Here is a 142,658-nt window from a genome sequence, read left to right as displayed (position 1 = left end):
TTTCACTTTTCACTTTCATGCATTGGAGAAGAAAATGGCAACCCACTCCAGTGTTCTTGTCTGGAGAATCCCAGGGATGGTGGAGCCTGGTGGGCTGCCGTCTATGGGGTCGCACAGAGTCAGACACGACTGAAGTGACTTAGCAGCAGCAGCAGCAATGTTCAGTGAGGGAGGAAAGATTTGATATCTTGAAAAATAACAGGAAATATATTACCTCTTCTTTTCACTTACATTTTCTCCTCCCTTTTTTTTCAACAAACCTCAAAGTGGAAATAGAAAGGATTGCAGGATCCTTACGACCACTTTTACAAATTCAAACTACAAATGCCAAGCAAGAGGTAACAATATGAAAATTATATAAATGTAGCAAATAAAAAATTGGCTGCTTAAACATTGGAAAGATCCCCTGGAGAAGGAAATGACAATCCACTCCACTACTGTTGCTGAGAGAACCCTATGGACAGAGGAGCCTGGCAGACTGCAGTCCATGGGATCCCAAGGAGTTGGACATGACTTAGTGACTGAAAATCAACAACAACCATTGCATGGACACAGCTAGGACATTGGTGCTGGCTAAGACAAAGAGGTTCCCAAAAAGCAGCAAGACATTCTAACCACTTGAACACCTGGACAGGAGTGGAGGCTACACTTTACTCTTCTCGAGGGTAACATTGGAGGTTTAATAATCTTGATATAGCCTGAGTTCAGCATAATGATTGGCACAGAGTAAGTGCTCAGAAATTTTTTCAATTGAAGAGGGTAAATGAAACCAAATTTGACAAAATATAAATCCTGCAGCAGAGCCAAAGGTGAGATCCATGCATATAAAGCTCAGGTATCATTCACACCTAATCAGCTCTTCCAAGAGGGTCTCTAGAGGCAGGAGAAAGAAGACCTTTTAAAAGAAGCCTAGCAAAGTTTCCTTCAAAGTTGATCTTATCAGGAAGTAAGATCCATATTAGTTCAGTTCAGTCGCTCAGTGGTGTCCAACTCTGCGACCCCATGAATCACACACCTGGCCTCCCTGTCCATCACCAACTCCCGGAGTTCACCCAAACTCATGTGCATCAAGTTGGTGATGCCATCCAGCCATCTCATCCTCTGTCGTCCCCTTCTCCTCCTGCCCCCAATCCCTCCCAGCATCAGGGTCTTTTCCAATGGGTCAACTCTTCACATGAGGTGGCCAAAGTATTGGAGTTTCAGCCTCAGCATCAGTCCTCCAATGAACACCCAGGATTGGTCTCCTTTAGGATGGACTGGTTGGATCTCCTTGCAGTCCAAGGGACTCTCAAGAGTCTTCTCCAACACCACAGTTCAAAAGCATCAATTCTTTGGTGCTCAGCTTTCTTCACAGTCCAACTCTCATGTCCATACATGACCACTGGAAAAGCCTTAACTAGATGGACCTTTGTTGGCAAAGTAATATCTTTGCTTTTGAATATGCTATCTAGGTTGGTCATAACTTTTCTTCCAAGGAGTAAGCATCTTTTAATTTCATAGCTGCAATCACCATCTGCAGTGATTTTGAAGCCCCCCAAAATAAAGTCTGACACTGTTTCCACTGTTTCCCCATCTATCTGCCATGAAGTGATGGGACCGGATGCCATAATCTTCGTTTTCTGAATGTTGAGCTTTAAACCAACCTTTTCACTCTCCTCTTTCACTTTCATCAACAGGCTTTTTAGTTCCTCTTCACTTTCTGCCATAAGGGTGATGTCATTTGCGTATCTGAGGTTATTGATATTTCTCCCGGCAATCTTGATTCCAGCTTGTGCTTCCTCCAGCCCAGCGTTTCTCATGATGTACTCTGCATATAAGTTAAATAAGCAGGGTGACAATAGACAGCCTTGACCTACTCCTTTTCTTATTTGGAACCAGTCTGTTGTTCCATGTCCAGTTCTAACTGTTGCTTCCTGACCTGCATACAGATTTTTCAGGAGGCAGGTCAGGTGGTCTGCTATTCCCATCTCTTTCAGATTTTCCAGTTTATTGTGATCTACACAGTCAAAGGCTTTGGCATAGTCAATAAAGCAGAAATAGGTGTTTTTCTGGAACTCTCTTGCTTTTTCGATGATCCAGTGGATGTTGGCAATTTGATCTCTGGTTCCTCTGCCTTTTCAAAAACCAGCCTGAACATCTGGAAATTCACAGTTCACGTATTGCTGAAGATTGTCTTGGAGAATTTTGAGCATTACTTTACTAGCGTGTGAGATGAGTGCAATTGTGTGGTAGCTTGAGCATTCTTTGGCATTGCCTTTCTTTGGGATTGGAATGAAAACTGACCTTTTCCAGTTCTGTGGCCACTACTGAGTTTTCCAAATTTGCTGGCAGATTGAGTGCAGTACTTTGACAGCATCATCTTTCAGGATTTGAAATAGCTCAACTGGAATTCCATCACCTCTACTAGCTTTGTTCATAGTGATGCTTTCTAAGGTCACATTATTTCACATTCCAGGATGTCTGGCTCTAGGTGAGTGATCACCCCATCATGATTATCTGGGTCGTGAAGATCTTTTTTGTACAGTTCTTCTGTGTATTCTTGCCCCCTCTTCTTAATATCTTCTGCTTCTGTTAGGTCCATACCATTTCTGTCCTTTATTGGGCCCGTCTTTGCATGAAATGTTCCCTTGGTATCTCTAATTTTCTTGAAGAGATCTCTAGTCTTTCCCATTCTGTTGTTTTCCTCTATTTCTTTGCATTGATTGCTGAGGAAGGCTTTCTTATCACTCTTGCAATTCTTTGGAACTCTGCATTCAGATGGGAATATCTTTCCTTTTCTCCTTTCCTTTTCGAACTATCACTAATTCAAAGTTGTTAAAATGATAAGCATTCCATTGAATTAGACCCTGGATGCCTGCCTGATGGGAGAGGAAGACTCTGCCCTGGGAAGGATGGGCCCCACACTGGCTGTGAAGAGGTACTTCAGGGAATCCATGTCTACCTGAAAGAGAAGGAATACAGTGACTGCGCCCGGGAAATTGTCAGATTGGAAATCACGCGGCACTTTCTGTGTGTTAACAAACTCCTAAGAAAACTCAGAAGTAAGAAGGAACCTATCTTTTTGCCTTTCATACTGTTCATGGGGTTCTCAAGGCAAGAATACTAAAGTGGTTTGCCATTCCCTTCTCCAGTGGACCACGTTTTGTCAGAACTCTCCACCATGACCTGTCCGTCTTGGGTGGGCCTACACAGCATGGCTCATAGTTTCACTGAGTTAGAGAGGCTATGGTCCATGTGATAAGATTGGTTAGTTTTCTGTGATTGTGGTTTTCTGTCTGCCCTCTTATGGAGAAGGATAAGAGGTTTATGGAAGCTTCCTGATGGGAGAGACTGACTGAGGGGGAAGCTGGGTCTTGTTCTGAAACTTGTTCTGAAACTCCAATCCTTTGGCCACCTGATGCAAAGAGCTGACTCATTAGAAAAGACCCTGATGCTGGGAAAGATTGAAGGTGGGAGGAGAAGAGGATGACAGAGGATGAGATGGTTGGATGGCATCACCGACTCAGTGGATATGAGTTTGAGTGGGCTCCAGGAGTTGGTGATGGACAGAGAGGCCTGGTGTGCTGCAGTCCATGGGGTCGCAAAGAGTTGGACACAACTGAGTGACTGAAGTGAACTGAAGAAGGAACTTGATTCTCAGTGACTCATGTCCTAGCTCAGACTCTTCATTGTTCAGTCATTTCCAAAGCTGTGATTTCTGCCTCAGCTATGAAGTAGTTTGAGTCACACTTGGTATCTGCAGTAATATGGAAAACATTGATATCCAACTCTTCTCAGAGTTGGAGGAAATTTAACTGATGTCCTGTGACTGAATCTCATTGTAGAAAAAATGTATATTTGTATGTATGTATGTTATTTACTTATTTGCATTAATCTATTCATGTTTATGGTATGTGCATTTATTGGTTGTATTTTTAATATAAGGTTATGCCACATTTTAAAAATAAAACTGTTACATTTTTACTTTTTAAATTTATTTTAAGATATTTTTCTGCTTCCTCTTTTTGAAACCTTTCCCAAAGTCCTTCTGCTGCAAACTACTTTTATAGAAAGGTGTTGTGCAGTTCATTCCTTTACTTGTTGGCCTTGGGGAGAGAGTCTTGAGTATGAGAGGCAGAGGCCCTGAACTTACAACGCTTACATTGGAGCAAAGGCCACCGCTGTGAAAAAAGTAGTTACAAAGTAATTAGATATTTACATTCAGGATCTGAGCCACGCAGGAGAAGTAAAAGATGCTTATGGCTGTGAGTATCCTCAGTAGCTCATCAGTTCCTGGGTGCCAAAGAATTGATGCTTTTGAACTGTGGTGCTGGAGAAGACTCTTGAGACCCCTTTGGACTTCAGGGGAGTCAAACCAGTCCATCCTAAAGGATTCAGTCCTGAATATTCATTGGAAGGACTGATGCTAAAGCTGAAGCTACATTACTATGGTTATCTGATGAGAAGAGCTGACTCATTGGAAAAGATCTTGATGATGGGAAAGATTGAAGGCAGGAGAAGGGGATGACAGAGGATGAGATGGTTGGATGGCATCACCAACTCAATGGACATGAGTCTGAGCAAACTCCGGGAGATAGTGAAGGACAGGGAAGCCTGGCGTGCTGTAGTCCATGGGGTCGCGAAGAGTTGGACATGACTTAATGGCTGCATAACAGTTTCTGTAGGGCTTCCCTGGTGCCTCAGTGGTAGAGAATCCACCTGCCAATGCAGGAGATACAAGTTCGACCCCTGATCCTGGAAGATCCCTTAGAGAAGGAAATGGCAACCCCCTCTAGTATTCTTGCCTGGAAAACCCCCATGGACAGAGGAATCTGGTGGGCTATAGTTCATGGGGTCACAAAGTTCAAACAGGACTTAGCAACTGAACAGCGACAATAATTTCTGGAACGAGCCCACAGAGTTGGGCAGTATTGATGCATAGAAATATGACATGTAATGGCCCTGGAGATATGGAAAAGGGCCCACTGGTAAACTTTGTGAAAGATGTTAGATTTTCTCTTAAGAGCCAAGGAAGTTACTCTACAATTTAAAGGTTAAAGTGACTTTAACCAGAGCAGGTGCAAGGAAATTCATTAAACCAGCAGTTGTTTAAGTGTGGTCTGTAGAGCCCTGTGGATCCCCAAGGCACTTTAAGGGGATTCATGAAGTCAAAATGATTGTTATATCTTCATATAACGATATCAAGACCTTATTTGCTTTTTCACCACATTAACAACTCCTACGGGTGGTGCAAAAACAGTAGTGGGTAAGACTGCAGGTGCCTGTGTCGATCAAAGCCACGGCACCTAAATGTCCTAGTAATTCTCATAGTTTTCACCGTAATCTTCTTGAAGTAGAAGTTCCAGTTTCACTTAAGAATACCTTTAGAGAAACAGTAAGATTATGAATTTTATGGAATCTTAACTTTTGAGTATGCATTTAAAAACTATTCTCTGTGATAGATTTTTAATGTGCTGTGTGACAAGCACTTCTGCTGCGTGCATGATGATTGTTCTGAGGAGAAGCACATAGATTGATGACCGTATGAGCTGTGAGCTAAATTAGCCACTCTTTTCACAAACTCCATTTTTACTCCAAACCATGACAGACAAACTATGGCTATTCAGAATTTGGTATCTGACAGATATTTTCTTGAGATATTTATAACATGAAACTGTCACTTCAAGGAGGACATTTGTTGCCAGTGATAACAGTTGGGCTTTCAATATAAAAGTAGAATTTTAAAAAATCTACCACTGTGATCCTGACAGTCTCCCAAAACTTAGACTTTTATGATGACAGCAATGAAGATATTAACAAATAAGTTACTGTAGTCTATATATTGAAATAGATGTAGATTTTCTAAGATCTGAATATCTCTGCACCAGTGTTTTAAAAATGACTCATGTATATACTACAAAATCATGCATAGGTTAAAGAGACCTATTCAAGGGGCAAGTCAGATTGATACGTTGTTATGCAACTGAATTTTAAAAGTACACTTTTTGGGTTTTTGACTAATTCTTGAGAAACTGCCACTTATCAAAGTCTATTTTTATAAATGATGCATTTCATATACATACATACATACAAGTATATGTATATATACATGGACGGAGGAGCCTGGTAGGTTACAGTCCATGGGGTTGCAAAGAGCTGGACACCACTGAGCGTCTTCACTTATATATGTATATATACTTTCTGGTGTCGAATCATCTTTATATTTCTAAGGTACTCTTAATCATGATGAATTAGTTTATTAATCTGATTTTGAATTCTGTCACACTGGAATGTGTATAGATTTGGGAAAATTCTGACTGTAATTGAATCACATTTCTGCTACTTCATAGCACCTATGGTCTGTTGTTCTTGCACATAGTAGGGACTCAGTAAATGAGGGTATCAAAGGACACACTGAAGAGAACCAGTTATTGTTTAATGGCTTGGTAGGGTTGTTCAGAAGATAGAAATACTTCCTGTAAAGTGTTTAGCACAGTCCCAGATGCAGAGGGAATATTTAATGAATGTTACCTTTTCCTATTTCTTTTAATGTTATTTGAATTCTCTTACTGACTTGAACGAGTGTGTGTGTGCTTGCTCAGTTGCTCAGTAGTGTCCTACTCTTTGCAACCCCATGGACTGTAGTTTGCCAGGCTCCTCTGTCCATGGAATTGTCCAGGCAAGAATACTGAAATGGATTGCCGTTTCCTCCTCCAGGGGATTTTCCCGACCCAGGGATGGAACTGGCGTCTCCTGTATCTCCTGTGTTGGCAGACTAGTTTTTTACTAATGAGTCACCTGGGAAGCCCTTTAATGAGTGAGGCCAATCTATTTTCAATTCATGTTTCCTAAAGCTGTCAATTTGGGCTTCCCAGATGGCGCTAGTGGCAAGGACTAGCCAGACTGGCGGGCTACAGTCCATGGGATCGCAAAAGAGTCAGACACAACTGAAGAAACTTAGCCTCCACACACTCAAGGCTGTGAATTTACCTCAGTATGCAACTTTGCTTCTGCAAATTTGAAGAATAGTGATTGAATTTCCGTTACTTACTAAATTTCTCATTTCATTTTTAAATTCTGACTTGACCATAATTTATCAGGATGATTTAAAATCTCTAAATGATTGCTTTTGTGCTAAGTTGCTTCATTTGTGTCTGACTCTTTGCGACCCTATGAGCTGCCAGGCTCCTTTGTCCAAGGGATTCTCCAGGCAAGAATACTGGAGTGGGTTGCTGTGCCCTCCTCCAAGGGATCTTCCCGACCTAGGGATGGAATCCAGGTCTTTTATGTCTATATTCATTGGTAGGCAGGTTCTTTACCACTAGCGCCACCTATTTTAATATTAATTGCAGGCATTGTGATGTGAGCATGCATGTTTGCTCTGGAGGAATTATAGATATTTTCTGGGTAGTCTAATAAATGATAATTTTCATGGATGATTTACAAATATTTGATAGAAGTTATATTTCCTATTCTAGGTTATAGTGGCCCTATATATAAACCTCTGGTTTATAGTCTTTTACATCATATTTCAGTCCTTCTTTTCTCTATTATTTTTCTATATATTTTTTTACCAACTTATCGCACTGTACTAAAATTTCAGTGCTACCGTGTTTCTGTTTGCATTACTACATATTGCTACATTTTTTCCACTAAATCTCTTATAATATTTGAAATTTAGTTCCATGCTTTTAAAATTTAATTATAGATCCAATTGCATTTCTATGTATATTGACCTTTTTTCTCAAATTTAGCATGTTTTTATTGAATTGTCCTGGATGTTAATGACATTAATATTGATATTAATTATTTATCAAGATCTCATTGACGTTAACATTGCCACCTCTAATTATATCCTTCATTATATTTTCTTGCTCTGTATTTGCCCATCTTTTTTGTTATTGTAGTTTTAGTATTAATAAGTATTTAGTATTATTTGAATTTAGGCTTTTCTTCCTCTTCAAGGTAATAGTGGGGTTTATGTTTAAAGCCATCAACAGATTTTTTCATTCATAAGTAGCTTGCATTTATTATCTTGAGTGCTGTATATTTGGGTCTTAAGTACATTGATTTCTGCTTTACTGTTACTATTACTTTTACATTTTTTTAAAGCTACTGAATTAGTTTATTTTATTATTTATTTGGCTGTGCTGGGTCTTTGTTCCTGTGTGGGCTTTCTCTAGTTGTGGTGCCTGGGCTTCTCATTGCAGCAGCTTCTCTAATTGTGGAGCATGGGCTCCAGGTACACAGGCTTCAGTAGTTTCGGCTCATGGGCTGAGTTGTTGCAACTCCCAGACTCTGGAGCACAGGCTCAGTAGCTGTGGCTTACGCACTTCGTTGCTCTGAGGCATGTGAGATCTTCTTGGACCAGAGATCAAACCGGTGTCCCTTGCATTACAAGGCAGATTCTTAACCACTGGACCACCAGGGAAGCCCTTTTACATATTTTTTTTTGACACTTGTCATACTCCTTTCAATTCTCCATTGCCATTGATTTAAACCCAGTATACTTTTGAAAGCCATTTAGAGTTTCTCTTAAGTTTTGAATGAAAAATTGCAAAATTAAAACTGCAAAAATTAAACTATTGGGGGAGTTCCCTGGTGGTCCAAAATCACTGCAGATGGTGATTGCAGCCATGCAAATTAAAAGATGCTTACTCCTTGGAAGGAAAGTTATGACCAACCTAGATAGCATATTAAAAAGCAGAGCCATTATTTGCCAACAAAGGTCGATCTAGTCAAGGCTATGGTTTTTCCAGTGGTCATGTATGGATGTGAGAGTTGGACCATGAAGAAAGCTAAGCACCAAAGAATTGATGCTTTTGAACTGTGGTGCTGGAGAAGACTCTTGAGAGTCCCTTGGACTACAAGGAGATCCAACCAGTCCATCCTAAAGGAGATCAGTCCTTGGTGTTCATTGGAAGGACTGATGTTGAAGCTGAAACTCCAATACTTTGGCCACCTGATGCGAAGAGCTGACTCATTGGAAAAGACCCTGATGCTGGGAGGGATTGGGGGCAGGAGGAGAAGGGGATGACAGAGGATGAGATGGCTGGATGGCATCACTGACTCGATGGACATGGGTTTGGGTGGACTCTGGGAATTGGTGATGGACAGGGAGGCCTGGCGTGCTGCGATTCATGGGGTCGCAAAGAGTTGGACAGGACTGAGCAATTGAACTGAACTGAACTGGTGGTCCAGTGGTTAGGACTTCCACTACTGTGGGCCTGGGTTCAATCCCTAGTCATGAAGCTAAAATCCCACAACCTGCATGGCACAGCGAAAAATAAATAAATATATTTTTAAAAGTAATTTTAACCAATTTTACTGTTTCCTTCTAGTTCTTATTAGGGCTCTTGCTTTTAGCCAATATAGTAAGTGTTCATAGGAGACATGATAGGAATAGATATCACATGAATTTATGTTCAAGTATAAACAGACAAGAGGTTCTAAAAGATTAGTGAAAATAAGTTGACGGTTTATTTAAGAAAATCAGATCAGATCAGTCATTCAGTCATGTCTGACTCTTTGCGACCCCATGAATTGCAGCATGCCAGGCCTCCCTGTCCATCACCAACTCCTGGAGTTCACTCAGACTCACGTCCATCGAGTCAGTGATGCCATCCAGCCATCTCATCCTCTGTCGTCCCCTTCTCCTCTTGCCCCCAATCCCTCCCAGCATCAGAGTCTTTTCCAATGAGTCAACTCTTCGCATGAAGTGGCCAAAGTACTGGAATTTCAGCTTTAGAATCATTCCTTCCAAAGTAATCCCAGGGCTGATCTCCTTCCGAATGGACTGGTTGGATCTCCTTGCAGTCCAAGGGACTTTCAAGAGTCTTCTCCAACACCACAGTTCAAAAGCATGTTAATTTTCAATGTGCTTAGCATGATGGTCGTAGAAGGCAATGGCACCCCACTCCAGTACTCTTGCCTGGAAAATCCAATGGATGGAAGAGCCTGGAAGGCTGCAGTCCATGGTGTCGCAGAGGGTCGGGCACGACTGAATGACTTCCCTTTCAGTTTTCACTTCCATGCTTTGGAGAAGGAAAGGGCAACCCACTCCAGTGTTCTTTCCTGGAGAATCCCAGGGACGGGGGAGCCTGCTGGGCTGCCGTCTATGGGGTCGCACAGAGTTGGACACGACTGAAGTGACTTAGCAGTAGTAAGTCATGATGGTAAGTTGAATGCAGTAGGCAAATTACTGCCATGTATTTCATATGTGATGACTGGAAAATTTTTTGGAGTCCTGTGGTCAGTAAGGGCATAATCAACTTAAACAATTCTCATTGTAAGGTGAAGCATATGAGGATATAGCAAGGAGTCTGGTATTCTTATCTAGCTTGTAAACTTGCTCTGAAGACAGTTCTCATCTCATCCTGGGAATCAAAATCTTTTTGAATGCTGATGATACTGTCGTCTATCATTAATGATTACAGCTTCTGACCTGTTTTTCAAGACATACTGAATCTGCATCCAGGCACGAATACAGTTAAGGAAACAACTAGAAGATCTACCAGAGTGTCACATAAACTACTCTTTTTTGATGGCTACCCTGTGAGCTTTAACCAAGAAAGCAGGTGGATCAAGTTAGGTCTGAGGGAGAGCATAAGGGCAGGGCACCATGCTCTCCATCTGTTCCTGGGAGCCTTTCATGGCCTATCTTTAGGGATCCATTATCCAGCATTGAACTGGAGCAAGCTAAAGCAGGGAGAGGAAGATTTAGGCAAACCTCCTCCCTGTGCTCCAGGCCCTCAGCTTTGGAGTCTTACTTGACTAGTGAGTAATACATTCCTGAACAAAAGATATGAAATTGGAGTTTTACTGCCACCTATGGGATGATGCTGTGAAAGTATGCCAGCAAATTAGGAAAACTCAGCAGTGGCCACAGGACTGGAAAAGGTCAGTTTTCATTCCAATCCCAAAGAAAGGCAATGCCAAAGAATGCTCAAACTACTGTACAATAGCACTCATCTTACACGCTAGTAAAGTAATGCTCAAAATTCTCCAAGCCAGGCTTCAGCAATATGTGAACCGTGAAATTCCTGATGCTCAAGCTGGTTTTAGAAAAGGCAAAGGAACCAGAGATCAAATTGCCAACATCCTCTGGATCATGGAAAAAGCAAGAGAGTTCCAGAAAAACAGCTATTTCTGCTTTATTGACTATGCCAAAGCCTTTGACTGTGTGGATCACAATAAACTGTGGAAAATTCTGAAAGAGATGGGAATCCCAGACCACCTGATCTGCCTCTTGAGAAATTTGTATGCAGGTCAGGAAGCAACAGTTAGAACTGGACATGGAACAACAGACTGGTTCCAAATAGGAAAAGGAGTTCATCAAGGCTGTCTATTGTCACCCTGTTTATTTAACTTCTATGCAGAGTACATCATGAGAAACACTGGACTGGAAGAAACACAAGCTGGAATCAAGATTGCCAGGAGAAATATCAATAACCTCAGATATGCAGATAACACCACCCTTAGGCAGAAAGTGAAGAGGAACTCAAAAGCCTCTTGATGAAAATGAAAGTGGAGAGTGAAAAAGTTGGCTTAAAGCTCAACATTCAGAAAACTAAGATCATGGCATCTGGTCCCATCACTTCATGGGAAATAGATGGGGAAACAGTGGAAACAGTGTCAGACTTTATTTTTCTCCGCTCCAAAATCACTACAGATGGTGACTGCAGCCATGAAATTAAAAGACGCTTACTCCTTGGAAGGAAAGTTATGACCAACCTAGATAGCATATTCAAAAGGAGAGACATTACTTTGCCAACAAAGGTCCATCTAGTCTAGTCCATCTGGTTTTTCCTGTGGTCATGTATGGATGTGAGAGTTGGACTGTGAAGAAGGCTGAGCACTGAAGAATTGATGCTTTTGAACTGTGGTGTTGGAGAAGACTCTTGAGAGTCCCTTGGACTGCAAGGAGATCCAACCAGTCCATTCTGAAGGAGATCAGCCCTGGGATTTCTTTGGAAGGAATGATTCTAAAGCTGAAACTCCAGTACTTTGGCCACCTCATGTGAAGAGTTGACTCATTGGAAACGACTCTGATGCTGGGAGGGATTGGGGGCAGGAGGAGAAGGGGACGACAGAGGATGAGATGGCTGGATGGCATCACTGACTCAATGGATGTGAGTCTGAGTGAACTCTGGGAGTTGGTGATGGACAGGGAGGCCTGGCATGCTGCGATTCATGGGGTCGCAAAGAGTCAGACATGACTGAGCGACTGATCTGATCTCTGGTGGGATGTAGTCAAATACTGGCTTAGAGACTGGCCATATTGGTCTCGAACTTCAGCTGGGAAGAAGGCAGGAAATTAGAAATCAAAGAACATTTTGATGTCCTACTAATTTAAAAGCAAAAAAAAAACAAATGAAACAAATGTAGAAATAAAACAAAAAATATTCTTATTCATAGTAGTGATCCTAGTAATGCGAAAAGTAGGCTTTTGGATGCACATATTCATCTTACTCCAAAGTAGGTTTACACATATAACTGGCATATTTGTATAATTTAAACCCAAAAAGAGACACATATTTAATTAACAAGTTATTTGTGAATGTTATCCCTGAGCTGACTTACATTGTGTCTAGCACCATGTAAAGACAAGCTGTAATAACTGACTCTTGGGAGGAAGACATTGGGTTTTTGTTTTTTGCTTTCTCAAAGGATCCTTGAATTCTGTAATGCAAATTTACTCACCCACCTCTATGATCAATTACCTGCAAGTTCTGCACATTAATAATTTCTTTCTTTTTAAACATACAATTTTTAAAATTTTTTAATTAATATTTTGGCTGCTCTGTGTCATATTGCTGTGCTTGGACTTTATCTAATTGCAGCAAGGGATACTATTCTTTGTTGTGATAAGGAAGTTTCTCACTGTGGTGGCTTCTCTTGTGACTCATGGGCTGTAGAGCATGGGCTCAATAGTTATGGGACACAGGCTTAGTTGCCTCAGGGCTTGTGGGATCTTCCAGACCAGGGATCCAGTCCATATCCCCTGCACTGGGAGGTGAATTCTTAACCACTGCACCACTAGGGAAGTCTGATAATTTCTTTCTTAGAAAGAATTCCTTGAAAGCATATGCTCACTGGATATTTTTTTCTCTCCGTAGGCTCACAGGACCTATGTCATGATGACAAGCACCACAGTTTTAAGAGACAAAAGGAAATTCACTGTGGAAAAAAAAAATACACAGTGATATAAGTAGCTCATGATGAGGCTAGAAATGTAATTTTTCCAGCCAAATTCAACAACCTTCCTGTAATCTTTCCAAATCTCTGGACTACAGAAAGCCAGGTATCAGCTCCATCTCTTTGAGCTGTTTCCAGGCCCCTTTCAAGGAAGTTGGACCTGACTATACCTGCTGACATTCCTTCCCCAAGAGGTTGCCCCACAGCCCTCTCCTGAGATGACCATCTTAGCCTAGCCCAGGCTGAGTTCCTGTCCCTTTGTAGAACTCTGAGGCGGAAAAGATAGGAGTATGATGAGTGAGCAATCCGCCCTTTCTTCCATAGTTCTGCTGACCCAGAATTCAGATTTGTGTCAGGATTTGAGCAGATTTCTGCTTCTGGAATGTGGTGACCTGTTTCCTGGGATATGGTGACCTGTTGCATCTGAAGGATACTGAGGGGGATGGCAGTGATACTTCTAGCTTGGAAGATGGTAGGATGATGAAACCTTTCACCTACTCAGTGATATCAAGGGGAGAAACATAACTAGGCTTTCATTTTGTCATGCCTGAGTCCCATTCATGAGGGCTATTAAGCTGGAAGAATCAGGCACGACAACACCCTTGTCAAGGATCTTCGGTAGGTCTAAATTTCATATTGTTACCGAGTCCATGCTTGCTCTGCTCACCACACAACAGGCCAGCGAATCCGAGGGAGGAAGTGTTGAGGCAAGGAAGAGACTTAAATTGGGGAGCCGGCAGCCAGAGAAGATGGGAGGCTAGCGCCTCAAAATAAACATCTTGTTTAGGGCCTAGATGCCAGGTTCTTTTATGGAACAGAGATGCACGGGAAGAAACAGAGTAAAAAGACTTTTAACTCTGCAGACTTGCAAATGTCCCCTAGAATAACAAGCCCCAGGCAGGGGAATGTGTTAGTTTTACTTCCTTACAGTCAGTCCTTCACAGATGGGTGGGGTCAGGTTATCTCCCTGAGGCAGGCCATTATGGATGTTTATAATAACAAAAATGGGTTAAAGTCACAGAAGCAGATCCAGTGCAAATTTAAAATTAATTCTTCCCAGTTATAATATCTGTCCTCATCTGGACTCCAAGGCTGCAGTCACATTAACAAAATGCCTGTGTTGAAAGCTGTTGTCCACATCATCTACAGTATAGTAGACTTGCTTGTGTTTCCCACCATAGAAGGGCAGCAGATCAAGCGGCAAGACGCTGGATTTGAAGTCAGAAAGACTTGGATTCAATTCTGAGTACTATTTCCAACCATTTGAGCTGTAAGGAAAATTACTGAAGTTGAGTCTGTATTTTCTCGTCAGTAACAATTTCCTACTCATGTCTGATTGTCTCTAAGGTTCTACTGGTCCTGTTTGATGGGCTCAGAGACAGATGAATTTTAGAAACCAAAGTACACAGAACCCTGAGGATAAAAATACTGGCAACAATTACCATCTACCTTGTCCAGTTCCTAAAGCCTCCATCCTGTGGAAAACTAAAGCAGGGACACTGGTGACAGCAACATTGCAGAGCTCCTGAAGGGTTCGGATTTCTACTTTCATTTTTCATCTTACTGTAAATTCATCTGATTGTAAAGTGTACGGCAACACTTCTATAATGTAGATGTATCATTTTTATTATGTACACTTTCCAATAAAGTCAAAAAGCTTTAGAAATAGTATGTAATTTGTCTGGGGCAACAGTTACCAAGTGATGAAGTCAAGATTGAAACTCAAGGTAGTCCATCCTGACTAACCCCTTCTACCCTATACATTGCCCGGGGAGCACAGATGAATGGATAAGATCTTAGCCTACAACTTACAAGTAATTAATAATAGGCCAGAAGCATTCTGCCAGGGCCTTGCTGAGAGGTAGAAAGGTATGGAAGAGCTGTAGGGTAATCAGCATGGCTACAAGCCAGCAGAGACTGATTTGTAAGGACCCCACCTAAGAGTTGGATATGACCGAGTGACTAAGCATACACACACACATACTCCCAACCCAGAAGCAGGTGTGTTTCAACTTTAACCTATGCCTTTGGGAACCCACAGGGCCAACAATGTTGTAAACGCCTGTGCATTCTTCTCTCATTCTCACATTCCTTGCCTGGTTTTAATTTGTGGAATCAGATCTGCAGTCAGAATTTCTTGGCTAAAATGTACACCAGCAAGAAAATTAGCTCTTTCTTCTAAAAACAGCATTAGTGCACATAGTTTAAAAATGAACAGGGTTCTTCTTTAGGAAGCTTGAATCTTCTTCCCACCAGCCACAAAATGACTCCCGTTCCTAGTCTCTTTACAGTGAGGAATGGTCATGTGAATGAATTCTTGCCAGTTGAACATGGTTGGAAGTCATGTTTTCCTTGCACAGGTCTGGCCCTTGAAAACACAGCCACGTACTCCATCAGGCTTTTCCCCTTTACAACGGAGAGGAATAAACCCAAGCACCACAGAGACATTTAAAATCACATATTGTTGATAGCAAGAGCATTGTACAGAAGTGTCCCTGATTCACTGTTTGGAAGAGAACCATCTGATCAGGAATGTTTACACTGAGGTGTTAACACGGATGGAAGATAAACCTCTATTGTGTTCAAAATGCAGTTATAATGTTTTTCTGTTTGAGCAGCTAATATTAATTACCTTAACAGACCGAAGTCTGTAACAAAATAATGAAGAAAGTTTGCCATGAAAAGTTACATCTCAGCTTTTAGTAAGAAATAGAATATTTCTTGCCATATTAGTAAAGAAGAATGTTACAATCATCAGCGATTGCAGCCCTTCCCATGAGCTAGTGAGCCCTGAGGGAACTCCAGAAGGAGAACACACGCCATCTAGCAGCCCTCATACTGTAGCCACTCCCCACAGTGAGCCCTGAGGAAAAGAAGATCAGGATGTGTAAACACAAGAAATTGGCCCCAGACAGCTAAGGTGCATAGCAAAGGAATGATTCCAGTCAGCCCAGACTCTTGCATCTTCCATACATAGAAAACTGCTAAATTCCTTTACTTGGCATATCTAATTTTAGTTCTCGATAATCTTGATGTTCAGACTACCTTCCCTTTGTTGCAAAACTTCTAGGTAACCTGGGTCTTCCCCATGCCTCCTCGGGGCAGTCCTCTCAGGATGACTTAAGATGTCTCCCAGGCTTTAAGTCCTAAAAATTCCCATTGAATAAAACATAACTCTCAGTTTTTAGGACATGAATAGTTTTAAAGTCGACACAAGAGACAGCATATACCTTCCAAAAAAACAAAAAAGATAAATGATTTATTATAACCAGGTTATTTAAAAAAGCATAGGTTTAAAAAAAAAAGCATAAGTCATTTACATTTCTGAAACTTTCTTTTTTGGAAACCCTATGTATTTTAAATATAAAGCCTTGAATTTCAGATTTTTCATAGCTGATACAGAAAATACAATGCAGATTGCTTGCTTGGATTTGACGAACAGTAGTATTAACATAATTGATTAGAGAATTATGAAAATAATTTTATTATTTTCTGTGAATTTATTCATTGAGGAAAGCACACTTCACTCATCCTTTGGACAATCTCCAAGGCAAGGCAGCTATAGTCCTCCTCTTCTAAATAGCTGCTGACTCCTTGGAGGCACTTTTGGGACAACTTTCCCAAGTAAGGACAAGCTAGAAGATTGTCTATTTTCATCTTCTGCTCCAGCTCCAGACTGGCTAGAGAGTAATTTAACAAGCAGGTCTTACTCCAAACTATACTGTAGTTTTCTGAGTGGAACAGGTTTAAGATCTGGAACAGATTGAGAATCCAACGATAGAAACTGGTGGCTTGTGTCTTCTAGATGTTGATATCTCCTACGTTGTAGTGAAAAAAAAAGAAAATGAATGCCAGTCCTGTCATGCTTGCGTGATTGATCTCATATCTCAAAACTGAGGATTTCCTGCTTTTCACAGCTTTGAGCCTAGCTTTGAGCCTAGGAGAGGCTGAAGCAAGGTATCCCTAGCACCATTAGCAAATAGATCGTGCCATTCAGCTCAGTGATTCAGCGGACCACGGAGAAATGGCACGCGCTGCTGCGGTTCAAGTGAGCCCAAAGCTCCTTTCGCTGCGCCCCAGCGGCCGGGAGGGGGCACCCGAATTCGCCGTAACGCACCGACAGCACCGCCCACCCAGCGGGACCCGCCTCCAGGTTCAGCGCCACGAACTCTAGCGCGGGATCCACCGGGAGAACCCAGGGGTCCCAGGCCGCCGGGGCCCAGGGAACGCGTGGGGCCGACGGAGCCGTGAGGAAATTTCCTTTTCGGGCCCTACTGCCCAGGGCAGCTTTGCCGCGGCTTCGCTCAGAGCCTTTGATTTCTGCACCTGTTCTTGCGTTCATCCTCCCCTTCCTGGGAAAAGATTTTAGCCAGAGCGGTTTACACCGTGCCTGTTAATGCTGCGATTGATGGCTTGAAATCAGAGCATGTCGTGGTATGTTTTCAGATTCAAGATTGTTTTTTGGGGAAAAGACTAATTCAGGGAAAGGGGAAAGGCATCTACAATCTGGACAGGTATCTTCCAAGTAATGGGATCCCCCAGTCCTGCGAGTGGAATGATTTAGGGACACGGCTGATGCGCGGCTCAAACTTACTGGAGCCTGAGGCAAAAGGTAAGCTTTGTTTCTATATGTTTCCTTTTATGATTTTTAATGGTTTATTTTTCCTACAGTTTTAAATTGGTGGAGAAATATTGAAACTTATTGAAAATATCATTATTAATAACCATGTAATTATTATAAACTATTAATTAACATTAAAATTCACAGCACCATTTGAAATATTGAAACTATTATTTAAAATACTATTAATTATTAACATTAAAATTTTAAATATTGAAGCTATTATTTATTAATAGCTGAATAATTATTATACACTATCAATTATTAATATTAAAATTCACAGCACCTTTTAAAATTTACATGTTTTATTTATACCCAAACCAGAATTCATTATAATTTTTCTTCATTCTAATAAAAGGAAACTAGTCAGTTTTCAAAATATGCTTCTTTAATTATCTTGTTTTCATTATTAAGAATCACTATTTTGACATTTTTTGTGGTTTTAAAGAATTTTTAATTAACTTCAGCTCGCTGGAATTCCTTTTGCAGCATCCCACTGTGACTAGTATTTTCTATAAAATTTTCAAGGCCACTTTTAATTTTGCTTAAGATTGCACTAAACCAAATTTATGAGTCACTTGAGAAGATCGAAACACAAAACTGATTTTATATTACAAATTACTGATGTTGCATCTTGCTTGCGTGTGTTTGTGTGTGTGTGGGTGTGTGTGTGTGTTAGTCGCCCAGTCATGTCTGACTCTTTGTGAGACCACGGATTGTAGCTTGCCAGGCTCTTCTGCCCATGGAATTCTCCAGGCAAGAATATCGGAATGGATTGCTATTCCCTTCTTTAGAGAATATTCCCAACCCAGGGATTGAACCCAGGTCTCCCATATTGCAGGGAGATTCTTTACCACCTGACCACCAATGAAGCTGTACATCTTGCTTAAAACTACTTAAAATAAATTTCTGCAGAACTTAAATCATTAAAATACGTAAGAGCCAAGTCAGTGGCTGCTTTTTGCATATCAGATGTATTTACATGAAAATAAAGTTCCTTTGTTAAATACTCAAAATGTGAATGCACTTAGTTTAGATTTTTATATTCATATCTAAATTTCAAAGTTGAAATCAGGATGTCTATAATCTAACTTTAAAAATATGCTTATAGCCCAAAATAATTGATACTTTCATCCAGTTATTCCTGCATTTCCAATTTCTAATTCCTGTTTGTCCATATATTTTCAAGTTCAGAAAGTGCTTGCATATCTATCCCAAGCGTTTTACATTTATTAACGTACTTTCAGGGCTTCCCAGGTGGCTCAGTGGTAAAGAATCCACCTGACAATGTAGGAGCCACAGGAAACAGGGGTTTAGTTCCTGGATTGGGAAGATTCCTTGGAGGAGGAAATGGTAACACACTGCAGTATTCTTGGTGGGATAATCCCATGGACAGAGGAGCATGGTGGGTAAATCCAAGAGGTCACAAAGAATTCAAGCAAGAGTTGAACACCACTAAACCTGTATGCAGGTCAGGAAGCAATGGTTAGAACTGGACATGGAATAACAGACTGGTTCCAAATAGGAAAAGGAGTACATCAAGGCTGTATATTGTCACCCTGCAGAGTACATCATGAGAAACACTGGGCTGGAAGAAGCACAAGCTGGAATCAAGATTGCCGGGAGAAATCTCAATAACCTCAGGTATGCAGATGACACCACCCTTATGGCAGAGAGTAAAGAGGAACTAAAAAGCCTCTTGATAAAAGTGAAAGAGGAGAGTGAAAAAGTTGGCTTAAAGCTCAATATTCAGAAAACTAAGATCATGGCATCTGGTCCCATCACTTCATGGGAAATAGATGGGGAAACAGTGGAAACAGTGTCAGACTTTACTTTTGGGGGCTCCAAAATCACTGCAGATGGTGACTGCAGCCATGAAATTAAAAGACGCTTACTCCTTGGAAGGAAAGTTATGACCAACCTAGATAGCATATTCAAAAGCAGAGACATTACTTTGCCAACAAAGGTCCATCTAGTCAAGGCTATGGTTTTTCCAGTGGTTATGTATGGATGTGAGAGTTGGACTGTGGAAGAAAGCTGAGCGCCCGAAGAACTGATGTTTTTGAACTGTGGTGTTGGAGAAGACTCTTGAGAGTCCCTTGGACTGCAAGGAGATCCAACCAGTCCATTCTAAAGGAGATCAGTCCTGAGTGTTCTTTGGAAGGACTGATGCTGAAGCTGGAACTCCAGTACTCTGGCCACCTCATGCGAAGAGTTGACTGCTTTTAAAGACTGATGCTGGGAGGGATTGGGGGCAGGAGGAGAAGGGGATGACAGAGGATGAGATGGCTGGGTGGCATCACCGACTCGATGGACTTGAGTTTGAGTGAACTCCGGGAGTTGGTGATGGACAGGGAGGGCTGGTGTGCTGCAATTCATGGGGTCACAAAGAGTCAGACACGACTGAGCGACTGAACTGAACTGAACTGAAGCATGCGTACAACATACTTTCAAACTCACTGTGTTTCATTTGTTGTAAGCAAAATGGTAGGCCTCCTATGAGTAAGCTGTTTTGTTTTTGTTTTGTTTATTTATTTATTTGGCTGTGGTGGGTCTTAGTTACTGCATGCACGGTCTTCCAACATCCTTGCAGTGTGATCTTTAGTTTCGCTTGTGGGACCTAGTTCCCTGACGAGGATGAAACCCGGGCCCCCTGCACTGGGAGCTCGGAGTCTAAGCTACTGGACCGCCAGGGAATTCCCTGAACAAGCTGTTTTATTTCTAGATGGGTTTATGGAGGGTTTTAGTAGAGCTTTATTAACTTTTACCATTTGATTTAAAATAGCATCCTGCCAAATTAAACTGCATGAAAATGTATAATCTTTTTGTGCCAAAATGCTTTAAATTTCAGCACAACGTACATTGTCACTTGATACTATATCTTTTAATATTTGGCAGACATCTTTACTTTATGTGTGAAGTGCCACGATTACACATGACCTTGATACCCATCAGATGTCTATTTATGTTATTAATATGGATTTTAGAATAGGAAAACTGAAAAAATACATTTATCCTCTGTACAGTACTAAAAAAACTTATCATATGTCAAGTCACAAAAGCAATATGTTGATGATTGAACTAAAACTATGAGTTGAATAAGGCACAAATTTAGCATAATGATTCTTGAGGGAAATAATGAATTGTTCATCATTGCATGCACTTCTTTGTCTTTCCACTCTGACAAGTCCACCACAAAGTAATATTATTTACAAAAATGAGAAATTGCTATTTTAGCCAAATAATGATTTAAAATAGTAAAATATTTAAAATAATCATGTTTCTGTCATTTCCTACATTCTTCAAAATAATTCTCAGAAAACATATTGCAAAAACAGAACAAGATATGCACAGAGATAGTAAGCTACACTTTCCTCAAAGTTCCACCTATTTCTCTCCTCTGCTTCACAAACAAGTTTGCAAAATCATTGTCTGTACACAGTACCCTTAATTCCCCTTCTTCACTTACTCGCATCTGATTTCTGCCCCATTAATTCTACTAAACAAGATCCTGCTACGGTCACTGGTGGCGTATGTTTCAGGTCCTCTGGGACAGGTCAGTCCTCACTCACCCTGCAAGTCCCACCGTGTCTTTGAAACACACTCCTTTCCTTCAATAGTCTCTCCCCTGTTCATCCTTGTGTCCTTCTCACTGCACTGCCCCCTGCCTCAGTGCCTGTTGCAGACTCGCATCTGCCTGACTCTTAAATACTGAGGGGCCTCTTCTCATTGTCTATTCTGTTTATAAGCGACCACATCCATCCCCATTTCCTTATTACCAGACACACAATGCTGCTGCTGCTGCTGCTAAGTCTCTTCAGTTGTGTCCAACTGTGTGACCCCATAGACGGCAGCCCACCAGGCTCCTCTGTCCCTGGGATTCTCCAGGCAAGAACACTGGAGTGGGTTGCCATTTCCCTCTCCGAGACACACAATAAAGAATTTCAAATCAGTACTTTTAACTGTGGCGTTTGTTTATTGTAGACCCACTTGGCCAAAAGCCAATCAGGCTTCTACAATTACATGCCTCCCAGGTACCATAGAAAAGGTATCCCTCTTTTTTCCCTGAAAATTACCTGTAAAAATTACCTGTAAGTATCTTCTGATGTGAGAACCCAGTTTTCCATTACTTCTTTTTGTATTTTTTAATATAATTGAAAATTTTTTAAAATACATTATTTTTATGTATTGTTCTCTATGAGACTGAAAGTTTCAACGTAGAAGGTACTGAATTAGATTTATTTACCAGTGTTTCTTAAAGGCAATTCCACAATCTGCCACTTTGATACTCAATTAATACATGTGACATGAACTGAATGAATGAATGAGTAGATAAGTGTTACCATCAATTACTCACTTTTGTTTAGAATACTGAAGATTGAATTTAGGTGTTAAGAATAAACAGACTAAGTGTCTGGATTTCTACACAGAGACCACTGCACAAATATGTTTCCAGTGAGGCAGTGTCACCTGTGGAGATTTCTTTGCTCAAAACACAGGATTTTCTACTTAAATACTCATTGCTGGATTAGTTCATTTTTGTGTGTATTCAATCATTCAGTAAAAATATGTTTGGAAATGCCATTCACTAAAAGAGAGCAGAATAAATTTGATCTCACACACAAAAAAAGAAAACTAAAAGAGTTTGATAAGAATTTAATAAATAAAAAATCATAGTTAATGAAATGGAAAGCTGAACATATTTCCTAAATCTTAATACAATGTGAAGGCAAACATCCTTATATGAAAATATAAATATGACAAGAACAAATATAAATAAATAATAAATAAATCAGGGAAATAATCACTTAAGGACTGATGACCCTAGAGCTAAGTTTTTAACATCCTTGCTTAATACTACAAAATATATGCTTAAGTAATTCAGTAAATTTTGTGGCTAAAGCAGAAATCAGAAACTTCTGAAATGACCACAGGTGAATGTGCAAGGCTGATGTAACATCTTAGTCAGTGAGAGTCATTTCAAGGTGAGTTCAGATCTCCACCCATCTTTCTTAACCTTTCTTGCAAGCTGGTTGATGACGAGAGGGCTCTCATCATCTCCACTCTGACGATTTCCCAGGCGCAGTCGCTGTATTCCTTCTCTTGCAGGTAGACATGGATTCCCTGGAAGTACCCCTTCACAGCTAGTGTGGGGCCCGTCCTTCCCAGGGCAGAGTCTTCCTCTCCCATCACCTGCCCCAGGCAGGCATCCAGGTCGTCCAGCTGCTGATGGAGTCCAGTGCAGAGCTGCTCCAGGAGGGTGGTGTCCCAGGCAGCAGAGGAGCGCTCTGTGTGGAAGAGGTTGAAGCTCTGCTGGAGCATCTCGTGGAGCACAGAGAAGGCCTGGGCCTCCTGGAGCTGGCTGCCCTCCACCATCTCCTGGGGGAAAGTGAAGTCTTTTCTGTCCTGCAGACAGAAGCGAGGGGAGAGTCTCCTCATTTGGCCCAGGAGCCTGAGGTTCTTCCTGCCAACCAGCATGTGCTTCTGAGACAGGTCACAGCCCAGGGATCCTCCTGGGCCATAGCTGACCAGCACCAGGGCCATCAGTAGAGAGAGCACGAAGGCCATGGGGAAGATGAGGCTGCTGCTGGGCTGGCTGGGACGGCGTCTGGAGGAACCTTGAGGTAGGTTCTCTGATGCCACTCTTTCTAAGCAAGGCCATTAAATAGGGAACATGGTAGTTTTCATTTTCTAGTCATTTCTATACACTTTTACTTCCTTTTTTGATTTTCCTGTATTTATTCTGAATATGGTCAAAGAAATTGTCATCAGTCTAAACTATTAATTTTATCTATTTCCCAATAACTTAAAATGTACCCATCCAAATGGATATTTATCAATCAAATGAGAAAGGTCTTTTACTTAACTCAGGAGCGATGTATGTTTGTAATTACACACATTATTGCTTTTTGTGTCTTATGCATAAATGTTGCTCTGCTCTTGTTCATGAACTCATCTGTAGCCTTGATCTTAGACTCCACTTTTCCCTCTTACTTTACATAGGAAGCCAGGCTCCCTCATCTCTATGTTTCTGTGTTTATAAAGTATTTACCAGTTCACTCTGGTAATTAAGCTCTTTGAAATAAATGATGGCTTATCTTCAGTGTTCGATTTAGAGAAGATTCTGATTATTGTGAGTCCATGAGCTCCTCCCATGTTTCTCTTCCTTCTAGAACACGTTCCTGCAGGTCCATGTGGTTGTGCTTCAGGGAACCATGAAGTCAGGACTATTACAGACATCACGCTTTCTTTCCACCATTTTCATGCTGGAAACGTATTGTCCTTCACTGGCTGGGCCAGTACCCCACCAGAATCCTGGTTCTTCTCAGGGAACATGGTGAGGAGACTCTAATTCCAGGATAATTGTATTTCCCCAGGTGTACATCACTCACATGGGAGAGACCACATGGAGCCACCCCCTGTCCTCTGGAGTGACTGAGTCCCCTTGCTCACCTGCTGGGTTCCCTCCCTGCAGACAGGCTCACCACAGCCTGAGAACGTGAAAAATCTTTCTGTGGAGGGCTTGTTTACTTGTTGGGAAAATAGATTGTCTTCCTAAACCCCCACCTTCTCCTCTGGAATGTTTGTGTGAAGGACCCGAGTTCCCAGTGGTGATCCCTCTTCTCCAGACCCATATCCCCAAGTGTCCTAAGTGTCAGTATTGCTCACATGCTGAGAGTAAGGTGTGTTTGTGCAAGTAGAGAGAGGAATTATCCAACTACAATTGTTTTACCTTTAGTAGAGAGATAATTTTTATTTATAGTATAGATTTATCTGTATAGTATAGATTTATCATTCAACTCTCTTAATTTTTTGAACACGTGTGATGTTCAGAGTTTCTGAGTTGGCGGAATGAGATTCAGTGGTGTTGCTGTCTCTCATCAGAAGTTCATGTCAGAACTTAGTGAGCTTCAGTTGTTCATTCAGTCAGTTGATTCCACTGGGCTTTGTACCTCTGTCTCTGTCTTCCTCTGAGAATGCAGGGCAGTGAGACTCACACTACTCAGTCGGGGGGAAATAGCCTTCTTTCTTTGCTTGTGGGTGATTCTTCAGTTGAAGTTGTTTTAATTTATATTGACATACTGGACAAGATTAGTCTCACTGCTCCTGCTCTAGTCCTAATTCATGATGAGGTGAGAACAATAAAAGGAAGTAAAGAAAGCCAGAGGGGCTGTATCTCTATCATTTTCAAGACTTTAGATTTTTTTGTTTTTCTTTGCAACTTTCCTAGAAAGTAAAATTCGAGATGAGAAAACAAATGTAGACAAAAAGAAAACAAATGTAAATCTGAATGTTATGAATATGAAAAAAGGGAAGTGGCTTTCCCCTGACACGATGACGTTTTCTGAGTTAGCAAACTTCAGTGCAGCACAGCTGGGGACACGCTGAGGCAGAGGGGAAGGATGAGGCCAGTGTGAACAACAGAAAGGCTGGGACACAGCTGCGTCTGCCAGAAACTCAATGAAGGAAAAGTTCTGGGTCAGTTGACTGCCCTTGGCTTTGCAGGATTAGTTACCTCATTTTTCTTTCATTTAATCCATGTAAGATCAGTTTTAGGAGAGAATGAAGAAGTCACACCCATCAGCTCATATGAAACTGATAAGTGGAACCTCAGTTGGTATAACACTAACTCTCTGTGGCAGAATTGTGGAGACCAGCCTTGCTGAGCATCTGTCCTGGTGATAAATCCACTCAACAATGAGAAGATGCTTTGTGAAAGCTAGAATTAAATAAAAGGGAATCAGATAATTCCAAAGATCCTTTTGTTAATCTGGGTAATAGTAATCATAATATTGAAAAGTAATAACTGGATTTTGTTTGCTACTAATGGACTTGCCATTTTAAGCTCTTTAAAATATTAACCCAGTTCTCTCATTAACCCTATTTGGATCACAGCATTTATACAACTGGAGAGAAATATCAATCTGGAGCATTGAACTATTCCCAATGTACCAAATACAAAGGTACACCTAAGGAGCTTTACAATGATTTGTCTGAACAAGCCCATTTAAAAGAGTGAAGGGTTCAAATGAACATGATAATGGGAAACCAACAAAACAAATTGGAGGAGGAGAATGAGATGACAAAAGCCCTTAAATCCCTTGCAAATGCTAAATGGCTTTGTAGGGCAATAAGGGAGGTGGTCTTAAGTCTAGAGAAATCTCTTTAAGGTCTAATCAAAATAGACAAAATTACTATTAAGTAGTTAGAGGGGAACAGATTTTTCTGCTAATTGAAAAATAAAAATAAATGAGGGACTTTCCTACAGGTCAGGATCTGGCCCTTCTCACTGTGACCTGGATTCAGTCCCTGGTATGAAAAATTAGGTCCCGCAAGCCATGAGGTGGTAAATCTAAGATTTTATGAGTGATTTCTTCAATGAGATATAGTAAAATAACTTTATTAGCCCTATAAGAGCTGAGCCCTGGGATCTTTGTATTTTAAATTCTGGACTTTTCTCGTGAGTTTAAGAACAAAGGGAGAGCATCAATTTCTAGCCACATGAACTCTGACTTTTCTCCTTCGAGATGACAGCTAAAATGTCACTTGGCATCTTGTTCCCAACAAGTAAACAAGTGGGAATGAAGTCACTACCCATTGTGTTTCCTGGCCTCCAGCAGGCTCTGATAGAAGTTCAGGATGGAGATCGGAAAGAGGCACTCTGTGCTCTGGGAAACTAACACAACAGACCAGCAGAGAGTTAGACAATTTTCCTGAGAAAAAGTTATGAACCCAGTTTTTGCAACTCCTCATAGGTAGAAGAGCACTAAAATCATTCATGGAGATATCTGTTCCTACTGACTCTCAGCCACCTTTTACCAAGTGATGGCATGTAACCCCTTTAGCACAATCACATTTATATACTGACCCCCTCTAAAACCTTGAAGCAGTTCCTCAGAGCTGAGTAGAGTCTGTCCTCTTGGCTAGAATCCTCAGTAAGCCCACCCAAAAAACTGAAGTCCCGGCAGTCAGGTTGCCAGTATTTTTTCAGTTGCCAAGAATCCTTTGTGGTGCTCCCTCCCTTTTAAGGTTGAGGTCATAGGACTCAATTTTAAGTCCTTTTCTCATTTTATACTCTTTTCCCATTTGATCAGTTTTTCTGTTCCATGCTTTATATTTAATGGAATTGCTTGTAAATTTCCATCTCCAATATCCAATGGACATTTGCACTGATATGTTTACTAATGAGAGGGTAACAGGCAGGAAGGCCAGGGGTCTCCAAAGGGAGGAAATAGCCTGCACATGTCAGACATTTTTCTCTCTCTTAAGCGGCAGGAGGAAACAAACTAGCGATATTTTTTCCTTCTCTATACAAATTTAAAAGGAGGTTTCTCTTAAAATACTGTGTTGCCATAATGACATCTGGTTTCACCTGAAGTTAACTATTCTCAAACTTAGAGATAACCAATGCCTTTTTCTTATGGAAATGTTTGTCTTAAGCTATGCTAATATACTATACATTTACCCCAAACTCTGTCTTCAAGTTGGTTCTGCCTCTTGGCTCAGAACCTACTTGACAAACCAGTATGTTATACTCAGATATTGTTCCCCTAATCTATGTAAATGAAACTATTTGTATGGTGATCTGCCCTTCTTCAATATTCAAGTTAATCATTTTATGGCCCAGGATGAACCATTTGGTGCCAAGATTATCCCAAAATGCATCTTATGGGTGAGGGGCCTGGTGCCATTCTGAGTTTTAAGATATACCTTTCTTTCATTAACAGACTGCTAGTGACTATATAACATCCTGCGGAAGACTAGCAGGGGGGTACTCTTTCTGCCCTCTTCTGATGCCTATGTCAGAAGCTTTCTCTATCTCCTTTATACTTTAATAAAACTTTATTACACAAAAGCTCTGAGCGATCAAGCCTCATCTCTGGCCCCAGACTGAATTCTTCTCCTCCGAGGGCCAAGAATCCCGGCGTCTTTGCGTGATTCAACAACATTTCACTAATTACCCCTATAGTAGTTAACATTTATATCCTCTCACAGCTTGGTTCATATTCTACTGGCAGTATTCCAATTTTCTCCCTTTTATTGTAGAATTCAACCTAACTGATACTCATTTCTACTACTAATTAGTACTATTTTTAAAATAGTTAACATTTTAATATGAATTAACTGATTATTGATTTGATATAATTTCCTTTTAAAAAAAATAAAAGTTACAAAAGTGATTGAATTAGTTATGTTTATATCTAGGTCTTGAGGGCAACACACAACCTGGCTAAATGAAGTGTATTTTTCACTCTAATCTGCATATCAAAAAAATGGGTCAAGGACTTTTAAATTAATTCTTTAATCAAGTTGTGCATTCACCTCGGTGTTGCTTTTTTAAAGAAAAAAGCAAAGGATGTTTTTTAATAGTAATAATTTAATGAATAATAAAAATTATAAGCTGACTAAATACAAAATATGTATTTTCCCTTAAGTATACATACATAATATTATATAAACAAAATAATTTAAGTAAATATAAATAAATAAATAAATATTAAAGTAGATAAATGTCCATGTAGATAAATAAGTAGATAGATCAGCTTTAGTATCTGTGAGGGAGTAGTTCCTGTAGAGTAAAACATGATATCCTTTAATATTCCTGAAAACCTTTGACAAATTGAATCAATTCAGGGCAGGATGACAGCAGAAATGAGAGTCTTCCACATGGCAGCGCAGGAGGAAGTGTGGTCTGTTGGTCCATGACAGTCATTTCCGTGTTGAACCAGGTGTGTGTCAGTCCTTTCTCCTGAATCTCTCCTGCAAGTTTGTTGAGGAAGAGAAGGCTCTCATGACTTCTGCTCTGACAACCTCCCAGGCACAAGGGCTGTGTCTCTTCTCTCGCAGATAGAGAGTGATTCTGTGGAAGTATTTCCTCACAGCCAGGCTGGCATCCTCCTTGAGCAGGGGAGCCCCTCGCAGCCCCTCCTCCTGCCTCAGACAGGCTTGCAGGTCAGTGAGCTGCTGGTCCAGTGCAGCGTGGAGCTTGTCCAGGAGGCTCTCGTCCCATGTGGCAGCCGAGCCCTCTGTGCTGAAGAGCTGGAAGGTGTGCTGGGTCACCTCGTGGAGCACAGAGATGGCTTGAGCCTTTTGCAGCTGGCTGCTACCCAGCGCCTCCTGTGGGAATGCGAAGTCATTTCTGTCCTGCAGGCAGGAGGAAGGGGAGACCCTCCTCAGTTGTCGCAGGAGCATCAGGACCCTCCTGTTGGGCAGGCTGTAGGAGTGAGGCAGGTGGCAGCCCAGAGAGCAGATGGCGTTGCAGCTGAGCAGCAGCAGGGACAGGAGGAAGGACCAGGCTGGGGCCATCAGGGACCTTGCAGATGCTTCTGGCCTGGGGAGGTGGGTGACTCTGTGAACCTGCTTTCTAGGTTCTCTGAAGACCTTCCTTCAGGTCTGTGTCTTAAATAGGAGCCCATGCTTTCCATTTTCTGAAAGTTCCCTTTTGCTTTCTACTTTTGTTTTTGCTTTTCAATTTGCACTCTTCAAATGGGTTAGGACAGCATTTCACAAACGTTGTTTTCATTATTGCCCCCCCTTCCCCTATTGACAGAGTCTTCTGAGATATTTTTTTCCTATTACCCCGACCATGAAATTTTAACAACACGATTATGCTGTGGATCCATCTTTGTACTCCATGCGTATCTTTATACATAGAAAAAGAAAGTGCAAAGCTTCCTTGTTGTATTCACCCTAGGGTTAACAATGCCATAAAATGAAAGGTGTACATTAAATGTAAAAGCTGTTGAATTTTATTTAACTTGATGAATGAGTTTGAAGAATGACTTTTAATGGAGGATACTTACTTATATAAATAGTAATGTACCAAATTACATATTCATATGAAATTCATTTAAAAATATATAATAATACCACAGTATAGATAGACTTAAAAATCTTTCAAAACTCAAAATCATTGAAAATCTTAAATTATTTTCTTATTATTTATTTTGAGGTACTTTTAACTTTCTTTCAAATCAGAAACCAATTTTTAATTCCCTGGCTACTCAATATTCATCTCTATTTTATCAACATTTCTTTCTGTTTAGCTCTTGACATGCTTTTAAGCATATTCTTGACAACTTTGATAGGGATAAGTAATAAAATACCATGATATCACTCCAGTGGAAGAAAGTGAAGAGGAACTAAAGAGCCTTATGATGAGGTGAAACAGGAGACTGAAAGACTGGGATAACACTCGACATTTAAAAACCTAAGCTATGACATCTATGGTAAATAGATGGGGAAAAAGTGGAAACTGACAAATTTTCTTTTCTTTGTCTCCAAAATCACTGTGGGCAGTGACTTCAGCTACAAAATTAAAAGACAGTTGCTCCTTGGAAGAAAAGCTATGACAGAACTAGACAGCATATTAAAAAGCATAGGCATCACTTTGATGACAAAGGTCTGTATAGTCAAAGCTATGGTATTTCCAATGATCTTGGGAGAGTTGGACCACAAAGAAAGCTGAGCGCAGTAGAATTTTACTTTCAAATTGTGTTGCCTTAGAAGACTCTTAAGGGTCCTTTGGTCAACAAGTAGATGAAACCAGTCACGAAATCAAACCTGAATATTTTTGGAAGGACTGATGCTGAAGCTGAAACTCCAATAAATAAGTGTTAGTTGCTCAGTCGTGTCTTGATCTTTGCGACCACATGGACTCTAGCCAGCCAGTTGCTCTTCTGTCCATGGAATTCTCCAGGCAAGAATACTGGAGCAGGTTGCCATTCCCTTCTCCAGGGGTCTTCCTGACCCAGGGATCAAACTTGGGTCTCCTGCATTGCAAGTACATTCTTTACCATCTGAGCTACCAGGGAAGCCCTATACTTTGGCCATCTGATGTACAGAGCCAACTCAATGGAAAAGACCCTGATGCTGGGGAAGATTGAGGGCAGGAGGAGAAGGGGGCAACAGAGGATGAGGGTTTGATGGCATTACCAACTCAATGGCAATGAATTTGAGCAAACTCCAGGAGATAGTGAAGGACAGGGAATCCTGGTGTGCTGCAGTCCATGGGGTCGCAAAGAGTAGGACAGGATTTTTAGTGGCTCAAAAATAACAGTAAAATTTCCTCCATTGAACCCTGAATGGTAAGCTTCTCCAGGCAGCTGCAAGAGGGAGGTCTTTTTCTTGGGTTCCTTTGGGAAATGCCCACTTGGGAGAGTTTGCAGTTCTGGGTTCTGCAGGCAACCAGGGCATAGCATCCTCAGTGAGCCTCTTGATACTGACTTACTGTCACGGGAAAAACCTTTCTTTTTCACAGGGAGCCTTGTCATAGCCATGCCCGTGACAGTGTTCTCTGGTTGGAAGCATGGAACCTTGCATTTTCTGAGCCTTCCCTAGAGTTTTGTGCTTTATTTTCCAGGAAGGATTCCACTTACTGAGGGGTTTCAGGTGGGGAGTCAGCGAGTTGGAGTCGATTTTACAGATTTGGATCCTTTCTGGTGTGATCCAGTGACAGCTCAGAGACAGGGGAACCTGGCAGTGGTAATGGGACCTCTGGAAGGTGTCTGGGATGCCCTGGGGGTGAGTCAGAGGGTGGCCACCACCAGGGCCAAGGACCAGGGAGCTGTGATTTCCTGTTTTAAGAATATTTATCCCTGCGCAGACTAAATTTTAAAAAATCTTCTTCTTGGCCTATCACAGATAATAAGAAAAGAAAAGTAATTTAGAACATGGAACTAAAAGATTTCTTCTTGAACAAGTTGGCAGGAAAACTCAGGAATTAAGGGAAAATATTTTAATTGTCAAGATGCTGAAATTAACTGACTGTTACCGATAACATGAAGTTAAGCAAATTGGTTAATTTCATTCCCCCTCTCTGACTTGTTACTGATTAAAAGATTGGTTGATGCAAATATTTGGACCAAGCCATGGATAGGGAACAATTGGCTAAAAGATTAAATGCCTTGAAAAAATTAAATTAAAAAAATTAAAATTTAGAAAATTATTTTGAGTATTTTTTCCCATTATCCCCTAGGAAGAACCTGAAGGCAGAGCATTCTTTCCTGTTGCCTTGTATTTCTTGGTGTTTCTTTTCTCTCAAAATACTTTTAATGTCCTTAAGATGGGCCATCATTCCTCTCTGTTTGATCCAGACTCTATGATCTTTATTTGTGAGCACAGATTACCAGTCCTTTTTGTTAAGAAGGAGGTTGAGAATAATTACACATGACAATTTCTTCTCTGTCATGTGTGCTTTGAACATGAAATATTTATGTACGACTTCAACTAGTGTATTGCAGGAGCTAAAAATGCCATGCCCTGTGTCTTAATTCAGGCTGCTCTAACAAGGTCCCAAAGCCTGGGTGGCTCATCAGTGATAGAAGTTTATTTGTCAGAATGGTGGGGGCTGAAGTGTGAGATCAGGGTACCAGCAGGGTTGAGTTCTGGTGAGAACTCTCTTTTGGGTTGCAAACTGCCAGCTTCTCTCTGTCCTCCTATGGTGGAGAGGAAAGAGGAAGCAAAGTGTCTTGTGAGTCTCATAAAGACAATAATCCCATGCTTAAGGAATCCCTCCTCATAACGTCATCTATTGGAAGTGGATGAGCAAATTAGAAGTGTTCAAACGAGATGGCAAGAGGGGAGATCGACATTTTAGGAATCAGTGAACTAAAAAGGACTGGAATGGATGCATTTGACCCAGATGACCATTATATCTACTATTGTGAGCAAGAATCCCTTAGAAGAAATGGAATAGCCATCATAGTCAACAAAAGAGTCTGAGATGCAGTACTTGGATGCAGTCCCCAAAATGACAGAATGACCTCTGTTCATTTCCAAGGAAAACCATTCAATATCACAGTAATCCAAGTCTATGCCCCAACCAGTAATGCTGAAGAAGCTGAAGTTGAATGGTTCCTTGAAGACCTACAAGACCTTCTAGAACTAACACCCCCAAAAGATGTCCTTTTCATTATATAGGACTGGAATGCAAAAGTAGGAAGTCATGAAACACCTGGAATAATAGGCAAATTTGGCCTTGGAGTCCAAAATGAAGCAGGGTAAAGGCTAATAGAGTTTTGCCAAGAGAACTCACTGGTCATAGCAAACACACTCTTCTAAAAACCCAGAAGACTCTACACATGGACATCACCAAATGGTCAATACTGAAATCAGATTGATTACATTTTTTGCAACCAAAGATGGAGAAGCTCTATACAGACAGCAAAAACAAAACTGGGAGCTGACTGTAGCTCAGATCATGAACTCCTTATTGCCAAATTTAGACTTAAATTGAAGAAAGTAGGGAAAAACACTAGACCATTCATGTATGACCTAAATCAAATCCCTTATGATTATACAGTAGAAGTGAGAAATAGATTCAAGGGATTAGATCTGATAGACAGAGTGCCTGAAGAACTATGGATGGAGGTTTGTGACGTTGTACAGGAGGCAGTGATCAACAACATCCCCAAGAAAAAGAAATGCAAAAAGGCAAAATGGTTGACTGAGGAGGCCTTACAAATAGCTATTAAAAGAAGAGAAGTGAAAGGCAAAGGGGACAAGGAATGATATACCCATCTGAATGCAGAGTTCCAAAGAATAGCAAGAAGAGATAAGAAAGCCTTTCTCGGTGATCAATGCAAAGAAACAGAGGAAAGCAATAGAATGGGAAAGACTAGAGATCTCTTCAAGAAAAGTAGAGATACCAAGGGAACATTTCATGCAAAGATGGGCACAATTAAGAACAGAAATGGTAAGGACCTAACAGAAGCAGAAGATAATAAGAGGTGGCAAGAATACACAGAAGAACTGTACAAAAAAGATCTTCATGACCCAGATAACCACGATGGTGTGATCACTCACCTAGAGCCAGACATCCTGGAATGTGAAGTCAAGTGGGCCTTAGGAAACATCACTATGAACAAAGCTAGTGGAGATGATGAAATTCCAGTTGAGCTATTTCAAATCCTAAAAAATGATGCTGTGAAAGTGCTACACTCAATATGCTAGCAAATTGGGAAAACTCAGCAGTGGCCACAGGACTGGAAAAGGTCAGTTTTCATTCCAATCCCAAAGAAAGGCAATGCCAAAGAATGTTCAAACTACCACACAATTGCATTCATCTCACGCGCTAGCAAAGTAATTCTCAAAATTCTCCAAGCCAGGCTTCAACAGTACATGAACCATGAACTTCCAGATGTTCAAGCTGGTTTTAGGAAAGGCAGAGGAACCAGAAATCAAATGGCCAAAATCCGTTGGATCATCAAAAAAGCGAGAGAGTTCCAGAAAAAACATCTACTTCTGCTTTATTGACTATGCTAAAGCCTTTGACTGTGTAGACCACAACAAATTGTGGAAAATTCTTCAAAAGATGGGAATAGCAGACCCCCTGATCTGCCTCCTGAGAAATCTGTATGCAGGTCGAGAAGCAATAGTTAGAACAACATGAAACAACAGACTGGTTCCAAATAGGAAAAGAAGTATGTCAAGGCTGTATATTGTCACCCTGCTTGTTTAACTTATATGCAAAGTACATCATGAGAAATACTGGACTGTATGAAACACAAGTTAGAATCAAGATTGTCAGGAGAAATATCCGTAACCTCAGATACGCAATAACCTCTGACACTCTTATGAGAGAAAGCAAAGAAGAACTAAAGAGCCTCTTTATGAAAGTGAAACAGGAGAGTGAAAAAGTTGGCTTAAACCTCAACATTCAGAAAACTAAGATCATGGCATCCGGTCCCATTACTTCATAGCAAATAGGTAGGGAAACAATGGAAAGAGTGAGAGGCTTTATTTTTCTGGGCTCCAAAATCACTGCAGATGGTGATTGCAGCCATGATATTAAAAGACGCTTGCTCCTTGGAAGAAAACCTATCACCAACCTAGATAGCATATTAAAAAGCAGAGACATTACTTGGCCAACAAAGGTCCATCTAGTCAAGGCTATGGTTTTTCCAGTTGTCACGTATGGATATGAAAGTTGGACTATAAAGAAAGCTGAGCATGGAAGAATTGATGCTTTTGAACTGTGTTGTTGGAGAAGACTCTTGAGAGTCCCTTGGACTGCAAGGAGATCCAGCCAGTCTATCCTAAAGGAAATCAGTCCTGAATATTCATTGGAGGGACTGATGTTGAAGCTGAAACTCCAATGCTTTGGCCACCTGATGTGAAGAACTGACTCATTTGAAAAGACCCTGATGCTGGGAAAGATTGAAGGTAGAGTAGAAGGGGACGACAGAGGATGAGATGGTTGCATGGCATCACCTACTCAATGGACATGAGTTTAAGTAAGCTCCGGGAGTTGGTGCAGGATAGGGAAGCCTGGCATGCTATAGTCCATAGGGTCACAAAGAGTTGGACACAACTGAACTGAACTGAACTGAACCTCATCTAAACCTAATGATCTCTGTAATATCCCATCTTCTGTTATGATCACATGGTGGGGGTACCTTTCATTATACGAATTTTGGGTACACACACGCATTAAGTCCGTAACATGGTAAGAAGATACCGAGGCAATGATTCATTAGAATATATTTCATTCTTGATATTTATTTGAGGATAAAAAAACACATTCCTTGATGTTGCCATCACTTTTTGTGGCACATTAGTCCTGAATTGATTACTAACTAAATGTTACAACGCTACTGTGAACATAATTACCAAGGACCTACCAGAAAAATTCCACAGATCAGTCTTTATAAAAAAATGATGTTGTCAGGAACTACAAATTCCTTAGCCCTTAAAAGGGACACTTAATCCTTCCAACATAGTTGAAACTGAGTTGTAAATATTCTCATTTCCAAGAGCCACCTGGTAAGACTTTATTTGAGTGAAATAATGTAATAAGAAAATGGCAAATCCAGGTTTCAAAACCTAATATGTCAGATTCCAAGCCCCACCTCCCTAAACACCATAAACATCTGTGCAAACTGCATGTATTGAACCATCACTTATTTTCCTGTTTTACTAACATGCATTGTGCCTTTGTTGTCTATACCTCACTGTTACAGTACTTTATATTTTCATTAGTTTATTGTCTATCTCCAAATTTCTAGATAAATTGAGCAGTTTACAAATTTACACATAATCCTGATGAGTTCATATAATTAGCAAAATAAAACTATCAACTGGTAATTATTTCTGAGAGTCTAATGTGATTGACAAAATTAATAATTCTGATAATAATTAAATAATCATATTTAACTGACCATATAGATTTATAGAGATTGCTGAATTAGTCCTCACCATAAATTTGAGATATGTGATAGATAAGACCCCTGAGAGTTATAGGCCCTGCAAGAGATTGGATTACAAATATTTCCATGAGCCTCTGTAGAAAATGGGCTTCCCTTGTGGCTCAGTGGGTGAAGAAAGCACCTGTCCATGCGGGAGATGAGTGTTGGATCCATGGGTTGGGAAGATCCTCTGGAGAAGGGAATGGCAACCCACACCAGTATTCTTGCCTGGGAAATCCCATGAACAAGGGAAGCCTGGCAAGCTACAATCTATGGGGTACAAAAGAGTTGGACTTGACTTACAAACTAAATAAAAACAATAAAAACTCAGGAAATTCACCTTCATAAAGATTTAATAAATAAAAGAAATTACAAATTTAATGAACTGGAAATGTAAATGTATTTTCTAAATTTTAATACAGTGTAAAAAAATCTTTTATATGAGAAAATAAATATGATGAGATAAAAGAATAAATATAACTAAATAAATAAGCAAACAAATAATAAATAACATCAATGCAGTCATTGCTTAGGACTGAATCCCCCTAAACTGAATACATTTACTTCCTACTAGCGACAAAGTACTGGTTGAATTAATTTAATAAATTTTGTGATTAAAGCAGAAATCAGTCTTCTGAAATGACTACAGGTGAGCATACAAGGGTGATGTGGCATCTCAGTCAGTGAGAGTCATCTCAAGGTGAGTTCAGGTCTCCATCCATCATTCTTAACCTTTCTTGCAAGCTGGTTGATGAAGACAAGGCTCTCATGATTTCCAGTCTGACGATTTCCCAGGCGCAGTCACTGTATTCCTTCTCTTTCAGGTAGACATGGATGCCCTGGAAGTACCTCTTCATGGCCAGTGTGGGGCCCATCCTTCCCAGGGCAGAGTCTTCCTCTCCCATCACCTGCCCCAGGCAGGCGTCCAGGTCATCCAGCTGCTGATGGAGTCCAGTGTGGAGCTGCTCCAGGAGGGTGGTGTCCCAGGCAGCAGAGGAGCGTTCTGTGTGGAAGAGGTTGAAGCTCTGCTGGAGCATCTCGTGGAGCACAGAGATGGCCTGGGCCTCCTGGAGCTGGCTGCCCTCCACCATCTCCTGGGGGAAAGTGAAGTCTTTTCTGTCTTGTAGACAGAAGCGAGAGGACAGTCTCCTCATTTGGCCCAGGAGCCTGAGGTTCTTCCTGCCAACCAGCATGTGGTTCTGAGACAGGTCACAGCCCAGGGATCCTCCCAGGCCGTAGCTGACCAGCACCAGGGCCATCAGTAGAGAGAGCACGAAGGCTATGGGGAAGATGAGGCTGCTGCTGGTCTGGCTGAGACGGCGTCTGGTGGAACCTTGAGGTAGGTTCTCTGATGCCATGCTTTCTAAGCAAGGTCATTAAATAGGGAACATGATAGTTTTCATTTTCTAATCATTTATATACACTTTTACTTCCTTTTTTGATTTTCCTTTATGTATTTACAATATGATCAAATAAAATGTCATAAATCTAAACTATTAATTTTGTGTATTTCCCAATAACTTCCTATGTGCCCATCCAAATGGATATTTATCAATCAAATGAGAAAGGTCTTTTTCTTAACTCAGGACTGATGTATGTTTGTAATTACACACATTATTGCTTTTTGTCTCTCATGCATAAATGTTGCTCTGTTCTTGTCCATGAACTCATCTGTAGCCCTGATCTTAGGCTCCATTTTTCCCTCTTACTTTACATAGGAAACCAGGCTCCCTAAGCCCTGTGGTTTCTGTATTTATAAGCGATTTACCAGATTACTCTGGCGAATACGGTCTTTGAAACAAAAGATGGATTATCTTTAGTGTTTGATTTAGAAAAGAGTCTGATTATTACAAGTTCATGAGCTCTTCCCACGTTTCTCCTCCTTTTGGAACATATTCCTTCAGGCCCTGTAGTTGTGTTTTATGGAACCATCAAGTCAGGACTATTATAGACATCGCCCTTTCTTTCCACCATTTTCATCCTGGATACCTATTTTCCTCCACAGACTGGGCCAATATCCCCACCAGAATCCTGGTTCTTCTTGGGGAACATGGGTGAGGAGACTCTAATTCCAGAATAATTGTATTTCCCCAGCAGCACCTCACTCACAGGGAGAGATCACATGGAGCCACCCCCTGTCCTCTAGAGTGACAGAGTCCCTTCCGCACCTGCTGGACTCCCTCCCTAAGGACAGGCTCACCACAGCCTGAGGACTTGAAAATCTCCTTTCTGTGAAGGGCTTGTTTATTTGTTGGGAAAGTAAATCATCTTCCTGAAACCCCACCCTCTCCCCTGGAGTGTTTGTGTGAAGGACCCAAGTTCCCAGTGGTGACCCCTCTTCTCCTGACCCATGTCTCCAGGCGTCCTAAGTGTCAATAGTGCTAAGGCGCTGAGAGCTAAAGTGTGTTTGTGCAAGTAGAGGAATTATCCAACTGCAATTATTTTACCTTTAATAGATAATTTTTATTTTACCAAATATAGATTTTATCATTCTACTCTCTTAATGTTTTGAACACGTGTGATGTTCAGAGTTTCTGAGTTGGCGGAATGAGATTCAGCGGTGTTGCTGTCTCTCATCAGAAGTTCATGTCACAGAACCTAGTGAGCTTCAGTTGTTCATTCAGTCAGTTGATTCCACTGGGCTTTGTTCCTCTGTCTCTGTCTTCCTCTGAGAATGCAGGGCAGTGAGACTCACACTACTCAGTCAGGGGGAAATAGCCTTCTTTCTTTGCTTGTGGGTGATTCTTCAGTTGAAGTTGTTTTAATTTATATTGACACACTGGACAAGATTGGTCTCACTGCTCCTGCTCTAGTCCTAATTCATGATGAGGTGAGAACAATAAAAGGAAGTAAAGAAAGCCAGAGGGGCTGTATCTCTATCATTTTCAAAACTTCAGATTTTTTTGTTTTTCTTTGCAACTTTCCTAGAAAGTAAAATTCGAGATGAGAAAACAAATGTAGACAAAAAGAAAACAAATGTAAATCTGAATGTTATGAATATGAAAAAAGGGAAGTGGCTTTCCCCTGACACGATGACGTTTTCTGAGTTAGCAAACTTCAGTGCAGCACAGCTGGGGACACGCTGAGGCAGAGGGGAAGGATGAGGCCAGTGTGAACAACAGAAAGGCTGGGACACAGCTGCGTCTGCCAGAAACTCAGTGAAGGAAAAGTTCTGGGTCAGTTGACTGCCCTTGGCTTTGCAGGATTAGTTACCTCATTTTTCTTTCATTTAATCCATGTAAGATCAGTTTTAGGAGAGAAGGAAGAAGTCACATCCATCAGCTCACAAGGAATCCCAGTTGCTAGAAAACTAATGCTCTCTGGCAGGATTGTGGAGACCAACCTTCCTGAGCATCTGTCTAGGTGATAAATCTCTCAACAATGAGAAGATGCTTTACGAAAACTAAAATTAAATAAAAGGGAATCAGATAATTCCAAAGATCATTATATTAATCTGGGTAATAGTAATCATAATATTAAAAAGTAGTAACTGAATTTTGTTTGCTGCTAATAGACTTGACATTTTAAGCTCTTTAAAATACTAACTCAGGGTCTCATTAACCCTATTTGGATCACAGCATTTATACAACTGGAGAGAAATATCAATCTGGAGCATTGAACTATTCCCAATGTACCAAATACAAAGGAGCTTTATAATGATTTGTCTGAACAAGCCCATTAAAAAGAGTGAAGGGTTCAAATGAACATGATACTGGGAAACCAACAAAATAAATTGAAGGAGATGACAAAAGCCCTAATATCCCCTGCAAATGCTAAAGGGTCACTGTTAATAGTTTTGAAGGGCAATAAGGGAGGTGGTCTTAAGTCTAGAGAAATCTCTTTAAGGTCTCATCAAAATAGACAAAATTGCTATTAAGTAGTTAGAGGGGATGGAGAAGGCAATGGCACCCCACTCCAGTACTCTTGCTTGGAAAATCCCATGGATAGAGGAGCCTGGTAGGCTGTAGTCCATGGGGTCGATAAGAGTCGGACACGACTGAGCGACTTCCCTTTCACTTTTCACTTTCATGCATTGGAGAAGGAAATGGCAACCCACTCCAGTGTTCTTGCCTGGAGAATCCCAGGGACGGTAGAGCCTGGTGGGCTGCTGTCTCTGGGGTCGCACAGAGTCGGACACGACTGAAGTGACTTAGCAGCAGCAGCAGCAGTTAGAGGGGAATAGATTTTTCTGCTAATTGAAAAAAAAATAAAAATGAACGGGACTTCCTACTGGTCAGGATCTGGTCCTTTCACACTGTGACCTGGATTTAGTCCTGGGTATGAAAAATGGGATCCCACAAGCCACAAGGTGGTAGGTCTAAGATTTTATGAGTGATTTCTTCAGTCAAATATGGGCTTCCCTGGTGGTTCCAATGGTAAAGAATCTGTCTGCAATGCAGGAGATCTGGGTTCGATCCCAAGGTAGGGAAGATCCACTGGTGAAGGGAATGGCAATCAACTCCAATATTCTTTCCTGGAAAATTCCATGGACAGCGAAGCTTGGAGAGCTATAGTCCATGAAGTTGCAAAGAGTTGGACATGACTAGGGACTAACACTTTCACACTTTCTTCAATGAAATATAGTATCCCTGGTATCTTTGTATTTTAGACTCTTGACTTTTCTCATGAGTTTAAGAACAAAAGAAAAACATCTAACAATTTCCATCCATTTTAGCTCTGACATTTCTCCTATAAGATTACAACTAAAATGACACTCCGCATCTGGTTCTACCTGAATGAAGTCACTACCCACTGCAGTCCCTGACCTCCAACACACGCTTGATAGGAGTTCAGGATAGAGATCAGGAAAGAGGCACTCTGTGCTGCAGGAAAACTGACACAGCAGGCTGGCAGTTCAGGTCCCTCCATTGTGTCCAGCTCTTTGCAACCCCATTGATAGTTGCACGCCAGGCTTCCCTATCTATTCCTGTCCAACAGGCCAGCAGAGAGTTAGATAATTTTCTGAGAAAAATTTATGAACCCAATTTTTGCAACTTCTCATACTTAGAAACGCTGTAAGATCTTTCAGAGAGACATCTGTACCTCCTGACTCTCAGCCACCTTCTACCAAGTGATGGCACGTAACCCCTTCAGCATAATCATGTATGTGCTGACACCCTCTAAGTCCTTGGAGCAGTTCCTCAGAGCTGAGGAGAGTTCGTCCTCCAGTTATAGTCCTCAGTAAGTCCTCCAAAAAAACTGAACTCTGGCAGTCATGTTGTCAGTATTTTTCAGTTGACAAGGACCCTTTGCAGAAGACCTCCTCAGGTCAACTTGCTGGTCTCATTCATAGTGAAGACACCTGCATTTCTCACCTCCAGTCCAGATGGGTCATCCTATTGTTTACTGATAGAGTCCAGTGAAGAACCTCTTTTCTTTATTTTTCCAACCATGAATTCAGATGTGGGTACTGAGAAAGCCTCATGTATTACCAAGATGGAAGAGCATACATACTTCCTGGACAGAATTATGGAAGGTTTTGAAAGGACTCCTTAGCGTGGAGAGACTACCTTGGACTCCAGGGTCAGCCTCATGGTTTTGTATAGTTGAATTTATTTAAAGTTCTAGCCTCAATGTATTAAACATTATAAAATAATATTGTAGGACTTTAATAAAAATATTGTTTAAGAAATCATTTGTTAATAAAATGATATTTTAACAGTAATATAGGAATGGTTTTTGCTTCTTTTAGGACCCTATTCCTCAGACAGGTTTCCAAGCCTCTAAATGTACTTTAAATGTCTCTCTGATGATTCATGGGGTCGCAAAGAGTCGGACACGACTGAGGGACTGGACTGAACTGAACTGAACTGACTTTAAATGTTCCTGCTTACTGCTGTTTGTACCAACTGGAAACAAGAAAAAGATGATTGATTCATCAACGTCCTTTTTCCAAATTGCCTACATTAAATACATGAATTTCCACAAAGATCTTTGCTACTTTTAGGAATTGTGATCTTCCAGAGTGTACATTACTGATATGTGTCCTTTCAGGAAGGCTCTGTCACGCTAGTTGCTAAGTGTATTAAAATCGCTGCCTGTGTCCCTTCTATTTAAGATTGTTTAATTTTGCTTGTCTCTGAAAGAGGCAAAGGTATCATGATGGAGTTAAAGAACTTCCTTGCATTTCATTGTCCCCAGGCACGTCTTGCCCTGCTCTGTGATAACTTGCTGGGTCCTAAGGAGGTAGCAAGTCTGCAACTGTGATGGGCGTGACCCTCCTCCCTTCAGAGACTCTGAAGCCTGCTGTGGTATGAATGTCACCTGTGCTGGAGGCACAGCTAGTAGCTAGGCTTTCATGCTGTCTCTGTGCTCTCAGCATCCACTTCAGTCTTCTCATTCTCTGGAAAGGAATGTTGTAGAGAAATGCTTGCCTCAATTCTGCTCATCTGTATTGTTCCATGTCCTGAGGACTTGCTGCTATTGTCTTGCTTCTTCTGAACCACTTTGTGTATCATCTTGAGATTCCTAGCTTAATAGGAAAGTAAAAATGTAAACCTAAAGGGCCTGTGCTGTGATTTTCCATAATGTTCAACACATCATTGATTCCTTCTTCATTAAGAAACCTGCTGGTTTCTGTTGATTAATTCTACCGAGCAAGCTCTCACTAAGGTGATCAGTGTCATCTCTTTTCCCAAGTAGGAAGAACTTTCCATCTACATATCCACGAATGCATTGAGTCTTAAGGGGTTGCAACCCTTCCATTTCTGTCTTTTCACCACTCTCTCTTGTGTTGCTAACACACGGCCATTCCATCTCTGCTTCCGTTGGGGCATTCCCTCCCTTTGAAGGTTGAGGTCATAGGACTCAATTTGAAGTCTTTTTCCCATTTGATACTCATTTCCCACTTGATCAGTTTTTCTGTTCCATGCTTTACATTTCATGAAATTGCTTGTAAATTGCCATCTCCAACATCCAGTGGGCATTTTCACTGAAATGTTTACTAATTAATTGTAGTAGTTAACTTTTTATATCCTGTCACATCTTGCTCCACATTCTACTGGCAGAATTCCAGTTTTCTCCATTTCATTGTAGCATTCAACCTGATATTCATTTCTGCTACTAATTCAGTTCAGTTCAGTCTCTCAGTCGTGTCTGACTCTTTGCGACCCCATGAATTGCAGCACGCCAGGCCTCCCTGTCCATCACCAACTCCCCGAGTTCACTCAGACTCATGTCCATCAAGTCGGTGATGCCATCCAGCCATCTCATCCTCTGTCATCCCCTTCTCCTCCTGCCTCCAATCCCTCCCAGCATCAGAATCTTTTCCAATGAGTCAACTCTTCGCATCAGGTGGCCAAAGTACTGGAGTGTCAACTTCAGCATCATTCCTTCCAAAGAAATCCCAGGGCTGATCTCCTTCACAATGGACTGGTTGAATCTCCTTGCAGTCCAAGGGACTCTCAAGAGTCTTCTCCAACACCACAGTTCAAAAGCATCAATTCTTTGGCGCTCAGCTTTCTTCACAGTCCAACTCTCACATCCATACATGACCACTGGAAAAACCATAGCCTTCACTAGATGGACCTTAGTGAACATTTTATTATGAATTAACTGATTATTGATTTGAGGTTAATTTCTTTTTAAAAAATCAAAGCTACAAAAATGACTGAATTAGTTACATTTACATCTAGGTCTTGAGAGCAACCCACAACCTGGCTCAAGGAAGTGTATTTTTTATTCAAATCTGAAAATCAAAAAAGGGGGTCAAGGACTTGTAAAATGAATTGTTTAATCAAGTTATGCATTCAGCTTGGCGTTTTGTTTTAAAGAAAAAGAAATAAAGAATGTTTTTATAGTAAGAATTTAATGAAAAATAAAAATTATAAACTAAGTATAAAATTCATGCCAATCCCAAAGAAAGGCAGTGCCAAAGAATGCTCAAACTACCACATAATTGCATTCATCTCACATACTCGCAAAGTAATGCTCAAAATTTTCCAAGCCAGGATTCAACAGTATGTGAACCGTGAACTTTCAAATGTTCAAGTTGGTTTTAGAAAATGCAGAGGAACCAGAGGTCAAATTGCCAACATCCGTTGGATCATTGAAAAGTTCCAGAAAAACATCTACTTCTGCTTTATTGACTATGCCAAAGCCTTTGACTGTATAGATCACAACAAATTGTGGAAAATTCTTCAAGAGATGGGAATAGCAGACCACCTGATCTGCCTCCTGAGAAATCTGTATGCAAGTCAAGAAGCAACAGTTAGAACTGAACATAGAACAACAGATTGGTTCCAAATAGGAAAAGGAGTCTGTCAAGGCTGTATATTGTCACCCTGCTTGTTTAACTTATATGCAGAGTACATCATGAGAAATACTGGACTAGATGAAGCACAAGCTGGAATCAAGATTGTCGGGAGAAATATCAATAACCTCAGATATGCAGATGACACCACCCTTATAGCAGAAAGTGAAGAAGAACCAAACAGCCTCTTGATGAAAGTGAAAGAGGTGAATAAAAAAATTGGCTTAAAGCTCAACATTCAGAAAACCAAGATTGTGGCATCTAGTCCTATCATTCATGTCAAATAGATAGGGAAACAATGCAAAGAGTCAGAGGCTTTATTTTGGGGCTCCAAAATCACTGCAGATGGTGATTGCAGCCATGAAATTAAAAGACGCTTGCTCCTTGGAAGAAAAGCTATGACCAACCTAGACAGCATATTAAAAAGCAGAGACATTACTTTGCCAACAAAGATCCATCTAGTCAAGCCTATGGTTTTTCCAGTAGTCATGTATGGATGTGAGAGTTGGAGTATAAAGAAAACTGAACGTGGAAGAACTAGTGCTTTTGAACTATGGTATTGGAGAAGATTCTCGAGAGTCCCTTGGACAGCAAGGAGATCCAGCCACTCCATCCTAAAGGAAATCAATCCTGAATATTCATTGGAAGGACTGATACTGAAGCTGAAACTCCAATACTTTGGCCACCTGATGTGAAGAACTGACTCCTTGGAAAAGATCCTGATGCTAGGAAAGATTGAAATTAGGGGAAGAAGGGGACTACAGAGGATGAGATGGTTGGATGGCAAACCAACTCAATGCCCATGAATTTGAGTGGACTCCAGGAGTTGGTGATGGACAGGGAGGCCTGGCGTGCTGTAGTCCATGGGGTCGCAAAGAGTTGGACACAACTGAGTGACTGAACTGAGTTGAACTGAGTATTATGCCACTGTTTTCTGTAGACCATCAGAAAATTGAAACTATGGTCCTATCAATCGTGGAAGAATGCAAACCTTATATATTACATCTTAAAAAGGAAATGCAGAGAGTTGTGGCAGGATTTATCTTGGTGCAATTTAAACTGTCAGAATAGACTATGGCATCACACCTCTGAGTCTTCTTTTAGACTAAAGAAGATAATTAGATTGAGCTTTGGGTTTTTATTTCAAGCTCAGTTGACTCATGTAGATGAATATCTCCTTTTTGATTGAGACTTCCATGAGTATATTTCATTTCCAGTGTAATAACACAGAAGAAACATCGAAGCTGTGACATTCTCTGATGCCCAGAACAGAAGGGAAAATCTTTTCAGTGGAAACAAAAGAGAAAAGTGTGGAAAATGACAGTTTTGACCTATTAAAGATCTTATTTGCAGGAAGTTGCTGGAAACAGCTGGATAAAGCCTGGCACAACCTGACATCTGCAGCATCACCAAGCTCACCAGATGCCAACCCCTTTCCTGATGACACAGAGGGTGAAGTTATCCAGCCCTGGAGAATGGTGATCATCACCATTGCCATCCTCCTAGAGACGAGGAATCACCAAACTCAGAGCTTTAGTGAAACTGAGTCCCAGTGCTACAGCTTAACAAGGAGCTCCAAGCTGCCTTCCCTACACCTCTGTGGCTGGGATGGGCACCGAAGATCTCCCTGTAACAGACCAACTGGCCCTGCTCGCCTAGCGGAAACCGACTCCAGGTCAAGAGCCTTGAACTTGAGCATGGGTACCACCAAGGATAACCAGAGAGTCCCGGTTGACAGGAGCCTCATGCCAGGGCAAGGCGTCGCTGGGGCCCCAGGAGCTCGTGGGGCCCCAGGAGCAGTGAGGAAACTTTCTTTTCGGACTAGACTGCCCAGGGGTGTTTTTTAGTGGCTTTGCTCAGAGCCTTTGATTTCTGCACCTGCAGCTATATCCATCCTCCCCTTCCTGGGATGAGATTTTAGCCAGAGCAGTTTACACTGGTGCCCGTTTATGCAGTGGTTAGTGGCTGGAAATCAGAGCATATTGTGGTATGTTTTCAGATTCAGGGTTGTTTCTGGGGAAAGGAGTGATTCAGGGAAAGTTGAAAGGCATCTACAGTCTGGAAGGGCATCTACCTGATATTGGAACCCTCCAGTGGGAAGACTTGAGGACAAGACTGAGACTTCAAGGAGCCCCTCAAAAGGGAAAGTGATGTCATTTAATTTAAATGGTTAATTTCTCCTGCAATGATCAAGTAGTTGAAAAATGTTTTTAAATGTATAGGTAAGTCTTAAACTCACACCAAGTTTAAATATTTTCCTTAAGCCAAAACAAGACTTTAAGGTTCTGGCTTCAGTGGAAGCAAAATCATCTGCAATGTGTTCAAAATTACTTCTTTGTTCATCTTAGTTCAATTGAGCAAAAGCTGTAGTTGAAAAACTTATGACTCATTAACTACCTTAAATAATTTCAATTTTCAAAATCTTTCTTTCTTCTCATTTCTTTTAATCTGGGATTGTATGTTAAGCTTTCAAATTTATACATAGTTTTCCACTGAAGAGTTTTACTAACTTTTTAAAAATGTCATTTCATACAGATAAGTTGCTTTAAAATTCATAATCAAGATGTTTTTTATTTCAACATAATGTAAGTTTACACTTAATATACTATTTGCTACTTAATAAGCATCTTTTATGCCAAATGCACTGATTGCATGTTGATTTGATGCCCAGTAAATATCTCGCTGTGCTTGGTACAGCTATGAGATTATTTAATTTGCTAGTAAAATGTAAAAATGTATAGATATGCTTTGTACAATATAAAAAAGATTTCTGCTGCTAAGTCGCTTCAGTCATGTCTGACTCTGTGTGACCCCATAGACAGCAGCCCACCTGGCTCCTCCATTCCTGGGATTCTCCAGGCAAGAACACTGGAGTGGGTTGCCATTTCCTTCTCCAGTGCATGCATGCTAAGTCACTTCAGTTGTGTCTGACTCTGTGCGACCCCATGGACAGCAGCCCACCAGGCTCCTCTATCCACAGGATTCTCTAGGCAAGAATACTGGAGTAGGTTGCCATTTCTATCTCCATAGAAAAGATTAACCTATTCTAATTTGCAGAGGTAGAATTTTTGCATTAAAAATTAGAGCTGAGCAAGGCACAGATATGGCATAACCATTCTTAGGGTAGACATGAAATAATGGTGAAACCTTTGTATACACCTGTCACAGAACAACTCTCAGAGTTACGTTTAATGTGTCCCTGCTGCTTTATATAATCTACTATTTATGATAACTTTATAAGTTGTTATATTAACATTATATAAAGTACATAAAATGAGATGGTATATTGAATGGAGTACAGTATTCTCATTATCTCTATTTTATTTTCAATTGGACACTGATTGCTTTACAATGTTTTCTTGGTTTCTGTTGTACAACAATGTAAATCAACTATAAATACACATATATCCACTCCCATATTCCTATTTTAAAGCTGAGAAAACTGTAGTATAGGACAGAAAAAACTACTGGACTAAATAGTGCCGAAAGTTGAGGGAAGACTAAAGAGATGCCCAGATAACAAATATACTGGTCACATAAGAAGACAAGATTAAGCCGCACACACACACACACAAAATGCAGCAAGATTGTCATTTTCAAACAGTTTAACTGGTAAAACTCTTTTAAGCTTATCATTATTATTATTATCATTATTACACTTACACTTTTATTGATAACCCTGAGGACCAGTAGTATGCTACCATTGTGCAGGATGCTGGGTGGGAATAAGAAATGGAGATGTGTCCTGCTCTGGGGAGTCAATTCCTCACCGTTCAAGGGGCTCTCAGTTAGAAGGTCCTGATGGAGGATGTGTGTGGGGGAGGGGTGTTTAAAACTAAAAAGCAAGGCCTTGATCTTTTTTTTTTTCCTTTTAGTTCTACCAGTTTATTGTTACCAACCCATCTCCCTCCACCCTCATGCACGCATGCTCAGTCATGTAACCCCATGGACTGCCGTCCGCCAAGCTGCTCTGTCCATGGACTTTTCCAGGCAAGAATACTGAGTGTGTTGCCATTTCCTTCTCCAGGAAGGCCTTGATCTTGAAAAGTACAGACTGTAGGAAATTCTTAAAACAATAATAGTTGAAATATGGTAAATGAAATGTATAAATTGCTGGAATCTTTGTTGATCAATTTTTGTAAATGAACCCTGGCTTGTTACTGCAGGAACTTGGATATACCTCAGTAATGATATTTTCTGTGCATCATGTTGACGTATTGATTATTAAACTCCTTCTTAGAAAATCATACTGTTTGAAGATAGAGAATATACCTATTTCCAGTAATTAACCTCCTGTTCAAATCTCAGCCAAACATAGGTCCATGGTGCTGAATAAAAGATATGGTGGGTGTGCATGAGATGCTTCAACATATTTCAAATGGTCAAGTATTGAAGTTGGCTTAGTTTCTGTTTCAAGATGGTGGAGTAGAAGGACATGCACTCATCTCTTGCAAGAGCACCAAAATCGCAATGAGCTGTTGAAAACTGTCCACAGGAGGACTCTGGAGCCCACCCAAAAAAGATACCCCATGTCCAAAGACAAAAAAGAAATTACAACGAGATAGTAGAAGGGGCTCAAGCACAATAAAAATAAATGTCATATCTGCCAGGTGGGAAACCAACGAAGTGGAAAACAGTACTACCAAAAAAGTTCTCTCACTGTGGTGAAGGATCTAAGACTCACGTCAGGCTTCCGGGTCTGCAGATCCAGCATAGGGACTGGGTATCCCCAGGGAATCTGACTCTGAAGGCCAGGGAGATTTGATTACAAGTCTTCCACAGGACTATGGAAAAGAGACTCCATTCTCAAAGGGGACAAACAAAATCTTGCGAGCACCAAGACGCAAGGGAACTGAGCAGCAGTGACCCCACAGGAGACTGAACCAGACCTACCTGCTAAAGGTGGAGTCTCCTGTGGAGGTGGGTCAGCAGGGGCTTGCCGTGGGGGCAAGGGCACTAGCTGCAGCAATCCTGGAAGGTGCCCCGTGGCGTGAGTCCCCTGGGGGTTTCAGAAAATCACACTTCAGTCATTAATAATGTTTCTCACTTCTTTAGTATGAGAAGGGTAACAATTGGTTTCGGAACTCTTTGTTGGGTTTTGGTCTTTCAGTAGCAATGCAGAGGCTCCTGGAGGTGATCTTGCCAGCAAGTATGGACAAGGGACTTTACTGAAAAGAGAACTAGGATCCAAGCTGGGACGGCATAGGACTGGAGGGCAGAAGTCCATTTCACAGCGCCTGCTCTTTCCTTCCTGCCTCTGCATGTGTTTGATTTTCTGCATTGATATGAGATCTCTATACTTTCCCCATTATTCGTCTTTGTATTACATCAAAGCATTTTCTACTAATTCTTCTTTCTCAAAGAGTTTTTTCCGAACTCATAGAAATGCTTTTAGAAATATGAAACCCAGAAATTGGAATTCTCTTCAGCATACAGCAAAGGAAAGTTCTCACACAGAAAACACTGTGAAACCAGCACCAAAGTTGAAAGAAAATACCTTTGTCAGGGGCAAGCACCTTTCCAGTGCTGCCCTCCAGTCGCTGTCTCAGGGCAGCTGTCCTGTCTCCTCCCTGAGGGCAGTCACTCTGTGATTCTAACAGTCCTGATGATTTCTGCCAGGAGCACTTGATGCCTCTTGTGTGATATAAACTCATGAATCCAAACAGTAATCCTGTGAAAACTACTCTTACTGTCCCCATATTAAAGATGAAGAAACTGATCTATAGTGTTTGTGATATTTTTTAGGATGTCACTGCTGGTAAATAGCAGAGTTGGGATTCAGAGGTTTTGGAATTTCTAGAACTCTCCTTTCACTTGGGCTCTTTTCCTGTGGCTTCCACTCTGACTACACCATGCAGCTAGAAGAAACCAGCACAGAACAGAGCTCCTGTGTTGGAGGCGGTGAAGGTATTGTGGAAGGGAGTGAATTGCTCCATAAGGCAGTACTGAGGAGAAGGTGGGAGGCAGAGTAATAGGAGTCAGGAGCAGCCAGTCAACACCTTATGTCATCAGCTTTCCTGCAGGAGGTGACTGTTTCCCTCAGATATGTATATCAACCATTCTTTAATCAGTGGGTATAAATTAGTTATGCCTATGACATTAAGATAGCATATTCAAAAGCAGAGACATTACTTTGCCAACAAAGATTTGTCTAGTCAAGGCTATGGTTTTTCCTGTGGTCATGTATGGATGTGAGAGTTGGACTGTGAAGAAAGCTGAGCGCCAAAGAATTGATGCTTTTGAACTGTGGTGTTGGAGAAGACTCTTGAGAGTCCCTTGGACTGCAAGGAGATCCAACCAGTCCATTCTGAAGGAGATCAGCCCTGGGATTTCTTTGGAAGGAATGATGCTAAAGCTGAAACTCCAGTACTTTGGCCACCTCATGCGAAGAGTTGACTCATTGGGAAAGACTCTGATGCTGGGAGGGATTGGGGGCAGGAGGAGAAGGGGATCACAGAGGATGAGATCGCTGGATGGCATCACTGACTCAATGGACGTGGGTCTGAGTGAACTCCGGGAGTTGGTGATGGACAGGGAGGCCTGGCGTGCTGCGATCCATGGGGTCACAAAGAGTCGGACACGACTGAGCAACTGATCTGATCTGATGACATCAAGGAAATGGCAATGCACTCCAGTGTTCTTGCCTGGAGAATCCCAGGGACGGGGGAGCCTGGTGGGCTGCTGTCTGTGGGGTCACACAGAGTTGGACACGACTGAAGCGACTTAGCAGCAGCAGCAGCAGCAGCATGACATCAAAATTAACCATTTTCTACAATTTCATAATCTCCTTTCTACCTGTTTTCTTTTTGGCACCCTCAACAGCTTGTAGGAACTTAGTTCCCTAACCAAGGCTCCCTGGAGAGAAAACTCAGAGTCCTAAAAACTGTACCACCAGAGAACTTGAAGAACTCCACCTTTTGACAGACATTTGTTGGAAAGTGATAGAACTGTTCCACAGTATAAAGGGAACAAATACTGTTTTGTGATAGGTATATATAGACAAAATAAGGATTTAAGTTTTCAAAATTAAAAAAAACTCAAGAAGTTTACCTTGATAAGTATTTAATAAATAAAACAAATAACAATTTTAATGAAATAGAAAGGGGAATATATTTTCTAAATCTTAATACAATGTAAGCATATACATATTTTATATGAAAATATAACATTGAGATAGAGTAATACATTAAGTCAATAAAATATAAATAAATAACATCAAACAGTCTTTGCTTATGGACTGATACCCCTTTTACATCTACTTGCTTACTAATACAGCATTACTATGTATTGGCTGAACTAATTCAATAAATCTGGTGGCTAAAGAAGAAACCAGAGTCTTCTGAAATGACAACACCAGAGTGTACAAGGGTGATGTGGAATATTAGTCAGTGAGAGTCATGCCAAGGTGAGTTCAGGTCTCCATTCCTCATTTTTAACCTTTCTTGCAAGCTGGTTGATGAAGACAAGGATCTCATGATTTCCACTCTGACAATTTCCCAGGCGCAGTTGCTGTATTTCTTCTCTTGCAGGTAGACATGGATTCCTTGGAAGTACCTCTTCAGGGCCAATATGGGGCCCATTCTTCCCAGGGCAGAGTCTTCCTCTCCTGTCACGGGGCCCAGGCAGGCGTCCAGGTCGTCCAGCTGCTGATGGAGTCCAGTGCAGAGCTGCTCCAGGAGGGTGGTGTCCCAGGCAGCAGAGGAGCGCTCTGTGTGGAAGAGGTTGAAGCTCTGCTGGAGCATCTCGTGGAGCACAGAGAAGGCCTGGGCCTCCTGGAGCTGGCCGCCCTCCACCATCTCCTGGGGGAAAGCAAAGTCTTTTCTGTCCTGCAGACAAAAGCGAGGGGAGAGCCGCCTCATTTGGCCCAGGAGCCTAAGGTTCTTCCTGCCAACCAGCATGTGGTTCTGAGACAGGTCACAGCCCAGGGATCCTCCCGGGCCATAGCTGACCAGCACCAGGGCCATCAGTAGAGAGAGCACACAGGCCATGGGGAAGATGAGGCTGCTGCTGGGCTGGCTGGGAAGACGTCTGGTGGAACCTTGAGGTAGGTTCTCTGATGCCATGCTTTCTAAGCAAGGCCATTAAATAGGGAACACAGTCATTTTCATTTTCTAATCATTTCTATACACTTTTACTTCCCATTTTGGTTTTCTGTTAAGTATTCTGAATATGGTCAAAGAAATTGTCATCAATTTAAACTATTAATTTTACCTTTTCCCAGTAACTTCAGATGTGCTATCCAAATGGATATTTATCATCAAATGAGAAGGTCTTCGTCTTATGTTAGAATTGAAGTACATTTGTAATTACACATATTATTGCTCCCTGTCTCTCATGCATAAATGTGCCTCTCCTCTTTTCCAGGAACACATTTGTAGCCCTCATCTTAGGCTCCATTTTCCCCTCTCACTTTACCTAGGAAGCCAGGCTCCCTCAGCCCTATGGTTTCTGTATTTATTTAGGGATTTACCAGATCACTGTGGCACTTGATCTCTTTGAAACAAAGGATAGATTTTCCTTAGTGTTTGATTTAGAGAAAAGGCTGATTATTTTCAGTCCATGAGCTTACCACCCCACATTTTTCTTCCTTCTAGAACACTTTCCTACAGGTCCATGTGGTTGTGTTTTAGGGAACCACAAGGTCAGGGCCATTACAGACATCACCCTTTCTTTCCACCATTTTCTTACTGGAGACCTGTCGTCCTCCACAGACTGGGCCAATACCCCCACCAGAATCCTGGTTCCTCTCAGGGAACATGGGTGAGTGTTGGGGGCCAGCGTGAGGCACTCTGCCCGTGGCAAAGGTCATGAGGAAGGAGGCTTGACATACTCAAAGGCAGGATCGAGCCTCAGGATTCCCCCTGGAAATCCTCGAGCATCTACCCCCATAACCAGAGCCTGCCTACTTTACTACTTTGTGCTCTCACCTACACCTCTGACTTTACGGGGGTTGTCCCCCACCACCTCTTTTGGAGAAGGAGTTAACTTAGAGCTCCAGTTAATAAAAACTCCTGGGCGTGACAAGAGTGTTTTAACCTACAAACTCCTCTGAAGGTTCTCTAGCCTGCCTGACAGGCTTGTCTGGCCACATGTGATTGCTCACAGCCTCCCAACCGTGAGAGGCACGAGATGCTTTAAACCTTCTAAAAAACAGGTTCTTTAGAGAAGTTAGAAAACTATTAGTATAAGTATAGTGGGTTGATTAGAAATTGTATTGGTGAAAGGTTTTTTATTTATTGAGCCAATGTTTGTTGCTAAGTCTCCACACCCCCTGCCCTTACACACATTAATGAATATATAGAAGAAATAAGTATTAACCTTTGATATTAATCACGTTAGACCTTAGGCTAAGTAAATTCTTTCCTTAACTAAAACCCACTACACCCTCACCCTATAGGAATGTAACTTTATTTGGGTGGCATCTGTTTTAAGAATAATCACCCCTGGAGAAATAAGTGTCCTGGTTAACTGACCGCTGTCACAAGGAGAGGGTCATAAATTGTCAGCAGGCCCCCTGGCCAGAAGATGATGTAACACCCCTAAGACCTCTGTATACATTTGTATGAAGCACCTGACTTTGATAAAAGTCAGGACTGCTGACCCTGCGTGACTTTTGCATAACATCTCAGTGTATAAAAGTAGACCATGGAAAATAAGGAATTGGGATCAGTTCCTCGAAAGACTGGTCTCCCCATGTCGCTCTCTCTCTCACTCTGGCTGAGTCTCCATCTGGAGCGCGGAACCCGCCATGCTTACTAATTTTGCCTGGGCTTCTAAGATCCGACCGGGGAGGCCTCAGTGTCTCCTCTCCTTCGGGAGAACGGAAGGACGCCTGCAGCCTATGTAAGTGGTGCAAACTTCTTATCTTGAAGTTTTATTGGTCTCCTGCGTAAACCAAACTACTCAGCCTCTTTTCTCCACTGAATTTTCCTACTGAGCTATCCTTATTCTATTACTCTTTATATCTCTAATTAATATCTAATTGAAACTATTGTATCCTGATCCTCGCCGACACCATCCCCGCTTCGAATACCCTGGATCAGCCGGGGCTGGACCCTGGCAGGTGAGGAGTCTCTACATCCAGGATAATTGTATTTTCTAGAAGCACCTCACTCAGAAGGGAGAGATCACATGGAGCCACCCCCTCTCCTCTGAGTGACAGAGTCCCTTCCTCACCTGCTGGACTCCCTCTCTCGGACAGGCTCACCACATCCTGTGGCCTCAAAATCGCCTTCTGAGTAGGGCTTGTTTATTTGTTGGGAAAATAAATTGTCCTCCTGAACCCCATCCTCTCACCTGGAGTGTTTCTGTGAAGGACCCTAGTTCTTGATGGTGACCTCCTCTTCTCCTGATCCAAGGTGTCCAAAATATCAGCAGTGCTCAGATGCTGAGAGCAAAAATGTGTTTGTGTAAGTTGGTGAAGGAATTTCCAAATCCAATCATCTTGCTTTTCAGATCAGATCAGTCGCTCAGTCATGTCCAACTCTTTTCGACCCCATGAACTGCAGAACGCCAGGCCTCCCTGTCCATCACCAACTCCCAGAGTTCACTCATACCCACGTCCATCGAGTCAGTGATGCCATCCAGCCATCTCATCCTCTGTCGTCCCCTTCTCCTCCTGCCCCCAATCCCTCCCAGCATCAGAGTCTTTCCCAATGAGTCAACTCTTCGCATGAGGTGGCCAAAGTATTGGAGTTTCAGCCTCAGCATCAGTCTTTCCAATGAACACCCAGGACTGCTCTCCTTTAGGATGGACTGGTTGGATCTCCTTGCAGTCCAAGAGATTCCCAAGAGTATTCTCCAGCAGCACAGTTCAAAAGCATCAATTCTTCCACACTTAGTTTTCTTCACAGTCCAACTCTCACATCCATACATGACCACAGGAAAAAGCATAGCCTTGACTAGACGAACCTTTGTTGGCAAAGTAATGTCTCTGCTTTTGAATATGCTATCTAGGTTGGTCATAACTTTCCTTCCAAGGAGTAAGCGTCTTTTAATTTCATGGCTGCAGTCACCATCTGTAGTGATTTTGGAGCCCAGAAAAATAAAGTCTGACACTGTTTCCACTGTTTCCCCATCTATTTCCCATGAAGTGGTGGGACCGGATGCCATGATCTTAGTTTTCTGAATGTTGAGCTTTAAGCCAACTTTTTCACTCTCCACTTTCACTTTCCTCAAGAGGCTCTTTGGTTCTTCTTCATTTTCTGCCATAAGGGTGGTGTCATCTGCATATCTGAGGTTATTGATATTTCTCCTGGCAATCTTGATTCCAGCTTGTGTTTCTTCCAGCCCAGCGTTTCTCATGATGTACTCTGCATATAAGTTAAATAAACAGGGTGACAATATATTGCCTTGATGAATTCCTTTTCCTATTTGGAACCAGTCTGTTGTTCCATGTCCAGTTCTAACTGTTGCTTCCTGACCTGCATACAAATTTCTCAAGAGGCAGATCAGGTGGTCTGGGATTCCCATCTCTTTCAGAATTTTCCACAGTTTATTGTGATCCACACAGTTAAAGGCTTTGGCATAGTCAATAAAGCAGAAATAGTTGTTTTTCTAGAACTCTCTTGCTTTTTCCATGATCCAGCGGATGTTGGCAATTTGGTCTCTGGTTCCTCTGCCTTTTCTAAAACCAGCTTGAACATCAGGAAGTTCACGGTTCACATATTGCTGAAGCCTGACTTGGAGAATTTTGAGCATTACTTGACTAGCATGTGAGATGAGTGCAATTGTGTGGTAGTTTGAGCATTCTTTGGCATTGCCTTTCTTTGGGATTGGAATGAAAACTAACCTTTTCCAGTCCTGTGGCCACTGCTGAGTTTTCCAAATTTGCTGGCATATTGAGTGCAGCACTTTCACAGCATCATCTTTCAGGATTTGGAATAGCTCAACTGGAATTTCATCACCTCCACTAGCTTTGTTCGTAGTGATGCTTTCTGAGGCCCACTTGACTTCACGTTCCAGGATGTCTGGCTCTAGGTCAGTGACCACACCATTGTGCTTATCTGGGTCATGAAGATCTTTTTTGTACAGTTCTGTGTATTCTTGCCATCTCTTCTTAATATCTTCTGCTTCTGTTAGGTCCATACCATTTCTGTCCTTTATTGAGCTCATCTTTGCATGAAATATTCCTTTGGTATCTCTAACTTTCTTGAAGAGATCCCTAGTCTTTCCCATTCTGCTTTGCTTTTAGTAGATAAATAATATCTACTTTGCCAAGTATAGTTTTTATTATTCAACTCTTTTATTTAAACTGTTCAACACTTGTTCTGCTCAGAGTTTCTGAGCTGGAGGAAGGAGATTCAGTGCTGGTGTTGTCTCTTGTTGGAAGCGTATGTAACAGAATCTAGTGAGTTACAGCCATTTGTTCAGGCAGTTGATTCCACCTGGCATCTCTGTTCCTTTGTCTCTATCTCCTCTGAGAATGCAGGGCAGTGAGACCCAGCATGCTAGATCATGAGAAATAGCCTTCTTTCCTTGAGTGTAATTTTTAATTTAAACTTTTTATATTCACTTAGTGACTTATTGGACAAGATTCATTTCACTGCTCCTCCTCTGGTTGTAATTCAGTATGAGGTGAGAACAAGAAAGGGAAGTAAAGAAAAGCAGAGGGGCTGCATCACTTTCAAGAGGTTAGATTTTTTTTTGTTTCTCTTTGCAATTTTGCTAGAAAGTAAAGTTCCATAGTTGTTTTGTGGGCAACTAGAAAACAAGGGTAAGTCTCAATGTCATGAATATGAAAGAAAGGAAGTGGCTTTCCCTGACACAGTGATGTATTCTGGGTTAGCAAACTTCATGCAGCATAGCTGGGGCCTAGGCTGTGGCAGAGGGGAAGGATCAGGTCAATATGAACAACAGAAAGGCTGGGACACGGCTGCTTCAAACAGAAGGCCAAGTCCTGAGTCTGTGGACTGCCCTCAGCTTTGTAAGACCAGCCACCTGATTTTTCTTTCCTTTAATCCATATGTGGTGTGTATAAGGGGAGAACGAAGAAGTGCACCAGCTCATGGGAGACAGCAATCAGAACCCCCACTGCTAGAACACTAACCCTCTCTCACAGGGTCAAGGAGACCAGCCTTGCTGTGCATCTGTGACAAATCCACCTGGTCAATGAGAAGTTGCTTTGAAAAAACTAATATGAAAGGGAATGAAATGATTCCAAAAGATCCTGATCTTAATCTGTGTAACAATAATTATGATATTAAAACTGACACCTGAATTTTATTGATTATAACCCTAGTCTCCCTAATATCCCACCTTGTGATATGATCACATTGATGAGTTGGGTGTCTTTGTTTTGTTTTGTTTTTTAAATAATTTTAAATGCATTTATTTTATGCATGTATTTGGCTGTGCCAGGTCTTGGTTGCGGCATGCTGGCTTTTCCATATTCCTTGCCTCAGATAGGATCTTTACTTGTGGCATGGGAAGTCTTGGTTGTGGCCCGTAGGATCTAGTTCCCTGACCAGGAACAAAACATCAAAATTCTAGGAGAGTGGACAATTTTCCTAGAATCTCTTCCTCAGCAAAGAACTTCAAGTGCTGTAGGATTTCTCTCCATTATGTACAAGGCCCTGCTCAAAAGGGAGGAAACTTGGGCTCCTGGGCTCTTCATAGTCCTGCAGGCATTCCCTCTCCTAGAATGAACACTTAGGGATTCAACATGCAGACCCTTGACTGTGTTAAGAAACTTGCACTCAAAGCTTCTCTTGGATGGACTGAGGGTGGAGTAAAGAGGTTACTATTGGCTATATTGACATGAAAGATTGCTATCATTCTCTAAGTTCCACATTCTTAGCCTAATTTGCAAACTTTGTATTATTTGAAGTAAAGGATGTCCTCTGTGACTGCTACTCAAGTCGTCTTGATGTTTTAGAAAACGAAATGAACCTCCGGTGTTGGCTATACTCAGGAGCCCTAGATTGTGTGAGAGTAGAGCTTCCTGCTGTTCCCAGTCCCTCTTCTTCATCAGCTCTGAGTACCGGCCCTCAGCTGCTCTGAGCACGTGCTGCCTCCTTCCTCCTCATCCTGCCTCCAAAGTCTTCTCCCCTGCTCCCAGGAGAGGAGTCATGATCCCCTCCTGATGCTCCTGGAATCCACATCGCCAAGCACATTGTCACATATGTGTACGTGGTCAGCACAGTTTGATGAGATAATGAAGAGAACTCTATGAATTAACCCATGTTCATTATTATGCCACTATTATCTGTAGACCACTAGAACACAGGAGCAATAGTCCTGTAAATAACTGAAGAATTCAAACCTTATGTATTAGACACGTAAAAAGGAAATGCAGAGAGATGTGGCAATTTAAAAATTGGTGCAATTTAAAAACTGTCACAATAGATTATGGAGTCACACCTCTAAGTTCTCTTTTAGACTAAAGAAGAGAGATTGAGCCTCAGGTTTTTCTTTCAAGCTGAGTTGACTCATATAGATGAATATCTCCTTTTGGATTGAGACATTTCCATGAGTATATTTCATTTCCAGTGTAATAACACAAAGGAAGCATCGAAGCTGTGACATTCTCTGATGCCCAGAATAGAAGGGAAAAGTTTTCAGTGGAGACAAAATTGAGAAAAATGTAGAAAGTGACCTTTCTGGCCTATTTAAAGATCTTATTTGGGGGAAGGTGCTGGGAAAAGCTGGATAAAGGCTGGCACAGCCCAACACCTGCAGCATCACCAAGCTCACCAGATGCCAAGCCCTTCCCTGATGACACGGAGGGTGATGTTCTCCAGCCCTGGAGAATGGTGATCATCACCATTGCCACCCTCTGAGAGACCAGGAAGCCACCAAAATCAGCACTTCAGTGAAATTGGGTCCCACGGCTCCAGCTCAACAAGATGCTCAAATCTGTCTTTCCTGCGCCCCAGCGACTGGGAGGGCACCACAGAACTCCCTGAAATGGAGCAACTGGCCTTGCTCCCCCAGCAGACCTGTCTCCAGGTACACCGCCTGGAACTCCAGTGCCACATCTACCGAGAGAACCAGGGAGTCTGTGTAGGCAGGAGCCTCCAGCTGAGCTAGGTGCTGCTGAGGCCCAGGGAGAGCCTGGGGCCTCGGGAGCAGTGAGCAAACTTCCTTTTCGGGCCAGATGGCCCAGGGGAGCTTTGCAGGGATTTCACTCAGAACTTGATTTCTGCACCTGCCCCTGAGTCCATCCTCCCCTTCCTGGGAGGAGATTTTAGCCAGAGAGGTTTACACTGGTGCCCATTTATGCTGCGACTGATGGCTGGAAATCTGAGCATATTGTGGTATGTTTTCAGATTTCAGGTTGTTTCTGGGGGAAAAGACTAATTGGGGGAAAGGGGAAAGGCATCTACATTTGTCAGAAAGCATTTAACAGGAGGCTTCATGTGTGCTGTTTTGGATCTGTCAGGAATTCTCTGTTCCTTGTTATTTCCTGAATATTCAGGAATTTAGTGGAGAGGCAAGCCTCTTCTGGGGGCCGAGGAATCCAGGCATTTCCTTAGTTAGTTTTTCTATTCCATGATAAGTACCCTCTTCCTTTTTATGAACCGTATGGTAGAAGTGGTTATTTACAACCCTCTCTCTTTCATATGGATGACCTCATGTTTCCTTGTAAGTTTTGATTTTTATGTCTGCTGAAAATAGCTATCTTGTAAGATGGTATAAATACCTACACAATGTTGAATAAAACATCCTTGATCCATTAGAGCTTTGCTCCCCATGTCTTGCTTTCTCTCTCTCTCTCCCAGACTATTTCTTTGGAGTGCAGAGGCTCTCTGAGTTCACTTTCCTGCCCGGGCTTCTAAGACCCTCTCGAGAAGGCGCTTTGTGACTTCACCCCATGGAGAGGGCGCCTGAGGCCTCTGTGATCAGAGCAAGCCCTGCGTCAGGGACTTTATTGGCTTTCTGCGTAAACCAAGGAATATCAGCCTCTTTCTCTCTCCTTTACTTTCTTATCGGTCGACTCCGGACCACCAGGTTCCGGTCCATTAATGGACGTCAACATGCATTCTGGACAGTAATCTAGATATTGGGACCATCCAGTGGAAAGACTTGAGAACAAGACTGAGACTTACAGGAGCCCCTGGGGAAAGGGAAAATGATTTTATTTAATATAAATGGTTAATTTCTCCTGCAACGTTCAAGTAGTTGAAAATATTTTAAAATGTATAAAGAAGTCTGAAACTCACACCAAATCTAAATATTCCTTATGCCAAAACAAAACTTTAAGTTCCTTGCTTCAGTGCAAGCAAAATCATCTGTAATGTTTTCAAAATTACTTCTTTGTTCATCTCAGTTCAATTGAGCGAAAGCCATATTTGAGAAACTTATGACCCAGTAGATACCTTAAATAATTAATCTCAATTTTCAAAATCTTTTTTTCTTTTCATTTCCTTTAACTAAGGATCTTATGTTAAGCTTTCAAATTTATACACAGTTTTGCACTGGAGAGTTTTATTAACTTTTTAAAAATGTCATTTCCTACAGATAAGTGCTTTAAAATTCACAATCAAGATGTTTTTTATTTCAGCATAATGTAGGTTTACACTTAACACACCATTTCTTACCTAATAAGCATCTTATATGCCAAATGCACTGATTGCATATTGATTTGATGCCCACTAAACATCGCGGTGTGCTTGGTACACTCCTGTGATTATTTTATTTGCTAGTAAAATTTCAAAATGTATAGATATGTTTTGTATAATACTAGAAAAGATTAATTTATTCTAAGTTGCAGAGGTAGAATTTTTGCATTAAAAATTAGAGTTGACAAGGCACAGATAAGGTATAATCATTTTTAGGGTAGACATGAAATAATGGCGAAACCTTTTTATACACCTTTATATACACTGTTGTCACAGTAACAACTCTCACATGTTTAATGTGGCCCTGATGCTTTATATAATCTACTCATTTAAGTTAATTTTGTAAGTTGTTATATTAACATCATATAGAGTACAGAACATGAGATGGTATATTGAATGGAGTATTATTATCTCATTATAGTCTCATTATCCCTATTTTGTTTTTAATTGGAGAATAATTGCTTTACAATGTTGTGTTGATTTCTGCTGTACAACAAGTAAACCAGCTATAAGTACACACATATCCACTCCCATATCCTTATTTTAAAGCTGAGAAAACAGTAGCATAGGACAGAAAAATTGACTGGACGAAATGATGCAGGAAATTGAGGGAAAACTAAAGATGTGCCCAGATAACAAATATACTGGTCACCTGAGAAAACAAGAGTAACCCACAAAAAATAAAAACAAAAAAATGCAGCAAGATTTTCATTTTCAACAGTTTAACTGGTAAAACTCTTTTAAGCTTATCATTATTATTATTATCATTATTACACTTATAATTTATTGACAACCCTGAGGACCAGTAGTATCCTACCATTGTGCAGGATGCTGGGTTGGAATAAGAAATGGAGACTTGCTCCTGCTCTGGGGAGTCAATTCCTCCCCATTTAAGTGACTCTCAGTTAGAAGGTCCTGATGGAGGATGTGTGTGGAAGAGGGGTGTTTAAAATGAAAAGAAAGACTTTGATCTTGAAAAGTACAGATTATAGGAAATTCTTAAAATAATAAAAGTTGAAATATGGTAAATGAAATGTATAAATTGGTGGGATCCTTGTTGATCAATTTTTATAAATGAACCCTTGTTACTGCAGGAACTTGGATATACCTCAATAAAAATGTTTTCTGTGCAGCAGATTGACATATTGATTTTTAAAATCTTTCTTAGAAAATCATACTATTTGAAGACAGACAACATACCTATTTCCAGTTTTAATGCCCTGTTCAAATCTTAGCCACACATACGTCCGTGGTGGTGAATAAATATATGGTGGGTGTGAATGAGATAGTTCAGCATATTTCAAATGGTCAAATATCAAAGTTTTGGCTTAGCTTCTGGTTCAAGATGGCAGAGTAGAAGGACATGCACTCATCTCCTGCAAGAGCACTGGAATCACAACTAGCTGTTGAACAACAATCCAGAGGAGGACTCTGGAGCTGCCGAAAAAGGATGTCCCATGTCCAGACACAAAGAAGAAACTACAATGAGATGCAGGAGGCACTCAAGCACAATAAAAATAAATCCCGTCTCTGCCAGATGGGAAACCAACAAACTGGAAAACAATAATACCAGAAAAGTTCTCCCACTGGTGTGAAGGTTCTGAGCCTCATGCCATGCTTGCAAGCCTGCAAAGGGAGTGGGAATCCCCAGGCAATCTGACTCTGAACACCAGTGGGATTTGTTTACAGGACTTCCACAGGACTGTGGGAGAGACTCTTCTTGCAGGGGACAAACATAATCTTGCATGCACCAAGACCCAGGGGAAGGGAGCAGTGACCCCACAGGAGACTGAACCAGACCCACCTCCTAAGGTTGGAGTCTCCTATGGAAGTGTGGGTCAGCAATGGCTTGCCCTGGGGACAAGGGTACTAGCAGCAGCAATTCTGGAAGGTGGCCCTTGGTGTGAGTCTCCTTGGAGGTTGCCGAAAATCAAGCACTTCATTCATTAATCATGTTTCTCACTTCTTTAGTATGAAAAGAGGTAAAACTGGCTTCTGAACCATTTGTTGGGTTTTGTTCTTTCAGTAGCAGAACAGAGGCTCCAGGAGGTGACATTGCCAGCAAGTATGGACAAGGGATTTTATGGAAAGGAGAACTAGGATCCAACCTGGGACAGCCCAGAACTGGAGAGCAGAACCACACACTTCACAGTCCCTGCTCTTTCCTTCCTGCCTCTGCTTGTGTTTGATTATCTGCACTGATATGCGATCTCTATTCTTTCCCTAGTATCGTATTTATGTTAGATCAAGCATTTTCTACCAATTCATCTTTCTCAGAGTTTTTTATGAACTCATAGCAATGCTTTTAGAAGTATGAAACCTAGAAATTGGAATGCTCTTCAGCATACAGCAAAGGAACGTTCTCACACTGAGAGCACTGTGAAACTAGCACCCAAGTGGAAAAGAAAATACCTTTGTCAGGGGCCAGCACCTTTCCATGCTGCCCTCCAGTCTCTGTCTCAGGGCGGCTGTCCTGTCTCCTCCCTGAGGGCAGACACTCTGTGATTCTCACGGTCCTGATAATTTCTGCCAGGAGTGCTTGATGCCTCTTGTGTGATATGGACTCATTGAATCCAAGCAGTAATTGTATGAAAACTACTCTTATTGTCCCCGTATTAAAGATGAGCAAACTGACCTGTTGTGTTTGTGAGATTTTTCAGGGTCACACTGTTGGTAAACAGCAGAGCTGGGATTCAGAGGTTTTGAAATTTCTAGAACACTCCTTTCACTTGGGCTGTCTTCCTGTGGCTTCCACTCTGACTACACCATGCAGCTAGAAACCAGCACAGAACAGAGCTCCAGTGTGGAGGCAGTGAAGGTATTGTGTAACAGAGTGAATTGCTCAGTAAGGCACTACTGAGGAGAAGGGAGGCAGAGGAATAGGAGTCAGGAGCAGCCAGTCAATACCGTACGTCATCAGCTTTCCTGCAGGAGGTGACTGCTTCCCTCAGATATGTATATCAACCATTCTTTAATGAGTGGGTATAAATTAGTTATGCCTATGACAGCAAGACTAACCATTTTCTACAATTTCATAATTTCCTTTCTAAATTGTTTTTTTTGGCACCCTCCACAGCTTATAGGATATAAGTTCCTCAACCAAGGCTCCCTGAAGGAAAAACTCAGAGTCCTAACAACTGCACCCACAGAAAATTCTCAGAATTCCACCTTTTGACAAACATTTCCTAGAAAATAATAGAAATGTTCCACAGAATAAAGTGAACAAATACTATTTTGTGATAGGTATATGCAGAGAAAATAAGGATTTAGGTTTTCAAAATATAAACAAGAAATTTATCTTGATGACTATTTAATAAATAAAAAAACAACAATTTTAATGAAACAGGGAAATATGTTTTCTAAATTTTAATACAAAGTAAACATACACATCTTTTATATGAAAGTATAAATATGATGAGATAAAATATTACATTAGCTAAATAAAGAATAAATAAATAACATCAGGGCAATCATTGCTTATGGATTGATACACCTTCACATGATTACTTTTGTATCTAATTGCTTATTACTACTGACATGTATTGGCTGAGTTAATTCAATAAATTTGGTGGCTAAAGGAGAATTCAGAGTCTTCTGAAATGACCCCAGGTGAGTAAATAAGGATGATGTGGCATCTTAATCAGTGAGAGTCATGTCAAGGTGAGTTCAGGTCTCCATCCATCATTCTTAACCTTTCTTGCAAGTTGATTGATGAAGACAAGGATCTCATGATTTCCAATCTGACGATTTCCCAGGCGCAGTCGCTGTATTCCTTCTCTTTCAGGTAGACATGGATTCCCTGGAAGTACCTCTTCATGGCCAGTGTGGGGCTCATCCTTCCCAGGGCAGAGTCTTCCTCTCCCGTCACTGGGCCCAAGCAGGCGTCCAGGTCATCCAGCTGCTGATGGAGTCCAGTGCGGAGCTGCTCCAGGAGGGTGGTGTCCCAGGCAGCAGAGGAGGCTCTGTGTGGAAGAGGTTGAAGCTCTGCTGGAGCATCTCATGGAGCACAGAGAAGGCCTGGGCCTCCTGGAGCTGGCCACCCTCCACCATCTCCTGAGGGAAAGCGAAGTCTTTTCTTTCCTGCAGACAGAAGCGAGGGGAGAGTCTCTTCATTTGGTCCAGGAGCCTGAGGTTCTGCCTGCCAACCAGCACGTGGTTCTGAGACAGGTCACAGCCCAGGGATCCTCCCGGGCCGTAGCTGACCAGCACCAGGGCCATCAATAGAGAGAGCATGAAGGCCATGGGGAAGATGAAGCTGTGGCTGGCCTGGCTGAGACGGTGTCTGGTGGAACCCTGCCGGGGACCAGCCCCGGCTGATCCAGGGTATTTGAAGCGGGGACGGTGCCGGTGACCTATTTATTTAAATATTTTATCAAAGATATAAAGAGTAATAGGATGAGGATAGCTCAGTAGGAAAATTCAGTGGAGAAAAGAGGCTGAGTAGCTTGGTTTATGCGGGAGACCAATAAAACTTCAAGACAAGAAGTTTGCACCACTTACGTAGGCTGCAGGCGTCCTTCCGTTCTCCCAAAGGAGAGGAGACACTGAGGCCTCCCCGGTCAGATCTTAGAAGCCCAGGCATAATTAGCAAGCATGGCGGGTTCTGTGCTCCAGATGCAGACTCAGCCAGAATTTGAGAGAGAGAGCGACATGGGGAAACCAAGTTTCGGTGAACAAGGCCCGCACTTTATTTTCCAAAGTAGTTTTTATACCTTAAGTTATGCATAGAGGATAATGGGGGAAGGGGTAGAGTCATGCAAGGACAGCAGTTCCTGGTCCTAATCGAAGCCAGACTTTCAAACTTACCATATGCAAAAGTTCAGGTGATTTACATCATCTTCTGGCCAGGAGGGCTGTTAACATTTTAAGAAACTTATTTTTCTCTAAAGGTGATTATTCCAAAGTCAGGCACAAGCCTCCAAAAAAGCATTGGACAAAGCTGCATTCCTATAGGGCAAAGGTGAGGTGGGCTCAGTCAAGAAAAGAATTAACTCAAAGGTCCAAGGTTACAAACATTGAGCTACTACTTACATTTCTATACACCCATTATATCAATCAATACACTGCCAAGGACACAGTAGGTAAGGGGTATGGAGCCTTAGCAGCAAACATTGGCTCAATAAGTGAAAAACCCTTCACCAATACAATTTCTAATCAATCTTTTAACTACTCAAAAGAATCTGTGTTTAGACAGTTTAGAACATCTCCTCCCTCTCACAGTTGGGAGGCTCTGAACAATCACATGTGGCCGAAAAAACCTATTCAGGTAGGCTAGAGGATTTCCAAAGGAGTTTGTAGGTTGAAACACTGTCACACCCAGGAATTATTAACTGGAGCTGTAAGCTAACTCTTTTTTCAGAGAGAGGTAGTGGGGGACAGCCCCCCGTAAAGGCAGAGGTGTAGGTGAAAGCACAAAGCAGAAAGTAGGCAGACTCTGGTTTTAGGGGTAGATGCTCGAGAATTTCCAGGGGGACTCCTGAGGCTCAATCCCACCTTTGCATATGCCGAGCCTCCTTCCTTGTGACATTTGTCATGGGTGGAGCTCCTCACGCTGGCTCCTGGCAGTGATAGAATTCTAGTTGAGCTATTCCAGATCCTGAAAGATGATGCTGTGGAAAGTGCTGCACTCAATATGCAATATGCACTCAATATGCAATATGCTGGCTCCCAGCCTCTCCATCTTTTTTATTTCTTAAAACAGCCAGATGCAGCTCAGTCGCGAGCTTCTGAATGTTCTGCTGAAGAATCCTGACAATACAAGGAAGAATGATTATGAGAAGCAAAATTAGATATAAAGATATTAGACAGAATGTTTTTTCCAGAAATAAAGTTAGAGAAGGTGTGGAATAAGTCATTAGCTGCTCCAGCGGCGGTAAAATCCAGTCGAGAGTGTTCCAGGGTCTGTATTTGATTATGAAGTTTCCCTAAGTCCAGGTCAATGTCAGAGCTGTTCCAAACACCTGAGATATGATTTTTGATTTTTTCCCATTCATAATCTGCCTTGTTTACCTTTAAAGATGTCACGCATATCCACCGGTAATCAGCATGGCAAGACAGAGCCATTTTCACTTTTAAAGCCTGTAACTCAGTCCCAATATGCATTATTGCTTCTTCCAAGGCATCTACCCTCATCTCCAATTTTCTATCTATAACTTCCTGTGTTGCTAGAGTTAAAGAGACATTTTTAGACATAGTATCAACATTTTGGGCAGTATGCACCTGTTGAGTCAATGATATTGCTGCCTCAGTAACAGAAGTAACTGCTGCTATCAAAGCTGATATTCCTAAAATAAGTAAGTCCACAAATTGCTGTTGTTGCATTAAATCTTGTAGTTGTTGTAACACGGCGAGGCCGTAATTGTCATACCAGTGGCTAGTCACTGTCACAGGTATCATGAGATAGGCTGGGCGTTGTAACACCACAAAAGAGCAAACATTATATTGGGGGGTCAAACAAGATGAAAGCATACATTGTTCACAAGTTACTATATTAGGTCCACCAGTGAAAGTCACATGTACATTAAGTTTTCCAGAATCATTGGTAAAGAGAAAAACATAAGGAGAGGGTAGACTAGCCAAAACAGAATAAGTAGAATTATTTTCTGGTTGGAGTTCATGCTGCAGCAGCCCCGTCGGTCTCGCTGGGATCTCGATGTTTATCTTGTCTCCCCTTCCGGCGGGCTCCTCTTTTGTGATCGAAGTAATGGGGGAACTGGATGTCTGGGGGTCTGCAACATGGCGAATCAACCTGTCCTGGATCTAAATTGGAGAATCTGCATCCTGTGGAAAAATACAAGCACATCCTTGACCGCTAGTTAATAATGGGTCAGGACCCTTCCATTGTCCTGAGAGGAGGTCCTTCCATTTGACTAATGGTTTTGCATTTAATTGGTCCAGGCACCAATGATGAAGCATTGCCGTAGTTCCAGCCAGATTAGCATTTAGAATATTTATTACGAAAAGAGCATGTTGCAAGATTTGATGGGGAGAGCTATACTTAAACTCCCCTTCTTTTAGTTTTTGAATTTGGATTTTTAATGTTTGATACGCTCTTTCAACAATGGTCTGTCCCTGGGGATTCTAAGGGATGCCTGTATTATGTTAAATTTGAAACTTTATACAAAATTCCTGAAAAGACTTAGAAGTATAAGCAGGAGCATTGTCAGTTTTCAAAGCTTTTGGTAGGCCCAAATATGAAAAACGAGTAAAGAGATGTTGTATCATATCTTAAACTGCCTTTCTGGTATGAGCAGTTGCAATAATAACGTGAGAAAAGTTATCCACAGTTACATGAACCAAGGACAGTTTTCCAAATAAAGAGACATGAGTTACATCCATTTGCCAGAGTACGTTAGGTTTGAGACCGCGAGGATCAACTCCCATAGGTAGACTATCATAAACAGTGGGGCAGTGTAGGCAAGAACACACAATCTCTCGAGCAGTCTCTCTGGGAATTTGGAATTGATATCTTAAGGCAGTAGCGTATTGATGATGAAGTGAGTGAGAGGCTCTGGCCTCCTCAATCACAGTAGCCGCTGTATTTCTGGTTAACAAGTCAGCCAAATCATTAAAGCCATTTAAAGGGCCAGGCAATCTGGAATGAGCCCGAATGTGTCCAGTGAAAAATATTTAATTTCTTTTCTAAATATGTTGCTGTAATTTAGTTAACAAATGAAATATGGTAGTTTTATTTTCAGGCAAAACCGCAGTTTCAATGTGTGGAAACAACCTGACAGTATACTGAGAATCAGAATAAAGGTTAAATTCCTCATCTGCAAACATAGCAAAAGCCTCTATGACTGCTGTTATTTCAGCTCTTTGAGCTGAAGTTTCCTGTGTTTCTAAAACCTTTTGGTGATTTTTAGTAACTATGGAGGCTTTACCGTTTGCTGACCCATCAGTAAAGGCTATCTGAGCATTTGGAATAGGAGATTGTTTACATCTGACAGGAAAAATAACTGGATGTCTGGATATAAAATTCAGCAAAACATGTGAGGGTAAATGATGCAAAATTTGGCCAAAATAATTTCCTATAGCAATCTGCCAATCCTCATCAAACATTAGAAGAGCATCAAGTTGTTCTTTATTATATGGAATTACAATTTCTGATGGCTCTTTACCAAATAATTAAATGCTCCGCTTTTTTCCTTTAATATCAAAGTAGCTGTCAATCCTGGATAAGAAGCTGCTACTTTTGTAGTTTGAGCGGGAAGATGGACCCACTCTAGGGGGCCGTTTTGCCATAAAACCAATTTTTTGTCTGGCTACCCAAATTACACCTATGGGGGTTTTATGGCAAAGGAATTGTCAACCAGTTGTCAATTTAATTTTTTAAATTTTTAAAATTTACATTTTAACAACATAAATTTAGAGATATGTTAATTTAGGTCTAATGTTTAGTTTAGGTCTCTGTATAAATTTAAATAATAAATATACAACCTCCTTATCTCATTTTGGTATACAGATATACCTAAATGCAAAATGTATTTATATATGTATTTATACATGGCAACAAGTATAAACTTATTGACATAATCAATATACTTGAATTAATCTTTATAAGTAATATGTTAAGTAATATATATTACAGCAATACAACACGTACACAGCTAATACCAACCAACACAAACCAATGTACTGCAATAGTACATGTCACACATATATAATTATACAGTATATAGAACATGTATCACCACAGCACATCAATCTATACCAATTAATATCAGCCACACACACATTATATTACTGCAATATACATTTAATTATACAGTATATGTATAATACGCATATATGGTATACATATTAATTTATATACAAATTAATTAAGTATAGGTCTATAAATAGAATTATGTATACCTTTATTATATTTTATTTATACCCATACCTAATTAGGCAAACTGTAATTAGGCAAATATATTTATATTACATATTTATAACAATATATAAAGTATTGTGAATTGTACCACCTGTTGATAACTAAGAAATTGAGAAAACCCTTCTCTGAGTGTCTCTTATTTGAGACAGCATGTCCCTCCCCCATAGGGTAGAGGGGAGCATAGGAACTACATAGGGTTGGAAAGTTCCACAGGTATCCTCAAACTGCCAATCTAACATTTTTGAACTTTTAACTACTGTGGGGGCTTGAGGGCAAATGAAACAAAATTTGACCCCTGAAATCTATCAGGGCAACTTGCCAATTATCACTATTTTGTAAAAGACTTGCAGTTGATCCTTATTGAGTGAAATTATTATATTTGCTACTTCTTTTCTAAAAAGTTCCACACTTCTTTTTTCCTCCTTTTATAATTAATTGTGCCACCAAGCTGGGATAAGATAAAACTATTTTTCTTGGGGTCACTGGTAGATGGAACCAATGGGCCTTTTTGTCACAAGCACCCTGTAGGTGTATGTTTTGTGGGAAGAATAATTTAATCTCATCTTTTGGTAATATTAATCCTAATTAACTGATCATTTAAAGTCTCATCTACTTTAACAAGAGCTAACTCTGTCTCATTAGTCAACTTTCTCTTAGAACTGGAATTAGGATCAATTTTTAAGCAATCAAACAAAGGCTTTAAATCTGCAGTAGTCAGTTTTAAATGTGGGCATATCCAATTAATGTCCCCTAATAATTTTTGGAAATCATTTAAAGTTAGTAAACAATCTCTCCACAGCTTCAAAGGGGCATTATCAGTTTTTAAAACTTTTGGCAGACCTAAATATGAGAAGCAAGTAAAGAGGTGTTGCACAACATGCTTATAAGCTTCTCCAGTTATCGTTTTGTAACCTAAATCTAGTCTATAGCTTTTTAGATGACAAGCAACCATCTAATATTTGCTTGAATACTTCCAGCAACGGGGAACTCACTATTCTTCAAGGTTTTAAACTCTCCCTCACCTTTTTCTCTACAGCATTCCCACCCCGCATACCACTTTCTCTAATCCCACCAACTCATTTTCAGTAGTATGTGTTGGCTAGGAGCTGGGTCAGTCTTTCCCGGAAATGTTAAGAGACGTCTGTTCCTGTGTCCAATAGCCCTGACGTTTTAAATTTAAAGGCTTAGAAGCTGTAATGTCCTGTATCCAAAAGGCTAGATCACTAGATCTAAACGCTCTGTGGCTCTTAGCTTGAGAAGTCAAGTTTTTTCCTGTCTGATAAGGTAAAAGCAAAAACTGTGTTATTCTTTGACCTTTGTTAATTTGCACAGTTTTGGTAGGCAGCGAGATCAAAACTTTAATTTCTCCAATATAATCAGAATCTACTACATCATACACCACGGAAATTTCTTGAAAAGAAAGCGAGCTACGCCCTAGCTCAAGTCCTACAATGCCCTCAGGTAGGGGGCCAGCCACTCCCATTGGAATCGGAGCAACCAGCATGTCAGGGGTTAATACTATTGCTAAATCCCCTTACCGTTCTGCTTGGTCATAAGAGAAACACTTTTTATTTGTAGAATCCTTTTCTATTACGATTATTTTTCTTTCCTTTTTTCTTTTTCACTTTTTTCTTTTTATTTTTCTTTCTCTCTCTCTTTTTTTTTTTTTTTTGCTTGGGTGAGGCCCCCCTGAGGGGTTTTTCTGCAAGGAGCGGGCTCTGTATATTGTGTATTCTTTAAAAGCCCCTTTGTTTAAAAGAATTTTTTTTTAAATCTCTTTCAGCCTTAGGCAATGCTCTGGGAGGCTTTGGATGTAAACTGGGGAATTCCTAGGCCCTGGGAGGTGCAAGCGGAGGTGGGGTAGTCGCCTTAAATCAGAAATTGTTGGATAAATTTTTAAAGGTTTGTGTAGAGGGGGAAGGGGGCTCACCAGGGCGCCCGGCCGCAGCGTCCTGTAAGCCCTCTCCTTCCTCCGGAGGTAGAGCACAGTCTCCCTCCTTTCCTTCGTCAAGGGCAGAAAATATGATCTGCGCAGAAGGTGGAAACCCACTACCATCCACCGTTATAGCCTCTCCCATAGGTTATCCAACAGCCTCATGATGGGGGTCCAGAACAGTTTTAATCATATTTATAGGATAAGTTTTTAGTTGTTGTTGTTGTTTTTTTTAACCTTCACCCAAGTATCTAAATTAACAGTACCTTCTTCTGGAAACCAAGGACACTGTTCTTGTACAAATGAAAAAAATGATTGGTAGATTTTTTAACTTTGATTCCTCTCTTACTTAATAACTGCAAAATTACTCCTATAAAGAGCTATCTTTCATTTGATTCAGTGTTACCCATGTCAGAAAATTAAGTATAGTAGAAGATTTAGGTTTAGTTTTCAAAGATCAGGTTTCTTTCAACCTTTTAACTCTAGAAACCGGGTTTTATCTCAAACCCCTTTGACACTTTCAATAAAAACCGGGTTTTCTCTCAAACCCCTTTAACACTTCCCACCACTACTTGCCCTGTCTGTCCTACAGGGGGGTCCGCGGCACCCTGGGTGGGGGCCTACCGTCCCGTAAATTCAACACTTTTTCAATTCAACACTTTCTCAACACTTTTTCTGAGGTACCTACCTTCGAATTAGCCTGTTCCGGGCGCCACTTGCCGGGGGCCAGCCCTGGTGGATCCAGGGAATTCGAAGAGGGGGACAGCGTCCGCGAGGATCAGGAAACAACTGCTTAATTAAATGTTAATTAAGGATATAAAGAGTAATAGAATGAGGATAGCTCAGTGAGGAAATTCAGTGGAGAAAAGAGGCTGAGTAGCTTGGTTTACACGGGAGACCAATAAAACTTCAAGATAAGAAGTTTGCACCACTTACGTAGGCCGCAGGCATCCTTCCGTTCTCCCGAAGGAGAGGAGACACTGAGGCCTCCTCAGTCGGATCTTAGAAGCCCAGGCATAATTAGCAAGCATGGCGGGTTCCGTGCTCCAGATGGAGACTCAGCCAGAATTTGGGAGAAAGAACGACATGGTGAGACCAAGTTTCGGTGAACAAGGCCCGCACTTTATTTTCCAAAGTAGTTTTTATACCTTAAGTTATGCATAGAGGATAATGGGGGAAGGGGTAGAGTCATGCAAGGACAGCAGTTCCTGGTCCTAATCGAAGCCAAGCTTTCAAACTTATCATATGCAAAAGTTCAGGTGATTTACATCATCTTCTGGCCAGGAGGCCTGTTAACATTTTAAGAAACTTATTTTTCTCTAAAGGTGATTATTCCAAAGTCAGGCACCAGTCTCCAAAAAAACATTGGACAAAGCTGCATTCCTATAGGGCAAAGGTGAGGTGGGCTCAATCAAGAAAAGAATTAACTCAAGGGTCCAAGGTTACAAACATTGAGTTACTACTTACATTTCTATACACCCATTATATCAATCAATACACTGCCAAGGACACAGTAGGTAAGGGGTACGGAGCCTTAGCAGCAAACATTGGCTCAATAAGTGAAAAACCCTTCACCAATACAATTTCTAATCAATCTTTTAACTACTCAAAAGAATCTGTGTTTAGACAGTTTAGAACATCTCCTCCCTCTCACAGCTGGGAGGCTCTGAACAATCACATGTGGCCGAAAAAACCTATTCAGGTAGGCTAGAGGATTTCCAAAGGAGTTTGTAGGTTGAAACACTGTCACACCCAGGAATTATTAACTGGAGCTGTAAGCTAACTCTTTTTTCAGAGAGAGGTAGTGGGGGACAGCCCCCCGTAAAGGCAGAGGTGTAGGTGAAAGCACAAAGCAGAAAGTAGGCAGACTCTGGTTTTAGGGGTAGATGCTCGAGAATTTCCAGGGGGACTCCTGAGGCTCAATCCCACCTTTGCATATGCCGAGCCTCCTTCCTTGTGACATTTGTCATGGGTGGAGCTCCTCACGCTGGCTCCCGACAGTGATAGAATTCCAGCTGAGCTATTCCAGATCCTGAAAGATGATGCTGTGGAAAGTGCTGCACTCAATATGCAATATGCTGGCTCCCGGCAGAACCTTGAGGTAGGTTCTCTGATGCCATGCTTTCTAAGCAAGGTCATTAAATAGGGAACATGGTAGTTTTCATTTTCTAATCATTTCTATAAACTTTTACTTCCTTTGTTGGTTTTTTGTTATGTATTCTCAATACAGTCAAATTTTCTTCCTTCTAGACTATTAATTTTGCCTTTTTCTGAGGTACTTCCCTTTCACTTTTCACTTTCAAGAATTGGAGAAGGAAATGGCAACCCACTCCAGTGTCCTTGCCTGGAGAATCCCAGGGACGGTGGAGCCTGGTGGGGTGCTGTCTATGGGGTTGCACAGAGTCGGACACGACTGAAGTGACTTAGCAGCAGCAGTGACTTCAGATGTGCCCATCCAAATGGATATTTTTAAATCAAATGAGAAAGGATTTTCTTTTAAGTCAGAATTGATGGACATTTGTAATTACACACGTTATTACCCTTTATCTCTCATGCATAAATGTTGCTCTCCTCTCATCCATGAACACATTTTTGGCTTGCTCTTAGGCTCCATTTTTCCCTCTTAGGTTCCATAGGAAGCCAGGCTCTGTCAGCTCTATGGTTTTCATATTTATAAGGGATTTACCAGATCATTCTGGAAGTTAAGCTCTTGGAAACAAATGATGAGTTTTCTTTAGTGTTTGATTCATAGAAGAGGCTGATTATTATCAGTCCTTGAACTCCTCCCACATTTCTCTTCCTTCTAGAACACGTTCTTGCAGATCCCTGCCCTTCAGGGAACCGTGAGGGCAGGACCATTACAAACATCACCCTTTCTTTCCACCATTTTCTTGCTGGAGACCTGTCGTCCTCCACAGATGGGCCAATACCCCCACCAGAATCCTGGTTCTACTCAGGGAACATGGGTGAGGAGACTGTAAATCCAGGATTATTGTTTTTCCCAGCAGCACCTCACTCACAGGGAGAGATCACAAGGAGCCACCCCCTGTCCTCTGGAGTGACTGAGTCCTCTTGTTCACATGCTGGACTCCCTCCCTGAGGACAGGCTCAGCATGTCCTGAGGACTCGAAAATCTTCTTTCTGTGGAGGGCTTATTGATATATTGAGAAAATAAATTGTCTTCCCAAAACCCCAACCTCTCCCCTGGAGTTTTTGTGTGAAGGACCCTAGTTCTCAGTGGTGACCTCTTCTTCTCCTGACCCGTTTCCCCAGGTGTCTAAAGTGTCAGCAGTGCTCAGATGCTGAGAGCAAAAGTGTCTTTGTGCAAGTTGTTGGAGGAGTTTCCAACTGCAATTATTTTACTTTCAGTAGTTAAATAATATTTACTTTGCCAAATATAGGTTTTATTATTCAATTCTTTTACTTAACTCTTCAACACTTGTTCTGCTCAGAGTTTCTGAGCTGGAGGAAGGAGATTCAGTGATGATATTGTCTCTTATTGGAAGCTTATGTCACAGAATCTAATGAGTCTCAGTCATTGATTCAGGCAGTTGATTCTACTGGGCACCTCTGTTCCCTGTTTCTGTCTCCTCTGAGATTGCAGGGCAGTGAGACCAAGGGTACTAGATCAGGATAAATAGCCTTCTTTCCTTTACTTGAGTGTAATTTTTCATTTAAACTTTTTATATACACTTAGTGATTTATTGGACAATGTTGGTATTCCTGCCTCTGCTCTGGTTGTATTTCATGATGAGATGAGAACAAGAAAGGGAAGTAAAGAGAGCCAGAGAGGCTGCATCTCTTTCACTTTCAAGATGTTGGATTTGTTTTTGTTTCTCTTTGCAACTTTCCTAGAAAGTAAAATTCCACAGTTGTTTTGTGGGCAAGAAGAAAACAAGGGTAAGTCTCAATGTCCTGAGTATGAAAGAAGGGAAGTGGTTTTCCCCTGATGTAATGATGTATTATTCTGAGTTAGCAAACTGCACTGCAGTGCAGCACAGCTGGGGAGTGGCTGTGGCAGAGGGGAAGGATGAGGTCAGTATGAACAACAGAAAGACTGGGACAGGGCTGCTTCTTACAGAAGCTCAAAGAAGGCCAAGTTCTGGGTCAGTTGACTGCCTTCAGCTTTGTAAAACCAGCTAGCTGATTTTCCTTTCCTTTAATCCACATGTGATCAGTATAAGCGGAGACGGAAGAGAGACGGGCAATCAGAACCCCAGTTGCTAGAACACAAACCCTTTCTGGCAGGGTTTAGGAGACCAGCCTTGCCTAGCATTTGTGTAGTTAATAAATCCACTTGGGTAATGAGAAGATGCTTTGAAAAAACTAGAATGACAGGGAATGAAATGATTCCAAAAGATCCTGATCTTAATCTGGGTAACAGTAAAATTATGATATTAAAAGTAATAGTTGAATTTTATTGATTGCTAACCCTAATGATCTCCCTAATATTCCAGTTTGTGATATGATCACATTGATGGGTTGGGTTTCTACAGGTTTTTTAAGAATTTTAAAAATATTTATTTTATGTGCTTATTTGGCTGGGCCAGGTGTTATTTGAAGCATGCTGCTTCTTGGATCTTCCTTGCTTCATGCAGGATCTTTACCTGGGCCATGGGAAATCCTGCTTGCCACATGCAGGATCTACTTCCCTGACCAGAGATCCAACTCAGGCTTCCTGCTGTGGGAGCATGGAGTCCTGGCCACTGGACCATCAGGGAGTCTCGAGGGATAGGGTTTCAATATATGAATTTGGGGAACACACACACATTCAGTCTGTAACATGGTAATAAGAAGATACTATGGTATAGTGTTTATGGCAAGGATTCATTAGGATCTATTTCATTCTTGATATTTATTTAAGGAGAAAGAATATATTCCCTGATGCTACCCTCACTTTTTATGGCACATCCATCATGAATTGTTTACTAAATAAATGTTATAAATGTTATACTGTGAACCTAATTACCAAGGACCTACCAGGCTTCCCTGGTGGCTCAGATGGTAAAGAATCCGCCTGCAATGCAGGAGACCAAGGTTCAATCCCTGAGTCGGGAAGATCCCCTGGAGAAGGAAATGGAAATCCACTCCAGTGTTCTTGCTCGGAGAATTCCACGGGCAGAGGAGCCTGACAGGCTACAGTTCATGGGGTCACAGAGAGTCGGACTCGACTGAGCGACTAACACTTTCACCAGACAAATTCCACAGACTATCAGTGTTCATCAGAAATGACAGTGACAACAGCGACAAATTCCTTAGCCTCTGAAGGGACTCACTTAATCCTTCCAACACAGTGAAACTGAGTTAATATTCTCCTTTCCAAGAGCCCCCTGCTAGGACTTTATTTGAATGAAATAATCTAATAATGAATTTGCAAATCCAGATTTCAAAACCTAATATGTCAGATTCCAAACTCTCTATCCACAGCATAAACCCCTGAGCACACTGCATGTACTGAACTCTCGCTTATTTCCCTCTTTTACTTCTAACACAAGATGTCCCTTTGTTGTTTCATACCTCAATGTTACAAATCTCTTATTTCCATTAACGTCTCCCTCCAGATTCTCGATAAGCTGAATGACTTACAAAGTATCCTGATTATTTTGTGTAAGAAGCAAAATGAAATTATCAAGTGGTAGTTATTACTGAGAGTCTAACTGTGCTTGACAAAATTAATAATTATAAAATAATCGTATTTAAGTGTCCAAGATGACTCATACATTGTTAAGTGATCCTCACCATAAAATTGAGATACATGATGGACAAGATCCTTGAGATTTATGACCCCTGCTCCGATTGGATTACAAACATTTCAGTGAATCCTCTGTAGAAAACCCCAAGCTGATGGTACTTGTGGATATAGGTAAAGCATACTTAATGCTACCAAATTACATGAATGTGGGAAATGACTGGAAGATTAGAAGACGACGTATGCTAACGGGTGAATTGTGAGGGATGGAGCAGAACATCCCCATGGCCATCAGCAGGGAAACAGGAGTCCGGAAACTCAGCACTTCCCCTGGGCCTTAGTGAAACAGCTCAGGTCCTGCACTAAGCTAAGCAGCCCTCCGAGCTCCTTTTGCTGCGCCCCAACGGCCGGGAGGGGGCGCCCGATCTCTCCGTAACTGACAGACCGGCGCCGCAAACCCAGCTGGACCCGCCTCCAGGTACAGAGCGGCTAACTCGGGCGGCGGGTCCACGGGGAGAACTCGGGGGTCGCCCTCTGCAGGAGCCGCGACCCGGGCGAGGCGCCGCCGGGGCCCAGGGAGCGCGTGGGGCCGTGCGAGCAGAAAGGAAACTTCTTTTTCGGGCCGGACTGCCCAGGGGAGCTTTGCCTCCGCTTCTCTCAGAGCCTTTAATTTCTGCACCTGCCCTTGTATCCACCCTCCCCTTCCTGGGAGGAGACTTTACTCAGAGCGATTTAACACACCGGTGCCGGTTTATGCTGCGATTGATGGCTGGAAATCCAGTGGCAACCCACTCCAGTATTCTTGCCTTGAAAATCCCATGGACGGAGGAGCCTGGTAGGCTGCAGTCCATCGGGTCGCAAAGAGTCAGACAGGGCTGAAGCGACTTAGCAGCAGCAGCAGATGGCTGAAAATCAGAGCATGTTGTGGTATGTTTTCAGATTCAGGACTGTTTCTGGGGAAAGGGGCTAATTCAGGGACAACAGGAAAGGCGTCTACAATCCGGACAGAAATCTACTCGATATTGAGACCCTCCAGTGGGAAGGAAGACTTGGGGACAAGACTGAGACTTAAAGGAGCCCCAAGGGAAAGAGAAAATTATTTCATTCAATATTAATATAAAAGGTAAATTTCTCCTGTAATGTTAATTGTCTGAAAAATCTTTTAAAATATATGTGTTAAACTCACATCAAGTTGAAATATTTTCTTATGCCACAACAGTACTTTTAAGTTCCTGGCTTTAATGGAAGCAAAATCATCTGTAATGTTTTCAAAATTGCTACTTTGTATATATCTCTCTTCACTGAGGGAATGCCATATTTGACAAATTATGACCCAGTAACTACCTTAATAACCAATCTCAACTTACAAATTCCTTTTTCCTCTCATGTGTGTTAACCAAGGATCATCTATTACACATTCATTTTTTTATGTAGTCAGTTTTTCATTGGAGAGTTTCATTAACTTTTTCAAAATGTCAAATCATATGGGTAAGTTGCTGAAAAACCTGCAGTCAAAATGCTTTTGATTTCAGCGTACTGTGTGCTCAGTAGGTACCAACTGTGAAATAGGCAGTTGGGTATATAATTGCAGCATGCATCTTCGGAAGGCATCACCATCAAGACAGATTTTTAAAGCCCTGAAAACTAGAGCAGGTCATGACCTAGTTCATCAGTTTGAACAGAAAACAGTTCTAGGCCCTGAACACAGGAAAATCACAAGTGTCTTTGTCACACATGAAACTCAGACTGGATACCAGCCAGATGGCAGGAGTGCAGTGTGAGTGTGGAGTCAGGGATCTGGTTGAGGACCTTGCAATCTGTGTGTCTTCTAGCTGGAGACCACGGAGTTTGAACAAAAATGAATCATGAACCCCTTTACATGGGTAACGTGACAATGCAAGAGCAGCGGGTGCATTGTGCATGGATCAGAAATTCACAGAAGAAACCTGCATTTCCAGTGGATATGATGGGGAAAGGCTGTCACCTGCTCTAGCGCACTGGTCTTAAAACTAAAGTCTCAACTCCACAGCTCTTCTCAGCTCTACTCTGTGATGCTGGGGCTCCAGTTCCTTCCAGTATATTTCTCCTTTGCCTGCAGATTGTTTTTCTTTCAGAGTTCTCCCGAACCAATTCCAAGAGGTGGACGAGAAGGCTGGAGTATGACTGATGACAACCAGCATCAATTAGGAAAAGGAAAACTAATGGTTGCTGCTAGATGCCATGTGTCACCAGTCAGATTGGCAAAATTGAAAAGGATGATAAGATCCTGTTTTGGTCAATGAGTGAGAACATATAAGAACTTATATGGTCTTGAATGTGGATTCATGTAGCCATTGTTGTCATGGACAGTTGGCAGTCTGCATGTGCAAGGTTTATGTATTTTGACCAATAAAATTGACTTCATGGCCCCGTGTTCAGAGAAAGACTCTCGCTTGAGTATAAGACACCTGCATACACTTGTAGCAGTCTCTCCTCAAAGGCACTGATTTCTGAGAAGGACCGACTCTAGGAGGTGACACTGCTGGAACTTAGGGACTGAAGTCTTCATGGAAAACAACTGGGATCAAACCCAGGACAGCTCAGGGTTGGAGAGCAGAGCCTCACCCTGCATGGCCCTTGTTCTTTTCTTTCTACCTCTGCTTTGCTGCTGAAAGACTGAAACCCAACAGCAAGTTGAGAAGGTAATTTTAGAAATATGTTAAAAAGTAGCACAGGACTACTCATACTAAAGAACAGGAAACATTATTAATGAGTAATGTGTGTGATATTCTGCAGTCCTATGAGATCTCTATGATTTCCCTATTATTCATTTTAATAGTAGATGAAAGCATTTTCTACTAATCCTTCTTTCTCAAAGAATTTCTGTGACTTCCTAAGAATACTTCTAGAAGTCTGAAACACAGAAATTGGAATTGCCTTCAGCCTTGAGCACAGGAGAGTTCACACACTGAATATACTGTGAAACTAGCACCCAAGTTAAATATTTTTACCAAAGACCCAGCATCTTTCCAGTGCTGCCTTTCAGTCCCTGCCTCAGGCCAGCTGTACTGCCTGCTCCCTGTGGGCAGCTATTCTGGGACTCTCCCTGTCCTGATTATTTGACCAAGCACACTTGTATGCTTCTTGTAATATGGACTTATTGATCCAAACAGTAGTTCTATGAAAAGCTACTCTTATTTTCCCGATATTTGAGAAGAAGATCAAGATAGAATGCATGCCTGCATGCATGCTAAGTTGGTTCAGTCATGTCCAACTCCTGTGACCCATGGACTGTAGCCGACCAGGCTCCTCTGTCCGTGCGATTTTCAAGAAAGAATACTGGAGTGGGTTGCCATTCCCTTCTCCTTAGTATTTGTGATATTTTGCAGGGTCACACTGCTGTTAAATAGCAGAGCTGCAATTCAAAGGTTTTGAAGCTTCTAGAACTCTCCTTTCACTTGTGCTCTCTTCCAGTGATTTCCACTCAGAAACTTTGAGGCTAGAAACCATCACAGAACAGAGCTCCTGTGTTGGAGGCAGTGAAGATATAGTGTAAGGGAGTGGATTGTTCAGTAAAGCAGGACTGAGGAGAAGGTGGGAGGAAGAGTAAGGTCAGGATCAGCCACTCAGCACCACATGTTTGCAGCTTCTCTGGAGGAGGGGAGTCCTCCCCCCACATACTGACACCAACCATTCTCTGTTGATTGGGTATAAACTAGTTATACTTGTGAATTGAGGGCTAATCATTTACCACCGTTTCAGAGACTCCTTTCCACCTGTTTTTTTTGGGTGAAGGGGGCTGCACTCCACAGCTTGCAGGATCTTATTTCCCTGACCAGGTATCCATGGCACCTGAGCTTCTCACACTGGAAGCATGGAGTCCTATCCACTGGACTGCCAGGGAATTCCAGGAATTCTACCTTTTGACAATCATTTCCTGAAAAGTGATATAACTATTCTGTAGTATAAATGGACAAATGCTATTCCACGATAGGTTTATGTAGACAAAACAAGTATTCAGTTCTTCTCAATGAAAAAAGAAATTTACTTTCATAAGAAATTAATAAATAAAACAAATTAGAAGATTAAGGAAATGAACATATTTTCTAAATTTTATTACAATGCAGACAAACGTTTTTACATGAAAATATAAATATGATGAGGTAAAATAAATACATAAATAAACATAAATAACATCACGGCAGTCATCCCTTATGGACTGATCCCCGTGCAGTTGAATACTTTTTATATCTACTTGCTTATTGCTACTGAGAAAGTACTATTGATTGAATTCAAGAAACATTGTGGCTAAAGCAGAAATCAGAGTCTTCTGAAATGACCTCAGGGGAGCGTGCAAAGGTGATGTGGCATCTTAGTCAGTGAGAGTCATGTCAAGGTGAGTTCAGGTCTCCATCCATCATTCTTAACCTTTCTTGCAAGTTGGCTGATGAAGACAAGGATCTCATGATTTCCACTATGACGATTTCCCAGGCGCAGTCACTGTATTCCTTCTCTTTCAGGTAGACATGGATGCCCTGGAAGTACTTCTTCACGGCCAGTGTGGGGCCCATCCTTCCCAGGGCAGAGTCTTCCTCTCCCATCACCTGCCCCAGGCAGGCGTCCAGGTCATCCAGCTGCTGATGGAGTCCAGTGCGGAGCTGCTCCAGGAGGGTGGTGTCCCAGGCAGCAGAGGAGCGCTCTGTGTGGAAGAGGTTGAAGCTCTGCTGGAGCATCTCGTGGAGCACAGAGATGGCCTGGGCCTCCTGGAGCTGGCTGCCCTCCACCATCTCCTGGGGGTAAGCGAAGTGTTTTCTTTCCTGCAGACAGAAGCGAGGAGAGAGTCTCCTCATTTGGCCCAGGAGCCTGAGGTTCTGCCTGCCAACCAGCACGTGGTTCTGAGACAGGTCACAGCCCAGGGATCCTCCCGGGCCATAGCTGACCAGCACCAGGGCCATCAGTAGAGAGAGCACGAAGGCCATGGGGAAGATGAGGTGGCCACTGGCCTGGCTGAGGTAGCGTCTGGTGGAACCTTGAGGTAGGTTCTCTGATGCCATGCTTTCTAAGCAAGGCCATTAAATAGGGAACATGGTAATTTTCATTTTCTAATTGTTGTAATACACTTTCACTTCCTTTTTTGATTTTCATTTATGTATTCACAACATGATCAAAGAAAATGTCATCAGTTTAAAGTGTTAATTTTACCTATTCCCAATAACTTCAAATGTACCCATCCAATTAAATATGTGTCAATCAAATGAGAACGTTTTTATTATTCAACAGTTTTACTTAAACTGTTCAACACTTTTCTGCTCAGAGTTTCAGAGCTGGAGGAAGGAGATTCAGTGATGGTGTTTCTCACTGGAAGCTTATGTCACAGAATCTAGTGAGTGTCAGTCATTCATTCAGGCCGTTGATTCCAGTGGGCATCTCTGTTCCTCTGTCTCTTTCTCCCTCTGAGAATGAAGGACGGTGAGAACCAGGCTACTGGTTCAGGGAGAAATAGCCTTCTTTCCTTTACTTGAGTATACTTTTTCACTTAGTTTCTACATTCATTTAGTGACTTTTTGGCCAGGATTTGTCTTGCTGCTCCTGTTCTAGTTCTAAATCACGTTGAGGTAAGAAAAATAAAGCGAAGTAAGGAAAGGCAGAGGGGCTGTAGCTCTATCATATTTAAGACTTTAGTTTTTTTTTGGTTGTTGTTTCCCTTTGCTACTTTCCTATAAAATAAAACTGCACAGTTGTTTTGTGGGCAAAAAGAAAACTAATCTAAGTCTGAATGTCTGAATATGAATGAAGGGAAGTGGTTTTCCCCGACACAATGATGTCTTCTGAGTTAGCAAACTTCAGTGCAGCACAGCTGGGGATGAGGCTGTGGCAGAGGGGAAGCATGAGGCCAGTGTGAACAACAGAAAGGCTTATTGCTGGGCCATGGCTGCTTCTGACAGAAGCTCACGAAGGTCAAGTCCAGGTCAAGTGACTGTCCTTTGCTTTGCAAGATCAGCTACCTCATTTTTCTTTCGATTAATGCACGTAGGATTAGTTTCAGGAGAGAAGGAAGAAGTCAAGCCCATCACCTAACAAGAGATGGACAAGTAGAATGCCAGTTGCTGGAATACTAACCCTCACTGGCAGTGTCTTAGAGACCAGCCTTGCTGAGCATCTGTCTAGGTAGTAAATCCACTCAGGCAGTGAGAAGATGCTTTGAAAAAAACTAGAATGAAATAGAATTAAATGATTCCAAAACATCCTGAACTTAATCTGGATAATAGTAATTATGATATTAAAAATAATCGCTGAATTTTATTGCCTGCTACTAATGGACTAGTCACTTTTCAAGTTCTTTAGAATTTTAACTGAATCCTCTCATTAACTCTTAGGGTCCCACTTACTTATACTCCTGGAGAAAAATATAAATCTAGAGAAATGAACTATTCCAATCATAGCAAAGATTCAAGAGCAAACCTTGGGGGCTTTGATTTGTCTGAACAATCCAATTTAAAAAAAAAAAAAAGGAAGGCTGCAAATGGACATGACATTAAGGAACCAATGAAATAAGTGAGGAGGAGAGTGAGTTGACAAAGACCTCTTAATCCATTTCAGATGCCAAAGGGTCATGACCTATTATTTTGTAGGGCCACAGTGTGTAGTCTGAAGTCCGCAAAATTACCATCTAATCATAACTAGAGAAAATCACTATTAAGTAGTTGGAAGGGAGTAGATTGTTCTGCCAGCTAAAAGTAAAGCAGGAGTTTGCTCATTGTCTAGTGGTTAGGATCCAGCACTTTCACTGCTGTGACCTGATTTTAATCCCTGGTTGGGGAAGTCCGATCACACAAGCCTCCTCGAAGTCTAAGCTTTTATGAGTGGTTTCTTCAGTGAAATATAGTAAAATAATTTTATTAACCCTATGAGAGGTAAGCCCTACTTTCTATGTATTTAAACCTCTTGAACTTTCTTGTGAGCTTGCTGCTGCTGCTGCTGCTAAGTCGCTTCAGTCGTGTCCGACCCTGTGTGACCTCATAGACGGCAGCTCACCAGGCTCCCCTGACCCTGGGATTCTCCAGGCAAGAACACTGGAGTGGGTTGCCATTTCCTTCTCCAATGCGAACAAAGAAAAAGCAGGTAACAGTTTCTCACCACATGAGTTCTGACGTTTCTCCTTCAGGATGACAATGAAAACATCTTTCCACATCAGGTTCTGCAGAATGAAGTCTCTACCCACTGCAGTCTCTGACCTCCAACACGCCCTGATAGGAGTTCAGGGTTGAAATCAGGAATGAGGCACTCTGTGCTCTGGGAAAACTGACACAACAGGCCTTCTGATAGTTAAATAATTTCCAGAGAAAATTGATGAATCCAATTTTATAACTTCTCATGGGTAGAAAAGCTTTAAAATCTTTCAGAGAGACATCTGTTCCTCCTGATTCTCAGCCACTTTCTCCCAAGGTGTGAGCTTATCTGCACGTCACCCCTTCACCACAGTCGCATGCATACTGACCTCCTCTACGTCTGTGGAGCAGTTCCTCAGAGCTGGGGGGAGGCTGTCCTCTGGCCTGTAGTCCTCAGCAAGTCCTCCCAATAAAATGAACTCTGGGGAGTCATGTTTTTGGGTGTGTTTTTTTTTGGTTGACAAGCACCCCTTCCAGGAGACCTCCTCAGGTAACCTGCTGTTCTCATTCTCAAGGAAGACACCTGTGTTTCTCACCTCCAGTCCAGCCGGGTCATCCTGGTGTCTACTGATGGAGTCCAGTGAAGAACCGCTACTCTATTTCCCAACTTCAGGTCAAGATGTGGGTGTTGAGGAGGCCTGTGTGCGACCAAGATGGAAGTGCACGTGTGCTTCCTGGACAGAAGCAGTGAACATTTTTCTCCTTGGCAGGGAGAAACTGGCTTGAATTGTGAAGTAAGCCTCAAAGCCTTGTATAGTTATCTTTTTAAAAAATTTCTAGCTCAACCTATTAAACATCATTAAGTAATACTATAGAACTGACATGAAAAGATTATTTAGAAAATAATTTGTTAATGAAATGATATTTTTAGCAGTAATATCAGAATGTTTTTTACTTTTTTAGGACCCTTATCCTCAGGAAGGTTTCCAAACCTCTCAATGTACTTTACATGTTCCCTGAGGGGCCTCCATGGTGGCTCAGTGGTGAGGAGCCCACCTGCCAATAGGACCACATGCGGTCCTAGAGGATGCGCACGCTGCAGAACAGCTGAGCCGTGTGCCGCAACTATTGCCCTGTGCTCTAGACCCCGGGACCCCCACTACCAAAGCCAAGTGCACCGGAGCCTGTGCTCCCCAACAAGAGGAGCTACCACAGTGAGAAGCCTGTGTACCACAAGTGGAGAGGACCCACCTTTGCCACAAATAGAGGAAAGTCCAGGCGGCAATGAAGACACAGCACAGTGAAAAATGAATAAAAAATAAAATTATTTCAAAAGTCCCTCCAACTTTACATATAGCTACTGAGTGCTGTATGTCCCAGCTGGAACGAAGAGAAAGATGACTGATTCATCAATGTCCTGAAGATTGCCTACATTAAATCCATGAATTTCCACAAAGATCTTTGTTACTTTGAGAAATTGTATTCTTCCAGTGTGCATGTTACTAACATATGTCCTACAAGGAAAGCTCTGTCCCACTGTTGCTAAACGTATTAAAAGCCCTGCCTGTGCCCCTTCTATTCAATCTTGTTTGATTTTGTTTGTCTCTCAGAGATGCAAAGACACCTTGATGGAATTTAAGAACTTCCCTGGATTGCATTGTCCCCAGGCACCTCTTGCCCTGCTGTGTGATAACTTGCTGGGTCCTAAGGAAGAAACAAGTCTGCGGCTGTGACGGGAGTGGCCCTCGTGCCTTCCAGGACTCTGCAGGCTGCTGTGCTGTGAACGTCACCCGTGCTGGGGACACAGCTGGTGGCCAGGCATTCGTGCTCTGTCTCTGTGCTCTCAGCATCGCTTCAGTCTTCTCAGTCTCTGAACAGGAATGTTGTGGAGAAGCACTTGCCTCAGTGTAGTTCATCTGTGTTGTTCTGTGTCCTGAGGACCTGCCGCTGCTCCACGAACACTTTGAACATCTCTGTTCTCCTTCCAAGTTCTCAAGCTGCTGCTGACTTTCAACTCCAAGTGTCCAGTGTTTTGGGCTTTTCTCAAATGAGATTCCTGAACCAGGTGAGTTCCTCCTAGTGCAACCAGCACATGGATTAGCCTAGGTAGACACTCAGAGGAGAAGGCAATGGCACCCACTCCAGTACTCTTGCCTGGAAAATCCCACAGACAGAGGAGCCTGGTAGGCTGCGGTCCATGGGATCACAAAGAGTCGGACACGACTGAGTGACTTCACTTTGACTTCTCACTTTCATGCATTGGAGAAGGAAATGGCAACCCACTCCAGTGTTCTTGCCTGGAGAATCCCATGGATGGCGGAGTCTGGGGGGCTGCCGTCTATGGGGTTGCACAGAGTCGGACACGACTGAAGTGACTTAGCAGGAGCAGATCCTCCGAGGAGCCCCTGGTGTCTCCACCATTGTTCACTGTGGGGCGGGGTTCCCTCTATTTACTGTGTTTCTCTGGGAGGCTGGACAGTCTGGACCTGCAGTGCTTGGCAGGCAGAGCAGGTGAAGTCATAGGAGAGTGTCTGACAGATCTAGAACTTTCACTCAGGTTCCGCTTTTAGTTGGTGGTTTGCAATCGTAAGGGGAAATTGACAACCAGAAACCATAATGGAGAAGAACACAGCTGTATGAATGCAGAAGACACCTTCATGCATAGTGAATGAGGAGCGCACACTGGGGATTTCTACACTGGGAGGAAGTGAATGACTGTGATATTTGAGTGTAAGGATAAGATATGCACCTGACCTCTCGCCAACTGAATACCACGTCTTCAAGCATCTCTACAATTTTTTCCAGGGAAAAAAATTCCACAACCAACAAGAGGCAGAAAATCCTTCCCAAGAATTCATCAAATCCTGAAGCATGGATTTTTTTTTTGATGGTTGTTTTTAGGTTACTTTTTTTTGAAAAAAAATCAGAGTTACAAAAAGCACTGGAGTGGTTATGTTCGCTTCAAGGTCCTCAGAGCAACAAAAAACATAGCTAGAGCTAGAGTATTTTTACTTCTAACATGCGAATCCTAAAAAGGGCTCAAGGAATCATAAAATGCAATTTTTAATCAAGCTGCCATTCAGGCTTGGTGGCTCTGTTTTAACGAAAAAACAAAGTAAGTCTTTTACAGTAAGAATTTAATAAAGGAAGAAAAATCATAAACTGACTAAATACAAAATATACATTTTCCCATAAGTGTACATACATAATACTTTATCAACAAAATAAATATTTATAAATAGTTAAATAAATATTAAAATAAATAAATAAATGTCCAAGTAGTTAAATATGTAGATAGATGAGCTTCGGCATCTGTTTTGCCTATAGAGTAGAACATGATGTTACTTAATATTCCAGAAATCATTTGACATATTGATTCATTTCAGGGTGCAATGACAGCAGAAATGAGAATCTTCCACATGGCAGTGCAGGAGGAAGTGTGGTCTGTTGGTCCATGAGAATCATTTCCTTGTTGAACCAGGTGTGTGTCAGTCCTTTCTCCTGAATCTCTCCTGCAAGTTTGTTGAAGAAGAGAAGGTTCTCATGACTTCTGCTCTGACAACCTCCCAGGCACAAGGGCTGTGTCTCTTCTCTTGCAGATAGAGAGTGAGTCTGTGAAAGTATTTCCTCACAGCCAGGCTGGAGTCCTCCTTGAGCAGGGGAGCCCCTCGCAGCCCCTCCTCTAGCCTCAGACAGGCTTGCAGGTCAGTGAGCTGCTGATCCAGTGCAGCGTGGAGCTTGTCCAGGAGGCTCTCATCCCACGTGGTGGCCGAGCCCTCTGTGCTGAAGAGCTGGAAGGTGTGCTGGGTCACCTCGTGGAGCACAGAGATGGCCTGAGCCTTCTGCAACTGGCTGCCACCCAGCGCCTTCTGGGGGAATGCAAAGTCATTTCTGTCCTGCAGGCAGGAGGAAGGGGAGACCCTCCTCAGTTGTCGCAGGAGTGTCAGGACCCTCCTGTTGGGCGGGCTGTGGGTGTGAGGCAGGTGGCAACCCAAAGAGCAGATGGCGTTGCAGCTGAGCAGCAGCAGGGCCAGGAGGAAGGACCAGGCTGGGGCCATCGGGGACCTTGCAGATGCTTCTGCCCTGGGGCAGTGGGTGACTCTGTGAACCTGCTCTCTAGATTCTCTGAAGACCTTCCTTCAGGCCTGTGTCTTAAATAGGAGCCCATGGTTTCCACTTTGTGAAAGTTCCCTCTTATTTTCTACTTTTGTTTTTGCTTTTCAGTTTGCACTCTCCAGTGGGTTAGGGCAGCGCTACCCAATCATTTTTTTTTTCATGTTGCTCTTCTTTCTTCTGCCCACAGAGCCTTTTAGGTATTTTTTCTTAATTGCCCTGCACTGTGAAATTTTGATAACACAGATATACTGTGTATGTATTTATGTACTCTGTGAATATCTTTTCTCTGTACGTAGAAAAAGGAGGTGTAAATCTTACTCTTTGTATTCAGTGTAGTTTAGAATTACATAAAAATTTAAGCTATAATTTAAATTTAAAAGCTACTGAATTTTATTTTTTCTTTATAAACTCAGTTTTCAGAGTGATTTTTAATGTCATATGTTTACTTTTATAAGTAGGTATGTATCCAATTACATATTGAAATAAAATTTACATAAATACTTTTAATAATACCAAGATATAGACATACTTAAAAGTCATTCAAAGCTGCTCAAATCATTGAATAACTTAAAAATAGTTCTTTAATATTTAAACTATTTATCATTGAATTTTCTTCATGTCAGAAAATAATTTTTAGTTTTACTGCCTGCTACATATTCATCTGGATATTATCAACATTTTTTCTCTTTAATACTTTGATATGTTGAACCATCTTTGTAGAATTTTGTAAGAAACGATAATATTTTTTGTATTTTATTTACAAAGAAATTTTCCATTTTTATTTAATTTCTGGACCCCAAATCATACTGACCTTCAAACATAAGCAACATGCATGAGATGGACAATGGTTTCTCAGAAGTACAGAAAGGGAAATTCTCACAATGTGACTTTGAGATCAAGCAAATGATGGAAAGTCCTCCAGTTACCTTAGGTTGTACCATCTAGTCACCTTAGGTTGTACCACTGATCTTGTATACAATTTGTTTATATTCCATAAACTCAGTCTCAATGCTTCTCTTATGTATGATACACAAGAAAGACCAAAGACAGAAATAAATACTAAGGGGTTAGATTTTGTTGTATCAGGTTGAGCTTTGATGTGTAATACCTAATCATTGTAATGACAAGATTTGTTCATATTCCAGAAAACTAATGTCTGCATGCGTGGAAGTAGCATTATCACCAGTGAGAAACCATGATTTAGGAATCACCATCCATGTGAATCTTTCTCTCTGTTCCTTTGCATTAAATTTCAAATTTCCCAAATGACTTTCAAGTTCCAATCCAAGTCTATTGTTTTCAAATAAAAGGAAATCATCTTTGTAATTAATTCAGAATGGGGTAAATATTGATTATTTCATGGGAAGATTTAACTTTTGGCTCTGCTCCTGAATTCTTTTTATTTTACAGTGGATTTTATGTTGTCTTGTCCCCTTATGTTCCAAACTTCAAATAAGAGATATGTGGCCATCTTTGGCAAATCAGCTCTGTAGTGACTGAACTCTGTCTTCTTCCTGTGGTATCCTCTGTACCAGGCCCAGTGTAATCGCTCAACAAGTTGTTTTGTGGTTATTTATTTACTTATTCACTTCTGGATGCACTGGGTCTTCACTGTTTGCCCGGACTTCCGTCAGTTGTGGCAAGTGGGGATCGCTCTTCCTCGCAGTACCCGGTTTTATTGCTGTGCGGTCCTCCTCAGGCTCTAGCGTGCAGGCTTCAGGAGTTGCAGCGTGTGGACTCTAGAGCAGGGTCTCAGTAACAGGGGAGCACTGTCTTAGTTGTTCCGTGGCAGGTGGACACTTCCTGGACCAGGGATCGAATCTGTCTCTCCTGAAGAAAGATTTTTCTTCACTGCACCATCAGGGAAGTCCTCAACAAGTAATTGTAGCTAAAGCACTTTTTCAGATTTCCTTCTACTACTGGAAGGCGTTTACAAATGACCCAGCTATTTTTCTTCATCTGGGCCCTATTTCCTGGAATTATAATAGACAGCGTCTGGTATTTCCACTCTATTCCTGCTGGTACCAGTCATACTGAGTTTGTTGCTAAAACCAGTAGGAGTCTCCTTCCTTGAAGGCACATGTGGTCTGGGGATTCAAGTAGCAAGTGCCACACGCTTTTCAGCCTTTGCCCAGCACTATGTTAAACTCCAGAGAAGGCAATGGCACCCCACTCCAGTACTCTTGCCTGGAAAATCCCATGGATGGAGGAGCCTGGTAGGCTGTAGTCCATGGGGTCGCTAAGAGTCGGACACGACTGAGCGACTTCCCTTTCACTTTTCACTTTCATGCATTGGAGAAGGAAATGTCAACCCACTCCAGTGTTCTTGCCTGGAGACACGACTGAAGTGACTTAGCATAGCATAGCATATGTTAAACTCAGGAGGATGCCTCACCCCTAATTGTCCTCAACTAGGTCATGATTCCAGAAAACGTCTACTTCTACTGCATTGACTGGGCTAAAGCCTTTGACCTTGTGAATCACAACAAACTGTGGAAAACACTTCAAGAGAGAGGAATACCAGGCCACCTTACCTGCCTCCTGAGAAACCTGTATGCAGGTCAAGAAGCAACAATTAGAACTGGACATGGAACAATGGACTGGTTCCAAAGTGGGAAAAGAGTACACCAAGACTGTGTACTGTCACCCTGCTTATTTAACTTATATCCAGAGTACATCATGTGAGATGCCACGCTGGTTGAAGCAGAAACTGGAATCAAGATTGCCAGGAGAAATATCAATAACTAGATATGCAGATGACACCACCCTTAAGGCAAGAAAGGGAAGAGGAGCTAAAGAGCCTCTTGATGAAAGTGAAAGAGGAGAATGAAAAAGCTGGCTGAAAACTTAAAACATTCAAAAAATTAAGAACATGGCTTCCTGTACCATTGCTTCATGGCAAATAGATGGGGAAACAAAAGAAAGAGTGACAGATTTTATTTTCTTGGGCTCCAAAATCACTGCAGATGGTAACTGCAGACATGAAACTAAAAGACACTCGCTCTTTGGAGGAAAAGCTATGACCAATCTGCTGCTGCTGCTGCTAAGTCGCTTCAGTCGTGTCCAACTCTGTGCGACCCCAGAGACAGCAGCCCACCAGGCTCTACCGTCCCTGGGATCCTCCAGGCAAGAACACTGGAGTGGGTTGCCATTTCCTTCTCCAATGCATGAAAGTGAAAAGTGAAAGGGAAGTCGCTCAGTCATGTCTGACTCTTAGCGACCCCATGGACTGCAGCCTACCAGACTTCTCTATCCATGGGATTTTCAAGGCAAGAGTACTGGAGTGGGGTGCCATTGCCTTTCCACTAGACAGCATATTAAAAAGCAGAGCTGTTACTTGGGCCTAAAGGTCTGTATGGTCAAAGCTATGGTTTTTCTAGTAGTCATGTATGGATGTGAGAGCTGGACCAGAAAGCTGAGTGCCAAAGAATTGATGCTTTTGAACTGTGGTGTTGGAGAAGACTCTTGAGAGTCCCTTGGGTTGCAAGGAACAAACCAGTCCATCCTGAAGGAAATTAGTCCTCAATATGCAATAGAAGGACTGATGCTGAAATTCCAATTCTTTGGCCACCTGTTGTGAAGAGCTGACTCATTGGAAAAGACCCTGATGCTGGGAATGATTGAAGGCAGGAGGAGAAGGGGACAACAGAGGATAAGATGGTTGGATGGCATCACTGACTCAATGGACATGAGTTAAGCAAGCTCCAAGAGTTGGTGATGGACAGGGAAGCCTGGTGTGCTGCCGTTCAGGGGTCATAAAGAGTCACCAGTGACTGAACGACTGAACTGAACTGAGGTCCTGACAGAAAAGAACTTGCCGGATGTCATACGCAGAGCCATGTATCTGAACTCAAACTCTCCCTGATGCTCATAGCTCACAGCAATGAGCAGGCAGTTTACCACAGTACTCTTTGGTGGATCTTTACCGACATGGCAATTACTACTACACAGGTCAGGAAGCAACAGTTAGAACTGGACATGGAACAACAGACTGGTTCCAAATAGGAAAAGGAGTACATCAAGGCTGTATATTGTCACCCTGTTTATTTAACTTATATGCAGAGTACATCATGAGAAACACTGGACTGGAAGAAACACAAGCTGGAATCAAGATTTCCGGGAGAAATATCAATAACCTCAGATATGCAGCTGACACCACCCTTATGACAGAAAGTGAAGAGGAACTCAAAAGCCTCTTGATGAAAGTGAAAGTGGAGAGTGAAGAAGTTGGCTTAAAGCTCAACATTCAGAAAACAAAGATCATGGCATCTGGTCCCACCACTTCATGGGAAATAGATGGGGAAACAGTGGAAACAGTGTCAGACTTTATGTTTCTGGGCTCCAAAATCACTACAGATGGTGACTGCAGCCATGAAATTAAAAGACGCTTACTCCTTGGAAGGAAAGTTATGACCAACCTAGATAGCATATTCAAAAGCAGAGACATTACTTTGCCAACAAAGGTTCATCTAGTCAAGGCTATGGTTTTTCCTGTGGTCATGTATGGATATGAGAGTTGGACTGTGAAGAAGGCTGAGCGCTGAAGAATTGATGCTTTTGAACTGTGCTGTTGGAGAAGACTCTTGAGAGTCCCTTGGACTGCAAGAAGATCCAACCAGTCCATTCTGAAGGAGATCAGCCCTGGGATTTCTTTGGAAGGAATGATGCTAAAGCTGAAACTCCAGTACTTTGGCCACCTTGTGCGAATATTTGACTCATTGGAAAAGACTCTGATGCTGGGAGGGATTGGGGGCAGGAGGAGAAGGGGATGACAGAGGATGAGATGGCTGGATGGCATCACTGACTCAATGGACATGAGTCTGGGTGAACTCCGGGAGTTGGTGATGGACAGGGAGGCCTGGTGTGCTGCAATTCATGGGGTCTCAAAGAGTCAAACATGACTGAGTGACTGATCTGATCTGATCTGATCTGACCTGAGATACTTCAGAGACTCCTCACAAGGAATGGTGAATGATCATTTCCATGCTCTTATTTTATTCCATTGCATGGCTGGTGAGCTTCATTTTAGTTTGGCTTCCAGTTTTTGACATGTAATAATTAAAGCCTTACAACAGGTTGAAAATCTAGAGTTTGGATCTGAATCCCTGGTCTCCTTATTTTGCCTACTAACCTGCTCATTTGTTTTTGCTCAGTGTGACTATTTTCTTCCTTCTACATTCCAAGCATGTAGACTTTAAAGACCTTTATGTTCTGAATGGTTAGGACCCCACCAAAGTCATATCATGAGGTCGTAAACCCTAAAGTAATGATATCAGGTGACAGACCTTCTGGGAAGTGATTAGGGTGTGAGGATGGAGGCCTCACAAAAGGAAATAATGCCCTTATAAAAGAGATGGATAAAAACTAGTCCCTCTCCTGCCCTGTGATGATACGAGAGAACTCTGCTGTGTGAGACCTGAAGCAGGCTCTGACCACGACTGGACCAAGCTGACACACAGTTCTTGGATATCCAGACTCGAGAACTAACTTTGAGGAATACATTTCTGGTCTTTGCAAACTACCCAATCTATGCTATTTTGTTGAAGAAGCTTGAATTGTAAGATATTACATGCCCTGTTTTATCCTCAGAATACCTCCGGAGTCTGTAAAATTTCTGAAGGGAGAGAAATTATCTTACTGAACGCTGTTTTCTTGAAGTCTAGTCTGGGCTGTAACATTTCTTGAGCTCAATCAATATTCCAGTAACATCAATTCTCAAGGATGGTAATGATAGGAGAAACAATAAACCCAATATCTATTAGATATATATGATGTGAGAACACAATAATTTAGAGATTCTTCATGTTTCTACAAGGGAAGATATGATGAAATATTGTGTGAGATACTTTTTAAAGATCATTCGCAGAAATATTTTCTTCAAGTTTGCATTTTCAATATTTGGAAGGTATGGTGAGTGGGGGACTCAGTGTCCACTTTTCGTTCAGTGATTCTCAAGTGCTTGCAAGGGGCTGCCTGATCACTCTTTCCTTGTCTCCCTCAGGCAGCAAGGAAACACCTTGTCTACACTTGTAGATGTTCTCCTCATTGGCCTATGCCTTTGGGACTCAACCTGAATGCTTCTTCCAAATTGTCTATGATCCTGTGAACTCTGAGTGACAGCTCTGTCATCTTCCCCAAGCTGAAACTGTGAAATAAGAGTTTAAATCAGAGTGTGTGCAAGCAAGAACATTGGTTTTCCCCTTGCACACCCACCCAGAGCTCCATTAGGACAAATAGTGCAAAAATGAAAAAATGGTCTTGTGCACTGAACTTGTCTCCTTCTGTCTTAATCATCCAATTATTTCCAAATTTCCTTGCAATGAGACTGCCATGAGGATAAGTCCAGGCTGTGTAATGTGAGCAGAAGTGCTGTTACGTGTAGCCCTGGTCGTTGGAAACATCCCATGTGATCCACTAATCTTTTCCCTTTGCCTTCAAGGAGAATAGACTCAAGTACTACAGACAAAATTGAAGTCATGTGTTAATGATGGAAAAATTGCAAAACAAAGGGACCCATTTCCTTGACTCACTTTTTGGAGAAGAGCGAACTAGAAGATTCACTTGATCAAGAAGGCCTGTATTGTGCTCTTCAAAGAAGGAAAGAACGGTTTTCTTTAAAACCAAATTCCTGACCCGAGTTTCTGTTTACCTGTTACAAAGGCTAAACATTAGGTTAACTGACAAATACCTTTCACAACATACTCTCCTAAAAACTTCCATAAATAAGTAAACTTCAGATGTTGAAAATAGTAAATACCCCCAAATACATAAAGATCTTTTACATTATGTTATAAAATTGTTCATTTTAGAAAAGAGACTTTGTTTTTCTGTCTAAATGTTTTTGTAAAACTAGGACTTTTATTTCAGATATTTTTCAGCTTGTAAGCATACAGAAGTCCAGATCACTTTGGAGAGTTAAGAAAACAATCTGATTGAGTAGAGAGTTGTCACAAATATAATTTTCATTGTATCTGTTGATGTTTCTTGAGGATTCTTACATGAGGGAAAGGCACTTTTCAGTTTCCACTCTGACAACCTCCCAGGCACAGGGGCCGTATTCCTTTTCCTTCAGGTAGAGATGGATTCCTTGGAAATACTTCCGGACAGCAATTCCCAAATCGGGACAACCCAGAGTCACTTCTTCCAGCTGTTCCAGGCTCTGACCCAGGCTGGAGTAGTTTGTCGAGGAGGGCACTGTTCCAAGCAGCACGGCTGCTCTCCGTGGTGAAGAGGTTGAAGATCTGCTGGAGCATCAATTGGTGATAACAGGTGCCTTGAGTCATCTGGATTGGGGTGATATTCTCTCTTCTCCAAGGAAACTTGAAGTGGTGTCTGTGGTCTAGGCATGACTGGGAGGGGATCGTTTTCATCTGTCTCAAATGTATGAAGATTTCTTTGTTGTCCAGAGGACAAGCAGGAATGGAACAGAGCATCACTCCTGCCACTAGCAAATAGATCTTGGCCATAGGGAGTTTCCACAGTTTATTGGAAAACTATTTATAAACTGGAAAATTCTGAAAGAGATGGGAATACCAGACCACCTGACCTGCCTCTTGAGAAACCTGTATGCAGGTTAGGAATCAACAGTTACAACTGGACATGGAACAACAGACTGGTTCCAAATAGGAAAAGGAGTACATCAAGGCTGTATATTGTCACCCTGCTTATTTAACTTATACGCAGAGTACATCAGGAGAAATGCTGTGCTGGAGGAAGCACAAGCTGGAATCAAGGTTGCTGGGAGAAATATCAGTAACCTCAGATATGCAGATGACACCGCCCTTATGGCAGAAAGTGAAGAAGAACTAAAGAGCCTCTTGATGAAAGTGAAAGAGGAGAGTGAAAAAGTTGGCTTAAAGCTCAACATTCAGAAAACGAAGATTATGGCATCCTGTCCCATCACTTCATGGCACATAGATGGGGAAAGAGTGGAAACAGTGGCAGACTTTATTTGTGGGGCTCCAAAATCACTGCAGATGGTGACTGCAGCCGTGAAATTAAAAGACACTTACTCCTTGGAAGTAAAGTGATGACAAACCTAGACAGTATATTAAAAAACAGAGACATTTCTTTGCCAACAAAGGTCCGTCTAGTCAAGGCTGTCGTTTTTCCAGTAGTCATGTAAGGATGTGAGAATTGGACTGTAACGAAAGTTGAGCGCCGAAGAATTGATGCTTTTGAACTGTGGTGTTGGAGAAGACTCTTGAGAGTCCCTTGGACTGCAAGGAGATCCAACCAGTTCATCCTAAAGGAGATCAGTCCTGGGTGTTCATTGGAAGGACTGATTTTGAAGCGAAACTACAATAATTTGGCCACCTGATCGGAAAAGCTGACTCTTTTGAAAAAACCCTTGTGCTGGGAAACATTGAGGGCAGGAGGAGAAGGGGATGACAGAGGATGAGATGATTGGATGGCATCACCGACTCAATGGACATGAGTTTGGGGAGGCTCCTGGAGTTGGTGATGGACAGGGAGGCCTGTCATGCTGCGTGCTGTTAATGGGGTCGCAGAGTCGGACACGACTGGACGATTGAACTGAACTGGACTGAACTGAACTAAACTGATACAGAGTTTCCGTGATTCACTGGAAGGCCAACAGGGGGCGTGCGGACACCACTAATCAATGAGCCAAAGGTTTCTTCGCCCGGTCGTGGGAGAGCGCTTCTCTAGCAGGCCGCAAGAGGGCGCAGGATGTCTCCTTATCGGTTTTATTAGGGAGTTTGGGAGTTCTGAGACGTCGTTTCAGCGGGTTTGGCAGCCAGAGAAGAAAGGCGTCGCTGCTCAGAGACCAAGTTGCTGTTCCTTTAATAGTGCACTGAGAAATAGCTAAGAGTCGGAGACGACCGAGCGACTTCACTTTCACTTTTCACTTAAATGCATTGGAGAAGGAAATGGCAACCCACTCCAGTGTTCTTGCCTGGAGAATCCCAGGGACGGGGGAGCCTGGTGGGCTGCCGTCTATGGGGTCGCACAGAATCGGACACGACTGAAGCGACTTAGCAGCAGCAGCACCAAGAAATTTTCAATCCGAGCCCTCTCCAGAGACGTTTTGTGTGACGGCAAGCCCGGAACCTTGCATTCCTGGCCGTCCAATGAATGTTGTGCTTTCTTTTCGCACAGAAACTAGAGCAAGGCCATTTTTACAAAGAAAAGGCGTTTACTGAGGCGTTTGAAGCGGAGAATTAGAGCGAGTTGGGGCCGATTTTACAGATTCGGGCTCGTTTCTGGCGCGAAGAAGGGGCAGCTCAGGGAATGGGGAGCTTGGCGGCGGCTATGGGACGACTGGACGGTGTTGGGGACGCCCTGGGGGCGAGTCCGAGCGCGGTCCCCACCCGGGCCGAGGACGGGGGAGCTGTGCGCCCCTGGAGATGCTCTGGGACTTTTAGGGTGTCGTTCAAGGAGCTGGCCTTGAAGTGAGGGAGTAAGTATTGAACAACTGAAAAGTAAGAATATTCAAAAACGAACAGGAATGTATGCCTTTAAATTTATACTTAATTATATTTGTCTCATTAAATATTTTAAAACTTTTAGTTGTGCAATATTTTTATGAAAACATTTTAAATATTAGATATATGATGTTAAATGTATGAGTATTAAAACATTTATTTTAATTAAAACATTTAAAATATTAGGTATATGTTATTAGGTATGAATATTAAAATATGTATTAATATTTATTCGTATTTTATTAAATTCTTTTTAAGCTATGGTTTATTCATACTGAAACAAGAATTTAATATGATTTTACTTTCCTGGCTTTAATGGAAGCAAGCTCAATATATTCAAGATCACTTCTATATTTGACAATTTCTTGTGACTCTGTGACAGTCTTAAATAATTTTTATTTAACCCGAGTTTCTGAAACACCACTGCCAGCACCCCACCTTGCGTGTAGTGTAGAAAAAAGGATTAGTGCAGATGTCCCTGGTCCAATGAGCAAGACTGAGCTTTCAAGGCAAGAGGTGCCAATCTGATGTCTGGTCTGGGAACTAAGATCCCACATGCAGTGCTGTGCAGTCAAAAAGAAAGGAAAGAAGATGGAAGAGAGAGATGGAGAGAGGAACCAGAGGAAGAAGAGGCAGTGTCCTGTACAAAGCGTTGAGGGCATTTACAGGTCTGATCTTTTCATTTTCTTTGGGAAGAATTTTATAGATGAAATGAAAATTGCCCAGATTTCATTGGCAATGTGAAGCCTTTCTTTGTAAGACACATATGGTCTTGCAAATAAAAGGACATTTCTTGTCTTTCTTGAAAATTTTGATGTTTTGTTCAGCATGTATATTTTGGCAGTTTCGTTTTTTAATATTGAATTATAATATTATTTATCTTGCTGTCTTAGACTTGGTGCCTTTTTACATATCACGCTTAAGAGAAGTCCTTTCTTACTTTGCCCCAGTACTAACCCAAGAAATCGCTTTAGAAGTACTGTTGCCATCTTCCCTGGATGAAAGTATAGGAATGTCCCATTTCTTGTCATTCTTTCCTGTTTCATTGTATAACCGATTTCCTGGTCTCTGTAACCATTAAAAAAGTCTTTGTCTTAAAATAGTATCACCAAAGGTGGTCTGAGACTAACTGAGCATGATGTAAGGAACTGTTTCAGTTCAATTCAGTTCAGTCGCTCAGTCGTGTCCCACTCTTTTCGACCCCATGAACCGCAGCACACCAGGCCGCCCTGTTCGTCACCAACTCACAGAGTTTACCCAAACTCATGTCCATTGAGTCGGTGATGCCATCCAACCAAGGGACTGTTTACCTCATTTATACTCTTCACAGAGCAGCCATTATTTTGTCAGACAATTTTTCAAAATGCTGGTTCTCTGCAAAAGAATTCAAGGGCTGTAAGATTTCTTTCCATAATGTTCCAGGACTGCCATAAGCCTGGAATCTTGGGATCTGCTCCTTCAGAGACTTGTTGGCTGCCCCCTATCCTAGACTATGCTTTTGGGGGGGCCTCAAAACACAGCATTTTAACCATTTTCCTTCTCTCCGTATCTTTTTTTTTTTAATGTCTCCTTTTTTTTTTTCTATTAAGAAAAAATATTACCTTTAGACTGCCTTCATCTGATTTCCTCTTCAGCCACCCCTTACTTTTGGTAACTACAAATCTGGTTTCTTTTTCTCCCAGTGTGATTTTAAAGTATAACATAATCAGTGTCTTAAAAAGTAGCATCAGAGGTGGTCTAACTGAAACTAACTGAGGTTGAGGAAAAGGACGCCTTATCTCATTTATTAACAGAGTTGCTGCTGCTGCTGCTAAGTTGCTTCAGTTGTGTCCGACTCTGTGCGACCCCATAGACGGCAGCCCACCAGGCTCCCCCGTCCCTGGGATTCTCCAGGCAAGAACACTGGAGTGGGTTGCCATTTCCTTCTCCAATGCAGGAAACGGAAAAGTCAAAGTGAAGTTGCCCAGTCGTATCTGACTCTTAGTGACCCCATGGACTGCAGCCACCAGGCTCCTCCATCCATGGGATTTTCCAGGTATGAGTACTGCAGTGGGGTGCCATTGCCTTCTCCATATTAACAGAGCAGTTGTGTTTCATTAGACAACTTTCCTAGAATCTGTTTCTCTGCAAAGAACTTCAAGTGCTGTGGGATTTCTCTCCATAATGTACCAGGCATTGATCAAAAGGGAGGAAACTTGGGCTCCTGGGCTCCTTCAGAGTCCTGCAGGCAGTCCCTCTCCTAGAATTAACACTTGGGGCCTCAAAATGCAGACCCTTGACAGTGTTAAGGGACTTTCAGGCAGAGCTTCTCTTGGTTGGACTGAGGGTGGAGTAAACAGGTGACTCTTGGTTATATTGATAAAAAGACTGTTATCATTCACTAATTTCCATGTGCTCAGCCTATAATTTGCAAACTTCATATTATTTGGACTATACAATGTCCTCTGTGATGGTACTAAAGTTGTCTTCATCTTTTAGGAGAGGAAGTGAAAGTCTGGTGTCGGCTACGCTCAGGACCTCAGATAGTGTGAGAACAGAGCTTCCTGCTGCTCCCAGTCCCTCCTCCGTCAGCTCTGAGTACTGGCCCTCAGCTGCTCTGAGCTCCTGCTGCCTCCTTCCTCCTCATCCTCCTCCAGTGTCCACTCTCCTGCTCCCAGGATGGCAGACCCCATCCCCACGTGACTCTCTTGGAATCCACATCTCCAGGCACACTGTCCCATGTGTGTGCAGTCAGCACACTTGGGTACAGAATGAAGAGAATTGTATGAATTAACCCATGTTCAGTATTATGCCACTATTATCTGTAGACCATCAGAAAATGAGAGCTAGGGTCCTGTAAATAATTGTGGAAGAATTAAAACCTTATGTATTAGACCTTAAAAAGAAAATGCAGAGAGTTATGGCTAGATTTATTTTGGTTCAATTTAAAAACTGTCAAAATAGACTATGGAGTCATACCTCTAAGTTCTCTTTTAGACTAAAGAAGAGAGTTAGACTGAGCTTCATGTTTTTATTTCAAGCTGAGTTGACTCATATAGATGAATATCTCCTTTTGGACTGAGACTTTTCCATGAACAAAATTTCATTTCCAGTGTAATAACACAAAAGAAGCATCGAAGCTGTGACATTCTCTGATGCCAAGAATAGAAGGGAAGTTTTTTAGTGGAAACAAAATTGAGAAAAGTGCAGAAAGTGACAATTCTGACCTATTTACAGACCTTACTTGCAGGAAGGTGCTGAGAACAGCTGGATAAAGCCTGGCACAGCCTGACATCTGCAGCATCACCAAGCCCACCAGATGCCAACCCCTTCCCTGATGACATGGAGGGTGGTGTTCTCCAGCCCTGGAGAATGGTGATCATCACCATTGCCACCCTCTGAGAGACCAGGAATCCCCCAAACTCAGCACTTCTGTGAAACTGAGGGCTACAGCTCAACAAGGTGCTCTAAGCTGCCTTCCCTGCGCCCCAGCTACCGGGAGGGCACCACAGAACTCCCTGTAACAGACCAACTGGCCTTGCTCGCCCAGCACACCTGTCTCCAGGTCCAGCGCCTCGAACTCCAGCACCAAGTCCACGGGGAGAACCGGAGAGTCCCTGTAGGCAGGAGCCTCCAGCTGAGCTAGGTGCTGCTGGGGCCCAGGGAGTGCGTGGCGCCCCAGGAGCAGTGACTAACCTTCCTTTTCGGGCCAGACTGCCCAGGGGAGCCTTTCAGTGGCTTTGCTCAGAGCCTTTGATTTCTGCACCTGCCCCTGCATACATCCTCACCTTCCTGGGTGGAGATTTTAGCCAGAGCAGTTTACACTGGTGCCTGTTTATGCTGTGATTGATGGCTGTAAATCTGAGCATGTTGCGGTATGTTTTCAGATTCCAAGTTGTTTTTGGGGAAAAAGACTAATTTGGAGAAAGGGGAAAGGCATCTACATTCTGGACAGTAATCTAGATATTGGGACCATGCAGTGGAAAGACTTGAGGACAAGACAGTCTTACAGGAGCCCCTGGGGAAAGGGGAAATGATTTTATTTAATATAAATGGTAATTTCTCCTGCAACGTTCAAGTAGTTGAAAAATATTTTTAAATGTATAGATAAATCTTAAACTCACACCAAGTTTAAATATTTTCCTTATGCCAAAACAAGACTTTGAGTTCCTGGCTTCAGTGGAAGCAAAATGATCTGTAATGTTTTCAAAATTACTTCTTTGTTCATCTCAGTTCAATTGAGCAAAAGCCATATTTGACAAATGTATGACCCAGTAACTACCTTAAGGAATTAATGTCAATTTTCAAAATCTTTTTTTCTTCTCATTTCTTTTAACTAAGGATCTTATGTTAAGCTTTCAAATTTGTACATAGTTTTTCATTGGAGAGTTTTATTAACTTTTTAAAAATTTCATTTCATATAGATAAGTTGCTTTAAAATTCATAATCAAGATGTTTTTTATTTCAGCATAATGTAGGTTTACACTTAATATACCATTTGCTACTTAATAAGCATCTTATATGCCAAATGAACTGATTGCATGTTGATCTGATGCCTGCTAAATATCTCAGTGTGCTTGGTACAGTCATAAGTTATTTTATTTGTTAGTAAAATTTCAAGATGTGTAGATATGCTTTGTACAATACTAGAAAAGATTAACGTATTCTAATTTGCAGAGGTAGAATTTTTGCATTAAAAATTAGAGCTGAGTAAGGCACATATACGGCATAATCATCTTTAGGGTAGACATGAAATAATGGCAAAACCTTTGTATACACCTGTCACAGTAACAACTCTCACAGCTGTTTCATGTGTCCATGATGCTTTATATAATCTACTCATGTAAGATAATTTTGTAAGTTGTTTATATTAACGTCATATAGAGTACATAACATGAGATGGTATATTGAATGGACTACAGTATTGCTGTTATCCCTATTTTGTTTTTAATTGGAGAAAAATTGCTTTACAATGTTGTGCTGGTTTCTGCTGTACAACAATATAAATCAACTATAAATACACGTGTATCCACTCCCATTTCCCTATTTTAAAGCCGAGAAAACTGTAGCATAGGACAGAAAAATCTACTGGACTAAATGATGCAGGAAATTGAGGGAGAACTAAAGAGATGCCCAGATAACAAATATACTGGTCACCTGAGAAGACAAGAGTAACCCACAAAGAATGCAGCAAGATTGTTGTCTTCAAACAGTTTAACTGGTAAAACTCTTTTAAGCTTATCATTATTATTATTATCATTATTACACTTAAACTTTTATTGACAGCCCTGAGGACCAGTAGTATCCTACCACTGTGCAGGATGCTGGGTGGGAATAGGAAATGGAGACTTGCTCCTGCTCTGGGGAGTCACTTCCTCCCCATTTAAGGGACTCTCAGTTAGAAGGTCCTGATGGAGGATGTGTGTAGGGGAGGGGTGTTTAAAATGAAAAGAAAGACTTTGATCTTGGAAACTACAGACTATAAGAAATTCTTAAAATAATAAAAGTTGAAATATGGTAAATGTATAAATTGGTGGGATCTTTGTTGATCAATTTTTATAAATGAACCCTGACTTGTTACTGCAGGAACTTGGATATGCCTTGATAATAATATTTTCTGTACAGCACATTGACATTTGATTTTTAAGATCTGTCTTAGAAAATCATACTATTTGAAGACAGGCAACATACCTAATTCCAGTAATTAACCCTCTGTTCAAATCTCAGCCAAAGTATGTCCATGGTGGTGAATAAAAGATATAGTAGGTGTGCATGAGATACTTCAGCCTATTTCAATGATGAAGTATCAAAGTTTTGGCTTAGCTTCTGGTTCAAAATGGCAGAATAGAAGGACATGCACTCATCTCATCCTGCGAGAGCACCGAAATCGCAACTAGCTGTTGAAAACCATCCACAGGAGGGCTCTGGAGCCCACCCAAAAAAGATACCCCACGTCCAAAGCCAACGAAGAAACTGCAACAAGGTGAAGGAGGTGCTCAATCACAATAAAAATAAACCCCATACCTGCCAGATGGGAAACCGAGAAACTGGAAAACAGTAATACCAAAAAAGTTCTCCCACTGTTGTGCATGTTCTGAGCCTTATGTCAGGCTTCCAAGCCTGCAGATCTGGCAAAGGGACTGGGTATCCCCAAGGAATCTGACTCTGAAGGCCAGTGCGATTAATTACAGGACTTCCACAGGACTGTTGGAAAAAGACTCCATTCTCAAAGGGGACAAACAAAATCTTGAGTGCACCATGACCCAGTGGAAAGGAGCAGTGACCGAACAGGGTACCAAACCAGACCTACCTGCTAAAGGTGGAGTCTCCTGTGGAGGTGGGTCAGCAGGGGCTTGGCGTGGGGACAAGGGCACTAGCAGCTGCAATCCTGGAAGGTGGCCCTTGGCGTGAGTCCCCTTGGAGGTTGCAGAAAATCAAATACTTCATTCATTAATAATGTTTCTTACTTTTATAGTATAAGAAGGGAAAAAATTGGCTTCTGAACTCTTTTGGGATTTGGTCTTTCAGTAGCAATGCAGAGGCTCCATGAGGTGACATTACCAGCAAGCATGGACAAGGGACTTTATGGAAAAGAGAACTAGGATCCAACCAGGACAGCTCAGGACTGGAGAGCAGAACCACACACTTCACAGCCCCTGCTGTTTGCTTCCTGCCTCTGAGGAAACTGCCCTGCAGAGCCATTCTCCTGGGTTCCCTTATCCTCCTGCCCTCGTGTGCTGTTAACACATGGCCGTTCCATCGCTGCGTCCTTGTGCCATTCCCTCCCTTTTAAGACTGAGGTCATGGGACTCCATTTTAAGTCCTTTTCTCATTCCATACTCTCGTCCTATTTGATGAGTTCTTCTGTTACGCCTTACACTTTATGAAATTGCTTGTAAATTGCCATCTCCAATATCCATTGAACATTTGCACTGAAATGTCTATTATAAGTAGTTACCTTTTATTTTTACATCCTCTCACAGCTTGATCCACCTTCTACTGGGGGAATTCCATTTTTCTCCCTTTCATTGTAGCATTCAAGCTAACTGATAGTCATTTCTATTACTAATTAGACTATTTTAAAAATAGTTAACATTTTATTATAAATTAACTCATTGTTGTTTTTTAGGTTCAGTTCAGTTCAGTTCAGTCGCTCAGTCGTGTCTTACTCTTTGTGACCCCATGAGCTGCAGCACGCCAGGCCTCCCTGTCCATCACCAACTCCTGGAATTCACTCAAACTCACATCCATTGAGTCAGTGATGCCATCCAGCCATCTCATCCTCTGTGATCCCCTTCACCTGCCCCCAATCCCTCCCAGCATCAGAGGCTTTTCCAATGAGTCAACTCTTCGCACAAGGTGGCCAAAGTACTGGAGTTTCAGCTTTAGCATCATTCCTTCCAAAGAACACCCAGGACCCATCTCCTTTAGAATGGACTGGCTGGATCTCCTTGCAGTCCAAGGGACTCTCAAGAGTCTTCTCCAACACCACAGTTCAAAAGAATCAATTCTTCGGCGCTCAGCTTTCTTCACAGTCCAACTCTCACATCTATACATGACCACTGGAAAAACCATAGCCTTGACTAGATGGATCTTTGTTGGCAAAGTAATGTCTCTGCTTTTTACTATGCTATCTAGGTTGATCATAACTTTCCTTCCAAGGAGTAAGCGTCTTTTAATTTCATGGCTGCAATCACCATCTGCAGTGATTTTGGAGCCCAAAAAATAAAGTCTGAAACTGTTTCCACTGTTTCCCCATCTATTTCCCATGAAGTGATGGGACCAGATGCCATGATCTTTGTTTTCTGAATGTTGAGCTTTAAGCCAACTTTTTCACTCTCCTCTTTCACTTTTATCAAGAGGCTCCTTAGTTCCTCTTCACTCTCTGCCATAAGGGTGGTGTCATCTCCATATCTGAGGTTACTGATATTTCTCCCGACAATATTGATTCCAGCTTGTGTTTCTTCCAGCCCAGCATTTCTCATGATGTACCCTGCATATAAGTTAAATAAGCAAGGTGACAATATACAGCCTTGACGTACTCCTTTTCCTATTTGGAACCAGTCTGTTGTTCCATGTCCAGTTCTAACTGTTGCTTCCTGACCTGCATATAGGTTTCTCAAGAGGCAGGTCAGGTGGTCTGGTATTCCCATCTCTTTCAGAATTTTCCACAGTTTTTTGTGATCCACACAGTCAAAGGCTTTGGCATAGTCAGTAAAGCAGAAATAGATGTTTTTCTGGAACTCTCTTGCTTTTTTGATGATCCAGTGGATGTTGACAATTTGATTTCTGGTTCCTCTGCCTTTTCTAAAACCAGCTTGAACATCTGGAAATTCATGGTTCACATATTGCTGAAGACTGGCTTGGAGAATTTTGAGCATTACTTTACTAGCGTGTGAGATGAGTGCAATTGTGTGGTTGTTTGAGCATTCTTTGGTATTGCCTTTCTTTGGGATTGGAATGAGAACTGAACTTTTCCAATCCTGTGGCCACTGCTGAGTTTTCCAAATTGCTGGTATATTGAGTGCAGCACTTTCACAGCATCATCTTTCAGAATTTGAAATAGCTCAACTGGAATTCCATCACCTCCACTAGCTTTGTTCGTAGTGATGCTTTCTAAGGCCCACTTGACTTCACATTCCATTAAATGTGAATGTTACTTTCCGTTAAAAAAATCAAAGTTACAAAAATGATTGGATTCATTATCCTCACAGCTACGTCCTGAGAGCAACACACCACTGGGCTAGAGAAAGTATATTTTTACTTGTAATGGGAAAATTATAAAGATGGGGGAAGGAATTGTAAAATGCATTCTTTAATCAAGTTGCATATTCAGTCTTAATGTGCTTTTTTTAAAGAAAAAGAAAGGACGTTTTTTATAGTAAGGTTTAATGATATATATATATAAACATATACAAAATATATTTTTCCCTTAAGTATACATACATAATTTTATGAACAAAATAATTTAATTCTTTATATATAAATAAATAAATATTAAATTAGATAAATGTCCAAATAGATAAATAAGTAGATGAATCAGCTTGAGTATCTGCGACTGAGTAGTGCCTGTAGAGTAGATCATGATGTCACTTAATATACCTGAAATCATTTTACAAATTGATTCAGTTCAGGGCAGGATGACAGCAGAAATGAGAGTCCTTGACATGGCAGCACAGGAGGAACTGTGGTCTGTTGGTTCGTGAGAATCATTTCTGTGTTGAACCAGGTGTGTGTCCGTCCTTTCTCCTGAATCTCTCCTGCAAGTTGGTTGAGGAAGAGAAGGCTCTCATGACTTGTGCTCTGACAACCTCCCAGGCACAAGGGCTGTGTCTCTTCTCTTGCAGATAGAGAGTGAGTCTGTGGAAGTATTTCCTCACAGCCAGGCTGGAGTCCTCCTTGAGCAGGGGAGCCCCTCGCAGCCCCTCCTCCTGCCTCAGACAGGCTTGCAGGTCAGTGAGCTGCTGATCCAGTGCAGCGTGGAGCTTGTCCAGGAGGCTCTGGTCCCACGTGGTGGCCGAGCCCTCTGTGCTGAAGAGCTGGAAGGTGTGCTGGGTCACCTCGTGGAGCACAGAGATGGCCTGAGCCTTCTGCAACTGGCTGCCATGCAGCACCTCCTGGGGGAATGTGAAGTCATTTCTGTCCTGCAGGCAGGAGGAAGGGGAGACCCTCCTCAGTTGTCGCAGGAGTGTCAGGACCCTCCTGTTGGCCAGGCTGTGGGAGTGAGGCTGGTGGCAGCCCAGAGAGCAGATGGCGTTGCAGCTGAGCAGCAGCAGTGCCAGGAGGAAGGACCAGGCTGGGGCCATCGGGAACCTTGCAGATGCTTCTGGCCTGGTGAGATGGGTGACTCTGTGAACCTGCTCTCTTTGTTCTCTGAATACCTTCCTTCAGGCCTGTGTCTTAAATAGGAGCCCATGGTTTCCATTTTATGAAAGTTCCGTCTTTTGTTTTTGCTTTCAATTTGCAGTCTCCAAATGGGTTACGACAGTGTTTCGCAAACATTTTTTTCATTATTGCCTTCCCTTCCCCTATTGACAAAGTCTTCTGAGATTTTTTTCCCTAATTACTCCCACCATGAAATTTTGACAATACATTTATGCTGTGGATCCATCTTTGTACTCCATGCATATCTTTATACATAGAAAAGGAAAGTGCAAAGCTTCCTTGTTGTATTCACCCTAGGGTTAACAATGCCATAAAATGAAAGGTGTACAATAAATGTAAAAGCTGCTGAGTTTTATTTAACTTTATGAATGAGTTTGAAGAATGACTTTTAATGGAGAATATTTACTTATATAAATAGTAATGTACCAAATTACATATTCATATGAAATTCATATAAAAATATATAATAATACCACAGTATAGATAGACTTAAAAATCTTTCAAAACTCAAAATCATTGAAAATCTTAGCTTATTTTCTTCATATTTATTTTGAAGTACTTTTAACTTTGTTACATTTCAGAAATCAATTTTTAATTCCCTGTCTGCTGAATATTCATCTAAATTTTATAACATTTCTTTCTGTTTAGCTCTTGACATTCTTATGGATGTTCTTAACGACTTTGATAGGAATAAATAATATAGGACCATGATACCAATCCAATGGAGGAGAGCGAAGAAGAACTAAAGAGCCTCTTGTTGAGGGTGAAAGAGGAGACTGAAAAAGCTCACATAACACTCAACATTTAAAAACCTAAGCTTCTGACATCTGTGGCAAAGAGATGGGGGAAGAGTGGAAACCATGACACATTTTCTTTTCTTGGTCTCCAAAATCACTGTGGACATTGAGTGTAGCTACAAAATTAAAAGACACTTGCTCCTTGGGAGAAAAGCTATGACAGAGCTAGACAGCATGTTAAAAAGAGTAAACATCACTTTGACAACAAACGTCTGTATAGTCAAAGCTATGGTGTTTCCAATAGTCTTGTATGGATGTGAGAGGTGGACCATAAAGAAGGCGAGTGCAGGAGAATCAATGCTTTCAAATTATGGTGCTGGAGAAGACTCTTGAGAGTCCCTTGGATAGCAAGGAGATCAAACCAGTCAAGAATGAAGCTCCAATATGTAAGTAAATGTTAGTTGCTCAGTCATGTTTCATCTTTGTGACCCCATGGACCGTAGCCAGCCAGTTGCTCTTCTGTCCATGGAATTCTCTAGGCAAGAATACTGGAGTAGGTTGCCATTCCCTTTTCCGGTGATCTTCCTGACCCAGGGATCAAACCCAAGTCTCCCACACTTGCAGGTACATTCTTTACCATCTGAGCTACCAGGGAAGCCCTGTACTTTGGCCATCTGATGTACAGAGCCAACTCATTGGAAAAGACCCTGATGCTGGGGAAGATTGAGGGCAGGAGGAGAAGGGGGCTATAGAGGAGGAAATGTTTGGATGGCATTACCAACTCAGTGGTTATGGATTTAAGCAAACTCCAGCAGATAGTGAAGGACAGGGAATCCTGGCGTGCTGCTGTCCATGGGGTTGCAAAGAGTCAGACAGGATTGAGCACAGGATTTAGCAACTCAAAAATAGCAATAAAATATCCTTCCCTTGAGCCCTGGACAGTGTGCTTCTCCAGGCAGCTGTAGGAGGGCCAAGAGCTCTTTTACTTGAGTTCCTTTGGGATGCCCACTTTGGAGAGTTTGCAGTTCTGGGCTCTGCAGATCGTCAGGGTGCAGCATCCTCAGTGAGTCTTTTGATACTGATTTACTATTGGGGGAAAACACTTTTTGTTTTCACAGTGCTGAGAGCTGGAGAGGGAGTCTTGTAGTCCTGCCAGCGACAGTGTTCTCTGGTTGGGAGCTCGGAACCTTGCATTTTCCAAGCCTTCCCTAGAGTTTTTTGTTTTATTTTACAGGAAGGATTCCATTTACTGAAGGACTTCAGGCGAGGAGTCAGCGAGTTGGGGTCGAATTTACAGATTCGAGTCCCTTCTGGTACCATCCAGCAACAGCTCAGAGACAGGGAACCTGGTGGTGGTGATGGGACCTCTGGAAGATGTCCAGGATGTCCTGGGGGTGAGTCAGAGCACGGCCACCACCAGGGCCAAGGCCCGGGGAGCTGTTACTTCCTGCCTTAAGAATATTTATCCCTGTACAGATTAAACTAAAAAAAAATATTTCATGGTCTATTCATGGATAATAAGAAAAAAAAATTTAGAACATGAAACCAACAGATTTCTTCTTGAACAAGTTGGCAGGAAAACTCAGGAATTAAGGGGAAATATTTTAATTCTCAAGATACTGAAATTTACTGGCTTTCATCAAAACATGAAGTTAAGCAAATTGGTTAATTTCACTGCCCCCTCTCTGACTGTTACTGATTAAAGGAATGGTTCATGCAAATATTTGGATCAAGCCATGGATAGGGAACAATTGGCTAAATGGTTAAATGATTTTTAAAATATCCAAGTGTTTTTCAAAATATATTAAAATAAAAATTATTTTAGGTATATTTTTCCCATTATCCCTTGGGAAGAACCAGAAGGCAGAGCATTCTCCCCTGTTGCCTCATTTTTCTTGCTGTTTCCTTTCGTTCATCAGTACTCTTAATGTCCTTTAGATGTCCTTTAGATGGGCCATCATTCCTCTCTCTGATTCAGACTCTACAGTTTTTACTTGTGAGTGCAGATTATCAGTTTTCTTTCTGAAGAACGGGGTTGAGAGTAATTACACATGACAATTTCTTCTCCGTCATGTATGCTTTGAACGTGAAATATTTACATACAACCTCAACTAGTGGACTGCAGGTGCTAAATGTGCCATGCCCTGGGTCTTGGTTCAGGCTGCTCTAACAGGTCCCAGAGTCTGGTGGCTCATCAGTGATAGAAGTTTATTTGTCACAGTCCTGGGGGCTGCGAGTGTGAGCTCAGGGTGCCAGCAGGGTGGAGTTCTGGTGAGAACCCTCTTCGGGGTTGCAGACTGCCAGCATCTCTCTATGTCCTCACATGGTGAGGAGCAGCGAGGAAGCCAAGTATCTTGTGAGCCTCATGAAGACAGTAATCCTGTGCATGAGGAATCCCCTCTCATAATCTCCTCTAACCCTAATGATTTCTCTAATATCCCACTTCCTGATATGATCACATGGTGGGGGTAGATTTTAATATATGAATTTTGGGAACATACACATTCAACCTGTAACATGGTAACAAGAAGATACTGTGGCATTGTGTTTATTGCAGATTCATTAGACTATATTTCATTCTTGATATTTATTTGAGGATAACACATTCCTTGATGCTGTCATCCCTCATTATGGCTCATTCATCCTGAATTCATTACTAATTAAATGTTACAATGCTACTGGGAACATGATTACCAAGAACTTGCCAAACAAATTCCACAGACTTTCAGTCTTTATAAAAAATGATGTTGACACCAATTACAAATTCCTTAACCCTTAAAAGGGACACTTAATCCTTCCAACATAGTTGAACCTGAGTTGTAAATATTCTCATTTCCAGGAGCCACCTGCTAAGACTTTATTTGAATAAAACAATCTAATAAGAAAATGGCAAGTCCAGGTTTCAAAACCTATTATGTCAAATTCCAAACTCCACCTCCCTATCCATACCATAAACACTGTGCAAATTGTATGTATTGAACCATCGCTTATTTTCCTATTTCACTAACACACATTGTGCCTTTGTATTCCTTACCTTGCTTTTACAGTACTCTATATTTTCATTAGTTTATCGTCTACCTCCAAATTTCTAGATGAATTGAGCAATAGACAAAGTATCCTGATTATTTTATGTAATAAGCAAAATGAAATTATCAACTGGTAATTCTTTCTGAGAGTCTAAATGTGACTGACAAAGTTAATATTTCTAATAATTATAAAATATCATATTTAACTGTCCAAGATGATTCATATAGATTGCTCAATTAACCGTCACCATAAACTTGAGATGCATGATAGATAAGACCCTTGAGAATTATAGCCATTGCAAGAGATTGGATTACAAACATTTCAGTGAGTCTCTGTAGGAAACAGGCTTCCCTGGTGGGAGAGAATCTTTCAGTGGATTAAAGAATCCACGTGTCCATGCAGGAGAGGGGTGTTAGATCCTGGATTGGGAAGGTCCTCTGGAGGAGGAAATAGCAACACACTCCAGTATTGTCTGGGAACTCCCATATAGAGAAGCCTGGCAGGCTACAGTCCATGGGGTCACAAAGTCGAATAAGACTTAGCAACTAAACAATGAGAACAACTGTAGAAAACACCAAGCTGACAGGGCTCTTGTGGATTTAGGTTAAAAACAATGCTACCAAATTACATGAGTATGGGAAATGACTGGAAGAACAGAAGACGAGATATGCTAACAGTTGAAATGTTAGGGATGGAGCAGAGCATCCCCGTTGCCATCAGCAGGGAGACCAGACTTTCAGAAATTCAGCACTTCAGCTGGGTCTCAGTGAAACAGCTCAGGTCCTGCACTAAGCTAAGTTCTCCAAGTTCCCTTCGCTGCGCCCCAGCGGCCAGGATGTGCACCTGAACTCTCAGTAATGGACAGGACGCGCCTCCAGGTCCAGCGCCGTGAACTCCCGAGCAGGATCCAGGGAGAACCGAGGAGTCCCCTTCGACAAGAGCCTTGACCCGGCCAGGCGCCGCCATAGCCAAGCGAGCCCGTGGGGCCGCGGGAGCAGTGAGGAGGCTTCCTTTTTGGTCCCACTGCCCAGGGGAGCTTTAATGCTACTTTGCTCAGATTCTTAGATTTCTGCACCTGCCCTCATGTCCACCCTCCCCTTCCTAGGAGGAGATTTTGGCCAGAGCGGTTTACATCGGTGCTGTTTATGCTGGGATTGATCGCTGGAAATCAGAGCATGTTGTGAAGTATTTTCAAATTCAGGATTGTTTCTGGGGAGAAAGACTAATTCTTTCAGGGATTCAGGGAAAAGGGAAAGGCACCTGAAGTCTGGACAGGAATCTATGAGATATTCGGACCCTCCAGTGTGAAGACTTGGGACAAGACTGAGACTTAATTTAAAGGGAAAATTATTTCATTTAATATTAATATCAATGGTTAATTTCTCTTGCAATGTTAACTGGTTAAAAAATATTTCAAAATTTATAGTGAAAGCCATTCAGTCATGTCTGACTCTTTGTGACCCCATGGATTATATAGTCCATGGAATTCTCCAGGCCAGAATACTAGATCAGATCAGATCAGATCTGATCAGATCAGTTGCTCAGTCGTGTCCGACTCTTTGCAACCCCATGAATCGCAGCACGCCAGGCCTCCCTGTCAGAATACTAGAGTGGGTAGGAATTCCCTTCACCACGGATCTTCCCAACCCAGGGTTCGAACTCAGTCTCCCACATTGCAGGCAGATTCTTTACCAGATGAGCCATTAGGGAAGCCTAAGAATACTGGAGTGAAGCCTATTCCTTCTCCAAGGTAATCTTCCTGACCCACTCATCGACCTGGGGGTACCTGCATTGCAGGCAGATTCTTATAATTTATAAGTAATTACAAATAACTTAAACTTTATAAGTCTTAAGTATCAAGTTAAGATATTTTCTCTAAGACAAAACAAAATGTTGTTCTTGGCTTCAGTAGAAACAAAATTATCAGTAATGTTTCCAAAATTGCTTCCTAGTTTATCTCACTTCATTGTATGAGCCGTATTTGACTAACAATGCCAAAGAATGCTAAAACTACCTCACAATTACACTCATCTCACACGCTAGTAAAGTAATGCTCAAAATTCTCCAAGCCAGACTTCAGCAATACATGAACCATGAACTTCCAGATGTTCAAGGTGGTTTTAGAAAAGGCAGAGGAACCAAAGATCAAATTGCCAACATCTGCTGGATCATTGAAAAAGAAGAGAGTTCCAGAAAAACATCTGTTTCTGCTTTATTGACAATGCCAAAGCCTTTGACTGTGTGGATCATAATAAACTGTGGAAAATTCTTCAAGAGATGGGCATACCAGACCACTTACCTGCCTTTGAGAAACCTGTATGCAGGTCAGGAAGCAACAGTTACAACTGGACATGGAACAACAGAGTGGTTCCAAATAGGAAAAGGAGTCTGTCAAGGCTGTATATTGTCACCTTGCTTATTTAACTTATATGCAGAGTACATCATGAGAAACACTGGGCTGGAGGAAGCACAAGCTGGAATCAAGACTGTGGGGAGAAATATCAATACCCTCAGATGTGCAGCTGACACCACCCTTATGGCAGAAAGTGAAGAACTAAAGAACCTCTTGATGAAAGTGAAAGAGGAGAGTGAAAAAGTTGGCTTAAAACTTAACATTCACAAAACTAAGATCATGGCATCTGGTCCCATCACTTCATGGCAAATAGATGGGGAAACAGTGGAAACAGTGGCTGACTTTATTTTTCTGGGCTCCAAAATCACTGCAGATGGTGATTGCAGTCATGAAATTAAAAGAAGCATGCTCCTTGGAAGGAAAGATATGACGAACCTGGACAGCATATTAAAAAGTAGAGATGTTACTTTGTCAACAGAGGTCCATCTAGTCAAGGCTATGGTTTTTCCAGTGGTCATGTATGGATGTGAGAGCTGGACTATAAAGAAAGCTGAGCACTGAAGTATTGATGCTTTTGAACTGTGGTGTTGGAGAAGACTCTTGAGAGTCCCTTGGACTACAGGGAGATCCAACCAGTCCATCTTAAAGATATCAGTCCTGGGTGTTCATTGAAGGGACTGATGCTGAAGCTGAAACTCCAATATTTTGGTTACCTGATGAGAAAAGCTGACTCATTTGAAAAGACCCTGATCCTGGGAAAGATTGAGGGCAGGAGGAGAAGGGGACAACAGAGGATGAGATGGCTGGATGGCATCACCAACTCAATGGACATTAGTTTGGGTGGACTCTGGGAGTTGGTGATGGACAGGGAGGCCTGGCGTTCTGCAGTTCATGGGGTTGCAAAGAGTTGGACATGACTGAGTGACTGAACTGAACTGAACTGATGACCCAGTAACTATCGTAAATTATTAATTTCAGTTTACAAAATCCCTTTTTCTCTCATTTCTTTCAAACAAGGGTCTTCCCTTGTGGCTCAGACAGTAAGGAATCTGCCTGAAATGCAGATTCCAGATTCCATCCTTGGTTGGGAAGATCCCCTGTAAATGGCAACATACTCCAGTAGTCTTGCCTTGATCATCCCATGGACAGAGGAGGCTGGTGGGCTACAGTCTATGGGGTCACAAAAGAGTCAGACTTTACCAAGCAACTAAACATAAAACGGTAAAAAATTCAAGAAGTTCACCTTGATAATATTTAATAAATAAAACATTGTTACAAATATAATGAAATAAAAATGTGAATGTATTTGTTAAATTTTAATACAATGTAAACAAAAATATTTTATGTGGAAAAATGAATATGAGGAGACAAAAGAATAAATATAACAAAATAAGCAAACAAACAATACAATCAGGGCAGTCTTCACTTCAGGACTGATGGACCTGCAGCCAAAAAAATTTATATATATTCATTTACTACTGACAAAGTATTGGCTGAAGTAATTCAATAAATTTTGTGGCTAAAGGAGAAATTAGAGTCTTCTGAAATGGCCGCAAATGAGTGTGCAAAGATGATGGGGCATCTCAGTCAGTGAGAGTCATGTCAAGGTGAGTTCAGGTCTCCATCCATCATTCTTAACCTTTCTTGCAAGCTGGTTGATGAAGACAAGGATCTCATGATTTCCACTCTGACGATTTCCCAGGCACAGTCGCTGTATTCCTTCTCTTGCAGGTAGACATGGATTCCCTGGAAGTACCTCTTCACGGCCAGTGTGGGGCCCGTCCTTCCCAGGGCAGAGTCTTCCTCTCCCATCACCTGCCCCAGGCAGGCATCCAGGTCGTCCAGCTGCTGATGGAGTCCAGTGCGGAGCTGCTCCAGGAGGGTGGTGTCCCAGGCAGCAGAGGAGCGCTCTGTGTGGAAGAGGTTGAAGGTCTGCTGGAGCATCTCATGGAGCACAGAGATGGCCTGGGCCTCATGGAGCTGGCTGCCCTCCACCATCTCCTGGGGGAAAGCGAAGTGTTTTCTGTCCTGCAGACAGAAGCGAGGGGAGAGTCTCCTCATTTGGCCCAGGAGCCTGAGGTTCTGCCTGCCAACCAGCACATGGTTCTGAGACAGGTCACAGCCCAGGGATCCTCCAGAGCTGTAGCTGACCAGCACCAGGGCCATCAGTAGAGAGAGCACGAAGGCCATGGGGAAGATGAGGCTGCTGCTGGGCTGGCTGAGATGGCGTCTGGTGGAACCTTGAGGTAGGTTCTCTGATGCCATGCTTTCCAAGCAAGGCCATTAAATAGAGAACACAGCAATTTTCATTTTCTAGTCATTTCTATACACTTTTACTTCCTTTTTTGATTTTCATGTATTTATTCTGAATATGGTCAAAGAAATTGTCATCAGTCTAAACTATTAATTTTATCTATTTCCCAATAACTTAAAATGTACCCATCCAAATGGATATTTATCAATCAAATGAGAAAGGTCTTTGTCTTACATCAGAAATGATGTAGGTTTCTTAGTACAAACATTATGACTCTTTCTCTTTCATATGTAAATGTAGCTCTTCTCTGTTCCATGAACAGATCTTTGGCCCTGATCCTAGGCTCAATTTCTGTTTCTTACTGTACTTAGGAAGGCAGGCTCTGTATTTATCAGGGATTTACCACGTCACTCTAGCAAAGAAACTGTTTGAAACAAAGGATGGGTTTTCTTGAGTGTTTGATTTAGAGAAGAGGCTGATTATTGTGAGTCCATGAGCTCCTCCCATGTTTCTTTTCCTTCTAGAACATGTTCCTGCAGGTCCATGTGGTTGTGCTTCAGGGAACCACGAAGTCAGGACTATTACAGACATCACGCTTGCTTTCACCATTTTCGTACTGGAGACCTATTGTCCATTGCTGGCCCGGCCATTACCCTAACAAGAATTCTGGTTCTTCTCAGATAATATGGGTGGGGAGACTCTAATTCCAGGATAATTGTATTTCCCCAGCAGCACCTCACTCACATGGGAGAGATCACATGGAGCCACCCCCTGTCCTCCGGAGTGACAGAGTCCCCTTGCTCACCTGCTGGGCTCCCTCCCTTAGGGCAGGCTCACCACATCCTGAGGACTCAAAAATCTCCTTTCTGTGGAGGGTTCATTTACTTGTGAAAATAAATCATCTTCTTGAACCATCACCTCTCACCTGCAGTGTTTGTGTGAAGGACCCTAGTTCTCAGTGGTGACCTCCTCTTCTCTGACCCGTTTCCCCACGTGTCCAAAGTGTCAGCAAAGCTCAGTCCTTGAGAGCAAAACTGCGTTTGTGCAAGTTGGTGGAGGAATTTCCAACTGCAGTTATTTTGCTTTTAGTAGATAAATAATATCTACCCTGCTAAGTATAGTTTTTATTATTCAACTCTTTTACTTAAACTGTTCGATGCTTGTTCTGCTCAAACTTTCTGAGCTGGAGGATGGAGATTCAGTATTGGTGTTGTCTCTTGTTGGAAGCTTATGTCACAGAATCTAGTGAGTTACAGTTGTTCATTCAGGCAGTTGATTCCACCAGGCATCTCTGTTCCTCTGTCTCTGTTCCTCTGAGAATGCAGGGCAGTGAGACCCAGCCTACTAGATCAGGAGAAATAGTCTTCCTTCCTTGAGTGTAATTTTTCATTTAAACTTTTTATATTCACTTAGTGACTTCTTTTGGGTAGGCTCTGGGAGTTGGCAGGAGAAGGCAATGGCACCCCACTCCAGTACTCTTGCCTGGAAAATCCCATGGACGGCGGAGCCTGGAAGGCTGCAGGCCATGGGGTCGCTGAGGGTTCGACACGACTGAGTGAATTCACTTTCACATTTCACTTTCATGCATTGGAGAAGGAAATGGCAACCCACTCCAGTGTTCATGCCTGGAGAATCCCAGGGACAGGGGAGCCTGGTGGGCTGGCTGCCGTCTCTGGGGTCGCACAGAGTCAGACACGACTGAAGTGACTTAGCAGCAGCTGTGAGTTGGTGGTGGACAGGGAGGCCTGGTGTGCTGCAGTTCATGGGGCTGCAAAGAGTTGGACACGTCTAAGCGACTAAACTGAACTGAACTGACTGAGCTATTGGGCAAGATTTGTCTCATTGCTCCTGTTGTGGTTGCAATTCATGATGACGTAAGAACAACAAAGGGAAGTAAAGAAAGCCAGAGGGGCTGTATCTCTATCACTTTCAAGACGTCAGATTTTTTTGTTTCTCTTTGCAACTTTTCTAGAAAGTAAAAGTGCACAGTTTTTTTTGTGGGCAACAAGAAAACAAGAGTAAGTCTCAATGTCATGAATATGAAAGAAGAGAAGTGGTTTTCCCCTGACCCAGCATGCATTGGAGAAGGAAATGGCAACCCACTCCAGTGTTCTTGCCTGGAGAATCCCAGGGATGGGGGAGCCTGGTGGGCTGCCGTCTATGGGGTCGCACACAGTCGGACAGGACTGAAGCGACTTAGCAGCAGCAGAGCAGCAGCAGTGATGTATTCTGAGTTAGCAAACTGCAGTGCAGCACAGCTGGGGACAAGTCTGAGGCAGAGGGAAACGATGAGGCCAGTGTGAACAACAGAAAGGCTGGGACAGGGCTGCTTCTTACAGAAGCTCAAAGGACAAGTCCTTGATCGGTTGACTGCTGTCAGCTTTGTAAGACCAGCCTCCTAATTTTTCTTTTCTTTAATCAACATTTGGTCAGTATAAGGGGAGAAGGAAGAAGTCATACTCACCAGCTCACAAGAGACAGACAATCAGAGCCCCAGTTGCTTGAACACTAATCCTCTCTGGCAGGGTCGACAAAACCAGCCTTGCTGAGCATCTGCGTAGGTGATAAATCCACTTGGGCAAAGAGAATATGCTTTGAAACAACTAGAATGAAAGGGAAGTAAATGATTCCAAAAGATCCTGATATTAGTCTAGCTAATAGTAGTTATGACATTAAAAATAATAACTGAATTTTGTTGATTACTAACCCTAATGATCTCCCTAATATTCCAGCTCTTGATACTATCACACTGATGGGTTGGGTTTCTCTGGGCTTTTAAAGACTTTTTAAAATATTTATTTCATGTGTTTATTTGGCTGAGGCATGTCTTAGTCGATGTATGCTGGATCTTGGATCTTGGTTGCTTCGTGCAGGATCTTTACTTAAGCCATGGGAAGTCTTGCTTGCCATGCAGAACCTAGTTTCCTGACCAGAGATCCAGCTCAGGCTCCCTGCTTTGGGAGCATGGAGTCCTGGCCCCTGGAGCATCAGGGAAGTCAAGGGGTAGGGTTTCAATATATGAATTTGGAGAACACACACACATTCAGTCCATAACACGGTAGTAAGAGATACCAAGGTATTGTGTTTATGGCAAGGATTCATTAGGATCTATTTCATTCTTGATATTATTGAGGAATAAGAACACATTCCCTGATGCTGCCCTCACTTCTCATGGCACATCCATCCTGAATTGATTACTAATTAAATGTTACAAGACTACTGTGGACATGATTACCAAGGACCTGCCAGACAAATTCCACAGACTATGTGTTTATCAAAAATGACAGTGACAACAACTACAAACTCCTTAGCCTTTGTGAGGGACTCATGCAATCCTTCCAACGTAGTTGAAACTGAGTTAATATCTTTGCTTTGAAGAGCCTCCTGCTAAGACTTTATTTGAATAAAATAATCTAACAGTGAAATGGCAAATCCAGTTTTCAAAACCTAGTGTGTCAGATTACACACTGCTGATGTAGACTGTCACACCTGCGCACACCGCATGTGCTGAGCCCTCACTTAATTTCCTGTTTTATTTGTAACACGAGATGCACCCTTGTTGTTTCATACCTCGATGCTACAAACCTCTTGTTTCCATCAGTTCACATCTACCTCCAATTCTAGATAAGCTGATCGATTTACAACATGTCTGATTATTTTGTATAAGAAGCAGAATGCAATTATCAACTGGTAGTTCTTACTGAAAGTCTAAATGTGATTGACAAAATTAATAATTCTAATAATTATAAAATAATCATATTTAACTGTCCAAGATGATTCATATAGATTGTTCAATGAATTCTCACCATAAATTGGAGATACATGATGGACAAGATCCTTATGAGTTATGACCCCAGCAGGAGATTGGATTACAAACATTTCAGTGAATCCTCTGTAGAAAATACCAAGCTGATGGCTTTGTGAATGTAAGTAAAAAAACTACTTAAATCTTTTGAGAGGGTAACAGACAGGAAGGCCAGGGGTCTCCAAACAGAGAAAACAGGCTGCAAGTGTCAGACACTTTCTTTCTCTATCTTCAGTGGCAGGAGGAAACAAACTGGTGTTAGATTTGTTCCCCTTCTCCATACACATTTAGAAAGAGGTTTCTCTTAAACTTCTGTGTGGCCATAATGACACCTGGTTCCACCTGAACTGAACTTTTCCCAAACCTTGAGCTAACCAATGCATTTTTCTAATGGAAATGTTTGTCTTAAGCTGATAATGTACTGTGTATTTACTCTAGACTCTGTGTTCAAGTCAGTTCCACCTAAAGGCTCAGAACCGACTTGACAAACCAGTATGTTACACTCATAGAGTGTTCTCCTGATCTGTGTTAATGATACTGTATATTTGTTTGAAAATCTGCCTTTCTTCAAGATTCATGTCAATCGTTTTATGGCCAGGGATGACTCACCTGGTGCCAATGTTGTCTCATGCATGTTGTGGGTGAGGGGCCTGGTGCCATCCTCTGAGTTTTGAGACATTTCCTTTCTCTAATTAGCAGAATGCTAGTAGCTAGTAGCTATATAGGAGAAGGCAATGGCACCCCACTCCAGTACTCTTCCCTGGAAAATCAAATGGACAGAGGAGCCTGGTAGGCTGCAGTTCATGGGGTTGCTAAGAGTCAGACACGACTGAGTAACTTCACTTTGACTTTTCACTTTTCTGCATTGGAGGCAACCCACTCCAGTGTTCTTGCCTGGAGAATCCCAGGGACGGGGGAGCCTGGTGGGCTGCCATCTCTGGGGTTGCACAGAGTCAGACACGACTGAAGCAACTTAGCAGCAGCAGCAGCAGCAGTAGCTATATAACATCTGGCTGAAGACTAGCACAGGGCACTCTTTCTGCCCCCTTCTGATGTCTATGTCAGAAGCTTTCTCTATCTCTTTTATACTTTAATAAAACTTTATTACACAAAAGTTCTGAGCGATCAAGCCTCGTCACTGGCCCTGGATTGAATTCTTCTTCTTGGAGGCCAAGAATCCTGGTGTCTTTCGTGGTTCAGCAACAAACTTTTGCTTCCAAATTATATGAATTTGGGAAATGACAGAATAGAAGACGACCTAAGCTAACCGGTCAAATGTGAGGGATGGAGCAGAGCCCCCCCATTGCCATCAGCAGGGAGACCAGGAGTTCAGAAATTCAGCCCTTCACCTGGGCCTCTGTGAAACAGTTCAGGTCGTGCACTAGTAATCTCCTGAGCCCTCCAAACTCCTTTTGCTGCGCCCCAGCGGCCGGGAGGGGGCGCCCGATGTCTCAGTAACTGACAGACCGGCACCGCCCACCCAGCGGGACCCGCCTCCAGGTACAGCGCTGCCAGCTGGGGCATCAGATCCACGGGGACAACTCGCGGGTCGCCGTGGGCAGGAGCCGCGACAGGAGCGAGGCGCCGCCGGGGCCCAGGGAGAGCTTGGGGCCGCGGGAACAGAGAGGAAACTTCCTTTTCGGGCCCCACTGCCCAGGCGAGCTTTGCGCCGCGTCGCTCAGAGCCTTTGATTTCTGCACCTCCAGATTCTAGATAAGCTACCATTGCGTCCATCCTCCCCTTCCTGGGAGAAGATTTTAGCCAGAGCGGTTCCACCGATGCCCTTTTATGCCGCGATTGACGACTGGAAATCACAGCATGTTGTGGTATGTTTTCGGATTCAGAATTGTTGTGGAGTGAGTGAAAGTCGTTCAGTCTGTCTGACTCTTTGCGACCTCATGGACTATACAGTCCATGGAATTCTCCAGGCTAGAACACTGAAGTGGGTAGCCTTTGCCTTCTCCAGGAGATCTTCCCAACTCAGGGATTGAACCCAGGTCTCCCTCATTGCGGGCAGATCTGTACCAGCTGAGCCACAAGGGAAGCCCTTGTTTATGGGGAAAAGGAGTAATTCAGGGAAAGGGGAAAGGTATCTACAATCTGGACAGGAATCTACTAGATATTGGGACCCTCCAGTGGGAAGACTTGGGGACAAAACTGAGACTTGAAATGAAGCTCCTTGGTACAGGGAAAATTATTTCATTTAACATTAAATGGTTAATTTCTCCTGTAATGTTAATTGGTTGGAAGATGTTTTAAAATGTATAAGTCTTCAACTCACATCAAATTCAAATATTTTCCTTACGCCACAACAGTACTTTAAGTTCCTGGCTTTAATGGAAGCAAAATCCTCAGTAATGTTTTCAATATTACTTCTTTGTATATCTCTCTTCATCTGATCGAAAGCCATATTTGACAAACTTATGACCCAGTAACTACTTTGAATAACTCATCTCAGTTTACAAAATCCTTTTTTCCTCTCATTTCTTTTAACCAAAGGTCATATTAAGCATTTTTTTTAGTCAGTTTGTCATGGGAGAGTTTCATTAACTTTTCAAAATGTCTTCTCATATGGATAAGTTGTTTAAAAAATTGCAATTAAAATGCTTTTGATTTCAGCATAATGTGTGCTCAGTAGACACCAACTGTGAAATAGGCAGTTGGGCATATGATTCCAGCATGTGTCTTTGGAAGACATCATCATCAAGATAGATTTTAAAGGCCTGAAAACTAGAGCAGGTCATGACCTAGTTCATCAATTTGAACAGAAGACAGTTCTGGACCCTGAACACAGGAAAACCACAAGTGTCTTTGTCACAAATGAAACTCAGACTGGATAGCAGCCAGATGGCAGGAGTGCAGTGTGAGTGTGGAGCCTGGGATCTGGTTGAGGACGTTGCAATCTGTGTGTCTTCTAGCTGGAGATCACGGAGTTTGACTGAAAATGAATGATGACCTTCTTTACGTGAGTAAAGTGACAGTGCAGGAGCAGTGGGTGCGTCTGTGTGGATCAGAAATTCACAGGGAAGCCTCGCTTGCAGTGGATGTGATGGGGAAAGGCCGTCCTCTATCCTAGTGCAGCGGTCTTAGAACCAACGTCTCAGCTCCACAGCTCTTCTCCTCAACTCTACTCTGTGATGCTGGGGCTCTAGTTCCTTCCAGTACATTTCTCCTTTGCCTGTGGATTGTTTTCCTTTCCCATACCAGTTCCAAGGGTGGACTAGAAGGCTGGAAGGAATTTTCTGTTTTCCTGACTGGAGTATGACTGATAACAACCGCCATCAATTAGGAAAAGGAAAACTAATGGTTGCTGCTAGATGCTATGTGTCACCAGTCAGATTGGCAAAAACTAAAAAGGATGATAAGATCCTGTTTTGGTCAGTGAGTGAGAACGTATAAGTGCTTATATGGTCTTGAATATGGATTAGTGTAGCCATTGTTGTCATGGACAGTTGGCAGTATGCATGTTTAAGGTTTATGTGTTTTGATCAATAAAATTGACTTCATGGCACCTTGTTCAGAGAAAGACTCTCGCTTGGATATAAGACACCTGCATACACTTGTAGCAGTCTCTCCTCAAAGGCACTAATTTCTGAGAAGGACCGACTCTAGGAGGTGACACTGCCGGCACTTAGGGTCTGAAGTCTTCACGGAAAACAACTAGGATCAAACCCAGGACAGCCCAGGGCTGGAGAGCAGAGCCTCACCCTGCATGGCCCTTGCTCTTTTCTTCCCGCCTCTGCTTTGCTGCTGAAAGACTGAAACCCAACAGCGAGTTGAGAAGGTAAGTTTAGAAATGTCTTCAAGAAGTAGTAGAGTAGTACGCATACTAAAGAAGCAAGAAACATTATTAATGAGTCATGTGTGTGATATTCTGCAGTCCTATGAGATTTCTATGATTTCCCTATTATTCATTTTTATAGTAGATCAAAGCATTTTCTACTAATCCTTCTTTCTCAAAGAATTTCTATGAACTCCTAAGAATGCTTCTAGAAGTCTAAGATACTGAAATTGGAATTGTCTTCAGCATTGAGCACAGAAGAGTTCACAAACTGTGAAATTAGCACCCAAGTTAAATATTTTTACCAAGGACCTAGCATCTTTCCCGTGTTACCTTCCAGTCACTGCCTCAGGCCAGCTGTCCCGTCTGCTCCCTGTGGGCAGCTACTCTGGGCCTCACTGTCCTGATCATTACTGCCAGGCACTCTTTTATGCTTCTTGTAGTATGGGCTCATTGATCCTAACAGTAGTCCTATGAAAAACTACTCTTATTTTCCCCATATTAAAGAAGAGGATCAAGACAGCATGCGTGCCTGCGTGCATGCTAAGTTGGTTCAGTCGTGTCCAACTCTTGTGACACATGGACTGTCGCCCACCAGGCTCTCTGTCCATGGGATTTTCAAGAAAGGATACTGGAGTGGGTTGCCATTTCCTTCTCCTTAGTGTTTGTGATATTTTGCAGGGTCACACTGCTGTTAAATAGCAGAGCTGCAATTCAAAGGCTTTGAAATTTCTAGAACTCTCCTTTCACTTGCACTCTCTTCCAGTGATTTCCACTCAGAGAAACTTTGAACCAGAAACCACCCCAGAACAGAGCTCCTGTGTGGGAGGCAGTGAGGAGATTGTGTAAGGGAGTAGATTGTTCAGTAAAGCAGGACTGAGGGGAAGGTGGGAGGAAGAGTAACAGGTGTCGGGATCAGCCACTCAGCACCACATGTTGGCAACTTTTCTGGAGGAGATGAGTCTTCCCCCCAGATACTGACACCAACAGTTCTTTGCTGACTGGGTATAAATTAGTTTATCTGTGACTCCAGGACTAATTCATTTACCACAGTTTCAGAACTCCTTTATACCTTTTTTTTTTTTTTTTGGAGGGGTGGAATGGAGGGCTGCACTCCGTAGCTTGCAGAATCGTAGTTCCCTGAGCAGATATCCATGGCACCTGCGCTTCCTACACTGGAAGCGTGGAGTCCAAACCACTGGACTGCCAGGGAATTCCAGGAATTCCACCTTTTGACAATCAAGTCCTGAGAAGTAATAGAGCCATTCCATAGTATACAAGGGCAAATGCTATTCCACAATAGGTTTATGTACACAAAATAAAGATTTAGGTCTTCAGAATGAAGAAACAAGTTTACCTTCATAAGAGTTTAATAAAAACAAATTAGAAGATTAAGGAAATGACCATGTTTTCTAAATTTTATTAAAATGTAAACAAATTTTATATGAAAATATAAATATGATGAGATAAAATAATAAATGAAAATATGTACATAAGAAACGTGAATAACATCAGGGCAGTCATTGCTATGCACTGATTCCTGTGCAGCTGAATAATTTTATACCTACTTGCTTATTACTACTGAAAAAGGATTTATTTATTTAATTCAATAAATATTGTGGCTAAAGCAGAATTCACAGACTCTTAAATGGCTGCAGGTGAGCATACAAGGGAGATGTAGCATCTTAGTCAGTAAGAGTCATATCAAGGTGAGTTCAGGTCTCCATCCATCATCTTAACCTTTCTCGCAAGCTGGCTGATGAAGAGAAGGATCTCATCATCTCCACTCTGACAATTTCCCAGGTGCAGGCGCTGTATTCCTTCTCTTGCAGGTAGATATGGATGCCCTGGAAGTACCTCTTCACGGCCAGTGTGGGGCCTATCCTTCCCAGGGCAGAGTCTTCCTCTCCCATCACCTGCCCCAGGCAGGCGTCCAGGTCGTCCAGCTGCTGATGGAGTCCAGTGTGGAGCTGCTCCAGGAGGGTGGTGTCCCAGGCAGCAGAGGAGCGCTCTGTGTGGAAGAGGTTGAAGCTCTGCTGGAGCATCTCATGGAGCACAGAGATGGCCTGGGCCTCATGGAGCTGGCTGCCCTCCACCATCTCCTGGGGGAAAGCGAAGTCTTTTCTGTCCTGCAGACAGAAGCAAGAGGAGAGTCTCTTCATTTGGTCCAGGAGCCTGAGGTTCTTCCTGCCAACCAGCCTGTGGTTCGGAGACGGGTCACAGCCCAGGGATCCTCCCGGGCCGTAGCTGACCAGCACCAGGGCCATCAGTAGAGAGAGCACGAAGGCCATGGGGAAGATGAGGCTGCTGCTGGGCTGGCTGGGACGGCGTCTGGTGGAACCTTGAGGTAGGTTCTCTGATGCCATGCTTTCTAGCAAGGCCATTAAACAGGGAACATGATAGTTTTCATTTTCTAGTCATTTCTGTGCACTTTTACTTCCTTTTTTGATTTTCATTTATGGATTCACAGTATGATCGAAGAAAATGTCACCAATCTAAACTATTAATTTTTCCTGCTTCCTGATAACTTCAAATGTACCCATCTAAATGGATATTTATCAATCAAATGAGAAAGGTCTTTGTCTTAAGTCAGAATTAATGGACATTTGTAATTATATACAGTATTGCTCTTTGTCTCTCATGCATAAATGTTGCTCTCCTCTTATCCGTGAACACATCAGGAGCCCTGATATTAGGCCCCTTTTTCCCCTCTTACTTTACATGGGAATAGAAGCTCCCTCAGCTCTGTGGTTTCCGTATTTATTTAGGGATTTACCAGATCACTCTGTCAATTAAGTTCTTCAAAACAAATGATGAGTTTTCTTGAGTGTTTGATTTAGAGAAGAGGCTGATTATTATGAGTCCATGAACTCCTCCCCTGTTTCTGTTCCTTCTGGAACACATTCCTGCAAGTCCATTTGGTTGTGCTTCAGGGAACCTGAGGTCAGGACTACTACAGATATCATCATTTTTTCCCACCATTTTCTTACTAGAGACTTGTTGTCCTCCACAGACTGGGCCAATACCCCCACCAGAATCCTGGTTCTTAGAGAACATTGGAGAGGAGACTCTCAATCCAGGATAATTGTATTTTCCCAGCAGCACCTCACTCACAAGGGAGAGATCATATGGAGCCACCCCCTGTCCTCTAGAGTGACAGAGTCCCTTCCTCCCCTTCTGGACTCCCTCCCTGAGGACAGGCTCGCCACATCCTGTGGACTCGAAAATCTCCTTTCTGTGGAGGGCTTATTTGTTGGGAGAATAAATCATCTTCCTAAACCCCCGTCCTCTCCCCTGCAGTGTTTGTGTGAAGAACCCTAGTTCTCAGTGGTGACCTCCTCTTCTCCTGACCCATGTCCCCAGATGTCCAAAGTGTCAGCAGTGCTCAGATACTGAGAGCAAAGATGTATTTGTGCAAGTTGGTAGAGGAATTTCCAACTGCAATTATTTTGCTTTTAGTAGACAAATATTATCTGCTTTGCCAAGTATAGTTTTATTATTCAATCCTTTTACTTAAACTGTTCAAGACTTGTTCTGCTCAGCGTTTCTGAGTTGGAAGAAGGAGATTCAGTGATGGTGTAGTCTCTCACTGGAAGCTTATGTCACAGAATCTAGTGAGTTACAGTTGTTCATTCAGGCAGTTGATTCCACTGGGCATCTCTGTTCCTCTGTTTCTTTCTCCCTCTGAGAATTTAGGATTGTGAGAGCCAGGTACTCGTTCAGGGAGAAATAGCCTTCTTTCCTTTACTTGAGTGTAATTTTTTACTTAAAGTTTCTACATTCTTTTAGTGACTTGTTGGTCAGGATTTGTCTTGCTGCTTCTGCTCTGGTTCTAATTCACGTTGAGGTAAGAACAATAAAGCAAAGAAAGGCAGAGGGGCTGTAGCTCTATCATTTCAAAACTTTAATTTTTGTTGTTGTTGTTGTTTCTCTTTGACACTTCCCTGGAAAGTAAAAGTCCACAGTTGTTTTGTGGGCAAAGAGAAAACTAATGTATTCTGAATGTCTGAAAGAAGGGAAGTGGTTTCCCCTGATGGAATGACTCATTCTGAGTTAGCAAATTTAATACAGCACAGCTGGGGATGAGGCTGTGGCAGAGGGGAAGCATGAGGCCAGTACGAACAACACGGAGCTTGGGGCATGGCTGCTTCCGACAGAAGCTCAACAAAGGCCAAATCCTGGGTCAGTTGACTGCCCTTTGCTTTGGAAGATCAGCTATCTCAGTTTTCTTTCAATTAATCCATGTAGGATTAGTTTCAGGAGAGAAGGAAGAAGTCAAACCCACCACCTAACAAGAGGTGAACAACTAGAATGCCAATTGCTAGAACACAAATCCTCTTTGGCAGTGTCTTGGAGCCCAACCTTCCTGAGCATCTGCCTAGGTAACAAATCCGCCCAGGCAATAAGATGCTTTGAGAAAAACTAAAAGGAAATGGAATAAAATGATTCCTAAAGACCCTGATCTTAATCAGGGAAATAGTAATTATGATATTAAAATAATCACTGAATTTTATTGCTTGCTACTAATGGACTAGCCACTTTCCAAGTTCTTTACAATTTTAACTGAATCCTCTCATTAACTCTTAGGTCACACGTACTTATAATCCTGGAGAACAATATAAATCTGGACAAATGAACTATTCCAATAGTAGCAAAGATTCAATGGCAAACCTTGGGGGCTTTGATTTGTCTGAAGGATCCCATTAAAAAAATTAAAGAAAGGGTGAAAATCAACATGACATTAAGGAACCAATGAAGTAAGTGAGGAGGAGAATGAGATGACAAAGACCCCTTCAGTTCAGTTTAGTTTAGTTCAGTTCATTCGCTCAGTCGTGTCCAACTCTTTGTGACCCCATGAATCACAGCATGCCAGGCCTCCCTGTCCATCACCAACTCCCGGAGTTCACTCAGACTCAGGTCCATCGAGTCGCTGATGCTATCCAGCCATCTCATCCTCTGTTGTCCCCTTCTCCTCCTGCCCCCAATCCCTCCCAGCATCAGAGTCTTTTCAACGAGTCAACTCTTCGCATGAGGTGGCCAAAGTACTGGAGTGTCAGCTTTAGCATCATTCCTTCCAAAGAAATTCTAGGGTTGATCTCCTTCACAATGGACTGGTTGGATCTCCTTGCAGTCCAAGGGACTCTCAAGAGTCTTCTCCAACACCACAGTTCAAAAGCATCAATTCTTCGGTGCTCAGCTTTCTTCACAGTCCAACTTTCACATCCATACAGGATCACTGGAAAAACCATAGCCTTGACTAGACAGACCTTTTTTTGCAAAGTAATGTCTCTGCTTTTCAATATGCTATCCATTTCAAATGCCAAGGGGCCACTATCTATTGTTTTGTAGGGCCACAGGGTGTGGTCTGAAGTCAGCAGAACTAAGATTTAATTTAAATAGACGAAATCACTATTAAGTAGTTAGAAGGGAATAGATTGTTCTGCCAGCTTAAAAAAAAAAGCAGGTGTTTGCTCATTGGCTAGTGGTTAGGATCCAGCGCTTTCACTGCTGTGACCTGATTTCAATCCCTGGCTGGGGAAGTCCAATCACACAAGCCGCACAGAAGGAAGTCTAAGCTTTTATGAGTGGTTTCTTCAATGAAATATAGTGAAATAACTTTATTATCCCTATGAGAAGTGAGCCCTCTTTTCTATATATTTTAAACTCTTGACCTTTCTTGTGAGTTTAAGTACAAAGAAAAAGCATCCAACAGTTTCTCGCCACATGAGCTCTGACGTTGCTCCTTCAGGATGACGATGAAAACATCTTTCCTCAGCAGGTTCTGCAGAATGAAGTCACTACTCACTGCAGTCCTGACCTCCAACACACCCTGATAGGAGTTCAGGATGGAGATCAGGAACGAGGCACTCTGTGCTCTGGGAAAACTGACACAACAGGCCTTCTGATAGTTAAATAATTTCCAGAGAAAATTGATGAACCCAATTTTACAACTTCTCATGGGTAGAAAAGCTCTAAAATCCTTCAGAGAGATATCTGTTCCTCCTGATTCTCAGCCACATTCTCCCAAGATGTGAACTTATCTGCACGTCACCCCTTCACCACAATCACATGCATCCTGACCTCCCCAACATCCGTGGAGCAGTCCCTTAGAGCAGAAGAGAGGCTGACCTCCAGCCTGTAGTCCTCAGCAAGTCCTCCTGAAAAAATGAACTCCCACAGCCTGGTGTTCTCATTCTAAAGGAGGACACCTGCATTGCTCACCTCCAGTCCAGATGGGTCATCCTGGTGTCGAGTCCAGTGAAGAACCTCTGCTCCTTGTTTTCCAGCTTCTGCTCAGGATGTGGCTGTTGAGGAGGCCTGTTTGTGACAAAAGGGAAAAACATGTGCTTCCTAGACAGAAGCAGGGAAGATTTTTCTCCTTAGCAGGGAGAGACTGGCTTGAATTGTGAAGTAAGCCTCAATGCCTTATATAGTTATCTTTTTTTTTTTAATTCCTAGATCAACTTATTAAATATCATTAAGTAATAGTATAGAATTGACATTGAAAAGTTATTTAGAAAATAATTTGTTAATAAACTGATACTTTTACCAGTAATAAAGGAATGTTTTTTACTTGTTTTAGGACCCTAATCTTCAAGAAGGTTTCTACCCCTCTCAATGTACTTTAAATGTCCTCTGAGGAGCTCCCCTGATGGCTCAGTGGTAAGGAATCTGCCTGCCAAGGCAGGTGACACATAGGACTACATGTGGTCTAGAGGCTGTGAAGCCCGTGCACCACAGCCATTGAGCCTGTGCCTAGACACCGGGACCGCCACGACTGAAGCCCGAGTGCCCTAGAGTCCAAGCTCCTCAACGAGAGAAGCTACTGCAATGAGAAGCCTGTGCACCACCACTAGAGAGAAGCCCAGCTTTGAGCAAAAGTGCATGCAGCTATGAAGACCCAGTACAGTGAAAAATGAATAAATAAATTAAATTATATAAAAAAATGCCCCTCTGACTTTACATGTAGCTATATGTGCTATGTGTCCCAACTGGGAAGCAGAGAAAGATGATTGATCCATCAATGTCCTCCTTCAAAATTGCCTACATTAAATACACGAATTTCCACAAAGATCTTTGTTACTTTGAGAAATTGCGATCTCCCAGTCTGCACATTACTGACATATGTCCTGGGGGGATGGCTCTGTCCCACTGTTAATGAATGTTCTAAAGGCCTGCCTGTGACTCTTTTATTCAAGCTCGTTTGATTTTGTCTCTCAAAGATGCAAAGACATTATGGAGGAATTTAAGAACTGCGTGGACTGCATTGTCCCCAGATACATCTTGCTCTGCTCTGAGATACCTTGCTGGGTCCTAAGGAGGAAACGTGTCTGGAGCTGTGACAGGACTGGCCCTCTTGCCCCAGTGCAGCTCATCTGTGTGGTTCCATGTCCTGAGGACCTGCCGCTTTCCAGGGAACACTTTACACTTCTCTGTTCTCCTTCAGAGTTCTCAAACTGCTGCTGACTTTCAACTCCAAGTTTCCTGCGCTTTGGGCTTTTTGAGCAAGTGAGACTCCTGACCCAGGCAAGCTCCTCCTAGTGCAATCAGCACGTGGAAGAGCCAGGTGGAGGCACAGAGGAGCCCCTGGAGACTCCACCATTGTTCACTGTGGTGCGGGGTTCCCTCTATTTACCGTGTTTCTCTTTGAGGCGGGGCAGTCTGGACCTGCAGTGCTTGGCAGGCAGAGCAGGTGATCTCATAGGGGAGTGCCTGACAAATCTAAAAGTTTCACTCAGGTTCTGCTTTCAGTTGGTGGCTTTGCAGTCTTAAAGGACAATGACAACCAGAAACCATAATGGAGAATGAAACAGCTATATGAATGAAGAGGACACCTTCATGCAGAGTGAATGAGGAGAGCATGCTGGGGATTCCTACACCGGGAGGAAGTGAATGATTGTGGTATTTGAGTGTAAAGGTAAGATATTCACCTGACCTCTCACCAACTGACCACCATCTCTTCAAGCATCTCTACCACTTTCCAGGGAAACAACTTCGACAACCAACAAGAGGCAGAAAGCTGTTCCCAAGCCCTCATCAAATCCTGAAGCATGGATTTTTTGGATCATTGCTTTTATGTTACTTTTCTTTTGAAAAAATCTGAGTTACAAAACGTATTGGAGTAGTTATGTTCACTTCGAGGTCTTCAGAGCAACAAAAAACATAGGTAGAGCTTGTGATTTTTTACTTCTAACATCCAAATCCTAAAGAAGGGACAAGGATTTACAAAATGCATTTTTTTAAAATAAGCAGCCATTCAGGCTTGGTGTTTTAGGGAAAAAACAAAGTAAGATTTTTACAGTAAGAATTTAATGAGTGAAAAAAAATCACAAATTAACTAAATACAAAATATACATTTTCTCATAAATACACATACATAATATTATATCAACAAGATCATTTAAATATTTATAAATAGATAAATAAATACTAAAATAGATAAATAATGGTCCAGGTAGTGAATAAGTAGATAGACCAACTTCAACATCTGTAAGGACCAAGTGCCTGTAGAGTAGAACATAACGTCACTTAATATTCCAGGAAATATTCGACAAATTGAATCAATTCAGGCCATGATGACAGCAGAAATGAGAGTCTTCCACATGGCAGTGCAGGAGGAAGTGTGGTCTGTTGCTCCATGAGAATCATTTCTGTGTTGAACCAGGTGTGTCAGTCCTTTCTCCTGAATCTCTCCTGCAAGTTGGTTGAGGAAGAGAAGGCTCTCATGACTTGTGCTCTGACAACCTCCCAGGCACAAGGGCTGTGTCTCTTCTCTTGCAGATAGAGAGTGAGTCTGTGGAAGTATTTCCTCACAGCCAGGCTGGAGTCCTCCTTGAGCAGGGGAGCCCCTCGCAGCCCCTCCTCCTGCCTCAGACAGGCTTGCAGGTCAGTGAGCTGCTGATCCAGTGCAGCGTGGAGCTTGTCCAGGAGGCTCTGGTCCCACACAGCGGCCAAGCCCTCTGTGCTGAAGAGCTGGAAGGTGTGCTGGGTCACCTCGTGGAGCACAGAGATGGCCTGAGCCTTCTGCAACTGGCTGCCATGCAGCGCCTCCTGGGGGAATGCGAAGTCATTTCTGTCCTGCAGGCAGGAGGAAGGGGAGACCCTCCTCAGTTGTCGCAGGAGCGTCAGGACCCTCCTGTTGGCCAGGCTGTGGGTGTGAGGCAGGTGGCAGTCCAGAGAGCAGATGGCGTTGCAGCTGAGCAGCAGCAGGGCCAGGAGGAAGGACCAGGCTGGGGCCATCGGGGACCTTGCAGATGCTTCAGGCCTGGGGTGGTGGGTGACTCTGTGAACTTGCTCTTAGTTCTCTGAAGACCTTTCTTCAGGCCTGTGTCTTAAGTAGGAGCCCATGGTTTCCATTTTCTGAAAGTTCCCTCTTGCTTTCTACTTTTGTTTTTGCTTTTCATTTTACACTCTCCAAATGGGTTAAGGCAGCATTTCTCAATCATTTTTTTTTTATGTTGCCCTTCTTTCTTCTGACCACAGAGCCTTTTTAGATATATTTTAGGTGCCCTGATTGTGAAATTTTGATAGCACAGATATACTGGGTATGTTTTTATGTATTCTATGGGTATCTTTTCTCTGTACATAGAAAAAGGAAGTATAAATATTACTCTTTGTATTCAATGTAGAGTTGAGAATCATATAAAATTTTAAGCTATAACTTAAATGTGAAAGCTACCGATTTTTTAAAATTTATTATTTTATTGAGGATAATTGCTTTACAGAATTTTGTTGTATTCTATCAAACCTCAACATTAATCAGTCATAGGTATACGTATATCCCTTCCCTTTTGAAACTCCCTCCCATCTTCCTCCCCATCCCAATCCTCTAGGTTGATACAGAGCCCCTGTTGGAGTTTCCTGAGCCATTCAGCAAATTCCCGTTGGCTATCTATTTTACATATCGTAATGTAAGTTTCCATGTTACTCTCTCCATACATCTCACCCTGTCCCCTCTCCCCATGTCCATCAGTTTATTCTCTATGTCTGTTTCTCCATTCAGTTCAGTTCAGTTGCTCAGTCATGTTTGACTCTTAGTGACCCCATGAATTGCAACACGCCAGGCCTCCCTGTCCATAACCAACTCCCAGAGTTCATCCAAACTCTTGTCCATCGAGTTGGTGATGCCATCCAGCCATCTCATCCTCTGTTATCCCGTTTTTCTCCTGCCCCCAATCCCTCCCAGGATCAGAGTCTGTTTCAATGAGACAACTCTTCACATGAGGTGGCCAAAGTATTAGAGTTTCAGCTTTAGCATCAGTCCTTCCAAAGAACACTCAGGACTGATCTCCTTTAGAATGGACTGGTTGGATCTCCTTGCAGTCCAAGGGACTCTCAAGAGTCTTCTCCAACACCACAGCTCAAAAGCATCAATTCTTCAGTGCTCAGCTTTCTTCACAGTCCAACTCTCACATCCATAAAGGACCACTGGAAAAACCATAGCCTTGACTAGATGGACCTTTGTTGGCAAAGTAATGTCTCTGCTTTTGAACATGCTATCTAGGTTGGTCATTACTTTCCTTCCAAGAGTAAGCATCTTTTAATTTCATGGCTGCAATCCCCATCTGCAGTGATTTTGGAGCCCAAAAAATAAAGTCTGACACTGTTTCCACTGTTTCCCCATCTATTTCCCATCAAGTGATGGGACCAGATGACATGATCTTCGTTTTCTGAATGTTGAGCTTTAAGCCAACTTTTTCACTCTCCTCTTTCACTTTCATTCAGAGGCTCTTTAGTTCCTCTTCACTTTCTGCCATAAGGGTGGTGTCATCTGCATATCTGAGGTTATTGATATCTCTCCCTGCAATCTTGATTCCACCTTGTGCTTCTTCCAGCCCAGTGTTTCTCATGATATACTCTGCATATAAGTTAAATAAACAGGGTGACCATATACAGCCTTGACGTACTCCTTTTCCTATTTTTAACCAGTCTGTTGTTCCATGTCCAGTTCTAACTGTTGCTTCCTGACCTGCATACAGATTTCTCAAGAGGCAGATCAGGTGGTCTGGTATTCCCATCTCTTTCAGAATTTTCCACAGTTTATTGTGATCCACACAGTCAAAGGCTTTGGCATAGTCAGTAAAGCAGAAATAGATGTTTTTCTGGAACTCTATTGCTTTCCCCATGATCCAGCAGATGTTGGCAATTTGATCTCTGGTTCCTCTGCCTTTTCTAAAACCAGCTTGAACATCAGGAAGTTCACGGTTCACATATTGCTGAATCCTGGTTTGGAGAATTTTGAGCATTACTTTACTAGCCTGTGACACGAGTGCAATTGTGCGGTAGTTTGAGCACTCTTTGGCATTGCCTTTCTTTGGGATTGGAATGAAAACTGAGCTTTTCCAGTCCTGTGGCCACTGCTGAGTTTTCCAAATTTGCTGGCATATTGAGTGCAGCACTTTCACAGCATCATCTTTCAGGATTTGGAATAGCTCAACTGGAATTCCATCACCTCCACTACCTTTGTTCGTAGTGATGCTTTCCAAGGCCCACTGGACTTCACATTCCAGGATGTCTGGCTCTAGGTCAGTGATGACACCATCGTGATCATTTGGGTTGTGAAGATCTTTTTTGTACAGTTCTTCTGTGTAGTCTTGCCATCTCTTCCTTATATCTTCTGCTTCTGTTAGGTCCATACCATTTCTATCCTTTATCGAGCCCATCTTTGCATGAAATGTTCCCTTGGTATCTCTAATTTTCTTGAAGAGATCTCTAGTCTTTCCCATTCTGTTGTTTTCCTCTATTTCTTTGCATTGATCGCTGAGGAAGGCTTTCTTATCTCTTCTTGGTATTCTTTGGAACTCTGCATTCAGATGCTTATATATTTCCTTTTGTCCTTTGTTTTTTGCTTCTCTTCTTTTCAAAGCTATTTGTAAGGCCTCCCCAGACAGCCATTTTGCTTTTTTGCATTTCTTTTCCATGGGGATGGTCTTGATCCCTGTCTCCTGTACAATGTCACGAACCTCATTCCATAGTTACGAACTCATAGGAGTGCTTTTTAGAGATATGAAACCCAGAAATCGGAATTCTCTTCAGCATCCAGCAAAGGAAAGTTCTCACACTGAAAACACTATGAAACCACTGAAGTTGAAAGAAAATACCTTTGTCAGGGGCCGCACCTTTCCAGGGCTGCCCTCCAGGCACTGGCTCAGGGCGGCTGTCCTGTCTCCTCCCTGAGGGCAGCCACTCCGTGATTCTCACAGTCCTGATGATTTCTGCCAGGAGCGCTTGATGCCTCTTGTGTGATATGGACTCAATGAATCCAAACAGTAATCCTGTGAAAACTACTCTAACTGTCCCCATATTAAAGATGAGGAAACTAACCTGTTGTGTTTGTGAGATTTTTCAGGGTCACACTCTTGGTGAATAGCAGAGCTGGGATTCAGAGGTTTTAGAATTTCTAGAACTCTCCTTTCACTTGGCCTCTCTTATGTGGCTTCTATCCTGAATACACCATGCAGGTAGAAGAAACCAGCACAGAACAGAGCTCCTGCGATGGAGGCAGTGAAGGTATTGTGTAAGGGAGTGAATTGCTCAGTAAGGCAGTGCTGAGGAGAAGGTGGGAGGCAGAGGAATAGGAGTCAGGAGCAGCCAGTCAACACCGTATGTCATCAGCTTTCCTGCAGGAGGTGACTGCTTCCCTCAGATATGTCTATCAACCATTCTGTAATGCCTATGACATCAAAATTAATCATTTTCTACAATTTTATAATCTCCTTTCTATCTGTTTTCTTTTTGGCACCTTCGACTGCTTATAGGATCTTAGTTCCCCACCAAGGCTCCTTGGAGGGAAAACTCACAGTCCTAGAAACTGCACCACCAGAAAGCTTGAAGAATTCCACCTTTTGACAGACATTTGTTAGAAGGTGATAGAACTGTACCACAGTGTAAAATGAACAATTACTGTTTTGTGATAGGTATATATAGGCAAAATAAGTATTTAGATTTTCAAAATTAAAAAACCTCAAGAAGTTTACCTTGATAAATATTTAATAAATAAAAAAAATTACAATTTTAATCAAAAAGAAAGGGGAATATATTTTCTATATTTTAATGCAATGTAAGCATATCCATCTTTTATACAAAAATGTAAAATATTGAGATAAAATAATACATTAAATAAAGAAAATATAAATAAATAACATCAAAGTAGTCATTGCTTATAGACTGATACCCTTGCAGCTGGGTACTTGTATATCCACTTGCTTACTCATACTGTATTACTGTGATTTGACCTAACTAATTCAATAAGGTTCGTGGCTAAAGCAGAACCAGAGTCTTCCAAAATGACTACACTTGAGTGTGCAAGGATGATGTGGCATCTTAGTCAGTGAGTCATGTCAAGGTAAATTCTGGTCTCCATCCGTCATTCTTAACCTTTCTTGCAAGCTGGTTGATGAAGACAAGGATCTCATGATTCCTAGTCTGACGATTTCCCAGGCACAGTCGCTGTATTCCTTCTCTTTCAGGTAGACATGGATTCCGTGGAAGTACCTCTTCACGGCCAGTGTGGGGCCCGTCCTTCCCAGGGCAGAGTCTTCCTCTCCCATCACTTGCCCCAGGCAGGCGTCCAGGTCATCCAGCTGCTGATGGAGTCCAATGCGGAGCTGCTCCAGGAGGGTGGTGTCCCAGGCAGCAGAGGAATGCTCTGTGTGGAAGAGGTTGAAGGTCTGCTGGAGCATCTCGTGGAGCACAGAGAAGGCCTGGGCCTCCTGGAGCTGGCCACCCTCCACCATCTCCTGGGGGAAAGCGAAGTCTTTTCTGTCCTGCAGACAGAAGCGAGGGGAGAGTCTCCTCATTTGGTCCAGGAGCCTGAGGTTCTCCCTGCCAACCAGCACGTGGTTCTGAGACAGGTCACAGCCCAGGGATCCTCCCGGGCCATAGCTGACCAGCACCAGGGCCATCAGTAGAGAGAGCACGAAGGCCATGGGGAAGTTGAGGCTGCTGCTGGGCTGGCTGAGACGGCGTCTGGTGGAACCTTGAGGTTGGTTCTCTGATGCCATGCTTTCTAAGCAAAGCCATTAAATAGGGAACACAGTAATTTTCATTTTCTAGTCATTTCTGTACACTTTTACTTCCTATTTTGGTTTTCTGTTATGTATTCTGAATATGGTCAAAGAAATTGTCATCAATTTATAAACTATTAATTTTACCTTTTCCCAGTAACTTCAGACGTGCTTATCCAAATGGATATTCATCATCAAATGAGAAGGTCTTCGTCTTATGTTAGAATTGAAGTACATTTGTAATTACACCCATATTGTTCCCTGTCTCTCATGCATGTCTCTCATCCTCTCCTCTTGTCCAGGAACACATTTGTAGCCCTCATCTTAGGCTCCATTTTCCCCTCTCAGTTTACCTAGGAAGCCAGGCTCCCTCAGCCCTATGGTTTCCGTATTTATTTAGGAATTTACCAGATCACTGTGGCAGTTGAGCTCTTTGAAACAAGATGGGTTTTCTTTAGAGTTTGATTTTGAGAAGAGGCTGATTATTATCAGTCCATGAGTTTACCCCACGTTTTTCTTTCTTCTAGAACATATTCCTGCAGGTCCATGTGGCTGTGTTTTAGGGAACCACAAATCAGGGCCATTACAGACATCACCCTTTCTTTCCACCATTTTCTTGCTGGAGACCTGTCGTCCTCCACAGACTGGGCCAATACCCCCACCAGAATCCTGGTTCTACTCAGGGAACATGGGTGAGGACTCTCTACATCCAGGATAATTGTATATTCCAGCAGCACCTCACTCCCAAGGGAGAGATCACATGGAGCCACCCCCTGTCCTCTGAGTGACAGAGTCCCTTTCTCACCTGCTGGACTCCCTCCCTGCGGACAGACTCACCACAACCTGTGGCCTCAAAATCTCCTTCTGTGGAGGGCTTGTTTATTTGTTGGGAAAATAAATTTTCTTCCTGAACCCCATCTCTCCCCTGGAGTGTTTCTGTGAAGGACCCTAGTTCTCAGTGGTGACCTCCTCTTCTCCTGACCCGTTTCCCCAGATATCCAAAATATCAGCAGTGCTCAGATGCTGAGAGCAAAAGTGTGTTTGTGTAAGTTGGTGAAGGAATTTCCAACTGCAGTCATTTTGCTTTTAGTAGATAAATAATATCTACTTTGCCAAATATACTTTTTATTATTCAACTCTTTTATTTAAACTGTTCAACACTTGTTCTGCTCAGAGTTTCTGAGCTGGAGGAAGGAGATTCAGTGCTGGTGTTGTCTCTCGTTGGAAGCGTATGTCACAGAATCTAGTGAGGTACAGTTGTTTGTTCAGGCAGTTGATTCCACCTGGCATCTCTGTTCCTCTCTCTCTCTGTCTCCTCTGAGAAAGCAGATCAGTGAGACCCAGCATGCTAGATCAGGAGAAATAGCCTTCTTTCCTTGAGTGTAATTTTTAATTTAAACTTTTTATATTCACTTAGTGACTTATTGGATAAGATTTGTCTCATTGCTCCTTCTCTGGTCGTAATTCAGGATGAGGTGAGAACAAGAAAGGGAAGTAAAGAAAGCCTGAGGAGCTGCATCACTTTCAAGAGGTTAGATTTTTTTGTTTCTCTTTGCCATTTTTCTAGAAAGTAAAATTCCACAGTTGTTTTGTGGGCAACTAGAAAACAAGGGTAAGTCTCAATGTCATGAATATGAAAGAAAGGAAGTGGCTTTCCCTGACACAGTGATGTATTCTGGGTTAGCAAACTTCAGTGCAGCATAGCTGGGGCCTAGGCTGTGGCAGAGGGGAAGGATCAGGTCAATATGAACCACAGAAAGGCTGGGACATGGCTGCTTCTGAGAGAAGCTCAACGAAGGCCAAGTCCTGAGTCCATGGACTGCCCTCAGCTTTGTAAGACCAGCCACCTGATTTTTCTTTCCTTTAATCCATATGTGGTCTGTATAAGGGGAAAAGGAAGAAGTCACACGCACCAGCTCATGGGAGACAGCAATCAGAACCCCAGTTGTTAGAACACTAACCCTCTCTCACAGGGTCAAAGAGACCAGCCTTGCTGTGTATCTGTGACAAATCCACCTGGGCAATGAGAAGTTGCTTTGAAAAAACTAGAATGAAAGGGAATGAAATGATTCAAAAAGATCCTGATCTTAATCTTGGTAAAAAATAATTATGTTCTTAAAAATGATAACTGAATTTTATTGGTTGCTAACCCTAATCTCCCTAATATCTCACCTTGTGATATGATCACATTGATGGGATGGGTTTCTTTGTTTTTTTTTTAATAATTTTAAATGCATTTATTTTATGCATGTATTTGGCTGTGCCAGGTCTTGGTTGCGGCATGCTGGCTTTTCCATATTCCTTGCCTCAAATCGGATCTTTACTTGTGGCATGGGAAGTCTTGGTTGTGGCCCGTAGGATCTAGTTCCCTGACCAGGAACAAAACATCAAAATTCTAGGAGAGTGGACAACTTTCCTAGAATCTCTTCCTCAGCAAAGAACTTCAAGTGCTGTAGGATTTCTCTCCATTATGTACAAGGCCCTGCTCAAAAGGGAGGAAACTTGGGCTCCTGGGCTCTTCATAGTCCTGCGGGCATTCCCTCTCCTAGAATGAACACTTAGGGATTCAACATGCAGACCCTTGCCTGTGTTAAGGAACTTGCGCTCAAAGCTTCTCTTGGTTGGACTGAGGGTGGAGTAAAGAGGTTACTATTGGCTATATTGATATGAAAGACAGCTATCATTCACTAAGTTCCACATTTTCAGGCTAATTTGCAAACTTTGAATTATTTGAATTAAAGGATGTCCTCGGTGACTGCTACTAAAGTCGTCTTGATGTTTTAGAAGACGAAATGAAAGTCTGGTGTTAGCTACACTCAGGAGCCCCAGATTGTGTGAGAGTAGAGCTTCCTGCTACTCCCGGTCCCTCCTCTTCATCAGCTCTGAGTACTGGCCCTCAGCTGCTCTGAGCATGTGCTGCCTCCTTCCTCCTCGTCCTGCCTCCAAAGTCTTCTCCCCTGCTCCCAGGACAGCAGTCATGATCCACTCCTGACGTTCCTGGAATCCACATCACCAAGCACATTGTCACATATGCATATGTGGTCAGCACAGTTTGGTGAGAGAATGAAGAGAACGCTATGAATTAACCCATGTTCATTATTATGCCACTATTATCTGTAGACCACCAGAACACAGGAGCAATAGTCCTGTAAATAACTGAAGAATTCAAACCTTATGTATTAGACCGTTAAAAAGGAATTGCAGAGAGATGTGGCATTTTAAAAATTGGTGCAATTTAAAAACTGTCACAATAGGCTATGGAGTCACACCTCTAAGTTCTCTTTTAGACTAAAGAAGAGAGATTGAGCCTCAGGTTTTTCTTTCAAGCTGAGTTGACTTATATAGATAAATATCTCCTTTTGGATTGAGATGTTTCCATGAGTATATTTCATTTCCGGTGTAATAACACAAAAGAAGCATTGAAGCTGTGACATTCTCTGATGCCCAGAATTGAAGGGAAAAGTTTTTCAGTGGAGACAAAATTGGGAAAAGTGCCGAAAGTGACAATTCTGACCTATTTAAAGATCTTATTTGTGGGAATGGGCTGGGAACAGCTTGATAAAGGCTGGCAGAGCCCAACACCTGCAGCATCACCAAGCTCACCAGATGCCAACCCCTTCCCTGATGACACGGAGGGTGATGTTCTCCAGCCCTGGAGAATGGTGATCATCACCATTGCCACCCTCTGAGAGACCAGGAAGCCCCCCAAATCAGCACTTCATTGAAATTCAGTCCCACGGCTCCAGCTCAACAAGATGCTCAAATCTGCCTTTCCTGTGCCGCAGCAACGGGGAGGCCACCACAGAACTCCCTGAACAGAGCAACTGGCCTTGCTCGCCCAGCAGACCTGTCCAGGTCCAGTGCCTCGAACTCCAGCACCACATCCACCGGAAGAACTGGGGAGTCCCTATAGGCAGGAGCCTCCAGCTGAGCTAGGTGCTTCTGGGGCCCAGGAAGCACGTGGGGTCCCAGGAGCAGTGAGGAACCTTCGTTTTGGAGCCAGACTGCCCAGGGGAGCTTTGCAGGGGTTTCGCTCAGAACTTGATTTCTGCACCTGCCCTGCTTCCATCCTGCCCTTCCTGGGAAAAGATTTTAGCCAGAGCGGTTTACACTGGTGCCCATTTATGCTGCAGCTGATGGCTGGGAATCTGAGCATGTTGTGGCATGTTTTCAGATTCCGGGTGGTTTCTGGGGAAAAAGACTAATTTGGGGAAAGGGGAAAGGCATCTACATTCTGGACAGTAATCTAGATATTGGGACCATCCACTGGGAAGACTTGAGGACAAGACTGAGACTTACAGGAGGCCCTGGGGAAAGGGAAATGATTTTACTTAATATAAATGGTTAATTTCTCCTGCAACGTTCTAGTAGTTGGAAATATTTCAAAATGTACAAAGAAGTCTAAAACTCACACCAAGTCTAAATATTCCTTATGCCCAAACAAAACTTTAAGTTCCTGGCTTCATTGGAAGCAAAACATCTGTAAACTTTTAAAAATTACTTCTTTTTCATCTCAGTTCAATTGAGGGAAAGCCATATTTGAGAAACTTATGACCCAGTAGCTACCTTAAATAATTAATCTCAATTTTCAAAGTCTTTTTTTCTTCTCATTTCCTTTATCTAAGGATCTTATGTTAAGCTTTCAAATTTATACATAGTTTTGCATTGGAGAAAAATATGTATATGTATTTGTAAAAAATATACATAGTTTTATTAACTCTTTTAAAAGGTCATTTCACATAGGTAAGTTGCTTTAAAATTCATAATCAAGACTTTTTTATTTCAGCATAATGTATAATTTCACTTAATATACCATTTCCTACCTAATAAGCATCTTATGTGCCCTGATTGCATGTTGATTTGATGCCCACTAAATATCTCGGTGT

General features: G+C 42.2%; 10 protein-coding genes, 2 long non-coding RNA genes and 3 pseudogenes across 15 annotated transcripts; 1 reads left to right on the top strand and 14 right to left on the bottom strand.

Moving 5' to 3' along the window:
* Positions 1–22,777: 22,777 nt before the first annotated feature.
* Positions 22,778–23,471, bottom strand: LOC147366798 (interferon omega-1-like). Its single transcript, XM_086414153.1, has one exon. It carries the CDS (start codon positions 23,363–23,365, stop codon positions 22,778–22,780), a length of 588 nt encoding a protein of 195 aa, XP_086270279.1. The 5' UTR covers positions 23,366–23,471.
* Positions 23,472–28,443: 4,972 nt separating this feature from the next.
* LOC147366797 (interferon alpha-H) lies at positions 28,444–29,119 on the bottom strand. The gene has a single exon (XM_086414152.1). It carries the CDS (start codon positions 29,102–29,104, stop codon positions 28,535–28,537), a length of 570 nt encoding a protein of 189 aa, XP_086270278.1. The 5' UTR covers positions 29,105–29,119; the 3' UTR covers positions 28,444–28,534.
* Positions 29,120–36,680: 7,561 nt separating this feature from the next.
* On the bottom strand, positions 36,681–37,346 carry LOC147366796 (interferon omega-1-like). The gene has a single exon (XM_086414151.1). The coding sequence runs from the start codon at positions 37,341–37,343 to the stop codon at positions 36,681–36,683; it is 663 nt and encodes a 220-aa protein (XP_086270277.1). The 5' UTR covers positions 37,344–37,346.
* Positions 37,347–51,464: 14,118 nt separating this feature from the next.
* Positions 51,465–52,302, bottom strand: LOC147366795 (interferon omega-1-like). The gene has a single exon (XM_086414150.1). It carries the CDS (start codon positions 52,297–52,299, stop codon positions 51,622–51,624), a length of 678 nt encoding a protein of 225 aa, XP_086270276.1. The 5' UTR covers positions 52,300–52,302; the 3' UTR covers positions 51,465–51,621.
* Positions 52,303–64,091: 11,789 nt separating this feature from the next.
* LOC147366794 (interferon omega-1-like) lies at positions 64,092–65,040 on the bottom strand (annotated as a pseudogene).
* A 253-nt stretch (positions 65,041–65,293) lies between these two features.
* Positions 65,294–72,820, bottom strand: LOC147366793 (uncharacterized). The gene is made up of 5 exons (XR_015169065.1): positions 72,543–72,820; positions 72,295–72,395; positions 66,292–66,546; positions 65,605–65,745; positions 65,294–65,419 (listed from the first exon to the last, which is right to left on the bottom strand). It is a non-coding gene; the product is annotated as an uncharacterized LOC147366793 (long non-coding RNA).
* Positions 72,821–81,547: 8,727 nt separating this feature from the next.
* Positions 81,548–82,466, bottom strand: LOC147366792 (interferon omega-1-like). Its single transcript, XM_086414298.1, has one exon. The coding sequence runs from the start codon at positions 82,326–82,328 to the stop codon at positions 81,666–81,668; it is 663 nt and encodes a 220-aa protein (XP_086270424.1). The 5' UTR covers positions 82,329–82,466; the 3' UTR covers positions 81,548–81,665.
* Positions 82,467–87,775: 5,309 nt separating this feature from the next.
* LOC147366791 (interferon alpha-B) lies at positions 87,776–88,626 on the bottom strand. The gene has a single exon (XM_086414297.1). It carries the CDS (start codon positions 88,439–88,441, stop codon positions 87,872–87,874), a length of 570 nt encoding a protein of 189 aa, XP_086270423.1. The 5' UTR covers positions 88,442–88,626; the 3' UTR covers positions 87,776–87,871.
* Positions 88,627–95,493: 6,867 nt separating this feature from the next.
* On the bottom strand, positions 95,494–95,965 carry LOC147366790 (interferon omega-1-like; annotated as a pseudogene).
* Positions 95,966–97,602: 1,637 nt separating this feature from the next.
* On the top strand, positions 97,603–103,454 carry LOC147366789 (uncharacterized). 4 transcript variants are annotated; one of them, XR_015169079.1, is made up of 4 exons: positions 97,603–97,920; positions 98,204–98,613; positions 99,739–99,980; positions 100,424–103,454. It is a non-coding gene; the product is annotated as an uncharacterized LOC147366789 (long non-coding RNA). The 4 variants fall into 4 exon arrangements; XR_015169080.1 differs by having other exon boundaries at positions 97,626–97,920; positions 98,355–98,613; XR_015169081.1 differs by lacking the exon at positions 98,204–98,613.
* Positions 103,455–107,133: 3,679 nt separating this feature from the next.
* LOC147366788 (interferon alpha-B-like) lies at positions 107,134–107,745 on the bottom strand. Its single transcript, XM_086414148.1, has one exon. It carries the CDS (start codon positions 107,728–107,730, stop codon positions 107,134–107,136), a length of 597 nt encoding a protein of 198 aa, XP_086270274.1. The 5' UTR covers positions 107,731–107,745.
* Positions 107,746–115,482: 7,737 nt separating this feature from the next.
* On the bottom strand, positions 115,483–116,194 carry LOC147366787 (interferon omega-1-like). The gene has a single exon (XM_086414147.1). The coding sequence runs from the start codon at positions 116,189–116,191 to the stop codon at positions 115,529–115,531; it is 663 nt and encodes a 220-aa protein (XP_086270273.1). The 5' UTR covers positions 116,192–116,194; the 3' UTR covers positions 115,483–115,528.
* A 9,276-nt stretch (positions 116,195–125,470) lies between these two features.
* On the bottom strand, positions 125,471–126,132 carry LOC147366786 (interferon omega-1-like; annotated as a pseudogene).
* A 6,204-nt stretch (positions 126,133–132,336) lies between these two features.
* LOC147366785 (interferon alpha-B-like) lies at positions 132,337–133,021 on the bottom strand. Its single transcript, XM_086414146.1, has one exon. The coding sequence runs from the start codon at positions 133,004–133,006 to the stop codon at positions 132,437–132,439; it is 570 nt and encodes a 189-aa protein (XP_086270272.1). The 5' UTR covers positions 133,007–133,021; the 3' UTR covers positions 132,337–132,436.
* Positions 133,022–137,076: 4,055 nt separating this feature from the next.
* Positions 137,077–137,772, bottom strand: LOC147366784 (interferon omega-1-like). Its single transcript, XM_086414145.1, has one exon. It carries the CDS (start codon positions 137,767–137,769, stop codon positions 137,107–137,109), a length of 663 nt encoding a protein of 220 aa, XP_086270271.1. The 5' UTR covers positions 137,770–137,772; the 3' UTR covers positions 137,077–137,106.
* Between the last annotated feature and the right edge of the window lie 4,886 nt (positions 137,773–142,658).

The sequence above is a fragment of the Bos grunniens genome, chromosome 8 (assembly GCF_055505025.1).
Source record: "Bos grunniens cultivar Pamir isolate PY7600 chromosome 8, Bosgru_T2T1.0, whole genome shotgun sequence".
Classification (NCBI taxonomy): domain Eukaryota; kingdom Metazoa; phylum Chordata; class Mammalia; order Artiodactyla; family Bovidae; genus Bos; species Bos grunniens.
The sequence above is the reverse complement of the archived record's forward strand: the minus strand, read 5'-3'. Positions and strand labels throughout refer to the sequence as shown.

What these genes read in the sequence shown, in the direction of transcription:
- LOC147366798 (XM_086414153.1), bottom strand. Translation starts at nt 23,365, where the DNA reads ATGGCCTTCGTGCTCTCTCTACTGATGGCCCTGGTGCTGGTCAGCTAT.
- LOC147366797 (XM_086414152.1), bottom strand. Translation starts at nt 29,104, where the DNA reads ATGGCCCCAGCCTGGTCCTTCCTCCTGTCCCTGCTGCTGCTCAGCTGC.
- LOC147366796 (XM_086414151.1), bottom strand. Translation starts at nt 37,343, where the DNA reads ATGGCATCAGAGAACCTACCTCAAGGTTCCACCAGACGCCGTCTCAGC.
- LOC147366795 (XM_086414150.1), bottom strand. Translation starts at nt 52,299, where the DNA reads ATGGCATCAGAGAACCTACCTCAAGGTTCCACCAGACGTCTTCCCAGC.
- LOC147366792 (XM_086414298.1), bottom strand. Translation starts at nt 82,328, where the DNA reads ATGGCATCAGAGAACCTACCTCAAGGTTCCACCAGACGCTACCTCAGC.
- LOC147366791 (XM_086414297.1), bottom strand. Translation starts at nt 88,441, where the DNA reads ATGGCCCCAGCCTGGTCCTTCCTCCTGGCCCTGCTGCTGCTCAGCTGC.
- LOC147366788 (XM_086414148.1), bottom strand. Translation starts at nt 107,730, where the DNA reads ATGGCCCCAGCCTGGTCCTTCCTCCTGGCACTGCTGCTGCTCAGCTGC.
- LOC147366787 (XM_086414147.1), bottom strand. Translation starts at nt 116,191, where the DNA reads ATGGCATCAGAGAACCTACCTCAAGGTTCCACCAGACGCCATCTCAGC.
- LOC147366785 (XM_086414146.1), bottom strand. Translation starts at nt 133,006, where the DNA reads ATGGCCCCAGCCTGGTCCTTCCTCCTGGCCCTGCTGCTGCTCAGCTGC.
- LOC147366784 (XM_086414145.1), bottom strand. Translation starts at nt 137,769, where the DNA reads ATGGCATCAGAGAACCAACCTCAAGGTTCCACCAGACGCCGTCTCAGC.